General features: G+C 43.7%; 1 protein-coding gene across 1 annotated transcript; it reads left to right on the top strand.

Annotated features, from left to right (window-relative positions):
- The first annotated feature begins 47,188 nt into the window (after window positions 1-47,188).
- LOC120022348 (glutamate receptor ionotropic, NMDA 2D-like) lies at window positions 47,189-93,477 on the top strand. The gene is made up of 14 exons (XM_038966241.1): window positions 47,189-47,734; window positions 51,317-51,583; window positions 60,984-61,315; window positions 69,084-69,198; window positions 71,016-71,224; window positions 73,022-73,190; window positions 74,788-74,941; window positions 78,234-78,359; window positions 78,716-78,945; window positions 85,884-86,044; window positions 86,603-86,790; window positions 89,192-89,424; window positions 90,415-92,926; window positions 93,290-93,477. The coding sequence occupies exons 1-14, from the start codon at window positions 47,189-47,191 to the stop codon at window positions 93,475-93,477; spliced, it is 5,430 nt and encodes a 1,809-aa protein (XP_038822169.1).
- The last annotated feature ends 15,954 nt before the right edge of the window (window positions 93,478-109,431 follow it).

The following is a 109,431-nucleotide window of genomic DNA, read 5'->3' as shown; positions in this document are numbered from 1 at the left end:
ACTCTTACGATAAATCTTAACTTTGATTACAGAAGTTGTGATTCTTAGTTTTATTTTTTTATCCAGGTTTGTCCGGATACATTTCGGAGCTGGCCCATTTTGGCAGTACAATTAAGTAGAGTTCGATGGAATTCCAACTCACCTTGGGAGGGATGTTCTAATTCAACCAGTTCTGGATTTGAAGGTCTTTGTTGATTTCAGACATAGCATTCAATGTTATGTTTTATTATTATTATTATTACAGTTATGATTGCTAGTATTATCGTTGTTGTTGTTGTTGTTATTACCCTTATATTTATTGTCCTTGCTACAACTTTTAAGGGAGAATGCAGTTCTCATTTTATCTCCCTTGTATTTTTCAAGACCATCTTTACTCTACATTATTTTCTATGAGCCTGTTCACTATCGGCACCATCCAATGAGACTGTACAAAGCTCCAGGTGCACTGTGGGGACTGTAGTCTTGGACTGTAGTCTTGTCCATGTGTTTTGTAATTGAACATAAGCTGAAACAACCACAAACTATGGACTTGAAACCCTGGAAGAATTTGAACTACATCTCCCAGCAGCAGGCTTCTAACACCGTCCATCTTTTGATGGAGAAAGAAGCAACTTTTTGATACCTGGAACTTGTTTGCAGAAACTTATAAACTTTTGACAGTGCTATTTTTCTATGTGTCTGTATTTGCATACTGCAACTTTTTGTGGGCATTTGTAGCCCATCCTCACAGTGATGGTATGCTACTAAACGGCATTGCGGGTAATGTGCACAGCCTATTTTCCCTTCCCCTTGTGGATTACAAACTACTCCCTGTTGTGACTGTTATAAATAAACTACAAGTCCCATGAGCACACCACTACCCAATTGCACCAGTAATCTCTACTGATCCTGCCTATAGGGATGCTGAGGAATGTGATCTGTTTTTTCCCGAAAACACCAATAAAGACTCGTCCTTACTCACTGAGAAAGCTTTTGTGGTGTCTTGTATGTTGTCATGATTTTATATCTTCTCTTTATGTGAAACTGCAGTGACTCGAACTCACACAGCATCAGAAAGTACAACAGAGCGCCAATGGGGGGCACTAAGGCCCGTTTAACATGGCGCTATTCTCGAGACCATATTAGACATCATAAAATGGCGGCCCAATGCTCCCAGTGCCACCTGTGACCAGTGGGCTGGTTCAGCTGTTCGTCAACATGGATTGCGTCAAGCAGTCCCCCACGTAACTCCATCTGCCATCTGTCCAATCAGTAGCAGCAGCAACAACATACCACCACACAGGTGTTAACTAACATGGGTTCAAATGATAGATCCACATGGACTCCCAGAGCATCTGTTTTTCTGACCACAGTATCCATTTCACCACGGAAAGTTTGCTAGACTTTGATAGACTTCCGGGGCTCAACTTGATAAAAAGATGATAAACCTCAATCTGATTTCCCAGGTGAGGTAAATATTAGGTTGTACATAACCATTTCGGATGTTTGTAGTTCATGAAAGACTCTAGCGCAGGTTGATTCCACGTATGACAACAAGGAACCGTCCACAACCACTGGATGCCATTACATTACAATGACGTGATGGCAATGCAGACAATGTCTGAGTAGAAAAACAGTCTAGACTAAAGCCTCTTAAGGACAGGGGGTGCTGTTTTCACTTTTGGGGAAAATTGTATCCAATTTAAACGGCCTCGTACTCAATTCTTGCTCGTACAATATGCATATTATTATTAATATTGGATAGAAAACACTCTCTAGTTTCTAAAACCGTTCTAATTATTTCTCTAAGTGAAACAGAACTCTTTTTACAGCCCATTTCCTATCCGGAAGTGAGATTTCCAAAAGCGAGGTCTCTCTTCAAGAGCTTGTCTATAAAAGGGCATGTCACTTATGACTGTAGACACACGTCATACACCTTCCCCTGGGTGTCATGCGGAAGTGAGAGCAGAAATGACTTGATTATCTCGTTATGGGATTGAATACAACCTCTTGGAGTGAGAGGACCGCCATTAATTTTTTTTGGAAGGCGCGAAGTTGGACCTGGAATCGCATACTGGAAAACCGTCGTTATAGGTGAATATGATCTCCGGCTTCGATTTTATTTGATACATGTCACAATATCATCCTAAAGTATGTTTTTTCAATATAGTTTAATTATATTATTGAAATTTATTCGGGACTTTAGACGTGATGCGTTGGAGGAATTTGTTCAAGAAGGAGAGGTTAGCGCCGCACGGCCAGTGTGCTTGCTAATTCAAGAGGGAAATAGTTCGTTCTGGATCCAAACAAAGACGGTTCTGAACAAAGGACCCCTTGTACAACATTCTGATGGAAGATCAACAAAGATAAGGACCCAATTTGGGATGCTAGTTCATATATCTGTCGAACTGTGCTATCGCTACCGTTTGCCTTGAATCAATGCTGTTGTGTGATAGCTATTGTAGTTAGCTAATATAACGATATATTGTGTTTTCGCTGTAAAACACTTCAAAAATCGGAAATATTGGCTGTATTCACAAGTTCTTTGTCTTTCATTTGCTATCCACCATATATTTCTCTGAAATGTTTTATGATGAGTAATTAGGTAGTTGACGTTGGTGTCTGTATTTACTCTGGCTACTCCCGTGCTATTTCTGACTGTAGCTGTAGCTATAGCTATGATGGTAGCAGTAATGTAAAACTGATTTATAGCTCAAATATGCACATTTTTTGAACAAAACATAGATTTATTGTGTAACATGTTATAGGACTGTCATCTGAGGGAGTTGTTTCTAGGTTAGTTAGGTTGGTTCTAGGTTAGTTAGGTTGGCTTTGTGCATGCTACCTGCATGCTACCGGTGCTGTGAAAAATGTCTGTCTGTCTTTTGTATTTGGTGGTGAGCTAACATAAATATACGTGGTGTTTTCGCTGTAAAACATTTTAAAAATCGGACATGTTCACTGGATTCACAAGATCTTTGTCTTTCATTTGCTATCCACCATATATTTTTCTGAAATGTTTTATGATGTGTAATTAGGTAGTTGACGTTGGTGTCTGTATTTACTCTGGCTACTCCCGTGCTATTTCTGACTGTAGCTATGATGGTAGCAGTAATGTAAAACTGATTTATAGCTCAAATATGCACATTTTTTGAACAAAACATAGATTTATTGTGTAACATGTTATAGGACTGTCATCTGAGGGAGTTGTTTCTAGGTTAGTTAGGTTGGTTCTAGGTTAGTTAGGTTGGCTTTGTGCATGCTACCTGCATGCTACCGGTGCTGTGAAAAATGTCTGTCCTCTTTTGTATTTGGTGGTGAGCTAACATAAATATACGTGGTGTTTTTGCTGTAATACATTTAAAAAATCGGACATGTTCACTGGATTCACAAGATGTGTATCTTTCATTTGCTGTATTGGACTTGTTAATGTGTGAAAGTTAAATATTTCTCAAAAATATTTTTTGAATTTCGCGCTCTGCCTTTTCAGTGGAATGTGGGAGGAGTTCCGCTAGCGGAACGCCAGTCCCAAACAGGTTCTAAGTCACTGACCTTCATCTAGCAGAGCGTGTGTGTTACAGTATTACTATTGCAAGGTAGGAATGCCAACATATGAGGCTATTCGATAGGAGCAAAGCCAAAGGCAAGTTTGTCCCTCAGAGCAGTGATCATGAGCGGTGATTATTAAGTGGTGGACACACTGCAACCCTTTCAATTATCAAGGCCTCATAGTGTCCTTGACAACACTGCTGGGGGACAAACGTGTTTCCTTCCATTGAGAGGAGGGAGACGACTGTGGGTGTGTCCCATATGGCACCCTATTCCCTTTTTAGTGCACTACTTTTGACCAGGGCTCACTACTTTTCAGCAAGACCCTCTTATCCAGGGCTCTGGTCAAAAGGAGGGGACTATAAAGAGAATAGTGTGCCATTTAAGACGCAGCCAGTGTTTTGACCACAGTATCAAGGCCTTGGCCTGCTACTGATTAAACCCGTACGGAGTGTTATTCAGATGTTGTCACTGAGCTAGGGAAATACCGGAAGAAGTACAGCGATGTGTGAAAGAAATAATAGATGGTAGAGAACAGGAAGATTACTTGAGGGAAATAATTGTACTTATTGTTTTACTGCAAGGAGGGATGGGTGGAAAGTGTTTGTGTGTGAACCTTTGAGAAGACAATTAGTCTAATAGCTTACAAAGAGAGAATGTGCGTGTGCAAGTTGGTGTGCCTGTGCAAGAGTTTGAGCCTGAGAGAATTGAAGAGAGAGACAAAGAGCGCTTGCTTGAGAGTGTGGCAGTGTAATGTCTCTACTTGTCTGAATGTCTATCTCTGCACTCTTCAAAGCCTCGCTCAGCTCCCTACGGAACTGGATGAGAGGTTCCCTTCATTAGGGCTGTGTTATGTGCCATGCCTCAATGTAAGGTCCCTCCCAGTGGTGCCCATCTCTTCTCCACCCTCTCACTTTTACATTTAAGTCACTTAGCAGATGCTCTTATCCCAGAGGAACATACAGGTGCAATTAGGGTTAAGTGCCTTGCTCACCTAGCCGGCTCAGGGATTCGAACCTGCGACCTTTCAGTTACTGGTCCAGTGCACTTTCCTTGGCTACCTTCCGCCGCCCCGCCTCGCTTTCTCTCTATGTACCCCCATCTCCTTCCCCCTATTTTCCTCCCTCTCACTTTTCCCCAATCCTCTTTCTCCTTCTCTCTCTTTTCTCCTATAGTCAAAACCCCACAAACACCCCTCCGTCTCTCACTTTCTCTTTCTCTCCCCTTCTTTTTCACTTTACCCCCTAGCCTACTGGACACCCCCTGCCCTCCACTAACTCCTCACCCCCTTCCTCTCTCTTTCACCCTACAGCTTTCTTCAATAACCATTTTGACAGCCAAGGAAGACGGACTGAACTCTCCTTACCTCCTCCCCTCCCTTCTTCGGACTTTTCCACCTCCCTGGCAAACCAACCTGTAACGCTATGGGATTGGGTGTGTGTTTGTGTTGGGGGGGGGGGGGGGACAAGCTGGGTACCCTGTCACATCATAGCCCAAAGACTCAGAGCCGCCGCACGAGAATGTCACTCCAAATTGTCTCGGCGTGGCCTCGCACAGCGCACACAAACACCTCCTACCTCCTCCTCCCACTTCCTCCTCCACTGTAGCCGAGCGTGCCGATGGCCTGAAGAGCGCTTCTGCGGCGGTGGCACGGGAGGTTGGCATATCTGACAGGTCTGGAAAAGCTGTCGCGATAATGAGCGAGCCAAATGTCACGGGCATACTGATTACCGAATCAGCCTTCTAATTGTTTCCGGGTGGTATCGAGTTCCGTGCGCAATCAGATGCGAAGGCCGCCAGCATTAATGAGCGACGGTTGTAGTTGGAGATATAAATCCAAATGATGTATTCTATGATGTGTGCCTATTCAATCCAGGCTGTAATGTAATTAAGGCAGTGTGGGTGATCACCAGTGTGCTGGATATATATGGTGCAAGCCTGTCTGACGTGCAGGGTTGTCAAGATATATGACTCCTGACCTTTGTAGTTTAGGTCGCAGTGCAGAGTTGACAGCAAAGTGAGCGATGAGTAATGAGGGGTGGGATATAGAAGACACTGGTGAATAACCAAGTGACACACGGACAGGAAGGTCATACGCTACTTATGAACTGTTATAAGTAGTTTATTAACCATTATAGTAAACTGTTTGTAAATCATTGTGAATCCCTTTCTCCTGTAAGTATCAACATGATTAAATACATCTATACTGCAGTAAATTAAAAAAGGGCAACACACTCCATAATCTCCGTTGCCTGCAGTTACGGCAAATGTCTCCATTTGCTTTGGAGGTTGCGTTGCGATATCTATGGAGATACACGAGTGATGAAATAGGACTTGAATGTGTTCTGAAGTTCACCTTGACTGTACAGTTCAGTTTCAAGCTCAGGCACAGCATATCAATGCACTGGTGCGGAACACATCAATGTATAGTGTCATTACTCTATCGCTGCATGCCGGAGTGCATCTTTCACTGGGTCGGGGGGGGACACCCCACATTCTGAAATTGCATTTTTGTCCCCCCCAGTTTTATCATTGGAATGTGATACAAAACGAGGCAATGGTGTGCTTTAGGACCATGCGGACGCTTCCGAGCGGTCGGGTAGGCTGTTTGGAGTGTCTATGCGACTAGATAAAAAAAATCGAATAATAAGTTATGTCCCCCCCACTTCTAAAACCAAAGTTGCACCCCTGGCTATACACAACACAAAATAGTGGCACAATATTGAGGATGCGTCACATGTCAATGTACACTACCGTTCAAAAGATTGGGGTCACTTAGACATTTCCTTGTTTTTGAAAGCAAAACACATTTTTCGTCCATTAAAATAACATCAAATTGATCAGAAATACAGTGTAGACATTGTTAATGTTGTAAATGACTATTGTAGCTGGAAATGGCAGATTTTTTATGGAATATCTACATAGGCGTACAGAGCCCCATTATCAGCAACCAACACCATCACTCCTGTGTTCCAATGGCACGTTGTGTTAGCTAATCCAAGTTTATCATTTTAAAAGGCTAATTGATCATTAGAAAACCCTTTTGCAATTATGGTAGCACAGCTGAAAACTGTTCCTGGTTAAAGAAGCAATAAAACTGGCCTTCTTTAGACTAGTTGAGTATCTGGAGCATCAGAATTTGTGGGTTCGATTACAGACTTCTAGGCAGAGTTCCTCTGTCCAGTGTCTGTGTTCTTTTGCCCAACTTAATATTTTATTTTTATTGGCCAGTCTGAGATATGGCTTTTCTTTGCAACTCTGCCTAGAATGCCAGCATCCCGGAGTCGCCTCTTCACTGTTGACGTTGAGACTGGGGTTTTGCTGGTACTATTTAATGAAGATGCCAGTTGAGGACTTGTGAGGCTACTGTTTCTCAAACTAGACAATCTAATGTACTTGTCCTCTGGCTCAGTTTTGCACCGGAGCCTCCCACTCCTCTTTCTATTCTGGTTAAAGCCAGTGTGCGCTGTTCTGTGAAGGGAGTAGTACACAGCGTTGTACGAGATCTTCAGTTTCTTGGCAATTTCTCGCATGGAATAGCCTTCATTTCTCAGAACAAGAATAGACTGACGAGTTTCAGAAGAAAGTTCTTTGTTTCTGACCATTTTGAGCCTGTAATCGTACCCACAAATCTAGATACTCATCTAGTCTAAAGAAGGAGAGTTTTCAACAGTTTTCAGCTGTGCTAACATAATTGCAAAAGGTTTTTCTAATGATCAGTTAGTTTTTTTAAATGATAAACTTGGATTAGCTAACACAACGTGCCATTGGAACACGAGTGATGGTTGCTGATAATGGGCCTCTGTACGCCTATGTAGATATTCCATAAAAAATCAGCTGTTTCCTGCTACAATAGTCATTTACAACATGAACAATGTCTACACTGTATTTCTGATCAATTTCATGTTATTTTAATGGACAAAATATTTGCTTTTCTTTCAAAAACAAGGACATTTCTAAGTGACCCCAAACTTTTGAACGGTAGTGTACTACATACAGTACATTCGGAAAGTATTGAGACCCCTTGACTTTTTCCACATTTTGTTACGTTACAGCCTTATTCTAAAATGGATTAATCATCGATCTACACACAATACCCCATAATGACAAAGCAAAATAGATTTTTAGAAATTTTTACAAATATATTAAAAATAAAGAACTGAAATACCACATTTACGTAAGTATTCAGACCTTTTACTCAGTACTTTGTTGAAGCACCTTTGGCAGCAATTACCACCTCAAGTCTTCTTGGGTATGACGCTACAAGCTTGGCACACCTGTATTTGGGGAGTTTCTCCCATTCTTCTCTGCAGATCCTCTCAAGCTCTGCCAGGTTGGATTGGTAACGTTGCTGCACAGCTATTTTCAGGTTTCTCCAGAGATGTTAGATCAGCTTCAAGTCTGGGATCTGGCTGGGTCACTCAATGACATTTAGAGACTTGTCCCAAAGCCACTCCTGCATTGTCTTGGCATTGTGCTTAGGGTCGTTGTCCTGTTGGAAGGTGACCTTTGCCTCGGTTTGAGGTCCTGAGTGCTCTGGAGCAGGTTTTCATCAAGGGTCTCTCTGTACTTTGCTCCGTTCATATTTTCCCTCGATCCCGACTAGTCTCCCAGTCCCTGTTGCTGAAAAACATCCCCACAGCATGATGCTGCCACCATCATGCTTGACCGTAGGGATGGTGCCAGGTTTCTTCCACACGTGACACTTGGCATTCAGGCCAAAGAGTTCAATCTTGGTTTCATCAGACCAGAGCATCTTATTTCTCCTGGTCAGAGTCCTTTAGGTGTCTTTTGGCAAACTCCAAGCGAGCTGTCATGTGCCTTTTACTGAGGAGTGACTTCGGTCTTGCGACTCTACCATGAAGGCCTGATTGGTGCAGTGCTGCAGAGATGGTTATCCTTCTGGAAGGTTCTCCCATCTCTACATAGGGACTCTGGAGCTCTGTCAGAGTGACCATCGGGTTCTTGGTCACCTCCCTGACCAAGGCCCTTCTCCCTGATTGTTCAGTTTGGCTGGGCGGCCACCTCTAGGAAGAGTCTTGGTGGTTTCAAACTTCTTCCATTTAAGAATGATGGAGGCCATTGTGTTCTTGGGGACCTTCAATGCTGCAGACATTTTTTGGTACCCTCCCAGAGATCTGTGCCTTGATACAATCCTGTCTCTGAGCTCTACGGACAATTCCTTCGACCTCATGGCTTCTTATATAGACAGGTTTGTGCCTTTCCAAATCATGTCCAATCAATTGAATTTACCACAGGTGGACTCCAATCAAGTTGTAGAAACATCTCAACGATGATCAATGGAAACAGGATGCACCTGAGCTCAGTTTCGAGTCTCATAGCAAAGAGTCTGAAAACTTATGTATATAAGGTTTTTCTGTTTTTAATTTTTATTTTTTATTCATATGTAAAAATGTCTAAAAGATTAATAGGTTGATTCAGATTATTATTTTTTGTAATCCATTTTAGAATTAAACAAGTAAAGGGGTCTGAATACTTTCTGAATGCCCTGTGACTTAAATCTATTGTCCTATTGCAGCTTCTCAATGGGATGGTGGAAAACGAATGGAACGGCTTTAAATGGAAAGGGAAAGGGGAGATTCCTAGTCAGTGGTACAACTGAATGCATTCAACTGAAACGTGTCTTCTGCGTTTAACCCAACGCCTAACTTGAGGGAGCAACTCTCAGTCTGGTCCCTGAAACACTGAAGCGTCAAAGGAAGCCAAGTTTCCAGGAACACCAGGAAATATTGTTGAATGGACGTGTTGCTAGCTCCAACCGTAATCTCTATAACCATCCCTCCAGAGGCCTGCTGGGTCAGAAAAACGTTCCATACTCTCAGGATGACATCACCATTTTACTTAGCCTACACACAGGCCAGGATTCAATCAGATGCGTTGTCCACAAGCAAACTGCATTGTCGACAATATGCCTTTTGAAGGCATCTTTCGGACATTCGAGGAGATTGCAGTCACGGTAAAGTAAATGACCTTTAAAAGTAAATTGCAGTACGCTTGTCAACACTGCGTTTTGATTGAATCCTGGCAACAGGCAACTTGACTAAGTGGTGGAAACCAACTCTTTCCTAAGGGCATGTGCGTTAGGTTCTGACTATAATCTCTGTAATTTTTACCCTGAAGGAGGTATAGGCTGTCTACACTATAGAAGCATTCATAACATGCTGACAGTTACGTACAGTATAGGCACATGTGGAGATTTGACAGTTATTCAGTGGTGTGGGGTGTGGAAGTGGAAACCATTCTACCTATCCCGCAATGCTTCACGGCAACCTCTCACTTCTACACCCCAAGAGCTCCTCTTCTCTCCTCTCTTCTCCCTCTCTTCTCTTCAGGTTAAATTTGACCTCTTTCTTTCTGGCCCCTGCCCCAGAGCCTTCTCCCCCCTGCTTCCTCACTCTCCTGCTCCATGTTTTCCTGCACCTCTCCTTTCCTGGACTTCCTCTGCCAGTTCTTCTTCGAAGATGACGGACTCTTCCCCCCCCAGCTCTGGATTGGCCGTTGCTATGGAGACTGGTGCTGGAGTGCTGTGGGGAGGGCTAGTTTCCCTGCAGAGGGGAGTGATGTGAAACTCGCTCATGTGTGAGAATGTGTGTGAAGTGTATGTGTGTGTGTGTGTGTGTGTGTGTGTGTGTGTGTGCGCATGCATGCTGTGTACAATATGTTTGTACGAGAGGCAGAGAGTGTGTGAGTGAAGTAGAGGCGGTAATGAGGCTCTTGCTTGTCAGCTGGTCTAGCTGCCTGTTCTGGAGGGCATTCTCCACACTCCTAGTTACCCAGCAATGTGTACCATCCGGTGAGTGTGCGTTACAGTTTTATTTCTGTATTCAGCCCACTGTACACATGCCTTTTGTTTAACTCTAATCATATGTCTGCAGGCAGGCTACAGTGAAGTGAAGTGGCAGTGTGTGTGTGTGTGTGTGTGTGTGTGTGTGTGTGTGTGTGTGTGTGTGTGTGTGTGTGTGTGTGTGTGTGTGTGTGTGTGTATGTGTGTGTGTGTGTGTGTGTGTGTGTGTGTGTGTGTGTGTGTGTGTGTGTGTGTGTGTGTGTGTGTGTGTGTGTGTGTCAATGTGTTTCTGCACTGTGTGGGTGGCAGCTGCAGTGGAGGCGAAGCTTCTAGTGTGACTGCTCCTTTTACACACTGGAGAGCAGCTCAGCTCATCTGGAGCCGTGGCTCCTGGCTGCTGCAGGGGGAGTGCGCCACAGCACCCTGGATTTGGCTCCTCTCCTGGAGCACGGCTCAAAGTCAACAGGCACAGGACTAGGGAGAGAGGGAGGGAGTGAGAGAGAGAGAGAGAGAATCTGCACAGATTCTGTCAGACCAAGGCCCTGACAGTAAATCTCAGTAAAAACAGAAATAATGGTGTTCCAAAAAAGGTCCAGTCACCAGGACCCCAAATACAAATTCCATCTAGACACTGTTGCCCTAGAGCACACAAAAAAACGATACATACAGTGGGGGAAAAAAGTATTTAGTCAGCCACCATTTGTGCAAGTTCTCCCACTTAAAAAGATGAGAGAGGCCTGTAATTTTCATCATAGGTACACTTCAACTATGACAGACAAAATGAGAATTTTTTTCTCCAGAAAATCACATTGTAGGATTTTTAATGAATTTATTTGCAAATTATGGTGGAAAATAAGTATTTGGTCACCTACAAACAAGCAAGATTTCTGGCTCTCACAGACCTGTAACTTCTTCTTTAAGAGGCTCCTCTGTCCTCCACTCGTTACCTGTATTAATGGCACCTGTTTGAACTTGTTCTCAGTATAAAAGACACCTGTCCACAACCTCAAACAGTCACACTCCAAACTCCACTTTGGCCAAGACCAAAGAGCTGTCAAAGGACACCAGAAACAAAATTGTAGACCTGCACCAGGCTGGGAAGACTGCATCTGCAATAGGTAAGCAGCTTGGTTTGAAGAAATCAACTGTGGGAGCAATTATTAGGAAATGGAAGACATACAAGACCACTGATAATCTCCCTCGATCTGGGGCTCCACGCAAGATCTCACCCCGTGGGGTCAAAATGATCACAAGAACGGTGAGAAAAAATCCCAGAACCAAACGGGGGGACCTAGTGAATGACCTGCAGAGAGCTGGGACCAAAGTAACAAAGCCTACCATCAGTAACACACTACGCCGCCAGGGACTCAAATCCTGCAGTGCCAGATGTGTCCCCCTGCTTAAGCCAGTACATGTCCAGGCCCGTCTGAAGTTTGCTAGAGAGCATTTGGATGATCCAGAAGAAGATTGGGAGAATGTCATATGGTCAGATGAAACCAAAATATAACTTTTTGGTAAAAACTCAACTCGTCGTGTGTGGAGGACAAAGAATGCTGAGTTGCATCCAAAGAACACCATACCTACTGTGAAGCATGGGGGTGGAAACATCATGCTTTGGGGCTGTTTTTCTGCAAAGGGACCAGGACGACTGATCCGTGTAAAGGAAAGAATGAATGGGGCCATGTATCGTGAGATTTTGAGTGAAAACCTCCTTCCATCAGCAAGGGCATTGAAGATTAAACGTGGCTGGGTCTTTCAGCATGACAATGATCCCAAACACACCGCCCGGGCAACGAAGGAGTGGCTTCGTAAGAAGCATTTCAAGGTCCTGGAGTGGCCTAGCCAGTCTCCAGATCTCAACCCCATAGAAAATATTTGGAGGGAGTTGAAAGTCCGTGTTGCCCAGCAACAGCCCCAAAACATCACTGCTCTAGAGGGGATCTGCATGGAGGAATGGGCTAAAATACCAGCAACAGTGTGTGAAAACCTTGTGAAGACTTACAGAAAACGTTTGACCTTTGTCATTGCCAACAAAGGGTATATAACAAAGTATTGAGAAACTTTTGTTATTGACCAAATACTTATTTTCCACCATAATTTGCAAATAAATTCATTAAAAATCCTACAATGTGATTTTCTGGATTTTCTTTTCTCATTTTGTCTGTCATAGTTGAAGTGTACCTATGATGAGAATTACAGGCCTCTCTCACCTTTTTAAGTGGGAGAACTTGCACAATTGGTGGCTGACTAAATACTTTTTTGCCCCACTGTACCTCGGCCTAAACATCAGCGCAGCAGGTAACTTCCACAAAGCTGTGAAAGAGCTGAGACAAGGCAAGAATGGCTTTCTATGCCATCAAATGGAACATAAAATTCGACATACCAATTAGAATCTGGCTAAAAATACTTATAGAACCCATTGCCCTTTATGGTTGTGAGGTCTGGGGTCCGCTCACCAACCAAGAATTCACAAAACGGGACAAACACCAAATTGAGACTCTGCATGCAGAATTCTGCAAAAATATCCTCTGTGTACAACGTAAAACACCAAATAATGCATGCAGATCAGAATTAGGCCGATACCCGCTAATTATCAAAATCCAGAAAAGAGCCGTTAAATTCTACAACCACCTAAAAGGAAGAGATTCCCAAACCTTCCATAACAAAGACATCACCTACAGAGAGATGAACCTGGAGAAGAGTCCCCTAAGCAAGCTGGTCCTGGGGCTCTGTTCACAAACACCAACAGACCCCACAGAGCCCCAGAACAGCAACACAATTAGACCCAACCAAATCATGAGAACACAAAAATATAATTACTTGACACATTGGAAAGAATTAACAACAAAACAGAGCAAACTAGAATGCTATTTGGCTCTAAACAGAGAGTACACAGCGGCAGAATACTTGACCACCGTGACTGACCCAAACTTAAGGAAAACTTTGACTATGTACAGACTCAGTGAGCATAGCCTTGCTGTTGAGAAAGGCCGCCATAGCCTGTCTTCTCTTGAGAGCCAGGTCTGCTTATGTGCACACTGCCCACAAAATGAGGTGGAAACTGAGCTGCACTTCCTAACCTCCTGCCAAATGTATGACCATATTAGAGACACATATTTCCCTCAGATTACACAGATCCACAAAGAATTCGAAAACAACCCGAATTTTGAGTGAAATACCACAGTTTTTATTTAACCTGGCAAGTCAGTTAAGAATACATTCTTATTTACAATGCCTGCCTACCGGGGAACAGTGGGTTAACTGCCTTGTTCAGGGGCAACAGATTTTTACCTTGTCACCTTGGGGATTCGATCCTACAACTTTTCGGTTACTGGCCCAACGCTCTAACCACTGCCACCCCGCAGTCTGCCATCACAGCAGCAATATTTGTGACCTGTTGCCACAAGAAAAGGGCAACCAGCGAAGAACAAACACCATTGTAAATACAACCCAGATTTAATTTCCCTTTTGTATTTTAACTATTTGCACATTGTAACAACACTGCATATAGACATAATATGACATTTGAAATGTCTTTATTATTTTGGAACTTCTGTGAGTGTAATGTTTACTGTTAATTTTAATTGTTTATGATCTATTATCTATTATCGAGAGAGAGAGAGAGAGAGGCATATGACCCAAATCAAGGGGCAGAGGTCTGTTGGGGATAGACGGATGATGAACGTCCTAAAATGGACACTGTAGATGTGATCACGTAGGGCCTATATCTTAAATCAATAGGGCCTATTATATAAGTGCACACTGTGTTGCAGTGCATTGCAGTACACCGTTCCCAATTCAAAAAGAAATTCATTTTTATAGCTGTGGATATCTCTCTGTACTGGTCTAGTACCCCCATTTAGAGCAGTCCCAGTCATTATATGCATTGGGAGTTGCATGCATCTCACTGTAAATGATTCTACAGTAGGTGTGAACAGTAGTTGGCTCCAGGTCATGATGTCTTTTTGTTACATCAAAGGAAAAAGAGAAGAGTTTTGCACACAAAGAAGACTCCAATATCTTCATTTTGCAGTTGCAATGTCTCTGTAGGCTAGAACAAAAAATGTCTGAAAAGGAAAATATATTTTACAAACCTTCTCTTCTCTCGACCTTCTAAAAACATCTGAGAACAAACATGACCCTGTTACAGTTTACTTCATTTCTGTTTTTGGAGCCAGGAAAAGCAAGCTTAATTAATTTTAATCTGTTAAGTAGCAGACTCTAGGTGCTATATTTAGATTCCTGTAATGTTGCATATTTGAAATAAGCCAGAGTGAACCCTTTCAACCTCTCCCCCTTCACCCCCCCCCCCCCCCCCCCCCCCTGGGAGTATCAAAGTATGATTTCAACCATGTAGTCGTTAGCATCTCTTTGATATCTCTTTGGTACGGCATGTAGCATCGACCGCATTCCTGCTCACTGCTTTTTAATTGGCTATGCTACGCTATGCTACGTTAGCCTCATATGCCTGCCTTGTGCCTATTCATGTGGCTGGTTTGCTAGGTTTTATACTCAGACCTGCTAAAGCTAACAACATCATGATATTAAAATGCAATATGGAATCTGATGGGGATTCCCTTTTTTGATGGAAGAGAGATAAAGGTTAATGTTTGGGATTTTGTTGTTGAGTGTTGGTGGTTGAAGGGCTGTGGGCGGTGGGGCCTCTCCTTGAATCTTTCGAACAGCACTTATCTTCAAAGTGCATTCATTTCCTGTTAGATTACTTCACAACTCTTGTATCTCCCTTTCCTTTCCCTCTCTCTCTTCCTCTTTCTCTCCTGCACACTCATTTCCGGACTCCGTCTCTTTCGCTCTCTCTTTCTCCCATCCTCTCCTCTCTCTCCCTCCATATGGCTGTTTCTGTGTGAGTGCCGGGAGGAATCGTCAGTAAGGCTGTGAGTGTGCCCCACTATTGCCAAATGAAGAAGCCATGTGGAGGGTATTGCCCAATTTCTCCAGATGTTTGACACGTGTTTCAGACACTCATTACCGATCAATTGTGTCTCTCTCCCTCTCGCACAGCTGTGCTGTGATTGCTCACAATGCTTTCGGACATTTAAACACACGCCTGCACACATATGTACACACATAAACACGCACGCACACACAAACACACACATACAGACACATGCCCGCCTGCATGTACGTACATGTACACACACACACACACACACACACACACACACACACACACACACACACACACACACACACACACACACACACACACACACACACACACACACACACACACACACACACACACACACACACACACACACTCTCTAAAATTATCTCATTCCCTCAGGCAGAGGGCTTAGACAGATTTCTCTCATTTCAGCGTGTGTGTGCGTGCGTGTGCGTGCGTGCGTGTGCGCATGCATGTGTGTATGCGTCAGAGATAGAGAGCCAGCCAGATCTGATTCAATGTGATTTGTTTACCTTCACTCATCATTACACTAATCCTTTAAATGCCTTTCATGCTATTTTCCAATCCTATCATGAGTAATGCCAAATCTCACAGCTTCATACCTGATCCACACATCCAAAAGGATTGGAATCACACTGAAAACATTGACATACTGTAGATTGGTCTTAATGTGGTTCATTAGGGTTTTAGAAGAAAAAGGAAATCCGGATATTGACAAAGAAGGAGAAACAGAGACCCCTTTCTGCCTAAACACACACACACATACAGGCAATTTCCCAATTCAATTTTCTTCAATTCAAATGAATGAAAAAAATGAAGAAATGTGATTTACATGACTAATCTGAACACAACAGGACAATAGGACTATAGGACAGTCTACTATCAAGCTGTGGCAGGCTAAGCTGGTTGGTCCCTGGGATATACTTTACAGACAGTATGTATTTTCATAGAAGTATGACTTTTGATAACCATAAAATGAATCAAAGTTGACAAATGAAATACTTTTTTACAGTTCCTCTGCATCTCAACAGGGACACACATGTACTTTTTTTGAAATAATTTGCTGCGACAAGCCTTTGACATGAAACTGGGACTAATGCTGACGAGAAGCTTGTGCATTATGACCGTTTTGCTTTTTTCAGTCCCAGACAGCCTTCGTCATGCAGAAGAGCTCTCTTCAAAGATGCATATTGCATGTAAAACATTCAACACATAAACGAGAACGTATTAGCATGTCAATTATTGCTCCTCGTCGCCCACTGATTTGCATTGCTAACTCTGCAAAATAAATATGTCATGAATATGTCACCAAGGTTGTCATTTCAAAGCCATTAGCCAGTCGCGAAACACCTCTTGATCCCCCCTCTCTTCCTGCTCTCTCTCTCCTATATCTCTCTCCCTGCTCTCTCTCTCTCCTATATATCTCTCCCTGCTCTTTTTCTCTCTCCTATATATATCTCCCTGCTCTCTCTCTCCTATATCTCTCTCCCTGCTCTCTCTCTCTCTCCTATATATCTCTCCCTGCTCTCTCTCTCTCTCCTATATATCTCTTCCTGCTCTCTCTCTCCTATATCTCTCTCCCTGCTCTCTCTCTCCTATATCTCTCTCCCTGCTCTCTCTCTCCTATATCTCTCTTCCTGCTCTCTGTCTCTCTCCTATATATCTCTCCCTGCTCTCTCTCTTCTATATATCTCTTCCTGCTCTCTTTCTCTCTCCTATATCTCTCTCCCTGCTCTCTCTCTCTCCTATATATCTCTCCCTGCTCTCTCTCCTATATATCTCTCCCTGCTCTCTCTCTCTCCTATATCTCTCTTCCTGCTCTCTGTCTCTCTCCTATATATCTCTCCCTGCTCTCTCTCTTCTATATATCTCTTCCTGCTCTCTTTCTCTCTCCTATATCTCTCTCCCTGCTCTCTCTCTCTCCTATATATCTCTCCCTGCTCTCTCTCCTATATATCTCTCCCTGCTCTCTCTCTCTCCTATATATCTCTCCCTGCTCTCTCTCTCTCTCCTATATATCTCTCCCTGCTCTCTCTCTCTCTCCTATATATCTCTCCCTGCTCTCGCTCTCCTATATATCTCTCCCTGCTCTCTCTCTCCTAAATATCTCTCCTTGCTCTCTCTCCCCTATATATCTCACCCCTGCTCTTTCGCTCTTGTGTATCTCTTCCTGCTCTTTCTCTACTATATATCTCTCCCTGCTCTCTCTCCTGCTCTCTCTCTCTCTCCTATATATCTCTCCCTGCTCTCTCTCTTCTATATATCTCTTCCTGCTCTCTTTCTCTCTCCTATATATCTCTCCCTGCTCTCTCTCTCCTATATCTCTCTCCCTGCTCTCTCTCTCCTATATATCTCTCCCTGCTCTCTCTCTCTCCTATATATCTCTCCCTGCTCTCTCTCTCTCTCCTATATATCTCTCCCTGCTCTCGCTCTCCTATATATCTCTCCCTGCTCTCTCTCTCCTATATATCTCTCCCTGCTCTCTCTCTCTCTCCTAAATATCTCTCCCTGCTCTCTCTCCCCTATATATCTCACCCCTGCTCTTTCGCTCTTGTGTATCTCTTCCTGCTCTTTCTCTACTATATATCTCTCCCTGCTCTCTCTCTCCTATATATATCTCCCTCCCATCTGACTATCACTCCTATCTCTCTCTCTCATCTCCATCTTTCTCTCTCTTTTCCTTCTGTCTGTCTGTCTGTCTGTCTGTCTGTCTGTCTGTCTGTCTGTCTGTCTGTCTGTCTGTCTGTCTGTCTGTCTGTCTGTCTGTCTGTCTGTCTGTCTGTCTGTCTGTCTGTCTGTCTGTCTGTCTGTCTGTCTGTCTGTCTGTCTGTCTGTCTGTGATCTTCTGAGCCCTGTGTGTCACCATCAAACCCCATCCTATCTTTCTACTCTCTCTCTCACATATCAGATGGTTGTACTCTGTCAGGGGACTGGGATCTGGCAGTGCTCTCGCCCCATCTGTTAGACAGAGACTGATTGAGTGAGAGAGCGAGGGGAAGAGAGAGGGGGGCATGTGTGAATGTGGGATGTGTGCGTGTGCGTGTGCGTGTGCGTGTGCGTGTGCGTGTGCGTGTGCGTGTGCGTGTGCGTGTGTGTGTGTGTGTGTGTGTGTGTGTGTGTGCGCGTGTGTGTGTTTGTATAGGAATTTGTAAATGTGTCTGTGTGCATGAGAATTTATGTTCGATCATGTCTGTGCAAATGCACGTGCACCCATGTGATCTTTAGGGTAAATGGAAATACCTGTGTATTTGTGTTCGGGACTTTGTGTTAGTGTGTGTATGCCCATGGGAACCTATGTGTGAGCGTGTATATGGTTTGTGTGAGTGCGCATGTATGTGCATTTATGGATGCCTGTACAATATGTGAGATCGTGTGTGCGCATGGACATTTATAAGTGTATGAGTGTCTATGCGGTGAGTATATGCCGGGAGATAGAGGGGAATTGTGTCTGTGTGACTACATGAGAGCCCTTGAGGAGCCACATAGCTCTAGTCTCACTAATCAAACACTGAGAGGACTGCCTGCAGGGCCCCCCAAAATATGTTGCAACACAGTGCTGCCACCTGCTGTTCACCAGCTGTAACTGTGGCCTGATACGGCAAGTGCAACTGCACTGGTGCCAACAGACTGCCAGAGGCAGACAGGGTACACCCTGTCCTCGGGATATGGACTGCACTGCACTGCTCTGCTCTGCTCTGCTCACAGAACTGCAACCACTGGCCCCGTTCAAATTCTTTAAACATGCATCCTTCCTTTGTCCTGTCCCTGAGGTAATCCCTGATTAGAAATGGCGTGACAGGTGAACGGGGCCAGTGTGTATCAGCGAGAAAGAGGAAGTAAAAATACAAGGTCCATATTTGGTTCATATTTCAGTGAGGGAAAAACTGGTGAAAAACAAGGGAAAGGTATTCAGCCTGTTGTATCTCAGAAGAGTTAATATACATACTCTGTATGCTGGAATTCACTCCATATGATCACATAATCAGTGCCTAATTAATCCAAGATACCAAGAGAGCCAGTGGAATGCAAATCAGTGTGATAGCAGCAATGTTTAATTCCAATTTAGCTCAAACAGCAGATGGGTTTGACTGAGATGGGAGGTAGGAGATAGAAAGGAGAGCCGAAGATTATCTTCATCCAGAAATGAGATCATCATCCTTAGATAATGTCCATTGCAAATGAACTGACTCCTGATTCTTCTCCATATTCACGGTCTTTTCTCTAGGTTCCACACTTCATTAGTGGAAAATAGACATCGAGTGGTTCAGAGCCATCCGCATCCCTTGGACCTTACATTTTCTGGGATGACTTTTTTTGTATTTTTTTAAGGGTTTTACCTTTGGATTACAAATAGTTCTTTGAACTTGGGACTTTTTAGCCAATACTACATTTTTCAGTTACATTGTGAATTTGCTCATTGGGGTTTGTGGCTGTGACAAGACTATTCATTAGTTGAATGAATCATTCTCGAGGATCATTATTGTGTTGTTAATGTGGAACCATTTTGATTTTCCTCTCCATACAGAAGTATTACGTTGACCAGTGACCCCAATATTTTTACCTCTGTAAAATATAAAGTTTGAGGTTCACAAAACTTTGTTACGACATATTAGCTCTAATAGTTCTACAGAAGCCAAATCCTCCAACCCCATCCATCCAGTGAGAAAACAAGTGGTCTGATTTAAATATAATTCAACACAACAGCTACTGTAGGTCACCTATACCGGAGTTGAGACCCTACCAAAGAGTGTTCTTGAAAAACAAAATCCCATAATTTTACTGCAAAGTCGACAAACATGCAGAGAAATCCCCGATAGCAAACAGAAATCATCATAGTCCTAGAAATGTTGTCTCATGGAACCATGACACTAGCCACAAAACAATGAGTGCATTTCCATAAAATCCATCAATCCATGGTATTCACAGGAGACAGTGAACAGATACAACCAGGTACAATTGAGGTTTTACGTGATACAAAGCAGTCTCTCCTGAGTTATGTTCTGGGAGCCCCCTGTGCACACTGGTATTCATCCTAACTTTGATCTGTCAATGAATCAAGCATACACTGAGTATACAAAACATTAGGAACACCTTCCTCGTATTGAGTTGAGCTGCCCCTTGCCCTCAGAACAGCCTTCATTTGTTGGGACATGGACTCTACAAGGTGGCTCATGTTGACTCCAATGCTTCCCACGGTTGTTTCAAGTCGGCTGGATGTCCTTTGGGTGGTTTCTTGATACACCCGGGAAACTGTTGAGCATGAGAAATCCAGCAGCGTTGCAGTTCTTGACACAAACCGGTGCACCTGGCACCTACGACCGCACCCCGTTCAAAGGCACATACCGTTGAAGTCGGAAGTTTACATACACTTAGGTTGGAGTTAATAAAACAAGTTTTTTAACCACTCCACACATTTCTTGTTGACAGACTATAGTTTTGGCAAGTCGGTTAGGACATCTACTTTGTGCATGACACAAGTCATTTTTCCAGCAATTGTTTACAGACAGATTCTTTCACTTATAACTCACTGTATCTGACCCGGTGGGTCAGAAGTTTACATACACTAAGTTGACTGTGCCTTTTAAACAGCTTGGAAAATTCCAGAAAATGATGTTATGGCTTTAGAAGCTTCTTATAGGCTCATTGACATCATTTGAGTCAATTGGAGGTGTACCTGTGGATGTATTTCAAGGCCTACCTTCAAATTCAGTGCCTCTTTGCTTGACATCAATGGAAAATCCCCCCCCAAAATTGTAGACCTCCACAAGTCTGGTTCATCCTTGGGAGCAATTTCCAAACACCTGAAGGTTCATCTGTACAAACAATAGCACGCAAGTATAAACACCATGGGATCACGCAGCCGTCATACCGCTCAGGAAGGAAACGTGCTCTGTCTCCTAGAGATGAACATACTTTGGTGCGAACAGTTCAAAACAATCCCAGAACAACAGCAAAGGACCTTGTGAAGATGCTGGAGGAAACAGGTACAATAGTATCTATATCCACAGTAAAAAGAGTTCTATATCGACATAACCTGAAAGGCCGCTCAGCAAGGAAGAAGCCACTGCTCCAAAACTGCCATAAAAAAACAGACTACGGTTTGCAACTGCACATGGGGACAAAGATCATACTTTTTGGAGAAATGTCCTCTGGTCTGATGAAACAAAAATAGAACTGTTTGGCCATAATGACCATCGTTATGTTTGGAGGAAAAAGGGGGAGGCTTGCAAGCCGAAGAACACCATCCCAACCGTGAAGCATGGGGGTGGCAGCATCATTTTATGGGGGTGCTTTGCTGCAAATGGGTCTTCCAAATGGACAATGACCCCAAGCATACTTCCAAAGCTGTGGCAAAATGGACAACAAAGTCAAGGTATTGGAGTGGCCATCACAAAGCCCTGACCTCAATCCTATAGAAAATGTGTGGGCAGAACTGAAAAAGTGTGTGCGAGCAAGGAGGCCTACAAATTCACCCAACTTATTGTGGGAAGCTTGTGGAAGGCTACCCGAAACGTTTGACCCAAGTTAAACAATTTAAAGGCAATGCTACCAAATACTACTTGAGTGAACGTAAACTTCTGACCCCCTGGGAATGTGATGAAAGAAATAAAAGCTGAAATAAATCATTCTCTCTACTATTATTCTGACATTTCACATTCTTAAAATAAAGTGGTGATCCTAACTGACCTAAGACAGGGAATTTTTACTAGGATTAAATGTCAGGAATTGTGAAAAACTGAGTTTAAATGTATTTGGCTAAGGTGTATGTCACGTTCTGACCATAGTTCTTATGTGTTTTGCTTGTTTTAGTGTTGGTCAGGACATGAGCTGGGTGGGCATTCTATGTTGTGGGTCTTGTTTGTCCGTTTCTATGTTTGGCCTAATATGGTTCTCAATCAGAGGCAGATGTTTTGTGTTGTCTCTGATTGGGAATCATATATAGGTGGCTTGTTTTGTGTTGGGGTTTGTGGGTGGTTGTTTCCTGTCTTTGTGTTTTCTCTGCACCAGCTAGGACTGTATCGGTTTGCCACATTTTTGTTATTTTGTTATTTGTTAAGTGTTCATGTTTATTCGTCATCATTAAACATGTTGAGCACTGGCTACGCTGCGTGTTGGTCCGATCCCTGCTACACCTTCTCTTCTCTTGAAGAGGAGGAAGGCTGCCGTTACAGTGTATGTAAACTTCCGACTTAACTGTACATGTTTTGTCTTGCCCATTCAACCTCTGAATGGCACACATACACAATCCATGTCTCAAGGCTTAAAAATCCTTCTTCAACCAGTCTCCTCCCCTTCATCTACATGGATTGAAGTGCATTTAACAAGTGACATCAATAAGGGATCATATTTTTACTTGGATTCACCTAGGCAGTCTATGTTATGTTTTGTATACTCAGTGTACATTCAAGATGTGATACTGATTTTCACATTGGATCTTGATAATGATCTCACAGTCATCCTATGTGAGTCCTCCAGACTAGTGTGAATAAAAAACAGCAATGTACAGGGCATCTCAGGACCCGGTTTGGGAGTAGCTAATCTAACCCAAACTACTAACGCACCCATAGGCTAAACACACCACATACATAGTTCAGTACATTGACTGTAGGTCATTTCGGGCCACAGTCCAATATCTCTGGTGGCGAACGTAAAAGGCCTCTGACTCATGACAAAGAACTCTGGGATAGTTTTGACCAGATGTCTGATTAGACTTTTTTTTTCTTTGACTTCTCCACATTTACGGCCACTTATATGGGTCTGGGGAATAGATGGAGATGTACTCCGGTTCACAGGTGCACAGAGGTAGCCTCTATTGGATCCATTCGAACACGATGTTCATTATGATTAATGAGCAGAAAACCGCCAGGAGAAAACGATGTCCAACAATAGAGTCAACCATGCAAATAAAAAGGAGGTTGTCGTGGGGTTGTGGCACAAAGATTAGACTCAACGAGACTATAAAACCGGAGAGGATTACAGTTTCACGCCACATTAGGACCCCTCGCCAACTGAGTGGGGGGGTCAAAGGTTATCGGCTGTATTTACAGAGTTGCTGGGTGTCTATCTGTCTATCTCTTAACCTGTTTGTCTTTGACTGGCTGACTTTGTTTTGACCTGTCTACCTATTTTTACCTGTCTGTCCATCTGTCTGTCTGTCTGCCTGCACTTGAAGAAAAAAAACAGGGCTACAGAAGGTAAATGCATATTGAATTATTTTTATTTCAACACACATTCAAGGGATGAAGACACTGATTTGACTTTTGGTGAAATTTCTATTTCAGATCGGGAACCGAAGAAATTGCAGGCTTCCTTATCAGGGAGATGTTGAGATTCTGCGATTGGGAGGTCTGAAAAATGGCATTTCAATGATTGGTTGTGGTAAGAAGCAATTCCGGATGAATGAAAATAATGTGACCTAATCACGGAGAGGGAATGTATAAAAGTGATCTGCAAAAGGCAGACAGGCTGAGATTCCTAAAGCTTTTGCAAAGTTAAGCTAATCGTTAATATCCGTTTTGTTGGCCAAAAACCAATGTTGCACTAAAGCTGATAAATAATATATATATATATATATATAGTGACCATCTCAAGGTGAATGCTGATGTGTTATTCCAATATGAGACATTCAGTATATTTTAACAAGCTTGTAAGACTGTTGTGTTATATGAAACACTCACTGGTTTACATTGCACTTTAGTAATGATGCATTGTAAATGTGCGTACCAAGCGGTGCATAGCCAATGCTAAACCAGTGCTAAAACACAGTTTCAGCACATTGGACCAGTCCTCATATGTATATTAACGTTGCACTTTGTAGCAACACACTTTAGTAATAATGACTCATAAAATGTGATGCCACATTAGAAATGTTTCAGCACCATGGACAGAGAAAAAACAGTAAAACTTTAAAGTCATTTTAGCTTGGACAGCTCCGCATAGAGCTCTTAATGAGAGACTATTTCTCACAGCTCTGCTGGGCTGTGGTTATCGGCTGGAATGCCTGCTGATAGATAGACTGTCAATTGATTTGTTATTTTCCCCATTCCCCTTAAACTTAGAAGTGTTCAACTCTAGGTAACAAATTGAATGTCATTGGACATACTGCTCTCTGACTTCTTGCAATCTCGACTACAGTTGTCAACATAGCAGACCTGGGTTCAAATAGTGTACATTTTCTTTGAAATACTTTAGCTGCGCTTGTTTGAGCTTGCCTGGTGCAATGGATTCAATGGAATTGTCCCAAAGGGGCAACCCCCACCCACCTGACACACCAGGCAGGAACCCCAAACGCTAGAAGTAAACGAAATAAAACAATTAACGAGTAATGGGTGGGTAGGGTTAAGGTTAAGCAACATAAACACACATCTTCATTGGTCTTATTATACTGAAGAGATGCACACTTACAACAGAGCTCACCGTGGACGGAATGTAAGCTTGTTATAGGAACAGTGAGCGAGTTAATGAGCCAGGGAATGAGTGAGTGAAGGAGGGATCTTGCTCTTTTTTTGCTTAAATTGTGTCATTAGTAACATACATGTTATCAGTGAATGCTCCAATCAAGGCTATACGTGTTCAGTGTACTGCACGTCTCCATCGTTAAGTCTGCAGAGCGAGACATCCACGGCATGCCAGTATGTCTGGGCGCCTCTATTAGGTTCCCTCTCACCAAGGCTGGGAGTTTACAAATCATCCTCCCAATGATCTGGCAATGTCTCCTGTCAAATTAGCTTCGAGGCTTCCTTCACCTGGCCAAGTTGTAGATCCAGATCAGCAACTTGTTGTGAGAGACACGTTTGGTGAAAATGCACTATAAATACATTTTGATTAGATTAGATTTGTTTTTCAGGTGATTTTTTGTTGTTGTTGTTGCTTAAATTGGGATATTTTGGGAACAAGGAGTGTCACAAGACTTAAAGTGACAGTTCACTCCAAAATCAGGGTTTGTCAGATGTTTTCAGAGCTCCACAGTGGGTTAACGCCCCGTGCCACCTGTTCCAACTTTATATCCATATTCAGCTATATGCGCCTCAATCTCTATTTTCATCATCTCTAATTACTTGGGATTGACGACTCGTCTTGACACCAGACCACTATTGAGATCTGAAAGCATCTGACAAACTTTGATTTATAACCTTGTTAAATAGCAAATTGTATTGTCACTTCACTGTATTCAGTCAAGCTACCACTTCATTCAAGCCTTTTGCCTCAAATTTCCTTTTCTGCTGTGAGGGAAAAAAATGAATGTGTCAATTGCTTGTATTTTTTTTAATAGAAAAACTCAAGGCAATTAACTCCGTTGTATTCCCAGTCAGAACAGAGAAAGGGAGAATTCTGACATTACATTTTTATCGTAGACTAAATTAAAAGTGTGCTGTCATATTTCTCAGAGAATATCGGTTGCTTTAAACTCAATTATTAACAAAGAATGAATATGCTGCTTTAATTGTACCATTCCAGTACCGAGGCACAGCCTTCAAACGTGTGCAGAAATACAGTGATTTCTTCATGGCGCCTTTCCAATACAATTTGTCTGTAATTATTCTCTAAGATGAATAGATTGGTTAGCTAAGGAGGATTTGGTTAGCTTTTTATCTCCTTTAGGTATTGAATAACACACTCAGAAGCAGTGACTGTACAGAGATGATAGAGCTTGTAGGGTAACATAGCCATGTGGTTTTATAGCCACTTTAGTACTGTTTTACCTTTGGCAGCTTGTTTCAGCTGTTCCACGATTTGTAATAGATTCATAAAAGGCTGCTTCAGTTTCCTGTCCCTCACCACAATATTCCTCCTATTACTCTCTCTCCGTCCTCCCAGACCTCATGACGAGAGGTCAATGCCCTGTCTTCCAATTACAAAACAACAGGGTAACCAACCAAGATGAGTGTCCACTTTTCCTGTTAATTAGGCACTATTTTTAATATTTCACAGAACCGATCGGCGGCGTGGCAGCTCTATATTTACGCAGGAAAAACAAGCCTCTAGAAAAATACCAGTGGTTTCACAGTGAATGTGGATTCACTTGAAACATAACAGAGACATAGACACAGAAGGCAGAGGCGCACACACACACACACACACACACACACACACACACACACACACACACACACACACACACACACACACACACACACACACACACACACACACACACACACACACACACCATTTCCCTTAATGATTACATCAAGATAAAAGGGGTGTGCATGGTACAGAGGCGCATGTCTTCTCTTCGTCTCTGCTACAGTCAAACATTTTATGTCCAGCATAGAGGACAAAATGGCTGGTGCTCAGCAGAAAATATGAAAAAGGATTTTCCTCTGTTATTCACCATAAGGGCTAATTATAGCACCTATTTACAGAAGTAGAACAATTGCAAAAGCCTAATATTGTGACATCAAATAATTACTAGATCAATGCAGACAGGATTACAGTAATTAAATAACACATGATTCTTTATAGGTGGATCTCTAACATATGCATGAATAAGTTATTTATCTGGGTGTAATAGTTTTAAGTCCCAAAATTCCCTTACAGTGAAAAAGTTCAGCCCAGAGTTGAATATTATAAACAATTGCAATGATCATGTATTCCCCTAAGACACACATAACCGCTAAGTGCGAGGCTTGAATTCTCTTTAGTGTTGTTTTTTTCTTTAAAGGTATCTATAAACTGGCTTCTTTTTTGCTTGGAGAGAGAGAAGAGATGTGGGTGAGGGAGCAAGGAGGAGGAATATAGGTTTACAGATGGGTTTAAGGGGAGGGGAAAAGAGAGAGGGAAGGGAGGGAGGGAGACAGGGAGGGAGAGTTCTAATAAATATCTTGATAGCATACTGATACACCACTGAGAGTGTGTGTCCATCCACTCCATCGTAAAAAAAAAAAATTCCACAACGACAAGTTTAGCATTCAACACGTGTCGCGGGAGTGATGAAGAGGGAGGTTGCTAGGTGACGAGGCGTATATACTGAATTTTAACAAAATAACTGGTGAGAGGGGAGAGAGGGAGTAGGAGAGATGTAGTCAGCAACATGTAGGCTCGCTGAGTAAAGAAAAGCTCGATACTGTGTGTAGGTGCAACATTTGGATATATAGGCTACACAACGGGAGATAACCCGCAGGATATGGCCAGGAGAGGAATGGATGTATTGTGGATGGAGAGACGAGGGGAGAAGAGAGTTTCGGGCTCCTGAAAAACAGTGAGTATTTTACTCCTTGCTGTGAGGGTGATATGTTTAGGTTTCCTTTAAGAAGTGTCCCAAGATTTGCCCTTCAAAAATGTGCTGAATGTTATGCAAGGGGACCGGAATAGTGGCGTGGTGTTTCTCAAGGCTAAATGTGTTCATATTGGCAGCTAGTTTGATGGATAGGCAACAACCGCCCGGTGAGCGAGGCTTTGACCCCTCTGTCATTGATGCGCTTGCATACTCCAAGTGCTCTGACTATTTACAGACGAACACTGCACAGGCATAACCTACTGTACATACACACACTGCACAGGCATAACCTACTGTACATACATACACTGGCACGGGCATTTGTTCACACTCACACACACACACACACGTTCTGAGTCACGACACATAACTTACATTAGTGATGAAAGAAATGTGTACCTTTCTTATTTCCACCAAATCGGCGTTTTTAATCTGGGTACATTACCATTCGCCGTTAGTATACACATTGCCTTCGTTTGAAACCGGTTTATGCGCATGTGTCCATTTGTCCTTTTTATTGTTTTCTTGTCCACGGAGAACACGTTGTAGCCTTTTTTTCCCATGACACATCTCTTGGTATTTGCCCAAGGCAGCTTTCAGATGTTGAATCAATCCTTGAGCTTTCTGTACGTACCCATCTGTCAGCTGTGCTCCCGACTATGTGTGAATTTATTGGAAGACAGCTCTTTGAATTGCAATTCTGAACTGTGCAGAAGGTAATTTGCTCTGATCTTATCAGAATTCCTTAGGCAAACTATCCCACTTGCACTGTTGGGTGTATATTAAGTAAATAACTTACCTATAGGCTTGTGGCGTGTTTAAATCATATTTGCATCCTTAAACGGTCCATGCATATATTCTGATTCTTATGAAAACCAATATTGTGGGCCTTTTATTTCTATCCTAGAGCAAGTTGAAACACGTTTTTTCATTGATCATTATGTAATATATAGCCGTGAAGGGACACCCTCCATGATTGGGGTTCTCAAGTGCTTGACAGCATGGGATCTTGAGACTGTCTGCCTGAAAACCCATTGTCCAGTTGACGACACTGTGCCATACATGTTTTCTTTTGTTAGTTGTTCTGGACTGGACCTGTGAGCATGAAAGAGGGTGGGATTTGCAATTGGATTATAACGGACCTAGTTTCATGTGTCGTACAGTTTCACACACACAATGTGTAACAGGCCATACAGTCTAATTTAGGTCGTTTTCAGTGAAACCGATTGTGGAACTCGTCCTAATCCAAAATGCTCTATTTCATCCAGTTAATCCTGGAAGGGTGTTGAAACACATGTTACGTTGTCATCGGCTGATATCACGGCCTCCGAATGACTTCGGCAAAGCAATCTCTGAGGGATTCCTTTATGGAGAGAAACAAATCTGACAATGACAGGCCCGAGTTGCTCAGGGGAAGCTTCTTTCAGACCGTTGCTTCAGCTCTTGAGTAACTCTGGACTTGTGGGGACTTATCCCATTAAATCATCAGACTAATGTGACACTCAGAAGTGCAGGTCCACTGAGTAGGAGACAGGGGAGGTGGAGGAGGAGGGCTGCACCTGTAGCGTCACCTTAGGATTCAGCTCTTTGCTTCCAACTTCCAGGCAAGGGTGGGTTGTGTTCATTCGGGCACACAACGGAAAACGTTTTCAAGCAACAGAAAACCTTTTTCTTTGTGGACAAGTCCAGGTAGTTCCTTCCTGTTTCTGTCTGTTTTCTTCCATTTGATGCCTGCTGATCCTTTCATATCGAGCTCCTTTTGAAAAGTTATTCTCCATCCCTGAGAATTGCACTCAGTCTCAGGTGTTCCATTGAGTCATTCGTGTATGAATGAATGGTTGCTGGCTGCGTGACGTTATCAGTTGCGTTAGCAGCCTTGGACTGAAATCTCCTGTTCTGCTAAGAGGGGGAAAGGAGGCCATTTTAGCTTCATCTTCTTTAGAGACAAGCCAAGTGGCCCTGGCTTTCCTCAATGGTGACGGTGGTCAAAGTGTTGGTTGGTTTGGCTACACCCAGGGGAGCCACCATGAAACTTTCTCAACTTTCCTGACTGAAAAAAATGGATTAAGCCTTCGATCCAACTTAACGTTAAAGTAGTGAGCTGGAGGTCGGGGCCTGCCGCGAGGTTGCGTCCAAAGACGACCGCCTGAATGTACGTGACAGAATCATGTGATCAGAACCTCACCTTCGACACACCCAGACCCTGTTTGAAGGCCACTCTGAAACTTCTGAACCACATCTTCATTCCAAGTGTTCTATTGTCCTTGTTTGGATTAGTCTAGCTAGGACTGCTGCATAGCCTAGTCCCTTCAAAATCAACTCTGGACCTCGAAGCCAGTTCCGCATTTCTTCGTGGGTTCTCCTCTAATCAGGGACTGATTTAGACCTGGGACACCAGGTGTGTGCAATTAATTATAAGGTATAACAGAAAACCAGCAGGCTCCAGACCTCTTAGGGTAAGAGTTGAATACCCCTGGCCTATTCAGATAGCCGAGCATATTGTAAGCTAACGGTAGGCCTAAGGGCTATCATTCTCAGTATCAGAGCACAATGACCAAAGAAGGCGCCCTCTCGTTTATCACAAGCATATCTGGGAGACGATATATCGAATGTTCAAATTAACTTTCAAAACGAAGAAATGCTCCTTTTCTGTTTTTATTGGCTGTGTGTGGTTTGGCAGGTCATAAATAAATGAGGACTGCAATGATAACCAACTCAAGCTTCTGGCCTTGGTGACTCACTGAACTGGTGTTTAATGGTGCCTCTTGTATCACTGTTTGCATATTTACAGTGCAGCCAGCCAGTGTCTATACATTGCAGATAGGCCTGTGGTATATCAAGGATATAGTGTAGGTGTTGCCATCTCTACTCTACTTCTAAAGCACCAAACCTGACGATATCCCACGATGAGGAACTACAGAATGTCCATGAATTAATCATTTGCCTTTACTGTGAGCTGAGAGCTCTTTCCGAAAAGTCTTCAGGTTAAAAAAATGTCCATCGGCTGTCGTCTTGATCTAATACATTCAGGGGGCCATATAACCTTGGTCGTTATTTATTTAATTTTTCTCTTTTTAGGCTTGGGCAAACGGTTTGGTATGAAGGGACATGGAGGGTCTCTGTACTTGACTATGGTGGGGCTGATACTTTCTAAATATATAATACTACCTATAATGCTTGGAGGACACCATAGAATGGATTGGTCTGCTTTCTGTTAACATTGCGTTTTAATCGGGTCATAAATTCCATCTCCCTTAGCAGAGAGAGCTAACATTTGGCTAATGGCATCGATTGTAAATCCCTTTCGATCAAATGTAAATTGACATTGCATTTGCACACTCTGGCTTGATGAAGTTACTGCTTCTACCTGCTAGGCCACAGCCTCTTGTACCAGTACAGACGGAAACGTCTGTCTTCATTTCCCTTCCTCTGAGGAGAGCAATTGAGCTTCAGTCAGCTACACTACGACTCTGACCAACACAAATGATTACACATCTCGGATCAGCTGTGTTTTTGTATTTCTCTCTGAGTCAGTTCTACTGACAGGCAGGTTTATTGTTCAGTTGTTTGATTGGTAGCTGGTTGGGCGAATCTGACAGAGCCGATGAATACCGTTTGATGAATAAGTCTGTGGGCCTTTTTTCACACAGGCAGGTTTTTGTTACAAAACCCTGTACAGTATGTGCAGTACATGTCGAGAGAGAGAGAGAGAGAGAGAGAGAGAGAGAGAGAGAGAGAGAGAGAGAGAGAGAGAGAGAGAGAGAGAGAGAGAGAGAGAGAGAGAGAGAGAGAGAGAGAGAGAGAGAGAGAGAGAGAGAGAGAGAGAGAGAGAGAGAGAGAGAGAGAGAGAGAGAGAGAGAGAGAGAGAGAGAGAGAGAGAGAGAGAGAGAGAGACGTAAGAGACGTAAGAGACGTAAGAGAAAGACAATGTATGGAGACTGAAATAAAGAGTTGACGTGTGTGTGTTGCCTCTGGTATACATTTTTTTTCTTCTCTATTCTTTCGTTTATCCCAGGCGTACCATAGCTGTGTTTGTGTACAGATTTCTTTGTCTCTGTTTACCTTGAAAAACGTTTATTCCACCTTAGCACCAAACCATCAAACAACAAAACAACAGCCAAGGAATTTGACATACTTATATCTGAAATAAATAGGCCTACTGTCAGACACATGGATTTAATAAAGCTGGTCATAGAGCATTGTGTAACAATATGGTCGCTCATTTGGGGGTTTCCATTGTGCCCGGGAATGCAACAGGTCGTTCATCTACAGTGGCACCGCATTGGGCATGTAGATAGGCACCTTTGCCAGTTCTTTACTGTGGCGTGACAACCGAGACACCCACTGGCGGAGACCTGTAATCCGCCAGCTCCCCTGGGGTCAAAGTTGAGGATCGTGAGCCAGCTAAATACCAACTCATTAGGACTGGCCAAATGGGGCTCTGGAGAAATAAAACCCTTAGAAGCATGTGAGAAGCTGAGGGAGCAAGAAATAGGAGACGGGGGAAGGAGACACAAGGGAGGGAGAGGGAGTTAGATAGAGGGATGAGAGGAAATAAGGAGACACAAAAGTGGGAGAGAGATAGATAGAGAGGGAGTGGGAGCAAGAGTATTTGTAAAACAAATTTGGTGTTATTTCTTACATACAGCCGGGAAATAACTTTTTTGCTATCAGAACCGCGATAACCCACCAGCATTTCGACCAGAAATATGACTTTCCAGAATTGGATCCTTTGTTCGTACTCTCCAAGGCAATTTAACTTATCCCAGATTGAACACCATCCACCATTTCCGAGTTTATTACTCGCTAATGTTCAGTCCCTGGACAATAAAGTAGACTAGCTCAGGGCAAGGATCTCCTTCCAGAGAGACATCAGGGACTGTAACATACTCTGTTTCAAGGAATCATGGCTCTCTCGGTATATACTGTCCCCTTCCATACAGCCAGTTGGGTTCTCAGTACATCGCGCAGACAGGAATAAAGAACTCTCGAGAAAGAAGAAAGGCTGAGGTGTATGTTTCATGATTAACTGCTCTTGATGTGATTGTGATAACGTACAGGAACTCAAGTCCTTTTGTTCACCCAATCTAGAATACCTCACAATCAAATGCAGACCATATTACCTCCCAAGATAATTTTCTTTGTTTATAGTCACAGCTGTGTATATTCCCCCTCAAGCCGATACCACAACAGCCCTCAAGGAACAAGGAACTACACTGGGCTTTGTGCAAACTGGAAACCACATATCCTGAGGCCGCATTTATTGTAGCTGGGGATTTGAACAAAGCAAATCTGAGGAAAACGCCACCGAAGTTCTATTTACATATTGCCTGTAGTACTCGCGCTTCAAAAACTCTCGCTTATTGTTACTATTCCTTCCGGGATGGCTACAAGGCCCTCCCCCGCCCTCCCTTTGGCAAATCAAATCACAGCTACATTCTGCTCCTCCCTTCCTATAGGCAGAAACTCAAACAGGAAGCACCTGTGCTAAGGTCTATTCAACGCTGGTCTGACCAATCGGAATCCATGCTTCAAGATTGTTTTGATCTCACGGACTGGGATATGTTCCGGCTTGCCTCTGAGAATAACATTGATGTATACACTGACACGGTGACTGAGTTCATCAGGAAGTGTATAGGGGATGTTGTTCCCACTGTGACTATTAAAACCTACCCAAAACAAAAACCGTGGATAGATGGCAGCATTCGCGCAAAACTGAAAGTGCGAACCAACACATTTAACCATGGCAAGGTGACTGGGAATATGATCGAATACAGACAGTGCAGTTATAACACAGTGCCACTGACACAGGCTGCTCTCCTTCTCCATAGCCGACGTGAGTAAAACATTTAAGCGTGTTAACCCTCGCAAGGCTGCCGGCCCAGACGGCATCCCTAGCCGCATCCTCAGAGCATGCACAGACCTGCTGGTTGGAGTGTTTATGGACATATTCAATCTCTCCCTATCCCAGTCTGCTTTCCCCACTTGCTTCAAGATGTCCACCATTGTTCCTGTACCCAAGAAAGCAAAGGTAACTGAACTAAATTACTATCTCCCCATAGCACTCACTTCTGTCATCATGAAGTGCTTTGAGAGGCTAGTTAAGGATCATATCACCTCCACTTTACCTGACACCCTAGACCAACGAAGGAGCTGATCGTGGAGTTCAGGAGACAGCAGAGGGAGCACGCCCCCATCCACATCGACGGGGCCGCAGTGGAGAAGGTGAAAATCTTCCAAGTTTCTCGGCAAACACATCACATTGCAACAGCGCCTCTTCAACCTCAGGAGGCTGAAGAAATTTGGCTTGGCACCTAAGACCCTCACAAACTTTTACAGATGCACCATTGAGAGTATCAAGTCGGGCTGTATCACCACCTGGTACGGCAACTGCACCGCCCCCAACCGCAAGGCTCTCCAGAGGGTGGTGCGGTCTGCCCAACGCTTCACCAGGGGCAAACTACCCGCTCTCCAGGACACCTACCACACCCGATGTCACAGGAAGGCCAAAAGGACATCAACAACCCGAGCCATGGCCTGTTCACCCAGCTATTATCCAGAAGGCGAGGTCAGTACAGGTGCATCAAAGCTGGGACCGAGAGACTGAAAAACAGCTTATATCTCAAGGCTATCAGACTGTTAAATAGCAATCACTAGCCAGTCTACACCCAGTACCCTGGCCTGAGCTTAGACACTGTCACTAGCCGGCTACCGCCAAGTTACTCAACCCTGCACCTTGAGGCTGCTGCCCTATGTACATAGACATGGAATCACTGGTCACTTTAATAATGTTTACATACTGTTTTACTCATTTCATATGTATATACTGTATTCTAGTAAATGCCATCCAGTTCAACTAATGCTGTATATAATACTATTCTATCCTATATATTCTACAGATATACTAAATATTCTATCCAGATAATGTCTATACATCCCATCACACATCTATCTATCTATCTATCTATCTATCTATCTATCTATCTATCTATCTATCTATCTATCTATCTATCTATCTATCTATCTATCTATCTATCTATCTATCTATCTATCTATCTATCTATCTATCTATCTATCTATCTATCTATCTATCTATCTATCTATCTATCTATCTATCTATTCAATTCAATTCAATTCAATTCAAGGGGCTTTATTGGCATGGGAAACATGTGTTAACATTGCCAAAGCAAGTGAGGTAGATATTATACAAAAGTGAAATAAACAATACAAATTAACAGTAAACATTACACATACAGAAGTTTCAAAACAATAAAGACATTACAAATGTTATATTATATATATACAGTGTTGTAACAATGTACAAATGGTTAAAGCACACAAGTTAAAATAAATAAGCATAAATATGGGTTGTATTTACAATGGTGTTTGTTCTTCACTGGTTGCCCTTTTCTTGTGGCAACAGGTCACAAATCTTGCTGCTGTGATGGCACACTGTGGAATTTCTCCCAGTAGATATGGGAGTTTATCAAAATTGGATTTGTTTTCAAATTCTTTGTGGATCTGTGTAATCTGAGGGAAATATGTCTCTCTAATATGGTCATACATTGGGCAGGAGGTTAGGAAGTGCAGCTCAGTTTCCACCTCATTTTGTGGGCAGTGTGCACATAGCCTGTCTTCTCTTGAGAGCCATGTCTGCCTACGGCGGCCTTTCTCAATAGCAAGGCTATGCTCACTGAGTCTGTACATAGTCAAAGCTTTCCTTAAGTTTGGGTCAGTCACAGTGGTCAGGTATTCTGCCACTGTGTACTCTCTGTTTAGGGCCAAATAGCATTCTAGTTTGCTCTGTTTTTTTGTTAATTCTTTCCAATGTGTCAAGTAATTATCTTTTTGTTTTCTCATGATTTGGTTGGGTCTAATTGTGCTGTTGTCCTGGGGCTCTGTGGGGTGTGTTTGTGTTTGTGAACAGAGCCCTAGGACCAGCTTGCTTAGGGGACTCTTCTCCAGGTTCATCTCTCTGTAGGTGATGGCTTTGTTATGGAAGGTTTGGGAATCGCTTCCTTTTAGGTGGTTGTAGAATTTAACGGCTCTTTTCTGGATTTTGATAATTAGTGGGTATCGGCCTAATTCTGCTCTGCATGCATTATTTGGTGTTCTACGTTGTACACGGAGGATATTTTTGCAGAATTCTGCATGCAGAGTCTCAATTTGGTGTTTGTCCCATTTTGTGAAATCTTGGTTGGTGAGCGGACCCCAGACCTCACAACCATAAAGGGCAATGGGCTCTATGACTGATTCAAGTATTTTTAGCCAGATCCTAATTGGTATGTTGAAATTTATGTTCCTTTTGATGGCATAGAAGGCCCTTCTTGCCTTGTCTCTCAGATCGTTCACAGCTTTGTGGAAGTTACCTGTGGTGCTGATGTTTAGGCCGAGGTATGTATAGTTTTTTGTGTGCTCTAGGGCAACGGTGTCTAGATGGAATTTGTGGTCCTGGTGACTGGACCTTTTTTGGAACACCATTATTTTGGTCTTACTGAGATTTACTGTCAGGGCCCAGGTCTGACAGAATCTGTGCAGAAGATCTAGGTGCTGCTGTAGGCCCTCCTTGGTTGGTGACAGAAGCACCAGATCATCAGCAAACAGTAGACATTTGACTTCGGATTCTAGTAGGGTGAGACCGGGTGCTGCAGACTGTTCTAGTGCCCGCGCCAATTCGTTGATATATATGTTGAAGAGGGTGGGGCTTAAGCTGCATCCCTGTCTCACCCCACGACCCTGTGTGAAGAAATGTGTGTGTTTTTTGCCAATTTTAACCGCACACTTGTTGTTTGTGTACATGGATTTTATAATGTCGTATGTTTTACCCCCAACACCACTTTCCATCAATTTGTATAGCAGACCCTCATGCCAAATTGAGTCGAAGGCTTTTTTGAAATCAACAAAGCATGAGAAGACTTTGCCTTTGTTTTGGTTTGTTTGGTTGTCAATTAGGGTGTGTAGGGTGAATACATGGTCTGTTGTACGGTAATTTGGTAAAAAGCCAATTTGACATTTGCTCAGTACATTGTTTTCATTGAGGAAATGTACGAGTCTGCTGTTAATGATAATGCAGAGGATTTTCCCAAGGTTACTGTTGACGCATATTCCACGGTAGTTATTGGGGTCAAATTTGTCTCCACTTTTGTGGATTGGGGTGATCAGTCCTTGGTTCCAAATATTGGGGAAGATGCCAGAGCTAAGGACGATGTTAAAGAGTTTTAGTATAGCCAATTGGAATTTGTTGTCTGTATATTTGATCATTTCATTAAGGATACCATCAACACCACAGGCCTTTTTGGGTTGGAGGGTTTTTATTTTGTCCTGTAACTCATTCAAGGTAATTGGAGAATCCAGTGGGTTCTGGTAGTCTTTAATAGTTGATTCTAGGATTTGTATTTGATCATGTATATGTTTTTGCTCTTTATTCTTTGTTATAGAGCCAAAAAGATTGGAGAAGTGGTTTACCCATACATCTCCATTTTGGATAGATAATTCTTCGTGTTGTTGTTTGTTTAGTGTTTTCCAATTTTCCCAGAATTGGTTAGAGTCTATGGAGTCTTCAATTACATTGAGCTGATTTCTGATGTGCTGTTCCTTCTTTTTCCGTAGTGTATTTCTGTATTGTTTTAGTGATTCACCATAGTGAAGGCGTAGACTCAGGTTTTCCGGGTCTCTATGTTTTTGGTTGGACAGGTTTCTCAATTTATTTCTTAGATTTTTGCATTCTTTATCAAACCATTTGTCATTGTTGTTCATTTTCTTCGGTTTTCTATTTGAGATTTTTAGATTTGATAGGGAAGCTGAGAGGTCAAATATACTGTTAAGATTTTCTACTGCCAAGTTTACACCTTCACTATTGCAGTGGAACATTTTACCCAGGAAGTTGTCTAAAAGGGATTGAATTTGCTGTTGCCTAATTGTTTTTTGGTAGGTTTCCAAACTGCATTCCTTCCATCTATAGCATTTCTTAATGTTACTCAGTTCCTTTGGCTTTGATGCCTCATGATTGAGTATTGCTCTGTTCAAGTAGACTGTGATTTTGCTGTGGTCTGATAGGGGTGTCAGTGGGCTGACTGTGAACGCTCTGAGAGACTCTGGGTTGAGGTCAGTGATAAAGTAGTCTACAGTGCTACTGCCAAGAGATGAGCTATAGGTGAACCTACCATAGGAGTCCCCTCGAAGCCTACCATTGACTATGTACATACCCAGCGTGCTATCTATCTATCTATCTATCTATCTATCTATCTATCTATCTATCTATCTATCTATCTATCTATCTATCTATCTATCTATCTATCTATCTATCTATCTATCTATCTATCTATCTATCTATCTATCTATCTATCTATCTATCTATCTATCTATCTATCTATCTATTCAATTCAATTCAATTCAATTCAAGGGGCTTTATTGGCATGGGAAACATGTGTTAACATTGCCAAAGCAAGTGAGGTAGATATTATACAAAAGTGAAATAAACAATACAAATTAACAGTAAACATTACACATACAGAAGTTTCAAAACAATAAAGACATTACAAATGTTATATTATATATATACAGTGTTGTAACAATGTACAAATGGTTAAAGCACACAAGTTAAAATAAATAAGCATAAATATGGGTTGTATTTACAATGGTGTTTGTTCTTCACTGGTTGCCCTTTTCTTGTGGCAACAGGTCACAAATCTTGCTGCTGTGATGGCACACTGTGGAATTTCTCCCAGTAGATATGGGAGTTTATCAAAATTGGATTTGTTTTCAAATTCTTTGTGGATCTGTGTAATCTGAGGGAAATATGTCTCTCTAATATGGTCATACATTGGGCAGGAGGTTAGGAAGTGCAGCTCAGTTTCCACCTCATTTTGTGGGCAGTGTGCACATAGCCTGTCTTCTCTTGAGAGCCATGTCTGCCTACGGCGGCCTTTCTCAATAGCAAGGCTATGCTCACTGAGTCTGTACATAGTCAAAGCTTTCCTTAAGTTTGGGTCAGTCACAGTGGTCAGGTATTCTGCCACTGTGTACTCTCTGTTTAGGGCCAAATAGCATTCTAGTTTGCTCTGTTTTTTTGTTAATTCTTTCCAATGTGTCAAGTAATTATCTTTTTGTTTTCTCATGATTTGGTTGGGTCTAATTGTGCTGTTGTCCTGGGGCTCTGTGGGGTGTGTTTGTGTTTGTGAACAGAGCCCTAGGACCAGCTTGCTTAGGGGACTCTTCTCCAGGTTCATCTCTCTGTAGGTGATGGCTTTGTTATGGAAGGTTTGGGAATCGCTTCCTTTTAGGTGGTTGTAGAATTTAACGGCTCTTTTCTGGATTTTGATAATTAGTGGGTATCGGCCTAATTCTGCTCTGCATGCATTATTTGGTGTTCTACGTTGTACACGGAGGATATTTTTGCAGAATTCTGCATGCAGAGTCTCAATTTGGTGTTTGTCCCATTTTGTGAAATCTTGGTTGGTGAGCGGACCCCAGACCTCACAACCATAAAGGGCAATGGGCTCTATGACTGATTCAAGTATTTTTAGCCAGATCCTAATTGGTATGTTGAAATTTATGTTCCTTTTGATGGCATAGAAGGCCCTTCTTGCCTTGTCTCTCAGATCGTTCACAGCTTTGTGGAAGTTACCTGTGGTGCTGATGTTTAGGCCGAGGTATGTATAGTTTTTTGTGTGCTCTAGGGCAACGGTGTCTAGATGGAATTTGTGGTCCTGGTGACTGGACCTTTTTTGGAACACCATTATTTTGGTCTTACTGAGATTTACTGTCAGGGCCCAGGTCTGACAGAATCTGTGCAGAAGATCTAGGTGCTGCTGTAGGCCCTCCTTGGTTGGTGACAGAAGCACCAGATCATCAGCAAACAGTAGACATTTGACTTCGGATTCTAGTAGGGTGAGACCGGGTGCTGCAGACTGTTCTAGTGCCCGCGCCAATTCGTTGATATATATGTTGAAGAGGGTGGGGCTTAAGCTGCATCCCTGTCTCACCCCACGACCCTGTGTGAAGAAATGTGTGTGTTTTTTGCCAATTTTAACCGCACACTTGTTGTTTGTGTACATGGATTTTATAATGTCGTATGTTTTACCCCCAACACCACTTTCCATCAATTTGTATAGCAGACCCTCATGCCAAATTGAGTCGAAGGCTTTTTTGAAATCAACAAAGCATGAGAAGACTTTGCCTTTGTTTTGGTTTGTTTGGTTGTCAATTAGGGTGTGTAGGGTGAATACATGGTCTGTTGTACGGTAATTTGGTAAAAAGCCAATTTGACATTTGCTCAGTACATTGTTTTCATTGAGGAAATGTACGAGTCTGCTGTTAATGATAATGCAGAGGATTTTCCCAAGGTTACTGTTGACGCATATTCCACGGTAGTTATTGGGGTCAAATTTGTCTCCACTTTTGTGGATTGGGGTGATCAGTCCTTGGTTCCAAATATTGGGGAAGATGCCAGAGCTAAGGACGATGTTAAAGAGTTTTAGTATAGCCAATTGGAATTTGTTGTCTGTATATTTGATCATTTCATTAAGGATACCATCAACACCACAGGCCTTTTTGGGTTGGAGGGTTTTTATTTTGTCCTGTAACTCATTCAAGGTAATTGGAGAATCCAGTGGGTTCTGGTAGTCTTTAATAGTTGATTCTAGGATTTGTATTTGATCATGTATATGTTTTTGCTCTTTATTCTTTGTTATAGAGCCAAAAAGATTGGAGAAGTGGTTTACCCATACATCTCCATTTTGGATAGATAATTCTTCGTGTTGTTGTTTGTTTAGTGTTTTCCAATTTTCCCAGAATTGGTTAGAGTCTATGGAGTCTTCAATTACATTGAGCTGATTTCTGATGTGCTGTTCCTTCTTTTTCCGTAGTGTATTTCTGTATTGTTTTAGTGATTCACCATAGTGAAGGCGTAGACTCAGGTTTTCCGGGTCTCTATGTTTTTGGTTGGACAGGTTTCTCAATTTATTTCTTAGATTTTTGCATTCTTTATCAAACCATTTGTCATTGTTGTTCATTTTCTTCGGTTTTCTATTTGAGATTTTTAGATTTGATAGGGAAGCTGAGAGGTCAAATATACTGTTAAGATTTTCTACTGCCAAGTTTACACCTTCACTATTGCAGTGGAACATTTTACCCAGGAAGTTGTCTAAAAGGGATTGAATTTGCTGTTGCCTAATTGTTTTTTGGTAGGTTTCCAAACTGCATTCCTTCCATCTATAGCATTTCTTAATGTTACTCAGTTCCTTTGGCTTTGATGCCTCATGATTGAGTATTGCTCTGTTCAAGTAGACTGTGATTTTGCTGTGGTCTGATAGGGGTGTCAGTGGGCTGACTGTGAACGCTCTGAGAGACTCTGGGTTGAGGTCAGTGATAAAGTAGTCTACAGTGCTACTGCCAAGAGATGAGCTATAGGTGAACCTACCATAGGAGTCCCCTCGAAGCCTACCATTGACTATGTACATACCCAGCGTGCTATCTATCTATCTATCTATCTATCTATCTATCTATCTATCTATCTATCTATCTATCTATCTATCTATCTATCTATCTATCTATCTATCTATCTATCTATCTATCTATCTATCTATCTACACTCCGGACTCCGACATTGCTCGTCCTAATATTTATTTTAGATTTGTGTGTATTGTTGTGAATTGTTAGATATTACTGCACTGTTGGAGCTAGAAACACAAGCATTTCGCTACACCCGCAATAACATCTTCTAAATATGTGTATGCGACCAATACAAGTTTGATTTGATTTGAGAAGGAGAGCGAGAGGAGGAAAGAGGTTAGGGAAAGAGGGACAGGGAGAGATAATGGAAGAGAGGCTGAGGGAGAAAGAGATAGAAATAGGGAGAATAAGATACAAGAGAGGGAGAGGGATAGATAGAGGGGGAGTGGGAGAGGGAGAGCGGGACAGGCCAGGGATAGATAGAGAGGGAGTGGGAGAGATAGATGGAATGGTCGATAGAGGAGAGAGAGATCGAAGGCGTCAGAACAAACATGAGCAAGATACCTAGGGTGGGTCGAGGGAGCATCAGACACCCTCAGAATCCTATATCCCACTGGGCACACACTGGTTGAATCAATGTCGTTTCCACACCATTTGAATGAAATTGCATCGAACCAACATGGAATAGATGTTGAATTGGCGTCTGTGCCCAATGGGATCCGTCCGCTGCTCATTTTTTGTCCTCATGTCTCTCCTTCATAGAAAAGAAGAAAAGTCATTTAGCAGACGCGTTTATCCAATGCAACTTACAGTCATGCACGCCAACATTTTACATAGGGATGGTACTGGGACTCGAGCCTACTACCCTGGTGTTATCTGTGCCATGATTTACCAACTGAACTACAAAAGGACCATGACATTAGCTAATCCACCTCCCCCCTACACCTTTTTCTCTCTCTCACAGCCTGCTTTGTATGCTTCCTTCTTCCCAATCTGTCATTTCCTGAAAAGAAATAGAGCCGAAATGTATTCCTCTGCCTCCTCTGCCCCTTTATCCGCAACTCCCTTCACCAGCTTCTCTTTCAATCTAATGAAGGTCATGTTTATTAAAAACATTGTTAGCGAGGTCACCGGCCAGCCTGTTGATTACTTCTTTGCAGAGAGAGCAGACGCTGTTAAACACCTCTGTGCTTCCTCCTCAGTGCAGGCCCGCATTCATTCGTTCCTTCCCCTCCCACCATCCATAGCCGCAGCATATGGGAAATGAAGAATGCCACCAATGACCGTCAGCAAATGCATTGTGGTATGTATTTTTAGAGTAGCAATTATTTCTATAAATGATATTGCTTCTTTGTATGCAGACTGCTATGGGGCAAAGTTTGATCCCGGTACAATTTTCGCCACCAAATGACTTTCATGCAAAGACGACGCATGAGGTAAAGCATCACATCCCCCAATAAATTGGAATGTGATGTTCCTTATTTCCAGCCACACAATCAGTGGTGAATTGGAGGTATAGTAGGAAGTGGCAAATATTGCTTCTTGTTTGTGCTTATTTGGTGTAAAATTGAAAGAGAAAAACAAGTGCATAAAGTAATGATTGTATTTCATCCAGGCAAATACTTTATACCATTTATCTTAAATAGCCTACTTAAAGTAGCTCCGTATAGCTAACTGCTGTGCTGACTGTGAGGGAATCTTTCTTGTTAAAGCACAAGGAGTCCTGTGTCGGTTCTGTTGTTCTCCTGGCACTTCCTTGGAAACAAGACAGATCACCTCAAGGGGATTTATCCTATATGGAAGATGTAGAAATAGAAGAAGATACGGTGCATTCAGAAAGCATTCAGACCCCTTGACTTTTTCCCCATTTTGTTACATTACAGCCTTGATTAAATCTGTTTTTTTTTTCTCTCATCAATCTACACACAATACCCCATAATGACAAAGCAAAACATATATATTTTTTAATGTAGCAAATGTCTAAAAAAAAACTATTTTTAGGTTTTTTATTCTGAATACATTTGTAAAAATTGCTAAAAACCTGTTTTCACTTTGTCATGATGGGGGATGTGTAGATTGATGAGGGGGAAAAAAATATTTTAATAATTTTATTATAAAGCTGTAACGTAACAAAATGTGGAAAAAGGGAAGGGGTCTGAATACTTTCCGAATGCACTGTAAAAATAGTAACCGTCTGTCTGACAATGAACACAGAGTACAAAACTTTAAAAACACCTTCCTAATATTGAGTTGCACCACCCTTTTGCCCTCAGAACAGCCTCAATTCGTTGGGGCATGGACTCTACAAGGTGTCGAAAGCGTTCCACAGGGATGCTGGCCATGTTGATGCCAATGCTTTCCACGTTTATGTCAAGTTTGCTGGATGTCATTTGGGCGGGGGACCATTCTTGTTGCACAGGGGAAACTGTTGAGCGTGAAAAACCCAGCAGTGCTCTTGACACAAACTGGTGTGCCTGGCACCTACTACCACACCCCGTTCAAAGGCACTTCAATACTTTGTCGTGCCCATTCACCCTCTGAATGGCACACATACACAATCCATGTCTCAATAGTCTCAAGGCTTAAACATCCTTCACTATCCTGTCTCCTCCTCTTCATCTACACTGTGACATCAATAAGGGATCATAGCTTTCACCTGGACTCACCTGGTCAGTCTATGTCATGGAAAGAGCAGGTGTTCATAATGTTTTGTACACTCAGTGTATATATTACAAGTGCTTCAAACTGTACCTACAGTAGGTGTTGTAGCGGGAGGAAGACCTCTTTAACTGCGTGGAATTCCTTTTCTGTCAGACATGGAGTCACGGAGTGCCTTGAAAAGCAGTTTGCTTTGACAAAATTGAATTGAATCTTACTCTGTGTGAGTGTGTATCAGATCGCGTGTGTATGAGAGTGAGTGTGTGTGTGTGAGTGCGTGCATGTGTGTGTGAATGTCTGTGTGTGTGTGACGGGGGTAGTCAAGTCATCTCTAAGCTTACTAGGGAGAGCCCTGACTTTTGGGTCATGGGACTGAAATATTTTCAGCATACGTGACGGACCATCATACTCCTGCTAATGGTGTCTCCGTGTGCCAAAGCGCCAGCGGATACCGCTTGGAGTAGGACAGGGCCAGGCAGTTCCTCATAACGCTTGCGCTGCTCTGAGAGTCTGCCAACACTTAGACGGCCATAAAGAGAGACTCGACATAATCACTCTCTGTGTGCACTGCCCCTCTGTCTCCCTCATGGTCAGTGCAGTTACTTCTGCCTACCAGTTATCCCGTTGTCCAGATAGGGTTTTGCGCTGACCGTGCTATATGATCATCACAGAAGATTCATGGTGGAGCTGAACGTGCCGTACGACCCTCACACAAGATGCAGGGGCTTTTAGAGGGGAAATACTGCATGAGGACGTCTGTTCATGTTGTATTACCCAGTAGGACGATAAGTCGTTGACAACCAATGGATATGGGGAGGAGTTCAACGATGTATACCCTCTATGCTAATGCCTGGATAGATAACATGGCTACAGAGTTCCCGTACAGTACATACTGTACAGCTGACACCGTTTCCGTCAGCCAGGATACGCATGATCCATTCACCCAGCTGTGTGTTTCACAGTAACCTCTGCCCTGTACTCTGAACCACTAACCAATCTTCTCCCAACGCCATTTCCCTAAACACTATACCACTCTACGGCCATGATACCGCAGGGCCCATTTAACATAGGCAACAAACAGTGCACTACATGTCAAGGGAAGACCATAAAACTGCGGTATGAGAGCCCTGGGGAGTATGAGAGCCCCGGGGAGTATGAGAGCCCCGGGGAGTATGAGAGCCCCGGGGAGTATGAGAGCCCCGGGGAGTATGAGAGTCCCGGGGAGTATGAGAGTCCCGGGGAGTATGAGAGCCCCGGGGAGTATGAGAGCCCCGGGGAGTATGAGAGTCCCGGGGAGTATGAGAGTCCCGGGGAGTATGAGAGTCCCGGGGAGTATGAGAGTCCCGGGGAGTATGAGAGCCCCGGGGAGTATGAGAGCCCCGGGGAGTATGAGAGCCCCGGGGAGTATGAGAGTCCCGGGGAGTATGAGAGCCCCGGGGAGTATGAGAGTCCCGGGGAGTATGAGAGTCCCGGGGAGTATGAGAGCCCCGGGGAGTATGAGAGCCCCGGGGAGTATGAGAGTCCTGGGAGTATGAGAGTCCTGGGGAGTATGAGAGCCCTGGGGAGTATGAGAGTCCTGGGGAGTATGAGAGTCCTGGGGAGTATGAGAGTCCTGGGGAGTATGACAGCCCTGGGGAGTGACAACACAAGCTGAGTGGTTCAGGGCCAGCGGATGGAATGCTAGCCTGGAATGATTGATCCGGAACCCGTACGTATGGTCAGTAGTGCGGTTTGTACTGGATTCAGCCGTATGTCCTTCGAACTGAGTACAGAACCTGTGTGGTCTGTACTGGTTTCATAAGATCTGTGTTTGTTTCATACAGTCTGAACTGGATTAAACCCGCACGCCATTCCAGTCTTTCTCACTTTGAAAAATGGTGAGGCCATTAGGTTTCATGGCAGGCTCTGCCCATAGGCTTAACCGAGGTAGTAATATCCAATTGAATTATGCAACAGGGCTTGGATGAGGCATTCAAGCCGAGGTCTGGCTTTGTCTGAATGGTATATTGAGGGCAGTGTTAAATACTTATCTTTCTTGCCTACCCCATACTACCGTCCCTTAGATATACTTAAGCAAGGCACTTAACCCTAGTTAGCGCCAGGGGCGCCGTTCTACTATGGCTGACACTGTAAAACAACACATTTGACTGCACCTATCTGGTGTATGTGACAATAAAATATATATATATTTTTAATATATTTTTTATATCCTCTCTCAATTCTTTATTGTTTTCCCACTTTACAGCCGCTGTGGCTATCTGGCTCACTGGCTCAATCCCCTATTTGCTCTCCGTCTTCCACGACACCTACAGTTTCTTTTAATTTGTCTACATCCGCCATTTCCCCCAAAATTGAGCACTTTTCATCATTGTAATCCCCCTATTTTTTCCTCAGATGATAACTCAGCGTCAAAAGGAGCGATGTAGGAATGTGAAAACGGAATTAGAGAGAAAGAGAGAGAGAGAGAGAGAGAGAACAAGGCAGAAAGAGGCTGTTTGTTTGGGGGAGGGAAGAGGACATTACATCAGCAAGCCTTCTGGTTCAAAGCAATGACATTAGCCACGGACGCTATGAGAAAAAACGGGCAATATGAGAGGGAGTGACAGATACCGATTGTTGTTCTGCGTGGTAGTGACCCGGAGAGAGTGGGTTTTTGACTCTGTGTCTATTTGTGTGTGCCCCAGGGGGAGAGGGAGGGTTAATTAAAGAGAGTGAATGGAAAGGGGGGGATGAGAAGGAGGGGAGGGGGGGGGGGGGGTGGTGGCGGGGGGTTGGCACGCTAAGCGACTTCAAAATGATTAATTAAGTGTTGCTTGCTTTACATCTCCTTACATTTCGTGTACAGTCCCGTAGCCTCACTCAACTGCACAGAGCATTTCCCCACCTCAACCACAATTGTTCATAAAAAAACGTGCATACACACAACTACCTCGACTAAACTCGCCACCCCTCCCCAGTTTTATTTGTATTGTAATTTAGCCCTGTCCATTTAGATGTACAGTACCCATTGGTGGTTTATGGCTGCAAAGATTTATAGCTCAGCTTCAAAGCTCTCCAATGGTGTGGGACCGAACCATGAATCAGCTCCTGGGGTAATGAATACTGATGTCCCGTGGGGGGGGGGGGGGGGGGGTTGAGTTCAAGGGGTGAGCACTCCAACTCTAGTCCCTAAGCAGGGAGCTTATGTTCCTCTGTAGTTCAGCTTTACGCTTACACTGACCTTAAGATGTTGATTGATTGTATGGTAGGTGATGCAGGCCCATTTCATCCACCCCCCTGTCTAGCACAATCTCTCTCTCTCTCTCTCCTTTTGAAACCTGCTCTTTTTAAATGAGGCTCAGTGGATAGCACCCCTTTTCCCATTACGCCTACCGCCCTCTCTCTTCCACTTGATTGTTTTTCAATAGTATCCCTCGCCACTGTAGCTCCTACTTACTTCTATGCGTATCATTGCTCCTCTCCTCACTTACTTACAGGCCTTTCATTCTTCAGACTTTCCCCCCCTGAATCCTTTCTTCTCGCCTCTCCACTCCAGGTCCTTCTTCGCCTGTGAACTGCCGCCGTTGCTGCTCTGCCCACCGAACTGCACCCCCCCATGGCAGCCAAGCCCGCCCTCTCCCTCCTGTTGGCCGTGTTGGCCTGCACGGGGCCCGCCCGCTCCTCCCCTCCCCTCTTGCTCCGCCCCCGGGAGCGAGAGAGGGACTTGGGTGTAGTCAACATCGCTGTGGTCCACTCGGGCTACTCCCTGCTCCCGGAGACGGCCGCTACTGGGGGAATGGGCGCCACGAGCGGGCCGGGGGGTCCTCAGGGGAGAGGGGCCTCGTCGTCATTGGCTATGGTGGCGGCGTCTGCGCCACTGGCGTCTGCGTCAGCGGCTCTGGTGGGCGGTAGCGTGATGACGCAGTATGGCCCGGCCAACGTGATCTACCTGACGGTGAACGAGAGCAGCCCGGCGAGCCTTCTGCTGCAGCTGTGTGAGCTGCTGGCCACTACGCCGCTCCAGGGGCTGGTGTTCGAGGAGGAGAGGCCCCCGCCACCCGACCAGGCTCCCCTGGCCCCCATGCTGGAGTTTGTCTCGGCCCAGACCGGAGTGCCCGTTGTGGCCGTGGGAGGAGGGGCCGGACTGGGCAGGGAGCCACAGGTAACTACCTGGCTGTGAACTTTCCCTTGTTAATGGACTTCAAGTAATCAATCAGTCCTAAGTTACTGTGTGTTGGAAGCCTCATCTTACCCAGTGGGCAGAATTTGGCACATGGCGTCTTCATTTTCTGGTTGGAAACTGGGTTTCTGGTTGAGAAGACGCCATAAAACCAGATTGCAACCAACTGGTCTCTGTTACAACCAGGTAAAGATGTCTTTTTCAAAACGTCATGGGAAAGACTATTTTGGTTGTTATCTGGCTGCTAAAAAGATGTTTACAAAACTTCCTCCATATACAACTAGTATGAGGATGTCATCTTTGCTAAAAGAAAAAGCCCGCTGAATACAGTGTGGTCTGAGTAGGAGAACACTACTTCAGTTCTCGAGTGGGTGCAGTCCTGCTGCTTTATGTGTCTGCCTGGCACTAACTGTAATTTAACAATTAATGTCACTGATTGCTGAGAAGGTTCAACACTTGGTTTCCAATGGTCAAAATCAGCCGTTGATAAAACAGAAAACAGAGAGAGGGGCCCTCGAGGACTGGATTTGTGCAACCCTACACTCTTAGAAAAAAGGGTTCCAGAAGGGTTCTTTGGCTGTCCCCTTTTTGGTTGCTGGTAGAACTATTTTGAGTTCCATGTAGAACACTCTGTGAAAAGGGTCCTACAGTGCATTTGTAAAGTATTCAGACCCCTTCACTTTTTCCACATTTTGTAATGTTACAGCCTTATTCTAAAATGTATTGAAAAAAATAATAATCCTCATCAATCCACACACAATACCCCATAACGACAAAGCAGAAACAGGTTTTTAGAAATGTTTGCAAATGTATAATAAAAAAAATACAGAAATACCTTATTTACATAAGTATTCAGACCCTTTGCTGTGAGACTCTAAACTAAGCTCAGGTGTATCCTGTTTCCATTGATCATGCTTGAGATGTTTCTACAACTTGATTGGAATCTACGTGTGGTAAATTCAATTGATTGGACATGATTTCTCAAACACAAATGTATCATTTGATACTTAACCTATTTTTGCACACATATCCAACTGTGAACGTTTCTACAATTACAGGTCCCAGTCAAGTCTCACTTGGCCTTGTTAATTGTGCATCGCTCACTGAATAATTAATATAGCGAGGGAGTTCAACGGTGGGCATTTACATATGCATAATATAGTTCCATCTAAATTGTATCCTTCTGTTCAGAGATGGGCAGTATTTCTGTTACATGTATTTGAAATACGTATTTAAATTACCTTTAAGTTTTTTGTAATTTGTATTTCACTGGCCTGAACTACAATCCAATGTATTTTGTAACAAGATACTTTAGAGCTGTGTTTCCCAAACTCGGTGCTGGGGACCCAAAGGAGTGCACATTTTGTTCCCCCCCCCCTAACACTACACAGCGGATTCAAATAATCAACTAATCATCAAGATGTCATTATTTGAATCAGCTGTGTAGTGCTAGGGGGGGAAACTAAACGTGCACTCGTTGGGATCCCCAGGACGGAGTATGGGAAATGCTGCTTTAGTGAGCTACATTTGTGTATTTTCAAAATACAAAATACTTTTCTGTAAAAAAATATAAAGTGGTTCACAATTTTGTGGCCCCCTATCACCCCAAATTTGCTGCATTGGTATCAGAAGTCTGATGGCACTATGGTGGGATAAGAGCGTTTGCTAAATTACCAAAATGTAAATTGGAAAATTAACACTTGCATAGTACAACGGGACACATTTTATTCAAATAAAATTGCTTGGGGTTGGAGCTCATTAGAATAATACCCAGTGTGCTTTGCAAGTGCACATTTTTTTTACATTTACATTTAGTTAATTTAGCAGACACTCTTATCCAGAGCATTCAGCTAAGGTAGATAACCAACCACATCACAGTCATAGCAAGTAAAACGTTTCTGTAACTGTTACTGAGAATGTTGTTGTAGTTACAGTAATGGGGCTACTTGCAAGTATTGTTATTAAATACATGACTTGGCAAAAGTATTTTGTATTTTACTTCGATATATGGTAACAAGAAAACATTTTAAGTGTCTTTGCCCATCTCTGTGTCTGTTATCTTGTCTGTCTTATGTATAAGGCTCTAGAAATCTCATCCTCTACTTGTACATAAACCTTTCAGTAGAGTATCTCCCTTTCCTCTCTCCATTCCCTTATCTGTTTTTATCCTAATATAATCTAAAAGAACCGAACAAGCATAGGCTTTCCAGTCTGGTCAGATCAGTGAAGAGGAAGGAAAGGAGACAAGGAGAGGAAGGCTAGTCTTTTTCGTAAAAAAAAAATCATGGTCTACAGTGCAATACAGAATCTCAAATCAAATCAAAATGATTTGTCACATGCTTTACAGACAACACGTGTAGACCAACAGTCCGTTTCTAACAATGCAGAGCTAAAGATAAGAAAAAAAATGTCATCAAAATAGAAATAATTGCACAGTGAATAAAGAATAATTGAACGTACTTCTACTTCAGGGACATATCGGCTATGTCCCATAAATCCACCCTGTTCCCTACACAGTGCACTGCTTTTAATCAGGGCCCATAAGGTTCTGGTCAAAAGTAGTGCACTATAAAGGGAATAGGGTGCCATTTGGGACCGTACTGTAGGACCGTACTGTAGGACCGTACTGTAGGACCGTACTGTAGGACCGTACTGTAGGACCGTACTGTAGGACGTACTGGAAAGCCTTCACAGTAGGAAAGACAGACAAAGAGAAAATAAAAACAAAGGGATGGTATTGAGACTGGAATTCAATTACATATGGCCATATCGATGTTTCCTCTGTGTCTTTGTTTATGTAGTTCTTACTCTGAAAACAGGAAGCTTTTCTTACTCTGAAAACAGGAAGCTTTTCTTACTCTGAAAAAAGGAAGCCGCTACCTCAAGGAGTTTATAGTACCCTGAGACATTGTGATTATAGGCCTATTTAACCACGGGTAATATTGCTATGGCATGAACGTAAGCCACTGAATAGGTAAGAAACTTGATGCACCACAAGTTTAATGTATCTTTCTTAACCAACGTTATGGTCTAAATAGACCTTCATCAGACTAAGCCACTGCAATGCGTGTAGGACTGAATTAAGCTCACACTGTCTTTCTAATTTTACGTTACTCCTAACATTGGACGTGTTCAGTAGGGAAAATCTGTGTTCTTATTCGACAAGTTCAGGTAGTACCTTCTCGTTTAACTCTGTTACAAAATGTTTTCTCCCTATTAAATACAAATCTGACTCCACTGTATTCATAAAGTGTCTCAGCATAGGAGTGCTGATCTAGGATCAGATCTCTCCTGTCCATGTATCTTACGCCTTATGATCTAAAAGGCAAAACAGGTCCTAGATCAGCACTCCTACTCTGAGACTCTGTGAATATGAGGCCTGGATTCCTCCTTTATAGCAGAAAATGAAATTCTGTGTTCTTATGGACAGATACTACCTCCATCCTTCAGTTCACTGCACTCTCTCGCTCCCGCTTTCCCCGTCCCTGTCCTGAAAACCCATTTCACTCTTTAACAAACTGTTTTCTCCCACTCCTGTACACCACTGTTGTCCTCCTCCCCCAGGAAAGCGGCTCCATCTACCTCCAGTTCACCTGCTCTACAGCCATGCAGCTGGACGTGGTCTTTGAGGTGCTGGAAGAGTTCGACTGGACCTCCTTCTCCGTGGTGGCCACGCGTCACCACGGTTATGAGGACTTCCTGGCCATGGTGGAGGCACTGACGGACGGATCCTTCATCGGCTGGGAGAAGAAGGGAGTGGTCATGCTCAACGTCACCGACGACCCGGGAGGGACACGCTCGAGCAGGCTGCTCAAGGAGAACGAGGCGCAGGTGAGACGGCTACTACCGTCTTTTTTTTTGGGGGGGGGTATTAGCCGTCTTGTTATGCTTTACGAATTTTTGTCTGATGGTACAGAAGTAGAGGGGGATACTGATGAAGAGGGGAGACACAGCAGGAAGGACAGACGCTGGGGGGTTGAACCCAGGTTTCTGGTGGGGATGTATGTATATGTACTAGCAGCGGGTTTGTTACCACTAGACCAAGGAGTCTACATTGGGGATCTTTTATTTCACTCTTCTTAAATCCTGTCTCAAGAAATAAATGATTAAGGTAGAAGGGAGACAGGAAGAGAATACAGAATAGCTGTGGGACTGGGATTTGATCCCACACTGAAGGGGTAAACATGCAGTTGTGTTTACGGCCCAGCCCTGCACATTCCCGGTCCGCACTAAAAGCTCCATGGACCATCAGACTGTATAGATGTGCTGCAGATGGTAGCTCAACCCGCTATGCCAGCCCCAGGTCTTTGTTGTGTTTCATGCCGTCATCCTGTCTTTGCAGTCCTTTCATTGCAGTGTACCTGTACTGCAGGACGGTGTTTCTCCACCTTGTTCCCGGGGACCCTGCTGTGCAGGATATGCCGGATTTCCCTCCTGCTGAGAAATAATTTGACACTGATTAGTACAGTATTGTCTTGGTAGCCAATTACCTGAAAGACACTCCAATCACCCATCTTTAGGAATACTTAATAAGTTACCTGGCATACTTCAAATAGTTTGATCTGCGACATTGAATTCAGTGTTGTCTTCCATGTGTTACGTTAACAAGCAAGAAAACCAAACATTTTGTTCAAACAGAAGGGGGATCTAACAAATAGTCACTGACAACAACCGAAACGTGTAACGAAATGTGTAACGGCACACGGGAGCACTCTTGTCACGCCCTGACCATAGTAAGCTGTTTTTTCTCTGTGTTGGTTGGGGCGTGATAGTGACTAGGATGGGTCATCTAGGTGTATTATATTTCTATGGTGGCCTGATATGGTTCCCAATCAGAGGCAGCTGTTTATCGTTGTCTCTGATTGGGGATCATATTTAGGTTGCCATTTTCCCCATTGTTAGTTGTGGGATCTTGTCTACAGTAAGTTGCCTTTGTGCACTCCAGTAGCTTCACGTTTCATTTGGTTGGTTGTTTGTTCTTTTGTTTAGTGAGTTTCTCTTTATTAAAATGATGTGGAACTCTATGCACGCTGCGTCTTGGTCTCATCATTACAACGATCGTGACAACTCTATGGTACTTTTCTGATAACCCATCAGGTTCCTCTACTCTGGGTTCCTTACAAACGACAGGATTTGGCACGACTTTCCCTCCAGCCGAATCGTTTCCCAAAATGAAAGAGACCCCCTTCACCGGTATGCTAGGCCTCACTCCAGTGACGACGGAACCCGAATGAAGATCAGACTCGAGTTCCACATTATACAAAGGCGCTTCCATGCAGCCCATCTCCACGCCTTGTACCAACACACTGTAACCAGTTGCTGAAGTGCCAGACAATGTCAAAACACCCTTTAAAAATGAAGGACTGGGCCGCCCCAGTGTCTCGCAGTATCTTCACCGGCTGCTTAACAGCATCGCCACTCTGCAGAGACACGACCGTTTCTGAAACAAAAGGTTCATACACACCTGATACAAAATCCTGTTTAGGAGACACCAGTCCCAACTAGAGACTTAACGGGCTGCAGTGCTCTCACAAGAAGAAATGTATTTTTCTCCCTCTCATTTTTCTGTTTCAACTTAGGACACAGAGACACTGTGTCCTTTCTCAGGGCAGTATAACGTGTATGGAACTGTCGTCTGTATGCTTCTGGGACCATCTCGTAAGCCTGAAGGATAGCAGCTTTAACAGTGTCATAATCTGAACTCTGGTTAAGAGATGAAGCGGCGTACACTTTCTGAGCTTCTCCCACAAGAACACTTTGGAGGAGCAGTGACCAAATATCTCGCAGCCATTTTAGGGATGTGGCAATCCTCTCAAACAGAGTCAAATATACATCCACCTCCTTTTCGTTGAAAGGCGGTACAAGCCGGCTGTTCCGACCAAGATTAAACTCTGTTGAGGGTGCAGGATGGCCTGACTGGATTGGGAGCGCTTCCAGATCCATCTCTCTTAATCAAATGGCATGCACACGTTCTTCTTGTTCTTGCTCTAGTGTGCCTGCACGTTCTCTTTCTTTGTGCTCAAGCACTACTTTCTGTCGTTCAAGCGCTAATGTCTGTTGTTCACGCTCCAATGTCTGTTGTTCAAGCTCTGATGTATGTTGTTCAAGCTCTAATGTCTGTTGTTCAAGCTCTAATGTCTGTTGTTCAAGCTCTAATGTCTGTTGTTCAAGCTCTAATGTCTGTTGTTCAAGCTCTGATGTATGTTGTTCAAGCTCTGATGTATGTTGTTCAAGCTCTGTCTGTTGTTCAAGCTCTAATGTCTGTTGTTCATGCTCGAATGTCTGTTGTGCACGCTCAAATGTCTGTTGTTCAAGCTCTAATGTCTGTTGTTCAAGCTCTAATGTCTGTTGTTCACGCTCTAATTTTTGTTGCTCCAACTTTGCCTTTAGTTCTAGCTCTCTTAGTTGCACATCTACGGGATGTACTCTGCCACCCGTAGGACCCTTTTCATAAACCTCCCTCTCCGGAAAGATTTCCTCCTCCACCAAAGCAGTACCAATCAACTCTTTGACTACTGCTTTTGGATCGCCAGATGCCACTTTGGCATAATGCTTTGCAATGATGAACAGATTCACTTTTGTGCATTTATCTAGTATTTCATAGGGTTTTCCACAAATACTTCCAACTTCAAGTCCATAGCTTTAGTTTTATAAGCCGGGGTGTTTGTGCAACTTTCAAACTGATTCTACCATTCTTATAACCCCTCAGGGTGGATGGCAGTGACAGAAACTCTACCACAAAAGGCTATTCTGAACACAGCAGAGCTTCAGAGTAGGTGATTAGAGCGACTACCATACTCATGGGAAACAAGATCCTGGATGAGCCCCCATTTTGTTAACTTCTTATGGCTGCATCCCGCTACAACAGCCAGTGAAAGTGCAGGGCGCCAAATTCAAACAACAGAAATCTCATAATTAAAATTCCTCAAACATACGTGTGTCTTATATCATTTTAAAGGTAATCTAATCGATTTCAAATATGCTTTTCAGCGAAAGCACTACAAACGATTATGTTAGGTCACCACCAAACCACAATAAGCACAGCCATTTTTCCAGCGAAAGATAGCTTTCACAAAAAGCAGAAATAGAGATGAAATGAATCACTAACCTTTGATTATCTTCATCAGATGACACTCATAGGACTTCATGTTACACAATACATGCATGTTTTGTTTGATAAAGTTCATATTTATAACAAAAAATCTGAGTTTACATTGGCGCGTTACATTCACTAGTTCCAAAAACATCAAGTGATTTTGCATAGCCACATCGTTTCAACAGAAATACTCATCATAAATGTAGATGATAATACAAGTTATACACATGGAATTATAGCTATACTTCTCCTTAATGCAACCGTTGTCAGTTTTCAAAAAAACTTTACGGAAAAAGCAAATCATGCAATAATCTGAGACAATAGCCAAATTAGCCGCCATGTTGGGGTCAACAGAAACCAGAAAATACATGATAAATGTTTCCTTATCTTTGATGAACTTCATCAGAATGCAGTCCTAGAAATCCCAGGTCCACAATAAATGCTTTATTTGTTCGATAATGTCCGTTATTTATGTCTAATTAGCTACTTTGGTTAGCGCTTTTGGTAAACAATTCCAAAGTCACAAAGCGCGTCCACTATAACGTGACGAAATGTCCAAAAGTTCCGTAACAGTCAGTAGAAACATGTCAAACGATATACTGAATCAATCTTTAGAATGTTGTTAACATACATCTTGAATAACGTTCCAACCGGAGAATTAGATTGACTTCAGATGAGCGGTGGAACGGAGGTCCTCCTCATGTGAACGCGCATGTGAAAGCATGGTCAGCTCGTGGCAGTGATTACTCATTCCTGTCTCCTTCGGCCCCCTTTCACATTAGAGTCATCAGACAAAGTTCTATTGACTGTTGACATCTAGTGGAAGACGTAGGAAGTGAAAACTCATCAATATCTCGCTGTAATTTCAATGAGAGCTTGGTTGAAAATCTGCCACCTCAGAAAAAATTCAAACAGGAAGTGGAACTTCTCAGGTTTTTGCCTGCCATATGAGTTCTGTTATACTCACAGACCAGTAGCGTGCCGTGGGCCTGGGGCCTGGGCCTTCAGTGAGGTCCTACACAGTCCCACCCGAATTAATCCACCTCTTATTACAGAAACGCAGTATAACCAGGCGTTGCGTCACCTTGAAATTGACATTTTTATTCAGAAAATTGCAGGGGAAGAGTACAATACAGTACAGTTCAACTAATAGGCAAGAACATAGTCGAGTGCAACAGAGTTATATTAATATTCTTCTTCTATCCATTTCTGGTCCACAAACTTTGAGCTTTAAGTCCCCCAAAAAATAAATACAGTGTGTTCACTAAACAGCGCATTGTCGCACCCAAAGCAGTTTCACCGTGATGATAAAGACACATAACTATTCACTGAAAATAAAAGAAAGAAAACAAATAATTTGCAACATAGGCTATTTGCCATTTTATTTTGTTAATATATAGGGTATTTAATATTAACGAAATAAAATGCTAAACATACATACACATTTAATAAAAAATAACATGCATTGTATGCCTACTCACCAAAGACTGATTATTTGAACACAAAATCCTTCCTCCTTTCTTTCCTCAAGAAGACTTCAATGACTCTGTTGTACAGTCTATCTGTGCGTTTTAGTTCCACCAATAAGTCCTTTTCTATCGACATGGAGGCTAATGCTGAAAGCCGAGTCTGTCCAGTAGCATTTCTGGAATACGTTTTGATTCGCTTTAAGGCCGAGAATGACCGCTCGACAGAAGCCGTGGACACAGGGATAGTCACTGTCACACATGCCAATGTGTAAAGTTGCCCCATGTCCTCATTCAGATTTTTCTGCTTAAGGAAATCAAGGAGATCAGAGGGACTTTTCCCTTCAAAATCAGTCATAGCATACATTACAGTCAGTTCTGTTTTTAGCTTGGATAGGTCGAACAGTGTTCCGTGACTCTCTGTTAAGCTGGAGAAGGCTGTTTGCGGGAATTTTTTCCGGTAGGTCTGAAAGTGCCGGGGGTCCAGGAGGGAGAGAAACATTAATTTTTCGTGGTCTTGAAACCTGTTTCGTATCTGGCAAAGAATGTTGTCCAGAATATTGCTGTGGAGTTGTTGATAGTATGTGCGAGGGTCTCCTTGTGCTGGGCCTCTGCGTGCGTTGGGTGAACTTGAGATGCGCGCTGTGTCATCGTAGATTTGACTGAACCTGCACCTCTCTCGCTCAATTGTGTCACAAAACTCGTTCACCCTTGTCAGGCAGAATTGTACATCCAAAGTTTGTTTCTGTAGAATTCCAAAAAGCACATCCGAATAATTAAAAATCCCATTGAATGTTTCAAGCAAAAAACAAAACTCAAAATCATCCAAACGTGCATTAAATCCATCAGCCATAAGCACAGTATCCCCGTCATGGTCATCATGATGTTCCAGTAAGTGGTTAAACAGCTCCTTTAGGGCAACTCTCTTTTCAAAGACTGCATTGACCAATCTAGATGTATATTGCCACCTCGTTGGTGCAACCTTAGGAAGACGACGCTTGCAGATGTCATCCAGCAGTTGCGTGCGCTTAGGGGATCGTGAGAAAAATGCTGCAAGGCCATTGAGGTTGGCAAAGAAGACCTTGCATTCTTTAAGCTTTGAGGCTCCTTGAGTCAGTACTAAATTTAGTCGATGTGCATAGCAGTGAATGAATAAGGCCATCGGTGCCCTCTCCTTAACTTTAGCCTGCACCCCATTGAGTCCAGATGCCATGACTGCTGCGCCATCAAAACACTGTGCCACAACTTTATCCAGACTACATTCATTTTCCTCCAAGAAACGGAAAATAAGAGCGGCAATGTCATCAGCTCGCTTGCCGCTTGTCACATCTTCAAATCGGATAAATCGCTCCTTGACTCCTGTGTCCGTCACATAACGCAGGACGAGTGAGAGCTGTGCTGCATTTCCCACATCTGTTGTCTCGTCCACCATAACAGCAACAAAGGGAGCTTTTTTAATCTCCATTTTGATCTCTTCTCCCATCACTTCAGCAATAGCATAAATTAGGTCATTTTGTATTTTGCCGGACGTCCCAATGAACACTTTGTTAGTGGACAGGTGGTATTGTAAATCTGTGTTGCTTTCAGAAAGAAAAGAAAGAAGCTCCACGTAGTTCCCTTTGTTTGTGGAGTCAGCACTTTCATCGTGTCCCCTAAAAGAAAGTTCATGTTTACCCAAAAACATGACACAATCAATGAGTCTTTTCAATATTTCCCTATTTTTCTTCACCTTTTCATTGTGCAGCTCCGTTGCCCTGCGCGATTGTTCATTGAGCTGTAGATCCACTCGGGTGTCCCCAAAAGTTTTCAAAAGCACCATTGCTTGTAAGTGCCCAGCCGTACTTTGGTGTCTCGTTGCTGCCTTGGTTAGACAACTCAAGTTTGCAAAGCCAGTGTGGCTCCAAACACCAAATCGATCACTTGCAAATAATAGGCATTCCCAGCAGTACAGTTTGCAGTGCTTCTCGGAGCCTGTGAGCCATTGATAGCGCTCGTAGTTGGAACTTTGAAAGTGGCGAACGAACCCCTTTCCCGCCTGTGACAGGCTTTGTAGCATCGGCGTCGTCTTGAGAATGGCGTTATAATTATATCCTCGACCAAATCGATATCTTCTCCTCCTTCCGCCATTGTGGGTTGAAAAAACAGCTTAGTCGTACGCAAATTAATTCGTTTATCAAATTCAGTTTCCTAGTTCTGAGGATCTGCATAGACCTGCCCATAGGACCTGCTTCTCAATATTGGTAATCCAATCAAAAGACGTGCACGCACTACGCCTGCTAGCTGGCTCCTGTGTAACACTGGAGCCAGCCAGCAGGCGTACAATAGCCAACTCTAAAGCTGATTGGTTGACACTAAATTTTCATTTCCATTCACTTTAAGCTACAAGCGCCGCACTGTTGATTCTGAAGGCCTGAGGGCAGATTTTAGACCCCTGGCAACACATGATGGCTGAATATGATTGGATAAAAGATCTAACATAAAGACCAGCCCTCCAAATCTCAACCTGGGGCTGGAAGCAGTGCAACCAAGAGGAAAGCTATGAAATGAAGAGTATAATTCTTACTCTGGGGAATAATTTAATACATATTTGTGGGAAAATATATTTAAAAAATATATATATTCTGATGATGTTTAGGCCAGCAGAGAAGGCCTTGCTGGCCCTGACGGCCCACCACTGTCACAGACATAATTCAAACAGTTTTAGAAACTTCAGAGTGTTTTCTATCCAATATGAATAATAATATGCATATATTAGCAACTGGGACTGAGGAGCAGGCAGTTTACTATGGGCACCTCTGTGCACCTTTCATCCAAGCTACTCAATACTGCCCCTGCAGCCATAAGAAGTTAATTTACCCAGCAAGAAAACCAAAAATTGTTGCTCAAAATGGGGAACTAACAAAGAGTCACTGACAACAACCAACCCAGGTGGGGATTTAGGAGGGGTTCCAAAAGACACTCATGAGGGTGTCCACTGAAAGTTGTCTAGCAACAACAACTGCAACCTAAAAGACACTCACCATGAGCTCCCACTAAATTTGCCCACTTAAAGGCAAACAAAACTCACACCAGACTTAAAGTCAGGAAGCCAAGCATAAAAGTGGAGCAAAACAAAAACAGGGAAGATCAGATAAAGGATTGTTTTTCTAGCAATAGGGCGAGCCAACTAAAGGTGTTAACCCTCCACATCTCTCGAGACCACAGGAACACTGGGCTAACCACTCTTAAATAGCACCTGGGCCAGCACAGGTGAAACACCTTCCCACTAATGAGACGGCAACCAGCACAGGTGTAAAACATACTGGCTAACGAGGTGACACCAATCGGTGTGCCCTACGTGCTAACGTGCAGTACGTGCTAAAGTCCAACCTCAGAACATAAATGAAAAAAACAACAACCTGTAACACATGTAATTGAAATCCAGCTGTAGATGGTGTTTTTGACGTACACTACATGACCAACAGTATCTGGACACCTGCTCGTCGAACATCTCATTCCAAAATCATGAACATTAATATGGAGTTGGTTCCCCCATTGCTGCTATAACAGCCTCCACTCTTCTGGGAAGGCTTTCCACTAGATGTTGGAACATTGCTGCCATTCAGCCACAAGAGCATTAGTGGCCTCCATTCAGCCACAAGAGCATTAGTGAGGTCGGGCACTGATGTTGGGCGATTAGGCCTGGCTCGCAGTCGCCGTTCCAATTCATTCCAAAGGTGTTCGATGGGGTTGAGGTCAGGGCTCTGTGCAAGCCAGTCAAGTTCTTCCACACTGATCTCGACCAACCATTTCTGAATGGGCCTCGCTTTGTGCACAGGGGCAATGTCATGCTGAAACAGGAAATGGCCTTCCCCAAACTGTTGCCACAAAGTTGGAAGCACAGAATCGTCTGGAATGTCATTGTATGCTGTAGTGTTAAGATTTCCCTTCACTGGAACTAAGGGGCCTAGCCCGAACCATGAAAAACAGCCCCAGACCATTATTCCTCCTCCACCAAACTTTACAGTTGGCACAATGCATTGGGGCGGGTAGTGTTCTCCTGGTATCCGCCAAACCCAGATTCGTCCGTCGGACTGCCAGATGGTGAAGTGTGATTCATCACTCCAGAGAACGCGTTTCTACTGCTCCAGAGACCAATGGCGGCAAGCTTTACACCAATCCAGCCGACACTTGGCATTGCGCATGGTGATCTTATCCTTGTGTGTGGCTGCTCGGCCATGGAAACCCATTTCATGAAGCTCCCGACGAACAGTTCTTGTGCTGAGTTGCTTCCAGAGGCAGTTTGGAACTCGGTAGTGAGCATGGCTGTGTGCTCAATTTTATATACCTGTCAGGAATGGGTGTGGCTGAAATAGCAGAATCCACTAATTTGAAGGGCTGTCCACATACTTTTGTATATATAGTGTATGTAAATAAGAAATAGGAGAATGGACAAAAAGAAACAGAAATGATGTAACGATATAACATTTCACGCCAAACACTGTCCACTGCTGCAGCCTGAATGGGAAATGGTCTGAGTTGAGATTATTTCAAAGAAGGCAGTGAATGGGGTCAGCATCCCCAAAACTGCCACAGTGTGACTGACATCATTTGACCCAGTTCGGTACAACAAGACTCCCACTTAACCACTCGCTCTCTCCCCCTCTTCCTCCTCCCCCGCTCTTTCCAGGTGCGTCTCCTCTACTGCTCCCAGGAGGAGGCGGCGCTGATCTTCAAGGCGGCCTGGGCCTCGGGTCAGGCCGGACACTCCCACATGTGGTTCGCCGTGGGGCCAGCCCTGTCCGGCCTTGGCCTGGAGGGCCTCCCCAAGGCCCTGTTCGCAGTGCGGCCGCAGGGCTGGAGAGACGAGCCCCGCCGGAGGATCGCCAAAGGGGTGTCTGTGCTGACCCACGGAGCCATGGCTCTGAGGAAGGAGTACGGCTGGGCCCGAGGGCCACACTACTTCGCAGGCAACTGCCAGACAGATGGCAACCAGACGCAGAGGGTGCCAGACAGGATCAGGTGAGGACAGCGGATGTGTTCCTTCAGATCTTCTCCTTCAGAACTTCTCCTTCAGAACTTCTCCTCTGTGGCAGAGGAGTGTCACTTGCTACTGCTGGCTGCTTCTCTCTCTCTCTCTCTCTCTCTCTCTCTCTCTCTCTCTCTCTCTCTCTCTCTAGCCATCTCCTTCTCTCTATTTCTCTGCCTGCCTCTTTCTGTCCATCTGCTTCTCTCTATCCTCAGTGTGTCTATGCCTTTCCTTCTCTCTCTTCTCTTTCTCCCCCCTCTCTCTTTCTATCTTTTCCCCTCTCTCTCTGTCTGCCTTACTCTGTCGTCTGTGATTCTCTAGCTGTCGGTCTCTGCCCCCCCCCCTCTCTCTGTTTCTCCCCCTTGTCTGGCTCTCTCCCCATCAACAGCTAGAACACCTCAACCCCTCTCTCGTTCTCTCTCTGTCCCTCTCTCATTGTCCCTCTCTCTCCATGACTGGTTCCCGTTTGTGTATGAGAAGTCTCTGTATCTCCCTCTGTCTGTCTTTTGCTGCCTGTCAGCCGTGTCTCATAGTTGACTCCTTCAAGTCCCTCTCATGTCATTCATTCAGTACACTTGGCTGAAAGATACATGAGCCATGTGTACATGCTGTATGTCCGTGTCCGTCCATATAGAGTATGTGTCAGAATAAAGTAATGCGCCATGTTCCTGTGTTGAATTAAGAGGTGCAGTTTGGTGGGTTATGTTTCGGAGGAGGCATGACTCGACCTTCGCCTCTCCCAAGCCCGTTGGGGAGTTTCAGCAGTGAGACAAGATTGTAATTGGGGAGATAAAGGGGATAAAATACACCCCCCAATTTTTTTTAACCCAGTTCTGTAGCAATGAGGTTTGTGCAGTAAGCTGTAGGCCCAATACATTATCACTGCATATTGGCTCTGCTTGAATTGCCCTGTCGTTGTTGTTCTTCTCAGACCATTTTTAAATTATATTTAAAAAAGAATGGTATATGATCATATGATAATTTGTTGTATTACTTGTGAGGCACAGCATAATAATTAGCTTCTTAATTTTTTACTGGGCTGATGGCCTGATTCTGATAGTCAGTCGGAGAAAAGGGGACACAGCTGATGGCAAAACTTAAGTCGCACTGCATTATTTTTGCCTCATGCACCAATACATGTGTCACGCACTGGCCTTAGTTATCTTTGTTTTCTTTATTATTTTAGTTAGGTCAGGGTGTGACATGGGGGATGTTTGTGTGTTTTTGTCTAGTCGAGGGTGTTTGTATTGTCTAGGGGGTTTTGGTAGAGTTTATGGGGTTGTGTTCAGTGTAGGTGTTTAGGTAAGTCTATGGTTGCCTAAATTGGTTCTCAATTAGAGACAGCTGTCTATCGTTGTCTCTGATTGGGAGTCATATTTAGGCAGCCATAGGCATTAGGTAGGTTGTGGGTAATTGTCTATGTTTGACGTTAGTAGCTTGTGTCTGCACTTTCGTTTGTAGCTTCACGGTTGTTTTTGTTTAGTTTGTATTAGTGTTTCGTGTTCGTTTCATCTTCTAATAAATTTGAAGATGTATTTATATCACGCTGCGCCTTGGTCCTCTCTTTCACCGAAAGACGATTGTGACAACATGTTGTTACTCCTATGACCAGGGAAAGTCGGAACACATTGATATACTCGTTAATTGCAGCTGCAGTGCTGGTTGTAGCGTAAGTGGAAGTAGGGAGAACGTGCATTTTGTGGCTTGTAAACGTGCTGAATAACTTAAACATGAAATTACTCATCAAAACAGCAGCTCTTGCTGTATTCTTCTTTTTACAGTCTATGGCTCGAGGAAATTGTGCAGACACGGTGATCTGAGCTATCTGATTGGCCAGCGGTAGGCCTGTAGGTGCACTTGATTTGCTCTTTGCGCCTGCCGGGTAGGCGGAGTTCTACCTTCAAACACATGAAATGGTTCAAAATGGGAACACTTTGCCTTCCCGGCGCTAGGGCTGCTGAATCAAGTGCACCTACCAACAATAGCGCAAAACAAATAAAAAATTGAAGAATGCAAGGCTTTATCATTGGGTTTTTTACAGAAATGTTTGGTGATCGACTAGGAATTCCTTGGAGATGACCAGTCGATTGGGACCGGTTGGTGACCACTGGGCTAGGATTAAGTTTAGGGTCAGGGTTAGGGTTAGTAGGTTGTTAGTTGGAAAGAGACTGATGCTCTGTAGATACAGTCTCTTCAGAAAGTATTCATACCCCTTTCCTTATTCCACATTTTCTACACAACCTACTCCATAAAAACAAAGTGAAAAATGACATTCTTCTCAAAATTTTTCATGCTCTGTCAAATTGGTTGTTGATCATTGCTAGACAATCATTTTTAGGTCTTGCTGTATATTTCCAAGCAGATTTAAGTCAAAACTGTAACTCAGCCACTCAAGAACACTCACTGTCTTATTGGTAAGCAACTACATTGTAGATTTGGCCTTGTGTTTTAGGTTATTGTCTTGCTGAAATGTGAATTCATCTCCCAGTGTCTGGTGGAAAGCAGACTGAACCAGGTTTGGCAGACTGAACCAGGTTTGCCTGTGCTTAGCTCCAGTCCGTTAATTTGTTATCATGAAAAACTGCCCAGTCCTTAGTGATTACAAGCATATCATTGCACGATGCAGCCACCACTATAATTGAAAATAGGGAGAGTGGTACTGTGTGTTATGTGTTGTATTTCATTTGCCCCAAACATAACACTTTTGTATTCAGGACAAAAAGTGAATTGCTTTGCCACATTATTTTGCAGTATTACTTTAGTGCCTTGTTGTAAACAGAAGGCATGTTTAGGAACATTTTTATTCTGTACAGGCATCCTTCTTTTCACTCAGTGAATTAGGTTAGTATTGTAGAGTAACTACAATGTTGTTGATCCATCCTCAGTTTTCTCCTATCACAGCCATTAAACTCTAACAAAACTCTGTAACTGTTTTAAAGTCACCATGGGCGTCATGGTGAAATCCCCGAGCGGTTTCCTTCCTCTCCGACAACTGAGTTAGGAAGGACGCCTGTATCTTTGTAGTGACAGGGTGTATTGATACACCATCCAAAGTGTAATTAATAACTTCACGATGCTCAAAGGGATATTCAATGTCTGCTTTTTATTACATTTTTTATCCATCTACCAATAGGTGGTCTTCTTTGCGAGGCATTGGAAGACATCGCTGGTCTTTGCGGTTGAATCTGTGTTTGAAATTCACTGCTCGACTGAGGGACCTTACAGATAATTGAATGTGTGGGGTACAGAGATGAGGTAGTCAATCATTCAAAAATCGTGTTAAACACTATTATTGCACACAGAGTGCAACTTATTGTGTGACTTGTTAACAACTTATCTTATTGTGTGACTTGTTTAGGCTTACCATAACAAAGGGGTTGGATACTTATCCACAAGACATTTAAGATTTTCATTTTGAATTCATTTGCTAAAAAGTCTAAAAACATAATTCCACTTTGACATTATTACCAAAAATCTGACATTATTACAACAAATAAATCTCCATTGAATCCATTTTAAATCCAGTCTGACTATCCATATAAAGTGTAACCAAAGACTTAAATAATACATTAAAAAAAAAATCACTTACTGTTCATTCATTGTTAATGTATCAGCTATAATGGGTCTCTTTAATGCATTTCTTTGACCAGTCAGGATAATACTACAATTATCTACCTCCCACCACTCTCCCCTCTTTATCTCACAATTATTTTTCCTGCATCCCCTTCTGTACCTCTCTGCTCCTCTCTCATCCCTGCACCCCTCCCTCCTCCCTCTGTCTCTCCCACCGCTATGCTCGTTATGCTTTGTTTTTATTCCGCCATTCAATTTCATCCTCAATCTAATCTCATTCTCTCACCCCTCCATCCCATCCTCGCTCCTTCCCTCCCACGCTCTCCCATCTATTGTCAGTTCGCAGCCCTCTCTCTCCTCTCTTTCTCCCTGGCTCTCTCTCTTTTTCCCATCACTCCGTCTCATCCCTCTCTCTCTCCTCTCTTGGGCTGACTCTAAAAGGGATCTGATGCGGCATCGTTTTACATGTAAATTGGATAATTGGTTATGGTGGTGTAATGCAGGGTAGAAATATCGGAGGCAGTTACACACAGCCACGAACAGCCCCCCCCCCCCCCCCCCCCCCCCCACCACTAGGCCCGTCCAGTTTCCTTCTAATGAAGAAGCTGGCATCAGTAAGGCATGGGAGAATCTAATAAAGAGGGCACATACTAATGTAGCTCAAAAGAGAGTACATTAAAATCCGACTGAATGTTGTCTGATGTTTAAACAGCTAGTCACCCCCCCCCAAAACCCTCCATCCCTTTCTTTCTTTCTCTCTCTCTCTCTCTCTCTCTGTCTCTCTCTCTCTCTCTCTCTCTCTCTCTCTGCCTATCCTCTCGCTCTCTCTATCCCTGACTCCTTCTCTCTCTGTCTGAATGCATTAGCCATTATGAGTTGTCTTTGTTCCGGCACGGGAGACAAATCTACATTCAAATAGTCCGTAGCTTCTGGTTGTTTGTTCACCTCACAATGATCGGCATCAGAGGAAACACATGTAATGTCAATGACTGTGTGTCGCCATGACAACATGGCACTCACCAAGAGCGATCAGTGGCATTGCAGAGTTGAAGTGAATGCTAACATTGTCTTTTTTCATCAAATAAGAAAAGCAACTACCATACGGTGGGATGAATAGTTCCATATTGGTCAGCAGATTTTTTTGGGTATCTCTTTTTTCCAAACCATAAAAGGATCATTTGAATGTAGAATAGAGACCAAGGGCGTTTCCTAATTTCATTTCTCTATGCTTGGGTCAGTGCTCTCTTCATGGGCTTGCTTTGACGAATCGCTTGTGACCGTGATTGTGTGTAATAGGGTATGGGTGTGGGTGTCATAAAAAAGTAATGAAACCCTTTATGACTTCTTCACACAGCTCTTCCATACATACTGTATAAGGCCCTCTAGCTCATTTGCATTGCATTGCATTACTTTGCATGCCATCATTGCCCGTTGTATGTACAGTAGCAACAGGATGGATATGAAAACCAACATAGCCCAAAGCCATGCCATAGGGCTCCAGCCAGTCTGACCATGCGCCGGAATGCGTATCATTCCTCCGACTGTATGATATCGAAAAACCCATCAATTATAAATCATAGTTCAGCTCATTTCTCTTGCGAAGTCAACGAGAGGGCAGTGTTTGAGACGTAAATAAAAAATCTCATATTGTGTAGTAGGCTTTTTATGTGACAGCCTCGTATAAATAATGGCCAAAATAAATAGGGAAGTGGGAAATGAAATGAGGGCATCTTCAATCAACAAGAAACCGCTGCCGACAAATCCCAAATGCCTTTCGAAGGACAGGAGAGAAAAACAAAACCGGTGTTGGGTTTTTAACATTCTATCTGACTGGCGGCGTCCTCTGTGAATGGTGCTTTTAGGTGCAGTGTTGTCATGGTGACACAGAAGCATCTCAGACTCTGCAACAGACAGACTACCCCTAACAGCAAAATATTCCACATGAAAGCCAACAGCTAGTGTGGTTTGCTTTATAGCTTTTACCCCTGATTATCAAGAGTGGGGCTAGGAAGCCATTAGCACTCTCGATATCAAAGAGTTACAGATGCGTTGGAGATTATGGAAAAAAGCCTGCCTACCCTACCTCTCTGCATACCGCAGTCTTTGCAAGTCTCAAACACTCACACACACTGCACATTATCCATGTGATATGCAGAAACTACCTGGCTTTTGTAGAACTCTGGTTACTCTAAAGCCCTCTCTTGAGAGGCAAGTTCACATGTTTTGTTCATCAAGTCATTGATTTATTTACATTTCATGTCACGTAGCTGCCTGTAACTGTACTCGGCTGGAACACAATAACAAGCAGCTTGGGACATAGAGAGCTCTCTAGTGTAGTGCCTAACAGCCCACCTGCGTCCTGCTGTCTCTCACCCTGCCACCCTGCCACTCTCCCCCTTCCATTTGTTGTATCTTTCAAGTACAAAGCTTGCAGCTGAAGAACACATGGAAGATAAATGACATGGCCAAAAGTATGTGGACACCTGCTCATCGAACATTTCATTCCAAAATCATGGGCATTAGTATGGAGTTGGTCCCCCCCTTTGGTTCTACTACAGCCTCCACTCTTCTGGGAAGGCTTTCCACTAGATGTTGGAACATTACTACGGGGACTTGCTTCCATTCAGCAACAAGAACATTAGTGAGGTCGGGCACTGATGTTGGGCGGTTAGGCCTGGCTCGCAGTCGGTGTTCCAATTCATTCCAAAGGTGTTCAATGGGGTTGAGGTCAGGGCTCTGCAGGCCAGTCAAGTTCTTCCACACTGAACTCGAAAAAACATTTCTGTATGGACCTTGCTTTGTGCACGGGGGCATTGTCATGCTGAAACTGGAAAGGGCCTTCTCCAAACTTTTGCCACAAAGTTGGAAGCACAGAATTGTCTAGAATGTCATTGTATGCTGTAGCATTTAGATTTCCCTTCACTGGAACTAAGGGGCCTAGCCTGAACCATTAAAAACAGCCCCAGACCATTATTCCTCCTCCACCAAACTTTACAGTTGGCACTATGCATTTGGGCTGGTAGTGTTCTCCTGGCGTCCGCCAAACCTAGATTCATCCGTCGGACTGGCAGATGGTGAAGTATGATTCACCACTTCAGAGAACGCGTTTCCACTGCTCCAGAGTCCAATGGCGGCGAGCTTTACACCACTCTCGCCGACGCTTGGCATTGCGCATGGTGATCTTATGCTTGTGTGCGGCTGCTCGGCCATGAAAACCCATTTCATGAAGCTCCCAACAAACAGTTATTGTGCTGACTTTGCTTCCATTTTTTACATTTGACATTTTAGTCATTTAGCAGACGCTCTTATCCAGAGCGACTTACAGTAGAGTGCATACATTTTGTTATATACATTTATTTATTTATTTTTTTATTACATTTTACATACTGAGACAAGGATATCCCTACCGGCCAAACCCTCCCTAACCCGGACGACGCTATGCCAATTGTGCGTCGCCCCACGGACCTCCCGGTTGCGGCCGGCTGCGACAGAGCCTGGGCGCGAACCCAGAGACTCTGGTGGCGCAGCTAGCACTGCGATGCAGTGCCCTAGACCACTGCGCCACCCGGGAGGCCCAGAGGCAGTTTGGAACTCGGTGGTGAGTGTTGCAACCGAGGACAGATGATTTTTATGCGCTACACGATTCAGCACTCGGCGGTCCCGTTCTGTGAGCTTATGTGGCCTACCACTTTGCGGCTTAGCTGTTGTTGCGCCTAGACGTTTCCACTTCACAATAAGAGCACTTACAGTTGATCTGGGCAGCTCTAGCAGTGCAGGAATTTGATGAACTGTCTTGTTGGAAAGGTGGCATCCTATGACGGTGCCACATTGAAAGTCACTGAGGTCTTCAGTAAGGCCATTTGAATGCCAATGTTTGTCTATGGAGATTGCATGGCTGTGTGCTCTCTCTCTCTCTCTCTCTCTCTGCCACTCTCATTGCCTTCACTGTCACTTCCAGCTAAAACATGAAGCTTGCTTCTCCGTTTCTTTGTTTTTCCGTTTGTCTGTTTCTCAGTTTCTTTGTTGTCTGTCTGTCTGTCTGTCTGTCTGTCTGTCTGTCTGTCTGTCTGTCTGTCTGTCTGTCTGTGCTGAAAGTTGTCTAGTGTGCCCCTCTATTTCTCTCTGTTTCCCTCTTTCTATTTCTCTCTTTCTGTCTGCCATTCTCTCACTCCATTCCCTGTCTTCCAGGTTCTTCAGTAACATTACGCTGAGTGGCCGGGACTACTCGTTCAACAGTGACGGCTACCTGTCCAATCCAGTGCTGGATGTGATTTCCTACACCGAGGGGAAAGGCTGGGAGGAGGTCAGTGAGTTAGCGCGCTAGCCTCTAATTAGCTGACACGTTCGCTAACCTGGCTAACCACCATCTCACACCCCATCAAGTCTTGCTAACACATCCTCACACACACACACACACACACACACACACACACACACACACACACACACACACACACACACACACACACACACACACACACACACACACACACACACACACACACACACACACACTCTCCCCTCACCTTGCTAACCACGCTAACCGCACTATCACAGTCCATCGGATGTGCCTACATACCCCTCCTTCACGTTTTGTAAACCTTGTTAGCTTTCGTTAACAGGCTAACTCGACGTCTAATGCTCTTGCCTCAGCTCTCCGTTCACTCCATTCCTGCTGTTTTCAACTAACCTTTCACTATTCTGTATGTTTACCCATGTCGTTGCCTCAAGGCCTAGCGATTCCATTGATATCCATTCACAACCACCAGAATTCGTTCAGCATGAATCGGGATATGCTCAACACGCCTCTATACGGCGGTAGAAAAAGTACCCAAACGTCATACTTGAGTAGAAGTAAAGATATCTTCGTGGAAAATGACTCAAGTAAAGGTGAATGTCATCCATTAAAATACTACTTGAGTAAAAGTACAAAAGTATTTGGTTTTAAATATACATAAGTATCAAAAATAAATGTAATTGCTAAAATATACTTAAATATCAAAAGTTAAAATATGAATCATTTCAAATTTCTTATATTAAGCAAACCAGATGGCAAGATGCTCTTGTTTTTTATTTATTTACGGATAGCCAGGGGCACACTCCAACACTCAGACATCCTTTACAAACGAAGCATGTGTGTTTAGTGATTCCACCAGATCATCAGTAGGGATGACCAAGGATGTTCAAGTGTGTGAATTGGATCATTTTCCTGTCCTGCTAAACATTCCAAATTGAACTAGTACTTTTGGGTGTCAGGGAAAATGTATGGAGTAAAAAGTACATTATTTTCTTTAGGCGTGTAGTGAAGTAAAAGTAAAAGTTGTCAAACATATAAATAGTAAAGTAAAGTATAGACACCCCCAAAAACGTCTTAAGTAGTACTTTAAAGTATTTTTTACTTAAGTACTTTTCACCACTGCCTTCATACTGTCAGTGTCAAGGTGGGCTAATCTGACCCAGTTGCAGCTGAATGATAACATGGTCCCTGCGGCAGTGCTCCTTCAGTTCATTTCCCATCTCCTCTGAGTATATTTACTGAGGGCTCTGGGCTCAGATCAGGAGAGGGGGAGTGAACAAGCAGTGGATGATTGAGCTCTGGGACCAGTTTCTGACCAGTTTCTTATGATGGAAAAGTCAGACCACTTATGATTTACAGTGTGCTCATAGTCTCCATAGTACTGTAACTTACTGTTCCCTATACTATAACATAACCACCATTCAAAATATGAAGATAATAACATAAAAATGCAGGCCATTCCATGGTCGACATGTACACGCACTATTACATAACTAGTCATATTCGAGCCAGACAACTTCAAGTGACCCCAAAGGAGAACTGATGGATTGGTGCTTCAGAAAACAGTGACTTACTTGAATTAATTTGTGAATCACTTCAACACAGGTCGCGGTCGCTTCTGCTTTTTATTTCCCCCGGTATGCAGTCTCCTATGTTAGCTTGACCGCTGAGACACTGGAACACTCTCAAAGTGTTTAGCACATGTCACACTTACCACAAAGCGGCGCGGTGAACAAAAGAGACACACTGTGTCGCACAAAGGTTTCCCTTTTCCACCTCGCGCTCCGTATACTTCCTGAGTGTCTCTGAACAATCTCCTGCAGGTTGGCACGTGGCAGAACGGTGTTCTGGATCTCATCATCCAGCCCTTTTCACGCTACGGCTCCTTCCTCAAGCCGCTGGATGACACCCAGCACCTCAAGGTGGTCACCCTGGAGGAGAGGCCCTTTGTCATTGTGGAGCCAGCCGACCCAGGCACCAACTCCTGCATCCGGGACTCGGTGCCCTGCAGACTACCGCTCAACACCACCAAGTAAGGCCTGCTACTGGGGCGGATGTTTTACCATGACCGACCGTGGTCTAACCATGCAGATGTTTAAGCATGACAGACCATGGTCTAACCATGCCGATGTTTAAGCATGACAGACCATGGTCGAACCATGCAGATGTTTTAACCATGACCAACATGTAACCGACGTAGTTTAAATGTTGTAACTATCATAAGTGTAAAGGGGAATTTCATTCAAAAATCGTGGTCGGCCATGTTGATCCTCATTATTCATATAGTTTATTGAGAGTGTGTTTCATATACAGTGCTTTACTCCACACTAACTAAAAAGGACATAACTCCTAAAAGTATGATGTCACAGGGTTACATTCCCTCTCCTCGAGGCATTCAGGGAAAATAATTGGAGAGAATTTGTAAAGATTTAGCATCTGAATTGTGGTAAATAAATAATATAGCCTTTGAGCTTAAAAATGTCTTTATACAGTGAGCGTACAAAACCTTAGGAACAACTGCTCTTTCCATGACATAGACTGACCAAGTGAAAGCTATGATCCCTTATTGATGTCAGTTGATAAATCCACTTCAGTCAGTGTAGATGAAGGGGAGTTAAAGAAAGATTTTAAAACCTTGAGAGAATTGAGACATGGATTGTGTGTGTCATTCAGAGGGTGAATGGGCAAGACAAAAGATTTAACTGCCTTTGAACAGGGTATGGTAGTAGGTGCCAGGCACACCGGGTTAAGTGTGTCAAGAACTGCAACACTGCTGGTTTTTTCATGCTCAGCAGTTTCCCATGTGTATCAAGAATGGTCCACCACCCAAAGGACGTCTAGCCAACATGACACAACTGTGGGAAACATTGGACGACATGGGCCAGCATCCCTGTGTAACGCTTTCGACGTCTTGTAGAGTCCATGCCCCGACGAATCGAGGCTGTTCTGAGGGCAAAAGGTGGTGCAACTCAATAACAGGAAGGCATTCCTAATGTTTTGTACACTCATAAAAATATTATTTTAAATATTAAAAAGTTCCAAACAAAACCTCAAATGTGAACTTTTGATTGAAGTTTCCCCTTAAAGTAACTTTTTTGGATGCGGCTTAGTCTAACCAGTAAACACGTGCCTTGCCCGTTTTTCTTATTGACATGCTGTTGTATATTCTCTCTTGTCCTCTTTTATAAACTCTCACTCAGTGTTTCACAGTCTGCCCTGGTCTCTAAAGGTCTGATGAGTGTGTTGTGTGTTCCCAGTCTGTCTCTGATGCCTGGTAACAAGGCCTGCTGAAAGATCCATCAGTTTGATTTGCTCAGGGAGATTGGCCCATTTAATTAGCCTACTTTGAACATTCCATTAGAATCTTGAAACCTGCACTGACTGATGGGTTATCATAGTGGGCATACAGGGAGGGACCACGCATTGATGTTTGCCCAGATAAATGCAGCTTTTGATCTACCATCAGGCTTTTTCGGTTGACTTCCCTGTTGTAAAGCTACATGCTTGGAAAGAGTTCACGTATGTCCTGTTAAATCTCCTTGTCCCCTGCTGAGGGTAACCCACACAGAAAAATAGCATTTAATCCTGTTTTAATGCAGTCCTCCTTCTCCTCTCCTGTCTGTCCTGATGTGCCTCCCCTCTCTAAAACTGAGCAGTCCAACTACAGGCAGTATTGATCCAGCTACTACAGCTCTCGCTAATAATTCATACATTCCTCCTTGCCCTTCTGTGTCTCCCTTCTGTTTCTCTCTCTCCTCTGCCTCCTGTCTCTACCCTCTCCCTCCCTGTCTTTCTCTCCTTCCCTCCCCCTCTCTCTCTGTAACCACAGTGTGCCGGTGGATGAGAAATCGTCGAAGCACTGCTGCAAAGGCTTCTGCATTGACGTCCTCAAGCGATTGGCCAAAATAGTGGGCTTCTCCTATGACCTCTACCTGGTGACCAATGGCAGACACGGGAAGAGGGGGAGTGATGGGCAGTGGAATGGCATGGTCGGGGAGGTCAGGGGTCATGCATTTATTCTTCTCTTTCTCTTTTTGTATTCAAAAACGTATTCAAGGGGTGCCATGCAATTCCTCCTCGAAATCCCCTAAAAGTAAATGTGGAGACAGAATGAGACTAAGAACTGTCAAATAGATTAGTATTCCCATAGAAGAGTAACTGGAGTGTTTGGCTTGGAGTCTTGGTGTCACGACTTCCGCCGAAGTCGGCCCTTCTCCTTGTTCGGGTGGTGTTCGGCGGTCGACGTCACCGGCTTTCTAGTCACCACCGATCCATTTTTCTGTTTCGTTTTGTTTTGTCTGCATAATTACACACCTGGTTTCAATTCCCCTATTATGTTCCCTATTTAACCCTCTGGCTTTCATTTCTGTTTTGTCCGTGATTGTTTGTTACGTTAGTGGTTGTTGTTTTTTCTTATGATGTTTTGTAATTATTCCCTTTGTGGAATTTTGCTGTGATTTTTGAGTAAACGTTTTGTGTTTCGCTCAAACACCTGTGTCCTGCATTTGACTCTGCTACTTCGCCGTACACAAACCTGACACTTGGGCAGATGCCTCGTTATTTCCAGGGAAGCCAATCCCCCTCTGAGGGCCGGGATTAATACGGGTGGTTAACAGAGAAGGGGATGTTATATACCAGCACGGCTAAGGGTGTGTTGTTGTGCTTACACAGCCTCCGGGTGCTAGTGTAACAGTACTCTTCTTGCGTTGTGTACAATCAATCCTCGACACGAATTCCAACGTGTAGCACCAGTCATGGAGATTTATTCTGATAGGAACAGCACAAAATTGCACGTCATGCAATGCACGGCTCACCATCCAACTCTGCACTCACGCACGTTGGTTTGGTGCTTGTTCACTGGGCATGTAGTTACCAAAATAATACAATTACAATATACAATATAATATCTTTAACAATGTACCTGATAGGAACAGCACAAAATTGCACGTCATGCAATGCACGGCTCACCATCCAACTCTGCACTCACGCACTGTACAAAATATATGAACCCCCCCCACCAGACACAGTAAGTTGCTAGCTAGTACTGGCGGGAATTCTTTACAACAAAATGCACAACCAATATTCTCCAAAAAACACTGCATCTTATGTGTGATGTTCGAATAACATTTACAAACCGGTTGATATAAATTGTACATTTAAATCATCACTTGGGAGTATAAAAATCACTTTTGACGTACAGTGCTTTGCAACCAACAACTTACCGTTGGTTTGGTGCTTGTTCACTGGGACGATTCTAACTGAAACATCCTCCCTCGTAAGCAAGCTACGCAAACCAGCCAATAAGATGCCATGTTGAGTAGGTGAAGGCAAGACAAAACTAAAACCAAAAACCCATTGGCTTAACAATAAAGTGGCAAGGGGAATCACCAATATAACCCTGTTACACTAGGCTCCTTCTACCAGGTGCCGGTGTCCCTTTTCTCTCGCTGCGAGGCTCCTCAGTCGCTCAACTCGCTCTCGAATCTCGTTAACGTAACCATTTTACAACTGAGACAGCTGGAAGTGAGTGCCTGTGAATGTGAATGGGCCCGTTTTTTTTCTGTTCCTAACTGCAGTTCCCCTCCCGCCCACCAGGTGGTTTATAAACGGGCCGACATGGCCATTGGCTCCCTGACCGTCAACAAGGAGAGGTCGGAGGCTGTGGAGTTCTCCGTGCCCTTCGTGGAGACAGGCATCAGCGTCATGGTCTCCCGTAGCAATGGCACCGTCTCGCCGTCGGCCTTCCTTGGTGAGCAGGGCAGACTAAGAGCTTATGAAGGGCATATGATGTGCTATGAAGGGGCTATGAAGGGCCTATGATGGGCTGTGAAGGGCTTATGATGGGCTATGAAGGGTCTATGGTAACACAACACCTGACAACCCAACCAACATTATCCCCCATCAACAAGGAAAACCTTGATTTCTCTTTCTTGGTTTAGTATCAAAGTTGTCAAGCAATGTTTCACAGGCTTCTCAAATAAAATCCATAAACCCATTCAGTATTCTAATGGGCTATGTTGCTCCTCGGTAATGAATGGTGAAAATATTTCAGAGTAAAATATGTCTCTAAGGTAACGCCTCTACATTTCAAATCGCCTTAGCGTAATTCTGGTCTTTGCCCAACCATGTAGAGAGACTCAGTCTGCAAACAAGGCAGACATTTTAATCCTACAGCTGTCGATTGAGACGTGATGGTACGTTTAAATCTGCAGCCAGATTATACAGTGTGAAATGCACCGAGGTAATGGCAGCTCATCAGATATGACTCTGTAGTACACAGCAATCTGGCCATAGGAGACGGCTGTGCTGTACGTAAAACAAGCTAGTTCAGATATGAACTCAAACAACACAGGCTGGATGTAGTCTTAGTTTCAGACACTCAAACAACACAGACTGGATGTAGTCTTAGTTTCAGACACTCAAACAGCACAGACTGGATGTAGTCTTAGTTTCAGACACTCAAACAGCACAGACTGGATGTAGTCTTAGTTTCAGACACTCAAACAACACAGACTGGATGTAGTCTTAGTTTCAGACACTCAAACAACACAGACTGGATGTAGTCTTAGTTTCAGACACTCAAACAACACAGACTGGATGTAGTTTTTCCCCCTGAATGATTCATGTCCGACTTATATCTGTCTGTCAACTAAGATTTAGTAGACAGTCTGGACATGTTCTGTATCCAATGGCCACCCAGAAGTTTTTTTTACCCCAAGGCCATTTAGTCTGAATCAAGGGTCACTGATTTGATGGTAACCTAAGGGTCATTGGTTTGCTCTTAGTGTGTATTAGCTGGCCAGAGCCCAGAGTAATCGCTTGCCAAGAAAATCTTGGCTCTTCAAGCCTGACTCTTTTTGTAAGGCTGTTTTCTTGAGACCTTCAACCATTCTTCTCAACCATCTTGTTTTGACCTTAGTATTTTTGATATTGTAGGTTACTCCTCTATGACTAAGGTCAGACAGAATATGAACCTCCAAAAATGATTTAAAGACCATTCCTGATTCCTCTTGTGTAATAACAAAAACATCTTAATTTCATTACTATGCAATTACAGAGCAATTGCTTCATTACTTTGTAATAACACATGCATAATTAGTTACGTCACAGGTATCCAATCAACATCGTGTTACCACAAAACAATCCCTTTAAATGCCTCCTATCTTTACCTATTTAAAAAATATATATATTTTACCTTTATTTAACTAGGCAAGTCAGTTAAGAACAAATTCTTATTTTCATTGACGGCCTAGGAACAATGGGTTAACTGCCTTGTTCAGGGGCAGAACGACAGATTTTTACCTTGTCAGCTCGGGGATTCGATGGCACGAGTGTAGTGGTTTGAGAATGGCTTTTTTTGTAGAATTCCCTCCTTGGCTATGTTCCAATGTCAATGCTAGCATACCACTTAGAATGCATGCCTGTAATCTGTCTGTATAGTTAAACACACATCACTTGTTAGAGGGTTGCTGGGCCATGTAAAAACTAACATACACAAATGCTCCACCACATACACTTATATATTTAATAAGGCTAGTAAATGCACAATGTGCATCCACTCTTGGATCGAAACTTTGTCCATTTACAAGCCTTATTAAAGGGATGAGGTCGAGCAACCATCTAATGCATGTCCAATACATTGGCTGTGTCCCAATGGCACCCTGTTACCTATGTAGTGTACTACTTTTGCAGAGGGCTCAATGGGCTCTACCAAAAAGTAGTGCACTACAGTGGGGTCCCAAATGATTGACATCCTTGATAAATATGAGCGATAATGATTGTATAAAATAAATAATTGAAATACTGAGCTATACTGTATTTAAAAAAAATATTGACACCCCTAAAGGTTCTTATAAATAAAGTAGTCAAAAGTTTAGTATTTGGTCCCATAATCCTAGCATGCAAGGACTGCGTCAAGCTCTACAAACTTGTTGGATGCATTTGCAGTTCGTTTCGGTTGTATTTCAGATGATTATTGTGTCATTTTGGAGTCACTTTTATTGTAAATAAGAATATAATATGTTTCTAAACACTTCTACATGAATGTGGATGCTACCATGATTAGGGATAATCCTTCATGAATCGTGAATAATGATGAGTGAGAAAGTTACAGCGGGTCAAAGATGATACACCCAAGAAACGCTAACCTCCCCTGTTGTTGGTAATGGTGAGAAGTTAGCATGTCTTGGGGGTACGTTCTTTGACCCGCTGTAACTTTCTCACTCATCATTATTCACGATTCATTTAGGATTATCCACATTAACGTAGAAGGTTTTAGGAACATATTCTATTCTTATTTACAATAAAAGTGACTCCAAAATGATACATTACAATATTTACAATTAATTTCTATTGGGCACAAAACAATCTGAAACAAAACCAAAATGCAAATGTCTCCAACAAGTTCGTAGAGTCACAAGCTTTGTGTAGTCATTGCGTGCTAGGAATATGGGACCCAATGTAGAATATGGGATCAAATGTAGAAACATTTTGAAAGTATATTATTTTATACTAATACTGCTCAGAGAAAGAGATTTTGTTGAACAAGTAATATTTTTTTTCCTCAAAAAGGTAGGGGGCAAAATTATTGACACCCCTAAATATTATTTTAAATAAAGTAGTCAAAGGTTTAGTAACCCTTGACTACTTTATTTATAAGTATCTTTAGCAAACCTTTGACTACTTTATTTATAAGTATCTTTAGCAAACCTTTGACTACTTTATTTATAAGAATATTTAGGGGTGTCAATAATTTTGCCCCATACCTTTTTGAGAAAAAAGGTATTACTAACAAAATATTTGTCTCTAAGCAGTTTTATTAGTATAAAATAATATAATTACCCAATTTTTGGGAGCATACAATATAGCTGTTCTAATTATTTATTTTATACAATCATTATCTTTATCAAGGGTGTCGATCATTTCGGACCCCACTATATATAGGGAATTGTAGGGTACCATTTGGGAAGTGTCAATAGCTAGTAGCAAGCTAGCGATAAACCTTGGAACAGAACCCTTGTCTTTCTGATGTGATGTTTCAGAGCCATACAGCCCAGCTGTGTGGGTGATGATGTTCGTCATGTGCCTCTCCGTGGTCGCTGTCACAGTCTTTATTTTCGAGTTCTTCAGTCCCGTCGGCTACAACCGCAGCCTGCAAAGTGCAAAGAGTAAGTCATTTATTACAGTATGGTCATTATTATTTCAGGTTATCACCATTGAAGCAATTGAAGTAGTCGTGATGAGTTTACATACCAGTATGAGTAGTACCCTGGGGATGTTTATTTTCCATTCAATGTCCATTTCTCTCTCTCTCTCTCTCTCTGTCTCTGTCTCTGTCTCTGTCTCTGTCTCTGTCTCTGTCTCTGTCTCTCTCTCTCTGTCTCTCTCTCTCTGTCTCTCTCTCTCTGTCTCTCTCTCTCTCTCTCTCTCTCTCTCTCTCTCTCTCTCTCTCTCTCTCTCTCTCACTCGCTCATTGTCTCTCCCACTCCCCCCTATCTCTTCCCCCCGACCTCTCTCTATCCAGAGACAGGGGGCTCTAAATTCACCATAGGGAAGTCTATCTGGCTGCTGTGGGCTCTGGTCTTCAATAACTCAGTGCCTGTGGAAAACCCCAGAGGAACCACCAGTAAGATCATGGTGCTGGTGTGGGCCTTCTTCGCTGTCATCTTCCTGGCCTCCTACACGGCCAACCTGGCAGCCTTCATGATCCAGGAGGAGTACATCGACACTGTGTCTGGCCTCAGCGACAAGAAGGTGTGTGAGTGAGGAGGCCATTCTGATAGGCCAAGATGGCTATAAATGTCTGTTTCCATAGCACAGTGATGCCTCAATTCTTCACACTTCTCCCAAAGTGTGCACTTGCACATTACCTGTCTATGGATTTAAAAGCATTGCATTGGGGAAGGCAGGGCCGGATTCATGCGGGGGCTTACCAGGGCTGAAGCCCCTGGGCCCAGCACCTTAGGGGGCCCAAGAGGAAGCAAACAATTATATATGTTTTACAGTTGAAGTTTACATACACTTAGGTTGGAAATCATTAAAACTCATTTTTCAACCACTCCACACATTTCTTGTTAACAAACTCTAGTTTTGGCAAGTCGGTTAGGACATCTACTTTGTGCATGACACAAGTAATTTTTCTAACAATTGTTTACAGACAGATTATTTCACTTAGAATTCACTGTATCACAATTCCAGTGGGTCAGAAGTTTACATACACTAAGTTGACTGTGCCTTTAAACAGCTTGGAAAATTCCAGAAAATTATGTCATGGCTTTAGAAGCTTCTGATAGACTAATTGACATCATTTGAGTCAATTGGAGGTGTACCTGTGGATGTATTTCAAGGCCTACCTTCAAACGCAGTGCCTCTTTGCTTGACACCATGAGAAAATCAAAGGAAATCAGCCAAATGGTAGACCTCCACAAGTCTGGTTCATCCTTGGGAGCAATTTCCAAATGCCTGAAGGTACCATCTGTACAAACAATAGTACGCAAGTATTAACACCATATGACCACACAGGCGTCATACCGCTCAGGAAGGAGACGCGTTCTGTCTCCTAGAGATGAACGTACTTTGGTGCCAAAAGTGCAAATCAATTCCAGAACAACAGCAAAGGACCTTGTGAAGATGCTGGAGGAAACAGGTACAAAAGTATCTGTATCCACAGTAAAATGAGTCCTATATTGACATAACCTGAAAGGCTGCTCAGCAAGGAAGAAGCCACTGCTCTAAAACCGCCATCAAAAAGCCAGACTACGGTTTGTAACTGCACATGGGGACAAAGATTGTACTTTTTGGAGAAATGTCCTCTGGTCTGATGAAACAAAAATAGAACTGTTTGGCCATAATGACCATCGTTATGTTTGGAGGAGAAAGGGGGAGAACACCATCCCAACCGTGAAGCACGGGGGTGGCAGCATCATGTTGTGGGGGTGCATTGCTGCAGGAGGGACTAGTGAACTTCACAAAATAGATGGCATCATGAGGAGAGGAAATTATGTGGATATATTGAAGCAACATCTCAAGACATCAGTCAGGAAGTTAAAGCTTGGTCGCAAATGGGTCTTTCAAATGGACAATGACCCCAAGCATACTTTCAAAGTTGTGGCAAAATGGCTTAAGGACAACAAAGTCAAGGTATTGGAGTAGCCATCACAAAGCCCTGACCTCAATCCTATAGAACATTTGTGGGCCGAACTGAAAAAGCGTGTGCGAGCAAGGAGGCCTACAAACCTGACTCAGTTACACCAGCTCTGTCAGGAGGAATGGGTCAAAATTCACCCAATTTATTATGGGAAGATTGTGGAAGGCGACCTGAAACATTTGACCCAAGTTAAACAATTTAAAGGCAATGCTACCAAATACTAATTGAGTGTATGTAAACTTCTGACCCACTGGGAATGTGATGAAAGAAATAAAAGCTGAAATAAATAATTCTCTTTACTATTATTCTGACATTACACATTCATAATTCCTAAAACAGGGAATTTTTACTAGGATTAAATGTCAGGAATTGTGAAAAACTGAGTTTAAATGTATTTGGCTATGGTGTATGTACACTTCCGACTTCAACTGTATATATGTATACAGAACAGAAATATAAACGAACTGAAATAAAAGATCCTGGAAATTTTCCATATGCACAAAAAGCTTATTTCTCTCAAATTTTATGGACACATTTGTTTACATCCCTGTTATTGAGCATTTTTCCTTTGCCAAGATAATCCATCCACCTGAAAGGTGTGTAATATCAAGAAGCTGATTAAACAGCATGATCATTACACAGGTGCACCTTGTGTTGGGGACAATAAAAGGCCACTCTAAAATGTGCAGTTTTGTCACACAACACAATGCCACTGAAGTTTTGAGGGAGCGTGCAATATGCATGCTGACTGTAGGAATCTTCACCAGAGGTGTTGCCAGAGAATTGAATGTTCATTTCACTATCATAAGCCACCTCCAACGTTTTTTTTTTGCCACGCCAGCCCAGGACCTCCACAGCCAACTTCTTCACCTGTGGGATCATCTGAGACCAGCCACCCAGACAGCTGATGAAACTGAGGAGTATTTCTGTTTGTAATGAAGCCCTTTTGTGGGGAAAAACTCATTTGGATTGGCTGGGCCTGGCTCCCCAGTGGGTGGGTCTATGCCCTTCCAGGCCCACCCATGGCTGTGCCCCTGCCCAGTCATGTGAAATACTAAAGATTAGGGCCTAATGAATTGATTTCAATTGACTGATTTCCTTATATGAACTATAACTCAGTTAAGTCGTTGAAATTGTTGCACTTTGCGTTTATATTTTTGTTCAGTATTAGTATATATTTTTTTTTAAGATGCAAAAAAAAACACAAATAAAATTGCATTATTTCTTGTAATATTGAATAGTTTTATCACACCACACCAGAGAGCATCATTTTGCCACAGAGGATCAATAGTTAATAAAAAATTATTGTGGGTTATTTTTTACCACACTCACATGCAGGTATCTGCCAAAATAAAGGAAACACCAACATAAAGTGTCTTAATGAAAATGGTGTTGGGCCACCAAGAGCTGTCAGAACAGCTTCAATGCGCCTTGGCATAAATTATACAAGTGGACCTAAACCATGCCAGGAAAATGCACCCCCACACCATAACATATACTTTGTATCTCTCGTTTACTCAAGTGTTTCCTTTATTTTGGCAGTTACCGGTATGCCTACAATCGGGAATGCTGCTATTTGGCCAGCATGCGTGCCAAATATACAGCTTGTTGCGTTGTGGCCATAGACATATAATCCATAGAAAGGTTTTATAACTTCTTACCCTGGCAATTTGACTGTTAAACTAATGGGTACTCTAGCAATGGATGCCAGTCCAGACTTGAAATGCCGTCTATGGATTCTATTTCTATGGTTGTTTGCGGTTGTCGTTTTGCCTTTTGAAGATTTCAAAATACAATTGTGGGAAAAACGTACAGTTTGGAAAGCAAATGCGTACTTCTGAAAAGTCTAATCTGTCAGTACAACCGATAGAAGCACATGTTTCTCAACAACTCCCATTTTCTTTGCGAACACCAGCACTGTTTTTCAAAGTAGCTCATCATGAGATAGGCTATTGCCACGATGAGCGCATCGGCCATCACTGTGAGTAGGCTATGGCTTCATCTTTATCATTAGGTGAGACATTGTCCCACCGGAAATGTTATTATGTAGCCTACTGTAGGCAATGGTATATACACTATATATCAAAAGTATGTGGACACCCCTTCAAATTAGTGGATTCAGCTATATCAGCCATATCTGTTGCTGACAGGTGTATGAAATCAAGCACACAACCATGCAATCTCCATAGACAAACATTGGCAGTAGAATGGCCTTACTGAAGAGCTCAGTGACTTTCAACGTGGCACCGTCACAGAATGCCACCTTTCCAACAAGTCAGTTCGTCAAATTTCTGCCCTGCTAGAGCTTTCCCGGTCAACTGTAAGTGCTGTTATTGTGAAGTGGAAACTTCTAGGAGCAACAACGGCTCAGCCGCGAAGAGGTAGACCACACAAGCTCACAGAACGGGACTGCCGAGTGCTGAAGTGTGTAGCATGTAAAAATTGTCTGTCCTCGGTTGCAACACTCACCATCGAGTTCCAAACTGCCTCAGGAAACAACTCAGCACAATAACTGTTCGTCGGGAGCTTCATGGAATGGGTTTCTATGACCGAGCAGCCGCAGGTCAGGCCTAAGATCACCATGAGCAATGCCAAGCGTCGGCTGGATTGGTGTAAAGCTCGCCGCCACTGGACTCTGGAGCAGTGGAAGCACATTCTCAAGAGTGGTGAATCACTCTTCACCATATGGCAGTCCGACAGGACGAATCTGGATTTGCCGGATGCCAGGAGAATGCTATCTGCTCGAATGCATAGTACCAACTGTAAAGTTTGGTGGATGAGGAATAATGGTCTGGGGCTGTTTTTCATGGTTTGGGCTAGGCCCCTTAGTTCCAGTGAAGGGAAATCTTAACGCTACAGCGTACAATGACATTCTAAACGATTCTCTGCTTCCAACAGTTTGGGGATGTCCCCTTCCTGTTTCAGCATGACAATGCCCCCGTATACAAAGCGAGGTTAATTCAGAAATGTTTTTTCGAGTTCGGTGTGGAAGAACTTGACTGGCCTGCAGAGCCCTGACCTCAACCCCATCGAACACCTTTGGGATGAATTGGAACGCCGCCTGCGAGCCAGGCCTAATCAGGCCCAACATCAGTGACCGACCTCACTAATGCTCTTGTGGCTGAATGGAAGCAAATCCCTGCAGCAATGTTCCAACATCGAGTGGAAAGCCTTCCCAGAAGAGTGGAGGCTGTTAAAGCAGCAAACGGGGAGACCAATTCCATATTAATGCCCATGATTTTGGATTGAGATGTTTGATGAGCATCCACATACTTTTGGTCATGTAGTGTATACACTGTACAGTTGAAGTCGGAAGTTTACATACACCTTCGCCAAATACATTTAAACTCAGTTTTTCACAGTTCCTGACATTTAATTCAAGTAAAAATTCCCTGTCTTAGGTCAGTTAGGATCACCATTTTATTTTAAGAATGTGAAATGTCAGAATAATAGTAGAGAGCATGATTTAATTCAGCTTTTATTTCTTTCATCACATTCCCAGTGGGTCAGATGTCTACATACACTCAATTATTATTTGGTAGCATTGCCTTTAAATTGTTTAACTTGGGTCAAACGTTTCGGGTAGCCTTCCACAAGCTTCCCACAATAAGTTGGGTGAATTTTGGCCCATTCCTCCTGACAGAGCTGGTGTAACTGATTCAGGTTTGTTCGGCCTCCTTGCTCACACACGCTTTTTCAGTTCAGCCCACAAATGTTCTATAGGATTGAGGTCAGGGCTTTGTGATGGCCATTCCAATACCTTGACTTTGTTGTCCTTAAGCCATTTTGCCACAACTTTGGAAGTATGCTTGGGGTCGTTGTCCATTTGGAAGACCCATTTGCAACCAAGCTTTAACTTCCTGACTGATGTCTTGAGATGTTGCTTCAATATATCCACATAATTTTCCCTCCCCATGATGCCATCTATTTTGTGAAGTTCACTAGTCCCTCATGCAGCAAAGCACCCCCACAACATGATGCTGCCACCCCCGTGCTTCACGGTTGGGATGGTGTTCTTCGGCTTGTAAGCCTCCCCCTTTTTCCTCCAAACATAACGATGGTCATTATGGCCAAAAGGTTCTATTTTTGATTCATCAGAGCAGAAGACATTTCTCCAAAAAGTACGATCTTTGTCCCCATGTGCAGATGCAAACGGTAGTCTGGCTTTTTTATGGCTGTTTTGTAGCAGTGGCTTCTTCCTTGCTGAGCGGCCTTTCAGGTTATGTCGATATAGGACTCGTTTTACTGTGGATACAGATATATTTGTACCCGTTTCCTCCAGCATCTTCACAAGGTCCTTTGCTGTTGTTCTGGGATTGATTTGCACTTTTGGCACCAAAGTACGTTCATCTCTAGGAGACAGAACGCGTCTCCTTCCTGAGCGGTATGACGCCTGTGTGGTCATATGGTGTTAATACTTGCGTACTATTGTTTGTACAGATGGTACCTTCAGGCATTTGGAAATTGCTCCCAAGGATGAACCAGACTTGTGGAGGTCTACCATTTTTTTTCTAAAGTCTTGGCTGATTTCTTTTGATTTTCCCATGGTGTCAAGCAAATAGGCACTGAGTTTGAAGGTAGGCCTTGAAATACATCCACAGGTACACCTCCAATTGACTCAAATGATGTCAATTAGCCTATCAGAAGCTTCTAAAGCCATGACATAATTTTCTGGAATTTTCCAAGCTGTTTAAAGGCACAGTCAACTTAGTGTATGTAAACTTCTGACCCACTGGAATTGTGATACAGTGAATTCTAAGTGAAATAATCTGTCTGTAAACAATTGTTGGAAAAATTACTTGTGTCATGCACAAAGTAGATGTCCTAACCGACTTGCCAAAACTATAGTTTGTTAACCATACATTTGTGGAGTGGTTGAAAAACAAGTTTTAATGACTCCAACCTAAGTGTAGGTAAACTTCCGACTTCAACTGTATATATATTTCCTCCTAACATTGTACAAGCCGTGTGTCGCTTCATTGGCCTGGGCTATTGATTGTTTGAATTCAAGACCAGATTATCATCAGTTTGTCAGTCAGAGTAGCCACTTATTTTGGTAATTTGTGTGGTATTAAAAAATATCCATCTAATGTCTTCTGTCATGACAATTTATGCATTGATCCATCCCTAATGTTCCTCCCTCTCACTTCTCTCCCTTTCTAAAGATCTTTGTAATAAAAATGCAAGGAGAGCAGAATTCTGTTCTCTTTGGGGGGAGAAGAAGAAACTGTTTTTAAATGAGGTCTAAGGAAGTTGGGTGGACACCGGACAGCACCACGAGATGCAGAGAAAAATCACAAGAACATCTCAAAAGATAGATGCTCAACTTGTTGAGTTGGTTTTGGAGATTTGAGCAGCAATCTTTTCGAATGTTCTTGCATTTCGACAGTTCTTTGATTGTTGACATGTCGCTTGATGTATTGTCCAACTGTCCAACTTCCTTAGATCACTATGCATGCATTATTTACGTTGTAATGTACTGTTGTCACTCAACTCTTACCCTGAATCCCCACATCGACCTCTAGTTCCCCCTCTATCCCCCCAGTTCCAGCAGCCCACTGAGCAGTACCCCCCACTCCGATTTGGCACCGTCCCCAACGGGAGCACGGAGGAGAACATCCGCAGCAACTACGCCAACATGCACAACTTCATGATCCGCAACAACCAGAAAGGCGTGGAGGAGGCCATCGACAACCTCAAGACTGGGTCAGTTTGTGTGTTTCTGAAGATGACATCCCGTTCATTTCATTGCATTCAACCAGGAACATGTTCATTAGGCACCAAACGGAAGAAAACAGCCTGAAACATGGAGGGACTACCTAGACTTGTCCAATAAGAAACGCTCATTTTCGTTTTTTCCGTTGCAAAACATTTTTTTAATAGGTTTTCTGTTGTGTGCCCTAATGAACATGACCCAGCATAGCAGCCTCTTAGCAACAGTTATCTCCCCATGCAGTCCTGTCCTACTGTATGTTTGTTTATGTCTCTGCTGGGTTTATAGTGCAAACTACTGTATGAATTATGCTTACATTAGATAAAACACACACACACTTATCATGTTGGAAGCATTAGAGTAGACGTAACAAGTTGTGCGCCTCAGGCGGAGGAGAGACACTTCCCCAAGACGACTTGACCACCAGAAGCTTAGTCCTCACCCGGACTTGACGTACCGTGTTATTAAACCTCACATTCTCACTTATCATTTCACCCTCATCCCCTCTTCTCTTTCTCCCCTCCCTCCCTCCCCCCCTCCCTCCCCGTCAGTAAACTAGATGCCTTCATCTATGATGCGGCTGTGCTAAACTACATGGCGAGGAAAGACGAGGGCTGTAAGGTGATGACCATTGGCTCGGGCAAGGTGTTCGCCACCACGGGCTACGGCATCGCCCTGCATAAGAACACCCGCTGGAAACGCCCCGTGGACTTGGCCCTCCTGCAGCTGGTGGGAGACGGTGAGGAGAGAGAAAGGAGTGGGGGAGAGAGGGGTTGGGGACAGGCAGGAGAAGTTGATAAATGTGCTGGCTTGTTAGTGGCAGGCTGGCAGCATCAATCTGTCTCTGCTTTTAGTGGTGGATTGAAGTGAGGAGAAAAAAACACTGTCCTGCAGTACCTTCTGCTTAATTCAGTTGAATGCTGTTCACATTCACGGTTTTACAGTTTGTCCTGCATACTGTACTTTGTACAGTAGACCTACATACTACAGGTAACTGCCAAATTAAAGGAAACACAAACAAAAAGTGTCTTAATAGGGCGTTGGGTCACGTCGAGCCAGAACAGCTTCAATGCACCTTGGCAGAGATTCTGAAAGTGTCTGGAACTCTATTGGAGGGATGTGACACCATTCTTCCATGAAAAATTCCATAATTTGGTGTTTTTTTGATGGTGGTGGAAAACGCTGTCTCAGGCGCCACTCCAGAATCTCCCATAAGTGTTCAAATGGGTTGAAATCTGGTCTGAGACGGGTATGGCATATGGTTTACATCGATTTCATGCTCAACAAACCATTCAGTGACCACTTGTGCCCTGTGGATGGGGGCATTTTAATCCTATGGGGGCATAGTCATGGTAGCCAAAATATTGGCAAAAAATAATGGTTTGCCCAGCATTTGTATGCATGACCCTAAGCATGATGGGATGTTAATTGCTTAATTAACTCAGGAACCACACCTGTGTGGAAGCATTTGCTTTCGATAGACTTTGTATCCCTCATTTACTCAAGTGTTTCCATTATTTTGGCAGTTACCTGTAGGATTTAGAGTAGTCCTACATACTCTGTCTTTACAGGAGGCCTGCCATACTGCAAGACAGTCAATTCATGTTGAATGTTGGATTTATTGGGGTTGGTTGTGACCCAGATTAAGCCTTAACACGGACTTCAATGGTGATTCTCTATTTAACATGCCTTTTAGTCCATGAGTACTTTAGGCTTAATCTGGGTCTGTGCAATCACCCCCCATACATCATAAAAGGTCTTAAAGATTCCATATATGTGTTCTCAAGTACTGTATCATACTTTGCATTGCTAATGTTACAATCGGGGACTCTTTTTTTTATTTGACTGTCACTCATTTGTTCCGGTCCTGTGATTAGAAGGTGGTGTTATTCCTTCGGCTTGTGCTGAGGATGTTGCAGCTCTGTCTGAGCTCAGAGAAGCTCTATGTGAAGCCCTGAGTTTGGTCACGATTAAGGGTTGAATGTGAAAGAGAGCGGGGGGGGGGGGGGGGTTTATTGAAATATGATGAATGAGATTAGGAGTCTGTCACAGTTTATGATCACGCAAATTAGCATCAATTGTTTAAAAAACAACACAGTTGTCAGTGAAGTATCGTGACTTTCGTGGTCTAGCACTCGTACTTGACTTTTTCCACTGACTTTGCTGATAGATCCTATTGGGGGAAAAATGTACTTACTATGACTGTGGTTGTCCCACCTAGCTATTTTAAGATGAATGCAATGACTGTAAATCACTCTGGATAAGAGTATCCGCTAAATGACTAAAATGTCAATGTAAAAATGTAATCAGAGAGATCACTTTAACTCCTGACTGTGAGTTCTTAACTACACATTCTTGGAAGAATATTTTTGTTAGGTAGATTCCCTTTTATTTTGTTTTATTGGAGTGGATTATGACATTCCAGTCAACATGGTTAATTCATGTTTTTCTAATCCATGTAGTTTGGGCTTTACAATGGGATTTCCAACACAGGGCAGTTAACCTAAGGTTAATATAGTTGAATGTTTCACTGTTTTAACTCTGATGACCAGGGATTTTAAAACACACTTTTGGTAGCTACTCTTACAATGCAGGGTGCTTTAGCCGTCAGACGTGGCTGTCATTTCAATACATGTTGTCTGCTCTCCGCTGAGCACAAACTCTGGGTTTTCCTAAATTTTTCCTTCACAGTGTAACAGTTGTTTTTGATAAATGGAACTAATGGTTTGTGCTGGGAGTCCTATTAGTGTCCGCCACCTTTCATCTGTCGAGGTCACTCTTAACACGGGAGACTCTGTATCCAGGCCATTTCCAACTTCCATCAAAGCTATGCAGCTTCTCTCTCTCCCTCTTTCCTCCGGCTTCCCCCCTCTCTCTTACACACATACACAGGCTTACTCTCTCACATTCTCGCCCCCCCCCCACACACACTATTTTCTCAATTTTCAGCTTTCATTTTTCCATCATACAACACCTCTGAGCCAGACACACTTTCACCCCTCTTCCTCCTGACCTCTCAACTATTACCTTCCTAGCTTCCCCCTTAAGGTATAAAACAATGCCTGTCCCATAACAACGGCAGATAATCCCTCCTTGTAGTTTTTTTATTTCTCTCCCATCTCCTCTTCTCCCACCGTCAGATGAGATCGACATGCTCGAGCGCCTGTGGCTCTCGGGGATCTGTCACAACGACAAGATTGAGGTGATGAGCTCCAAGCTGGACATCGACAACATGGCGGGGGTCTTCTACATGCTGCTGGTGGCTATGGGGCTCAGTCTGCTGGTTTTCGCCTGGGAGCACCTGGTGTACTGGAAGATCAGGCACTGCCTGGGCCGCTCCGGTGGCATGGACTTCCTATTGGCCCTCAGCAGGGTGAGTTACTGACTGATTTATAGTGGTAGTAGTGATGCCCCCTGGTGGTGGTAGTGGTGGTGGTGGTGGTAGTGATGCCCCCTGGTGGTGGTGAAAGGGAAAGGGCTTGGTGCATCAACACATCACAGGCTATGTTTGTACCTCGTTTTAAAAGTGACCCAGTTTTCTCCAAGATTTCAGAGGACGTTGTGTTTTCTTACTGCTGCGTTCTACGTCGACGTTCCGGGATCTCTCCGACTGTGACTCCCGCTTTCAATTTCACCGAATGTTGATTCACGTGCTCAACGGGCAATGTTGATCCATGTCCATCAGATTTCTGTCCTCCTGATAAATGAGATTTAGTGGGATGACTCTTGACTTTCAATAAGACATATTGGTATTGAATGATTCTTCTTCAAGTAAAGGTGACAAGGCTGTTATGATTTACATGGCCCCACCATACAACACACTTAACCAATAATGGTAGCCTATCAGTCTTTTCAGGCTGTAAATTACCTGCATTAGAACTGTCACAAGTTCCTCCTCCGCCCTCATTAGTATTTTGTGGTCAGTTGCCTCCTCTCCGAGAGTACAGAGCAGAGCGAGATTGCACAGAGTGGCATCCGCCATATTCATTGCACGTCACATTTTATGCTAGAGAGGAAAGAAAGGACAAATGATTCTCTTTTAAAGAGTCAGTTCTGACTTACTGTTTGACCACTGCACTAGGAGCTCCAGAGTGCGCAGCACACTAGGGGGTCATTTAGAAAGAGCAGTTGAACTGAGCTTGAGTGCACCGTAATTGCAGACACTGAGGTAAGTGTATGCAGACCTCTATGGGGACACATTTCTGCTACATTTCTGCCACAACTTATGTACATATGTAGCCTAGTTTTACGAGACTTTACGAGACTTGCGCGACTTTCAGTATCAATGTTCTCATCTAGGGATACTGGGATGTGGAGTTTGCTAGCTGTATCCTAACTAGCTTCCCCTTCTATGTCTACACAGGGTATGTACAGTTGCTGCAAGTTTGAAGATGAAACCGTCTCTGGAGGCCTCAGAAACACACTTCCCCTATATCAGAGTGTTCCCACAATGCCACCTCCACCCCAATCCCACATCTCAGCGGCTGTAACCTGTAACACTACTCTTGCCATGGTGCAGCAGCAGCAGAGGCATCATCACCAGCAGCAACAGCAGCATGAGCAGCAGCATGAGCAGCAGCAGCAGCAGCAGCAGCAGCAGCAGCAGCAAGCATACAGCATGCTTCCTGCTGGATCTCCTCCAACTACTGGGTACTCTGCAATGGCCCTTGGGCCATCAAACAGTCCCCTTTTGGAGGGTCCCATGCCGTGCTCCACTTTTCTGCCTCGCCATGACCGCAGATTGGCTGTGGTAGACCGCTGGAACCGTCCCAAGCCCAGCACGGACAAGCCGATTGGTGGCAGCGGTGGGATCCCAGACATGGCACAGTTTCAACAGGGCTTGCCCCCTCATTGGGCTGGGGGAGCCAGTGGAAGGGACGGGAGTCTGGATGAATACAAGCGATACTATGGCCCGATCGATCCAGAGGGCTTAGGGGCAAATGCTGACCCACAAACAGGTGGCTCTCAAACCCCCAAAACGAACCAGAGGGGGACAAAGTCCTCAGGAATGCCTAGACTACCTTCTAAAGGACCGCCCACTGGGCACTTAATGTCCAAGCCCGCTCTACCGCTCCCCTCATCCCCACATCCACCGCCATTTTGGAGAAGAGGCAGCCTCCCGAAAAGAAAGGGCTCCGGGGGGCCTCTGTATGAGAACATCCTCCCCTTGGGGAGAAGAGGGGGAGGGCGGTACGGAGCAAGGGATGGAGGTGGCAGGCGAGGCCGTCGCCCTCCCCTACTCCCATTGCCTGTCCCTGTCGCGTCCCCTGCCCTCACTACCCCTACCACTCCCTCTCATTCCGCCCTCTACACCTCCAGCTCCTGCTCCTCCACCTCATCCAGTTCATCCTCGTCCTCATCCTCCGTCTCCCTCTCACGGTCCAACTCACCCTCATCCTCCACCATCACATACACATCGTCCCAGAGTTTTAAGTACAGGGCTGGCAGTAGGGATGTCGAGGACGTTTATGACTCTGATGAGCTGATAGAGGAGTCTAGCCTCCTGCTAGGACGGAGAAAGGGCAAATCCCGACGCATGTCCTCTCGCTCACTGCCTTGCAGTCCACCCCCTCCGCCTGTACCACCCCGCAAGCCTCGTCTACAGTATGAGAGAGAGAGGGCTGGGAGCCAGCTAGCCCAGCTGCAGGAGTGGTGGACCTCCTGGGGCGAGAGAGAAAGACTTAGAGGAACAGGAACCAGGGCCGAGGGGAAGGAGGAGAAACGGCATCACAAAGACAGAGAAAGGGAGAGAAAGAGAAGGAAGAAAGGCCGGAAGAAAAAAAAGAGAGAGGAGAAGGAGAGAGAGCGGGAGCGCAAGCGGCATAAAGTGAAGAAGAAGAAGAAAGAGGAGAAGGTGAAGAGAAGAGATCGGGGCAAGCGATCAGAGCACGAGGAGGGAGGTGGTGAACAGAGAGGGCAGCTCAAAGCGATAACGCAAGAGGCCTACTCCTCCTACCCGGCTCTGAGGCGTGACTCTATGAGGAAAAAGAGTGAAGGTTTTATCAGAAGTTACGGATGGGATATTCCAAGGGATGAAGACAGGAGAGATAGCGAGGACAAGGAAATAGATGATGGAGAGGACACTAGAGGCAAGGAAAGGCACAGAAGTCCTTACTCTCGCCACAGGCATGCAGGTAGGCCTTCCAGTTCCAGCAAGCAGTACCAGAGCCCCAGAAAACCCTCAACCGCTGTCAAATTCTGGGGAGCGGGAAACCCATCGTCAGAGATTCCTTCATCTGCATTTCTGCCACTGATCCCTCTCTCGTCCAGGCGCAGGAGTAAGGGTTCAGATAGAGAGGCCCTAGGGAAAGAAGGGGAGACGCGCCCCCTGTTGGGCAGGAACGAGAGAGTGGAGGTTCACTCCAAAGAAGGTTTGTCGTTTCATGAGTGGGATTCCGAAGATGATGATGAAGATTCCGAGGAGGAACGGAGAAAAGTGGAGCAAGAGAAGAGACACGAGAGACGACGAAGGACCGCATCAGAGTCCGAAAGGGAAAGTGATAAGATGGTGGGCATCTACTCAGACGACGACGGCTCCTCGGGAGAATTTGGAAAGTTCGAAAGGTACTGGGAGGGTCATGAGGGTAGAGCGGTTGGGGGAATAGGAGGGGGAGGTTGGTTTTTCGGCACTTATCCCGCCAGAGAAAAAGCCGGCAGCATAAACAGTAGGGATGGCTCGTTATTGGGCCGTGGGGAGGGATGGGGCGGAGCAGGGGGAGCAGGGGAAGGTGGCTGGGGTTCAGGGAGGATAGGTGGTACACAGTGGCCTCCACCTCCATTGACACCACCAGCTCCTCGAAGATACTGGTCCGTGGACAAGCTTCCCGTGAAGGAGGAGAAGAAAGAGAAACGGAAGGACAAGGACAAAGGGCGAGGTGATGTGGCTTGCAACTGCCAATCTGCCCTCGAACATCAACACGCTCACTCTAAGTTGGCCATGGTGAGCTCTCCTAGCCAGGAGGAACTATTTCTACACTGTCAAAGCTTTGTGACTAGCGCCAATTCCAAACGGCATTCCTTCAAACCCGACCGGACCCAGAATCAACCCAAATCGGGAAGCCAGTCCAACCTCAGCATCCAGAGGACAGACCGCATTCGGCAGCCTTCTACATCGCAGGCCCTCATCCCCTCCCTCCCTCCACCAACACTCCCAGCCCTTCCTGCCCCTCCCTCCTCATCCCATCCCATCCACATCCTTCCTCCCAACTCCTCCTCTTCGGTCTCGTCTCCCTCTGTAGTATCCTCCACCCCAGGCGCCCCCCAGCCGTCTTCTATGGCTTCTGCTAGTGCCAAACTCCTGTACCAGAGACTGCGCTCAGTGCCCCAGCCCCAAAGGTTACAGTCACCTCACCTGCCCCTCAAGGCCAAGAGCCTCTGCTCACGGAGGGGGTCCGCACACTTCTCCAGTGTGGAGAGCGAGGTGTGAGGCGAATCATAGACACCTACCTGGGTAGGAAACACCGACCTATTCAGACAACCTTGGGTCATGACTGTTTGGCAACCGCAGTTTTGTATCTCAGCCCCCTGTAACTCTTGCACAACCCCCATTGTCCAGTCAGAGGGAGTGCACAGCAATGTCATGTTTACTGGGGCTCTCTTCATTCTGGTCAGAGTATCTGTACGACTACATGTGTTGTTGGTAAACTGAAATTGGTGTCAGAAGTGGGATCTCCGAAATGGGGGTCGTCCTCCTGACACGGCCGTGTCTTTGGGTCTTGAAGTGAAGTGGTTGTTATTGTTCAGTTATATTTGTTCATGAGGGCTCAGGTACTCGTTCATAGGCCTCCCTACTGAGGGCTCCAATGCAGGAACATTTGACTCACATCCCTGAAACATTAACCTCCAACGTTCCTTTACCGAACGGTTTACACCTCACAGGCCTGTGAAATCTGAGGGTCATAGTTGTGTACGTTCTATGTTTCACGTTTAGGGAGAATAGAATAGTAGCTAGCTCTCTCGGTTTTCCCCATTCACCCTCTCGAACTCATATTTGATGTTCTGTGTCTGTGTTTTACCGTGTTTGTATTCTTGACAACAGGGTAAGTCGACTGTGACTGATCTTATACTGTGCCAAACTTCAGCGGAGCTTACATACAATGCTGTTTCATTGATACCACAGGTACTCCCCCATTCATGACCCTCTTGAGCAATACATTACCTGCACACCAACAGTTCATGCATTTTATATTTTAAAAGGTTATTTTACTAGAGTGTTGTTATAAACTGAGACAAATGTTTAAATTTTGACAAAATGTAAGCACTGTGCTGTATTATACTGGGTACAAGCCAAATGTTTTCAACTACCTAACGTCATTGGCAGCCTCCCCCCCCCCCCCCCCCATAAGACAGAATGTAGCCTTGACCTAGTCTGCTGCAACTATGAAGACACTATAAGATTGTAGCATTTTGGGGGGGGGGGGGGACTAGATGGAATTGTCAGACATGTGGCCTCACAGGTGGTCAGGATTCATTCTCTGTGTCCCAGTAACGATGTCAACATGATAGGTGCCTAAATGATGCTACCAGAGATGCGTTTGTGAATCCGTAATCAAGAGCTAGCTTGCTCAGAGCAATTTGACGGTAAAGCTGATACCTGCACAGTCAGATGTACTTTCAAATCAGCCAGTTTCCCAACAACCTTTAGCATTAGCATTAGCATTAGCAACAGGAAGTTGAGTAGCGGAGAGTGAACACTGTTACGACTTTTTGTGTGTGTTGTCAGTAACCCACAAGGCTAGTTCCATCTTCTCCATATAGTCTGTTTAGCTCATTCATCTGCCAGTGACTGCATCTGAGCCATAATTCAGCTGAAGAAAAAAAAGAGTAACCTTAGTTAACACGAAGTTGTTGTGTAAAGTTTGTCTGCATTTCTTTGAATATCTAGATATATATCGCATATATATATTTGTGTAGTTGGGTAGCATTAGAGTAATTGTTGTTTAGCATCTTGATATGGGGATATTGTTTATCATTCCAGTGCCATTAGATAAGATATGAATGTTCCATGTGAAGGAAATATCTCCTTTTTTCACCCACAATTGGGAGCGCTCTTTGTTGCTAAAAGTATAGGTTTTTATTCTTAAAACCTAGTTAACCCAAGAGCGGTAGGAACACAATGGAAGCAGTGCTTTGCTTGTTACAATCAACAGCTTGCAAGAATCCAATGACGAGGCTAACCCGTGGGCGAAATGTTACCTGCTAAGGTATTTGTACCACAATTTAACCGAAATCTCTGTCCCTTGTCCTTGTCTATTTGTTGTGTTGATGAGTGTCTGCAATTGTAAACCGTTCTATTTTTTATTAAGTATCTGTGAATATTTCTTTCATCTCAATAATAGCATATCTATATATAATAATATATTTCAAAGATAAGATCTTATCTGTTAAGTTTGTCTACTAAATTTACAGTATTATCTAGGAAGCTGGCTTTTTGTCTGTCTTACCTGGTCTCAAAACCCAGTGAAATCAGAGACCAGTACCTGACTGTGTTCTTACCGACCATCGACCACGATTAGTTAACAATGATATTCGCAATGTGACGAAGGTGTGTGTCTGACGACCGTGTCACTGTAGTAGTGTAAGTTTGGGCCTTGGCTGTAACACGTTATTAATAACCATTATATTATATTATATTAGGTATTTTTACCAGGGCATAGTCTGCTCAGTAACACCAATGAGATACTGAGCCTGGATTTCAACTGGACCAATGAGTTGAAGTGTACAGCGACTTCTTTAAACACCGAAACTCAATGTGGTCTAGCGGGCAGCAACAGGCTATTTGTTGCGTCATGCAGCAGTATACTATCCATGGTGAGCCATACCAGGACTGTGTCGTGTGTTCCCTCTCTGCGAACCTGCGTCTGTCGTGCTGAACTAAACAAAAAACACACTGTGTTCCTCCATAATAATCCCCACTGTAGTGCCCCAGTCCAGCGCTGTCTCCGTCCACTAACCCTGCTGTCTTTACTCCACACTGTGTCCAGACGGACTTGCACTGCGTCACTGTGTGAGAATCATTGTGTCATACTGGGGTAGAACACAGTGGTCACGTTGGGCTACCGCACCACTGGAAAGACAATACTGTGCTGTACTGCAAGCAGAACAGAATAAAAATAATTTTTGCATTAAAACCTCTTCCCCCCATTTCCATTTTTCTTTGGGTCGGCGTCACAGAAGCGGGTGCGGGAGGGATGATTGGGAAAACGTGGAGCGAGTGATAAATCTGTTCACAAATCTCAATGAGGACATGTTGTGCAGAAGACAGTCTGTCCTTAGAAAAGTACAACGGTTTTATCACAGCGAGTGACACTGTAGTGGAGAGACTATAGATGAGGTGTTCTCATTCACACACACAGCTGCAGCCCATGGTTAGGGTCCACGTCCAGTTCAATTCTTTCACAGGTCAAGTTCATTTGTCCTATTGCACAGGAACACACTGTGTACACATTACAATTCAATTCTTACTTGCAGGTTCACCTCTCAACAATGCATCTAGATAGGCGGTTCGTCGAAGCTCACGTCCAAAGTGTTGACTCAAATGTATTTTTACCATGTACCAGCTCTGGACTAGGAACACACACACACATACCAATGTATACGTGAGCTCGTTAATGCCAATAACACATTTCATTGAGATGGAACCCCTCAGCAGGAGCATTTACAGTGCAGTGCATTGTTACGAGTTAGCTAGGGCCATCAATAAACACCTTAATGGATGTTGGTTGACAGCCATTTTGTGCCAGAGTGCCTATCTTCCATCACCCCTCACTGCGAGAAGGTCAGTTATCACCCACCCAGTTAAAGTGAAAAATGATTAGATGGATCTGTATAAGATATTGTAAGAGCAGGAATGGGATTTTGTTTTATAAGGGGTACTGGTATAAAATAGATTTTAAAATGTAACATTATTTCCTCTGAATATCGAATATATTTATGTTTATATTGATTTATAATTTGTTGTTTTGGTGCTCCATTCCGTATCTAGGATCTACTGTATTCACATTTAGCCTTTTACAGTGCATTCGGAAAGTATTCAGACCCCTTTACTTTTCCCACATTTTGTTACGTTACAGCCTTATTCTAAAATTGATTAAATTGTTTTTTTTCCTCGTCTATCAACACACAATACCCCTTAATGACAAAGCAAAAACAGGTTTTTAGACATTTTTGCAAATATATTCAAAATAAATAACTTAATCACGACATAATTATTCAGAACCTTTACTCGGTACTTTGTTGAAGCACCTTTGGCAGCGATTACAGCCTTGAGTCTTCTTGGGTATGACGCTACAAGCTTGGCACACCTGTATTTGGGGAGTTTCTCCCATTCTTCCCTGCAGATCCTCTCAAGCTCTGTCAAGTTGGATGGGGAGCGTTGCTGCACAGCTATTTTCAGGTTTCTCCAGAGATGTTCAATCAGGTTCAACTCTGGGCTCTGGCTGGGTCACTCAAGGACTTTCAGAGACTTGTCCCAAAGCCACTTCTGCGTTGTCTTGGCTGTGTGCTTAGGGTCGTTGTCCTGTTGGAAGGTGGACCTTCGCACCAGTCTGAGGTCCTGAGTGCTCTGGAGCAGGTTTTCATTAAGGATCTCTCTGTACTTTGCTTTGTTCATCTTTCCCTCAATCTTGCCTAGTCTCCCAGTCCCTGCCGCTGAAAAACATCCCCACAGCATGATGGTGCTACCACCATGCTTTGCCGTAGTAGGGATGGTGGCAGGTGTCCTCCAGACATGACGCTTGGCATTCAGGCCAAAGAGTTCAATCTTGGTTTCATCAGACCAGAGAATCTTGTTTCTCATGGTCTGAGAGTCCTTTAGATGCCTTTTGGCAAACTCCAAGCGGGCTGTCATGTGCCTTTTATGAGTGGCTGAGGAGTGGCTTTCTGTCTGGCCATTCTACCATAAAGGCCTGATTGGTGGAGTGCTGCAGAGATGGTTGTCCTTCTGGAAGGTTCTCCCATCTCCACAGAGGAACTCTGGAGCTCTGTCAGAGTGACCATCGGGTTCTTGGTCACCTCCCTGACCAAGGCCCTTCTCCCCCGATTGTTCAGTTTGGCCAGGCGGCCAGCTCTAGGAAGAGTCTTGGTGGTTCCATACTTCTTCCAGTTAAGAATGATGGAGGCCACTGTGTCCTTGGGGACCTTCAATGCTGCAGAAATGTTTTGGTACCCTTCCCCAGATCTGTGCCTCGACACAATCCTGTCTCGGAGCGCTACGGACAATTCCTTCAACATAATGGCTTGGTTTTTGCTCTGATATACAACGAAAACTGTGGGACCTTAAATAGACAGGTGTGTGCCTTTCCAAATCATGTCCAATCAATTGAATTTACCACAGGTGGACTCCAATTAAGTTGTAGAAACATCTCAAGGATGATCAATGGAAACAGGATGCACCTGAGCTCAATATCAAGTCTCATAGCAAAGGGTCTGCATATTTATGTAAATAAGGTATTTTTTATTTACATTCTTTTGAGATTTGCAAAAATATCTTCAACCCTGTTTTCGCTTTGTCATTATGGGATATTGTGATGTCATTATGGGGTATTGTGATGTCATTATGGGGTATTGTGTGTAGATTGATTGTATTTATTTATTTTATTTTATTTCACCTTTATTTAACGAGGTAGGCTAGTTGAGAACAAGTTCTCATTTACAACTGTGACCTGGCCAAGATAAAGTAAATAAATAAAAACAGTAAGGGGATGAGGTAGGTAAATTGGGTGGGCTGTTTACAGATGGACTATGTACAGCTGCAGCGATCGGTTAGCTGCTCAGATAGCAGATGTTTAAAGTTGGTGAGGGAAATAAAAGTCTCCAACTTCAGCGATTTTTGCAATTTGTTCCAGTCACAAGCAGCAGAGAACTGGAAGGAAAGGCGGCCAAATGAGGTGTTGGCTTTTGGGATGATCAGTGAGATATACCTGCTGGAGCGCGTGCTACGGGTGGGTGTTGTTATCGTGACCAGTGAACTGAGATAAGGCGGAGCTTTACCTAGCATGGACTTATAGATGACCTGGAGCCAGTGGGTCTGGCGACGAATATGTAGCGAGGGCCAGCTGACTAGAGCATACAGGTCGCAGTGGTGGGTGGTATAAGGTGTTTTAGTAACAAAACGGATGGCACTATGATAAACTGCATCTAGTTTGCTGAGTAGAGTATTGGAAGCTATTTTGTAGATGACATCGCCGAAGTCGAGGATCGGTAGGATAGTCAGTTTTACTAGGGTAAGTTTGGCGGCGTGAGTGAAGGAGGCTTTGTTGCGAAATAGAAAGCCGATTCTTGATTTGATTTTGGATTGGAGATGTTTAATATGAGTCTGGAAGGAGAGTTTACAGTCTAGCCAGACACCTAGGTATTTATAGATGTCCACATATTCTAGTTCGGAACCGTCCAGGGTGGTGATGCTAGTCGGGCGGGCGGGTGCAGGCAGCGGACGGTTGAAAAGCATGCATTTGGTTTTACTAGCGTTTAAGAGCAGTTGGAGGCCACGGAAGGAGTGTTTTATGGCATTGAAGCTCGTTTGGAGGTTAGATAGCACAGTGTCCAAGGAAGGGCCAGAAGTATACAGAATGGTGTCGTCTGCGTAGAGGTGGATCAGGGAATCACCCGCAGCAAGAGCAACATCATTGATATATACAGAGAAAAGAGTCGGCCCGAGAATTGAACCCTGTGGTACCCCCATAGAGACTGCCAGAGGACCGGACAACATGCCCTCCGATTTGACACACTGAACTCTGTCTGCAAAGTAGTTGGTGAACCAGGCAAGGCAGTCATCAGAAAAACCGAGGCTACTGAGTCTGCCGATAAGAATATGGTGATTGACAGAGTCGAAAGCCTTGGCCAGGTCGATGAAGACGGCTGCACAGTACTGTCTTTTATCGATGGCGGTTATGATATCATTTAGTACCTTGAGCGTGGCTGAGGTGCACCCGTGACCGGCTCGGAAACCGGATTGCACAGCGGAGAAGGTACGGTGGGATTCGAGATGGTCAGTGATCTGTTTATTAACTTGGCTTTCGAAGACCTTAGATAGGCAGGGCAGGATGGATATAGATCTGTAACAGTTTGGGTCCAGGGTGTCTCCCCCTTTGAAGAGGGGGATGACCGCGGCAGCTTTCCAATCCTTGGGGATCTCAGACGATATGAAAGAGAGGTTGAACAGGCTGGTAATAGGGGTTGCGACAATGGCGGCGGATAGTTTCAGAAATAGAGGGTCTAGATGAGGACATGATGAGGACATGTTTTTATTTAATCCATTTTAGAATAAGGCTGCAATGTAACAAAATGTGGAAAAAGTCAAGCGGTCTGAATACTTTCCGAATGCACTGTAAGTGAAGTAATGGATGTGCATGTAGCCTATTTCTATTCCATTACTAAGGTCCTCACTTTCTGATGCAATCATCTGACAGACTTGGTATTTAGGCAGACACTCTTGGTGTGAGAGCCACAATCCAAGGCGAGGCAGACGTGATGATCTGCCAAGAAGATAGGCAACAATGGCAACTCAAGGCAAGCGCATGTCTCAGTAAGTGCTTGTGTTGTGCCTTTCACCATAATCGCCCCTTAAAATTCTCAGAATTGTTGTTACACTGCAATTACACTATACAATACAATTGTCCTTTATTGCAATACAAAAATTATATCACCACTTAATTTCACTAATATTGAGAGTCTACACTTAATTAATTCACAGCATGTTTATTGTGTAACATATGTATGTAATGAATGTTAATGTATTCTATTCTATGTATAGATGACAGAACACCTGTCATATTGTCTGAACAGCCTGTTCACTCTCCTGTTCCTACTAGACAAACTAGAACAGAAACCAGGCCAAAGTAAACCCTGATTGTGCCCAGGAGTTAAGAGGCAGGAAAACAGAGAGAGACACGCACATTAAGAGGAGTGGGGAAAAGAGAGAGAGAGAGAGAGAGACACACACACGAAGAGGGGGAAATAGAGAGAGAGACACGAAGAGGAGAGGGAAAAAGAGAGAGAGAGTCACACACACGAAGAGGAGAGGGGAAAAGAGAGAGAGTCACACACACGAAGAGGGGGGGAGAAGGCTAGAACCCAAGAAAGACATGGAGAGAAAGGGAGAGGGGGACTTTGACAGATAGAGAGAAGGGTTTAGAGTCATGGGGGAGAGAAGGGGGGGTGGAGAGGTGTAAAGAGCATCCTGTTGGGCTGTATCACTGCTGTATCATCTGGTACAGCAATTGCACCGTCCGCAACCGCAGGGCTCTCCAGAGGGTGGTGTGGTTAGCCCAACGCATCATCGGGGGCACACTGCCTGCCCTCCAGGACATCTACAGCACCGGTTTCATAGGAAGGTCAAGAAGATCATCAAGGACCTCAGCCACCCGAGCCAAGGCCTGTTCACCCTGCTACCATCTAGAATGCAGAGAGCATACAGGTGCATCAAAGCTGGGACTGAGAGACAGCTTATATCTCCAGGTCATCAGACTGTTAGTCACCACTAGCCAGCCTCCACCCAGTACCCTGACCTGAAGCTTAGCCACTGTTACTAGCCGGCTATCACCTGGTACTCTACCCTGCACCTTTGAGACTGCTGCCCTATGTACAGAGAGTCATTGAACACTGGTCACTTGAATAATGTTTGCATACTGTTTAACCCACTTTATATGTATACAGTGTATTCTAGTCATGGTTCATCCTATATAAGTACTAATGTACACACCTTTTGCTGTTCATATATTGTCCATGCTGTCTATACACACCATATACGGTGTATATTCCGGACTGACATTGCTCATTCTGATATTGCTTCATTTAACTTTTTGGATTGTGTGTGTATTGTTTTGTCTTGCTAGGCATTACTGCACTGTTGGAGATTTTTTACTCCTCGTCTACCTAGACTTCACACATGAAAATGTTATATTCTGTTGAATATACTCCTTTAACCTCTTTCTTTTCATATATACGAGGAGATAAAATTGGAACCAATTGAATAACATTTATAGTGTAATTAAAGAAACTAAATGAAATGAACATGTGATGGCCAGACGAGCCGGTGGTCATTGACTATGTATGAGTCATAATAGTGGTCTGCTGTTCTGCAGCACAGTCCTCCTCACTCCACCAGAGGGCAGCAGAACCACCAGAATGGGACCTGGGAATCCCCACTTACTGTACTGACCTAATGCTAATAAATCAAATTAGTGTTTCGATCACTAATTAGTAATTACTATCGTAGCCCTCTCTCCTTTTGAACTCTGATTTTACTAAGAGCGGCTTCGGCTGCCTTCACGACCCACAAGCACCAGCGCCTTCGGATACGTCGATGCTCTTGTGCTGTCCGAACACATTACATCTAATTTGGTGTTGGGAGTTTGTATGTATGAAAAACGCGGCGGAGGGTGCAGTACTCTGTTTCCGCCACCATGGAGCAGGGGGTCCTCTTCTGCAGCAGAGCGTGGTGGTTGCCAGTGGAATGAATCACTCACCATACGCATATTCCTGGAGAACTGCCGGCGCACGACGGCGATGAGGCTAATTTCAGCCCCGTTCGCATGCCGCCTGGACGCCTTCGAAGGATCTGGCCAACGCCACCACTGAAATGCTGCCGCCTCAGGCCCAGGTCTATATCGATTTAGATACAGAAGTGATCATACATTTTGGAGTTAGGTACATTTTCTCCTATGCAGGAGGAATGAGGGAAATGGGGAGGTAGAGTAGACTACAGCGTCAGATGGTAACAGTCACAGAACGATCCAGTGCTGTGCCCCCGGATAGGGTCTCACTGCACCACACTGAGAATATGAGATGCGGAGGACCAATGAGGACGATGGTGGGGTGGGAAAATGTGACAATGAGAGATATGGAGAGTGCGTGCATGAGTGCACATTCTGGCAAGGAAGAGTGTGTTTATGCAGAACATGTGTGTGTGCATGTGGCAGAGGGATAAAGGGGGGATATTGTGTGCATGCACAAGTATGTGTGTGTCACAGGAGGTTGGTGGCACCTTAATTAGGGAGGACGAGCTTGTGCTAATGGCTGGAGCAGAATGGTGGAATTGTATCTATTGAACAAGTGGTTTCCATATGGTTGATACCATTTAATTTGCTCCATTCCAGCCATTATTATGAGCCGTCTGCCTATTATGAGCCGTCCATTATTATGAGCCGTCCATTATTATGAGCTGTGTGTGTGTGTGTGTGTGTGTGTGTGTGTGTGTGTGTGTGTGTGTGTGTGTGTGTGTGTGTGTGTGTGTGTGTGTGTGTGTGTGTGTGTGTGTGTGTGTGTGTGTGTGAGAGTGATGGTGATCATGGGTGTTATGACCTTTTGTGTGTGTGTGTGTGTGTGTGTCAGCAAGAATCAAGACGTATTACGAAGTGTGCGTGTGTGCGCGCGTGCACATGGCAAGGGGGGAAAAGAGTGTGTTTATGCAGAGGAGAGTGTGAATGTGACAGAGAGGCGAAGAGAGTCATTGTGGGCTTGTGTTCAAGCTAGAGAGAGTGTGTGCAGAGTGTGTCTGGCCATGAGCATGAGGCTGCTGGAGAGAGAGAGTGAGGTTGATTGATGATGAAAAGTAAATATGTGTGTGTTTTAACAGGCAGTGGTAGAGTGTGTACTCTGCAGTGTGTGTAAAGAAAGTGTGTGTGTGTGTGTGTGTGTGTGTGTGTGTGTGTGTGTGTGTGTGTGTGTGTGTGTGTGTGTGTGTGTGTGTGTGTGTGTGTGTGTGCCTGTGTGTGTGTGTGAGGATATATTTACATAACAGACAACGGAATCCGAAACTGAGTGTATATGTTCTGTATGCAAAATACATACATACTTATGTAGCAGATGTCTCCTAGCAGAATAAAAATAAAGGCCCTTCGTAGTCAAAAACGCAATTTTCTGGTGTTTTATATACATTTCCACACTATGGGGTTGGAATAATACTCTGAAATTGTGAAAATGATGATAATGCTGTTTTAGCATAAGAGCTGTTTGAAAAGACCGCCTGAAATTTCAGCCTGTTTCGGTGAAATGGAATTTCGACCTGCCAGGTGACATAACCAGGGGTGGTAAATGAGTTATTAGACCAATAAGAAAGAGAGTTCCAAACCCCTCTGCCAATAACAGGTCCTTTTCAGATTTCCCCTTCCCCACTAAGACCACACCCAGACAGTCCTAGTAAAATTCTTGATTGAGAAATTGCTCTTTGCTAAGAAGCTGTTTAAAAATAAAAAAAATTAACAATTTTAATTTAAAACAATCACAGGAAAGTATTTAATTGTTACCCAGAAATGATTTGATATTGAGATCAAAACGGCTGCATTGGACTTTTAAAGTTAATGTCCCAGATCAGCAGTCCTGGGAAGGAACTCAAGCATTACACATGTATTGTTGGTGGCACTGTCTGTGATTTATTTAGAATTAAAGGCACACTTAACCAGCATGTACTGTCCTGTATACGACAGAGAAATTGAGAGTGTAGGAAGGATAGATAGCCACACACTGTCAAAACAATGAGAAAACCCAAAATAGAGGCTCAGATGCATAAATCAATCTTTTTTATTGAGGACGTGATGCCCTAACGAGTGGGAAAGGTGCAATTGCCAAATCATCGTCAGTGTCATAGCGAGGAGTGGACACACATGGCTCATTGTAAAAGGCTTGCCAACTACATGAAATGAAATGAGAGAAAATCTATATACGAAAGCAGAGAACGGAAGACTGATCATCCCTTGCTGTCCGGTAATATGGGGACAGTAGTATGGGTAATATATGGGAACAGGTAGATAATGAGGGGTACCTTTTAACCGTTGGTCTCATAGGTGTTCCCCCCTTTAATGTTCAATGCTGGCACACTTCAGTGCTTTAATTAACCAAATTAATTTTCAAAAGGAGCCTGCGTCTCCTAACAAGGCCATTAACAGTCATGCGCTGGGGTGTTTAACAAGAACAGATTGCTCTTGCATTTTGACCTAAAGCGAGTTACATAATGTGTGTGTCGGATATGTGAGTGTAAAAGAGAGTGTGTGTGTGTGTGTGTGCATGCGTGTGTGTGTTGGCGAGATAGTTATCTAACGATTGATTACATCTCACATTTCTTCGAGCCACCTCTGTCATTACATACTCCAAATGATGTTCATAATATATCTTCATGCTCACTGATGTGATGACATTGACACATCAATCTATTAATCAGACCTGAAATCTAAATGGTAAATACTTTTGTAACATGGCATATATGAGTATTTTACTACCTCGGCCCGGAGGCACAGTCCATAAGATGCCTCTGTACCTTAGGAGCAATGGTTCGAGTCCCTGTTGCAGCTCTCTCTCACTCTCACTAAATTCTTGTCAGTGGTGGGATCACTCCGGTGGTCTCAGGAGGCAGTGGAGAGGGTCTGGAGCTACTTTGGAGGGACCATTCACTTTTTCCACAAAGGTTGGGGTCAATTCCATATCGATTTCAACTAATTTAGTCAAGAAATGTTTTATTTTATAGTTCCTTTTCAGTTGGTATTTGACTGGTGTGGTAGCAAGCACTGCTTTTTGGCGTAACCTTAAAGAATTCAACACAATTGGAAACTGTCTCGTACCAAATATTTGAATGAACTGCAAAGTTGGAATAACTATTAGGTCATTTGAAGTGCCACGTACACCACTGGAGCAGTAGCTAAATGAAAGACCTTCAGAAAGATCTACATGAAGACTTTCCTAAAAACTGGTAAGATCTAAACAGCCACAGACGGTAAAGTGAGGACATGGGTCATTTAGTCCTCAAAGACACACTGGATATCAAAGTAAAGACATGGGTCAGTGAGTCCTCAAAGACACACTGGATATCAAAGTAAAGACATGGGTCAGTGAGTCCTCAAAGACACACTGGATATCAAAGTAAAGACATGGGTCAGTGAGTCCTCAAAGACACACTGGATATCAAAGTAAAGACATGGGTCAGTGAGTCCTCAAAGACACACTGGATATCAAAGTAAAGACATGGGTCAGTGAGTCCTCAAAGACACACTGGATATCAAAGTAAAGACATGGGTCATTGAGTCCTCAAAGACACACTGGATATCAAAGTAAAGACATGGGTCAGTGAGTCCTCAAAGACACACTGGATATCAAAGTAAAGACATGGGTCAGTGAGTCCTCAAAGACACACTGGATATCAAAGTAAAGACATGGGTCAGTGAGTCCTCAAAGACACACTGGATATCAAAGTAAAGACATGGGTCAGTGAGTCCTCAAAGACACACTGGATATCAAAGTAAAGACATGGGTCAGTGAGTCCTCAAAGACACACTGGATATCAAAGTAAAGACATGGGTCAGTGAGTCCTCAAAGACACACTGGATATCAAAGTAAAGACATGGGTCAGTGAGTCCTCAAAGACACACTGGATATCAAAGTAAAGACATGGGTCAGTGAGTCCTCAAAGACACACTGGATATCAAAGTAAAGACATGGGTCATTGAGTCCTCAAAGACACACTGGATATCAAAGTAAAGACATGGGTCAGTGAGTCCTCAAAGACACACTGGATATCAAAGTAAAGACATGGGTCAGTGAGTCCTCAAAGACACACTGGATATCAAAGTAAAGACATGGGTCAGTGAGTCCTCAAAGACACACTGGATATCAAAGTAAAGACATGGGTCAGTGAGTCCTCAAAGACACACTGGATATCAAAGTAAAGACATGGGTCATTGAGTCCTCACAAGCACACTGTACCGAAGGCTTTCAGTAAACATAAACACCTAAACAGCCACAGATGGCAGAGTGAGGACACGGGTCATTGAGTCCTCAAAGACACACTGTAAGGATGCCAAAAACGAGGACATGGAATCCCTATGTCTTCACAATCCCACACATGGCAAAGTGAGGACTCAAGCCTCTAAGTCCTCATAAACAGATGTGGAGTTCCAAAAGGCTTCTGTCACAGATGTGCCTGAGCTGAGTAGCTAGCGGCTAAAAAAACACAGCTTCCCAGAGTACCTCTCATCTGCACAGACAAGAGTCCCTAACTGGGTCATAGGCCAAAACCACTCTAACAGTCACTTAATATTCCCCAATAGCCCTAATGTATGTTGCCATTGAATCCATATGAATCCAGGTGCATGGAAGTGCGTTAAGGCAAAACATCAGAATGAGATACATATGGATGTGTCTGGATATTATATATAGAGAGAGATGGAGAGGAGTCAGTCACATTCACTGCCAATGCCCTGTAGGCTCCTGCACCTTCTGCCAACAGAACATGACTTCTGGGGCTTCTGCCCAACGCGGGAGGAAGGAAGTTGCTGTGTGTTGAAGGCTGTTTTTGATGGAAATGTGTGGCGTGTGATCTGTGTATTTGGTCATGTGTGTCCCCATGTGGATGCATGCATATGCTTAGAAATATTTATGTCTTGTGTGTTCATTTCTGCTAGACAGTATGTACACTATCTGTCAAAAGTTTGGACACACCTACTCTTTCAAGGGTTTTTCTTGATTTTTACTATTTTCTACATTGTAGAATACTGTGTTAGTGAAGACATCACAACCAAGAAGTAACATGTATGGAATCATGTAGTAAGCAAAAAAGTTGAACAAATGAAAATATATTTTATATTTGAGATTCTTCAAATAGCCACGCTTTGCCTTGATGACAGCTATGCACACTCTTGGCATTCTCTCAACCTATAAGGGCACAAGGAGAGACCCAGATGCAGACACGGGAGGCAGATGGTTTGAGTCTTTGATAGTTATTAATAATCCAAAAGGGGTAGGCAAGAGAATGGTTGTGGACAGGCACAAGGGAAAAACCAGTTCAGAGTGCAGGAGGTACAGTGTGGCAGGCAAGCTCGAGGTCAGGGCAGGCAGAATGGTCAGGCAGATGGGTACGGAGTCCAGAAAACAGGCAAGGGTCAAAACCGGGAGGACTAGCAAAAGAGAATAGAAAAGGCAGGAGCACGGGAAAAACACGTTGGTTGACTTGGAACATACAAGACGAACTGGCACAGACAGACAGAAAACACAGGTATAAATACCCAAGGGATAAATGGGGAAGATGGATGACACCTGGAGGGGATGGAGACAAGCAAAAGGACACGTGAAACAGATCAGGGCATGACACAACCAGCTTCATTAGGTAGTCACCTGGAATACATTTAAATTAACAGGTATGCCTTCTTAAAAGTTCATTTGTGGAATTTCTTTCCTTCTTAATGCGTTTGAGCTAATCAGTTGTGTTGTGACAAGGTAGGGGTGGTATACAGATAGCCCTATTTGGTAAAATACCAAGTCCATATTATGGCAGGAACACCTCAAATAAGCAAAGAGAAACGACAGTCCATCATTACTTTAAGACATGAAGGTCAGTCAGTATGGAAAAGTTCAAGAACTTTGAACGTTTCTTCAAGTGCAGTCGCAAAAACCATCAAGTTCTATGATGAAACTGGCTCTCATGAGGACTGCCACAGGAAAGGAAGACGCAGAGTTACCTCTGCTGCATAGGATATGTTCATTAGAGTTACCAGCATCAGAAAATGCATCCCAGATAAATGCTTCACAGAGTTCAAGTAACAGACACATCTCAACATCAACTGTTCAGAGGAGTCTGTGTGAATCAGGCCTTTATGGTCGAATTGCTGCAAAGAAACCACTACTAAAGGACACCAATAAGAAAACGAGACTTGCTTGGTCCAAGAAACACGAGCAATGGACATTAGGCCGGTGGAAATTTGTCCTTTGGTCTGACGAGTCCAAAATGGCGATTTTTGGTTCCAACCGCCGTGTCTTTGTGGGTGAACAGATGATCTCCGCATGTGTATTTCCCACCGTAAAGCATGGAGGAGGAGGTGTTATGGTGTATTGTTGGTGGCACTGTCTGTGATTTATTTAGAATTAAAGGCACACTTAACCAGCATGGCTACCACAGCATTCTGCAGCGATACGCCATCCCATCTGGGTTGGGCTTAGTGGGACTATCATTTGTTTTTCAACAGGACAATGACCCAACACAACTCTAGGCTGTGTAAGGGCTATTTTACCAAGAAGGAGAGTGATGGAGCGCTGCATTGATGTCTTCACTATTATTCTACAATGTAGAAAATAGTAAAAATAAAGAAAAACCGTTGAATGAGAAGGTGTTCTAAAACTTTTGACCGGTAGTGTACGTGCATGACTATGTCATGTATGACAGATTGCGTATATTCACTATGCACCACCTCTTTCTCTTTTTTTAACGCATATTCATTAGTGCAGCATCTCCGGTACTGAAGTATTATGAGATGTATGACCGCTAACTCACATTTTTCCAGATTGTATATGTGCCCCGTGTGTTCTTTCTCCTGTGAAGGGCACATTATCATTTATTTACTTATGTCATCCAAAGGCTTGGCAAAGTTTGTCTGTGCGACAAAGTAGCGATTATACACTG

The sequence above is a fragment of the Salvelinus namaycush genome, chromosome 27 (genome assembly GCF_016432855.1).
Source record: "Salvelinus namaycush isolate Seneca chromosome 27, SaNama_1.0, whole genome shotgun sequence".
Classification (NCBI taxonomy): domain Eukaryota; kingdom Metazoa; phylum Chordata; class Actinopteri; order Salmoniformes; family Salmonidae; genus Salvelinus; species Salvelinus namaycush.
Note: the sequence above shows the minus strand (reverse complement) of the source record. Positions and strands in the feature narration are given on the sequence as shown.

Bases quoted from the DNA above. Each gene is read 5' to 3' on its own strand.
- LOC120022348 (XM_038966241.1), top strand. From the start codon at position 47,189: ATGGCAGCCAAGCCCGCCCTCTCCCTCCTGTTGGCCGTGTTGGCCTGC. The intron at 61,316-69,083 runs GTGAGGACAGCG...CCTGTCTTCCAG, and splicing joins AGGGTGCCAGACAGGATCAG to GTTCTTCAGTAACATTACGC. The intron at 73,191-74,787 runs GTCAGGGGTCAT...CCCGCCCACCAG, and splicing joins GGAATGGCATGGTCGGGGAG to GTGGTTTATAAACGGGCCGA.